Source organism: Streptopelia decaocto (assembly GCF_964273445.1).
Source record: "Streptopelia decaocto genome assembly, chromosome: Z".
NCBI lineage: Eukaryota > Metazoa > Chordata > Aves > Columbiformes > Columbidae > Streptopelia > Streptopelia decaocto.
Genome location: NC_138657.1, coordinates 41,614,850 through 41,759,028, shown reverse-complemented (window position 1 = coordinate 41,759,028; position 144,179 = coordinate 41,614,850). Strand labels below are relative to the sequence as shown.

At 43.8% G+C, this 144,179-nt stretch overlaps 2 protein-coding genes across 5 annotated transcripts in view; one reads left to right on the top strand and one right to left on the bottom strand.

Moving 5' to 3' along the window:
• FAM174A (family with sequence similarity 174 member A) overlaps window positions 1-32,000 on the bottom strand; it is a 42,760-nt gene extending 10,760 nt beyond the window's left edge. Inside the window, exons 1-3 of one of the 4 annotated variants that reach the window (XR_014186279.1) lie at window positions 31,614-32,000; window positions 21,532-21,666; window positions 12,308-12,391 (exon numbers count right to left, since the gene is read on the bottom strand). Coding sequence is in view for 3 of the 4 variants with exons in the window: in XM_082075409.1 (XP_081931535.1) it covers window positions 21,398-21,425; window positions 21,532-21,666; window positions 31,614-31,891 (441 nt within the window). In the remaining variant the exon portion in view is untranslated. Of the gene's footprint in view, window positions 1-10,882; window positions 12,392-20,826; window positions 21,426-21,531; window positions 21,667-31,613 lie in introns of those variants that run through there. The other 3 variants (XM_082075410.1, XM_082075409.1, XM_082075411.1) reach the window with 3 other exon arrangements.
• Window positions 32,001-56,267: 24,267 nt separating this feature from the next.
• Window positions 56,268-139,320, top strand: TRABD2A (TraB domain containing 2A). The gene is made up of 7 exons (XM_082075635.1): window positions 56,268-56,489; window positions 64,327-64,887; window positions 110,715-110,861; window positions 113,011-113,185; window positions 127,235-127,325; window positions 131,546-131,797; window positions 138,665-139,320. The coding sequence occupies exons 1-7, from the start codon at window positions 56,370-56,372 to the stop codon at window positions 138,843-138,845; spliced, it is 1,527 nt and encodes a 508-aa protein (XP_081931761.1). The 5' UTR covers window positions 56,268-56,369; the 3' UTR covers window positions 138,846-139,320.
• The last annotated feature ends 4,859 nt before the right edge of the window (window positions 139,321-144,179 follow it).

Sequence of the window (144,179 nt, the reverse complement as noted above, 5' to 3'; positions counted from 1 at the left end):
TAAAACCAGCCATTATCAAAAAATCCAAAGTCCTGCCTGTAGCACCAGTCTTGGAGCCAACCATTTAGAGACTGAATTTTCCTATTCCATCCCTCATTGTCACTTGAAGATGGAAGGAGTGAAGAGAAGATCACTTGAGCCCCTGAGTCTTTCACCATCCTTCCCAAGACCTTGAAATAATTCTTCATTTCCCTCAGACTACAGGAAGCAGCTTCCTCCCCATCTGTCTGGAAGACCAGCAGCAGGTAGTAGTCTGTTGGGTGCACCAGTTTGGGGAGCTCTCTAGTGATATCCTTGATCCGGGCTCCAGGTAAACTGCAAACTTCCCTAAGATGAGGGTCAACTCTGCATATTGGGCCCTCTGTTCCTTTCAGAAGGGAATTTCCTATTACAATCACCCTTCTTTCTTTCTTATCAGAGGCAGTCTTAAGTTGTGAAGTCAACTGCCTCTTCCTATGTGATCTTGTAGGTAGGCTTGGCACCACCTCCTCACCTACCTCCTCTTCAAGATCCAGGGCCTCAAACCTATTACAGAGGGGCACCTGGGGAAGCAAAGCAGGCAGGGAGGGGGGCTGCCCGTGATGCTGAAGTGGAATACGCTTCCAACCCTCGTCGTCTTTTAGGTCCCCTACCTCTACCCGAGAGTGACAAGGGTGGGGCTGTCTCATGACTTCCGCCTCTGTCCAAGTGCGCAGGAGGTCCACCTCCTTTTGGGAGGTACCTCCCTGGGGCCTTTCCGACTGGCACGTCAGGGTGTTACTCCACCAGTCGATCTCCCTTTCGCACTCCCTGATGGTCCTCAGCGTCTCAACCTCCTCCTTAAGTTTCACAACCGTGTCGAGCAGATCTTGCACCTGCTCACACCTCACACAGGTGGAGTGCTGGCCTCCCTTCCCCGACAGCAGCAGGCTCTGGCACTCCCTGCAGCCAGAGACCTGAACAGCCACCCTTCGGGACAGAACCTCAGTCTGCGTTGCCACAGTATTTTTGAGACAAGCTCTCCTTATCGAGGCGACCGTGGTCATCAGCAGTCTGGGACACTGGCAATAAGTTAGAGGGACTGACAAACAACAAGTGCTCTCTGCACCCTGCTGCGCAAGCTACCACACCCGCTGCTGCAGCACAGTGTGGGTGGGACTCACCCGCTACACAAGCTGTGTGCTCCTCTCTGCACCTGGTGGGCAGCGACTAGTCGCTGCCCTCCTAAAGGCTTTTTCAAGGCAAGGGGAGGGGGTGTGGTCACCGTCACCATGGGGTCAGCCGCTCTCTCGCAATGGCTGCCAGGGCTTCAGGGATCGGGACATGCCGGGAACCATGCTGTCCCTGTACGTTTCCCTCTGAGCTTCCTAATCTCTGCTGAACCTCGTGGTCAGCTGAACCTTGCCGGCTCTGGCTCTCGCTGGGCTGGCTCCGATCAGCTGACTAATTCCTCATTCATGTCTATGGAGGGGAAACGGCCTTGCTGCAGATTTTTTTAAGGCAATGTTGTATTTCAGTACATGGACACAGAGTTCCTGAAAAAATCTGCCATGCAAATTTCTAGGATACTTCTCAACAAGAGACGATTTTGAAGGGTGCAAAGGACATCGTTGGCACAAGCAACAATGGTCAAAATAGGTCAGTCTGTTATAAGCACAAAATGGTCTTGCTGGTCTAGGGCTAAGAATGTACAAAGCATGTGCTCCCTTTCACTGTTAAGAGTTGCAACTTCAGTCTGAGGCATAGGCAAGTTTATATTGCTTGCTCTACATACAAGACTGTAGTCCACTGTCAGTCTGATACATTAAATGAAAAATATCCTCCAAACCAAATATTCCAATTGAAATCCTGAAAATACCAACTATTATAACATCACAATTTAACTAGAAATAGATTTTTAGAAACTGTAGATTTAAATTTGCTAAATAAAATATTCACAGTAGCCTTCTCTTGCTTTTGCTCACTGGAGAATGGCATGTATGCTGACCAAAATTGAACCTGTGTTTGTTGTGAAAAAAGAAACAAATGTTTCTTTTCTAAAGAAACATCCTAAATGTTTCAATGGGATTTTACTCTAAAATTTCTTTCAAGGCAAGTCTCACACTTCGGCATAGGGAATGTCAAACAGTTACTTTACAGCAGTGACTCTCAACATATCATGCACCCAAAAGCACAGCTGAGGTGACAGAACAGTGACAACTGCAACATTACCTGGCTAGATTGCCTAAATCTTCAATCCTAAAATTTCTGTTTTCTGGAAGAACTGTTTGATTAAACTCCTACATTATGAATCGGGGGGAAAAGACGCCCAAACCAAACATTTGCAACTTGCATTTTTGTGCTGGTTTGGCTGAATTGAGGTAATTTTCCACACAGTTAATACATCTTCTTGGTAGCTAGCATGGTGCTTTTTTTTGGATTTAGTTCCGGAATAAGACAGCACCCTGGGATAAAGTTAATATTTTCTTCAAGTAGTTTTCCAGTGTTTGGGATTGGGTATGAAAGAATGTAAAAACCCATTGATATGATAACTGTTGACAAGGGGATGAAGGATGTTCTAACTGCCCAGCTCCAGATGCAAGATAGCAGCTGGAAGGAGCAGATTCTGGACAACTGAACTAAGCTGGTCAACAGGAGTATTCCATAACACGAACATCATGCTCCATATATAAATGGGAGGTCACCAGGGACTGCCCTCTTCTCTCGACAGCTGCCGTCCATGAGGGGTCCTGCTCCTGTTCCTGGGGCCTGATTCCAGTAACTTCTCCATGCCCGACTTCCATCTCCACATCATACTGGGCTCGTCGTGTTTGCAGTGTCCACCCTTTGGTGTTCATGGCTGGAAGTACACATTCCAGCCAGCAAGCATTGCTCTGTATATTTGAATAGCTTGGTATCTTTTATGATACATTATTATTCACTCTTATTTTATTATTTTTTTATTAAATCTGTTTTAATTTCAACCCACGAGTCTTTCCTCCTTTTTCCTTCCTTGTCCCCAGGGACAGAAAGGCAACAGAGAGTGGCTGTTTGCTGTTTTCGCCACTGCCCAGGGCCAAATGGCAACAATTTTTTAAACAGAATTTTGCCCTACCATGATTTTAGAAAGAAGTCAAAACTGAATCCAACATGGGAATTTTTTATTTTCATTTTTTAATTGGAAACATTACAAACAATTTTCTTTCTTATTTGAGTTGTAGTTTCTAGCCATGCACATGGGCAGAACAGCATCTACAGTGTTTTAAATCGAGGAAAATATTTCCATTCCACAGGTACTGAAGACAGACATATCTGCACCAAGAACACAGTTTGTATTCAAAGAGCAAACCAAAGAACAACATGTTTTAGCAAGTTTTTCATATATCCTACTTCAGCTTTCTTTTTCTCGGAACTTACATCAACACAAGTGGACATAAGGGTTTTTCTGAAGGACACCTAGAGTTGCCAAGGTAATCAATTAAAATCCTAATCACTCTCTGCTATTTATATCCAGAAGACTATAAACACTTCAGTTACATCAATATTGCACACTGGAGCTAAGCTATTTCTGTATTATGTTCGTAGAGACCACATAACATCAGAGCCAGAAGCACCACAGCTGCTCAGGCTAATTAGCCCTGCTCCCATAGCACCTCTGGGAATATGAATGCTGTCAGTTCCTAGGCAGACTGAACAGTCTCTAGAACCTCCATCCTGCTTGCAGATGTAGAACAGATGTGTAGTTATTAATATTTTATTTAGAACCCTATTTTCTGCATGTTTACTTTCTAGTATCAAATAGTTCTGATGCTGCTACAAAATCTAAGGCCCTAAATCAATAAAACTTATTTAGAGCACTAAAACTGAAAATGTAAGTTCTTATCTTTGATATGGGTAGGAGATGAAGGAAAAAGGTGTTTATTTCATATTTCTTATGTAAAGTTCAGAAAATGAACTGAATGCAAATCACTGATGTTACATGTAAGTCTCCAATCACTGAGCTAACAGCTCAGGACAGCAACAGGACTTCAGTTCATACCCTTCCACGTCATATAGGAGAAAATTGTACCTAAGGGGAAGCCTCAACTGTTATTTTGACATCTGTAAAAGCAGAAAAAAAAAAATCAAACATTCATGCTGCACTCAGGTAAGATGCATAAATTATTAAGGGCAAGTGTTGCTTCAGTAGGAAAAAGCAGGTGTAACTACTGCTGAGAACTAAATCTACATGGCATAAAACAGCACTTCACAAATATCTGGTCCAACCAAATAAGTTGACTTGGATAAGAAATAGGCATGTTAAACAGCCCAAAAGAGTACTGAGCTGATGCAGATAAGCTCCTTTCAGTATTTAAGATGGCTTACTCCTGGCTTGGTTTCTTTGCATGGTCCAGCATTGCCAGATACCTAAATACAACATGCATATAGAAGTTTCAAGATTATATATAATATAGTAAGCTTAAGCAAACTTTAATCAAAAACTTTCACTTCAACACTACTGGGGTAGATTGAAACTTCTACATTGTGCTAGCAACCACACAGAGAGATAAGTGTGCAGACAACTGATCCTCTGTAAGTTCTTTCAGTATTTTTTTTTAAAAAGGCAGTGATGTTTTGCAGTGATAGGGATAGGTGGGCCATGTACAAGGATGTCTCACACATACTTTCCATATCTGTCATCCCATAAACGCCATCCACAGTCCTCTTGACACTGCAGTTCATGGAGCGTGTGAATCAGCCAGTTCATTTCCAGAATTAAAGGTATTACATATCTACACCATAAGAGCACTACGAAAAAAATGGAGGGTGCTTTGTTTAGCCAAGACTGAAGGGACATACAGTGATCTAAAAACAATTGGCAGACCTGCAATAGAACCAAGCTCTTTCTGCCATTCACGACAGCTTAAGTGTTATAGGCTTAAAATTACTAAAAAGTACATTTAGGTTACACATCAGGAAAAACAAAATTAAAAACCACTCTACTAGAAAGGATAGTTAAGTTTTGAACTACATTTTTCAACTTACCTAAATAATCTGCATACTTGGAAGGCTACTTCAGGCTGGAAGAGTGCAGGCCCAAGAAGAGAAAGCTCCGGGGAGACCTTATTGCAGTCTTTCAGTACTCAAAAGGAGCCTATAAGAGTGCTGACAGACTTTTTATACGGGTGTGCTATGACAGGACAAGGGGTAATGGTTTTAAACTAGAAGAGAGGAGATTAAGGTTAGACATGAGGAAGACATTTTGTACAAGGAGGATGGTAAAATACTAGAACAGGTTGCCGAGAGAGGTGGTAGATGCACCTCTCTCAGATGGTCATCCCTGGAGACATTCCAGGCCAGGCTGGATGGGGCCTGAGCAACCTGAACTAGTTGAAGATGTCCCTGTTATTTGGGCTGGACAGGATGACCTCTGAAGGTCCCTTCCAACCCAAACTATTCTATGATTCCATGAGCAAGACTAACTTGGAGAAACATCACAACAATGTCAGTACACTTGTTCCTGCTTTGATCAGTAGGTTTAATGTACATCTTAAAAAAATGATGTTCTCTGTGTTTAGAAAGAGGAGACGCCTCTATCAGAGCACAGTATCAGTATACCTGTATTTGGTCTGAATAGAAATCCACCTAGCCATGCATCTTTACTTGGACAGTGACCAAGGCAAGTTCAAGAGAACAAGATCAGTACAAATATAGTGCACTTCCTCAGTGGAATCTCCATATTTCAAAACATTTGTGGCATATAGGCTTTTGAATTAAGTAATCCATGATACCATTTACCTTACTTACAAGCCTTTTTGCCAGATTTTTAAGAAAAAGCTGTGAAAAGAATAAAGAGTTTGTTTGTTAGAAATGAGTAATTCTTTGTACAACACACAATCCTGTTGGATAGCTGTTGAACTGACAATGACTTTTCTTTAGAACACGAACAACAAAACCTTTGGGTGAGTATGTGTATTGTTTCATCCTCTATCTTTATGGACTGGGTTTTCTGAAGATATAATTAATGAATCTTTGTTTCTAATAAACTGAATGAGGTTCAGGGAAGATCAATAAAGTGCCTTTTTGGAATAGCAGTTCAAAAATATCTTTGGCATTAACTTTTGCATTCAACCTCAGACTATGCCCTTGTCATATAGAGAATCACAGAATCATTGTGGTTGGAACAGACTCTCAAGATCATTGAGTACCATTGTTAACCCAGCGCTGGCACTAACCCATGTCCCTAAGAAACTGATCTCTGCATTTGTTAAACCCCTCCAGGGATGGTGACTCAACCACTTCTCTGGGCAGCCTGTTCCAATGCCCGACAACCCCTTCCGGGAAGAAATCGTTCCCAAGATCCAACCTAAACCTCTCCTGACACAACTTGAGGCCGTTTCCTTTCATCCTGTCACTTGTTCCTCCTCGTGCACTCCATGTTCCCATTGTCTCCTCCAGCTGCTTTTCTTTCCCCTCCTGGGGAGATGTCCAGAGTCAGCAGCATCTGCCTTCCTCACCCCATCCTATGGTCATGGTTCCTCCATCCTCTTCTGTCCATACCTTCAATCCCAGCTTTATGTTCAGCTCCGCCTACTCCTCCCTCACTCTCAGTAAACACCTTTGCAATCTCAAGCCTTAATTTTGCATTAAATCAAAGCCTGAACAGTATGCAAGGACTCAGGAAAACGTGATTTAAATGGTACTGTGCCCATTTGCATCAGATTAAGTCTACAGAGGTAATTTACTGCATATAGAAACTGGAAGGCAGAGCACAGCACATTAATGTCTGGGATTATTACTATTATTGTACTAAACCAGAAGCAAATCATAGAATATCTCAAGTTGGAAGGGACCCATAAGGATCATCAAGTCCAACTCCCTGCTCCTCACAGGACCACTTAAAACTAAACCATATGACTATGAGCATTGTCCAGATGCTCCTTGAACTCTGACAGGCTTGGTGTTGTGACCTCTTCCCTGGGGAACCTGTTTCAGTGACAGACCACCCTTGCAGCGAAGAACCTTTTCCTAATGGCCAATCTGAACTTCTCATGATGCAGCTTTATTCATTTCCTCGTGTCCTATTGTAGTCCTTACCAATTAAAAGAATGACTTCTGTCAGCAGTTACTGACCTAAGGATACATAAATCCTGGCAACAATTGCTAACCTAAGGATATGCAAGCAGTGGACCAGTAACTGGTCAGCCTGCTCCTTAAACAACTATAAGAGTGATTTGAAGAACTCCTTATCAGGAGCTCCTGTCCTTGCAGTTTGAGCATCCTGGAACACATGTAATTAGCTGAGTTTGTTTAACATATATCTTGAGACTGTCAGACAGAGCGCCCTTTAGGTTAACTTTGCTCATTATAATACTAAAAATCACACCCACAGGAATGAAGACCCCTGCTCAAGTGAAGACCCCAACCCATGAGCATGCATGGTGCAAGAAAATGATTGTGTAACCATATGTAAATTACTAACCAATTCTGGAAAGGGGAGTGGAAACATTGGGATGTATTAACCAAAATCAAAAGTGTAAATGATGTAGGTAATGTGAAGAAGGTGTGATAGCTTTGGGTTTTTATGACCTAGCACCGACACTGTTTAATCTCATAATAAAATGATATTTTGGCTCTCTGTGTATACTCGGCTGCTTGCACACCAGGTAAAGAACCCTGATTTTGGGATAACACTACCACTGGTCACCAGAGATCCATATCTCCTCCTCTGCTGCCTTCCTTGAGGAAGTTGTAGATTGCAATGAGGTCACCCCTCAGCCTTCTCTAAGCTGAACAAACCAAGCAACCTCAGACATTCATTTAAGTCTTGCCCTTTTGCAATCTTGGTCACCCTTCTCTACACACACTCTAATATTTCGCTGTACTTCTTATATTGAGGTGCCCAAAACCACACACATTACTTGAGGTAGGGCTGTACCCATCACGGTGAGGTAGACAGGGACAATGACCTCCCTCAATCACTAGCTATGGTGTGCTTGATGCACCCCAGGACACAGTTCACCCATTTGGCTGCCAGGGTACATTGCTAACTGATATTTAACTTGCCATCAACCCAAAACCCCAGATGTTTATCTACTGGGTTGCTCTCCAGCCTCTCATCCCCCAACTTGTATGTATAATCAGGATTACCCTGACCCAGGTGCACAAGCCAGCACTTGCTCTTGTTAAATTTCATAAAATTAGTTATTGCCCAGCTCTATACTCTATCCATAATCTCTCTGTAAGGCATCTCTATCCCCGAGGGAGTACACAGCTAGTTTAGTATCATCAGTGAACTTAATGGACATTTGATTCCTGTGTCCCCACCATTTATAAAAACATTATACATATCGTATATTGTGCAAAGCATAATGCTAGAAGCATCCAAAGGGCTTATGCCAGAAGCATGTGCCTTTTGGCTCATACTCTTCCAAAAGAAACAAGCAGGAAACTACACTCAAAATATTTCATTATTTAATAAGCTAATCTTTATATATATATATATACATATATATATATACACCTTAATAAAAACCTGAACTTATTGATCCTGCCTGATAATCTCTTTAAGAAATCTGCTCATTTTACTATGTCTTAAAGTAAGAATGCTTCAAGATGCAAGCTAAAGAGAGTGCAAGCTACTTGGAACACATGAGCAACAGCAGACAGAGAAAAATCAAATAAAAAACTCAGAGGACAGTACTCCTGAGTCAATTCTGCAACAGTTTATCAGTTAACAACTTGAAACAACATCATCAGTAGTGCTGTTGTCCCAAAAACAGATTTACCTGGTGTGCATACAAATGAGCCAAATTAACACACAGAGACGATATTTATTTACAGAGTTGCACAAGTCTGGATGCTGGAATAAAGCCAGCATGCCAGCAAGGAAAAAAAAAATCTTATCATTACTCAGGGCAGTCCTAAAGAGCCAACTGGTTACGTACTTGCATATTGCATAATACTTTTAGAGTATAATGAGCAACATTCAGCTAAAGGGCACTTTATCCAACAGTCTTGAGATGTGTTAGAACAAGACAACTAATTGTGCTGGCTTCAAAATGCCTAAAGCTGCAAGGTCAGTAGTGTCTGTAGTTCATGACTAGGTTTTTTGCAAGTCACTCTTATCTTTGTTATATGAGCAGACCGACCTAAAACTGAAAGAATTTACATATCTTTAGGTTCACAATTGCAGACATGATTCATTCTTTTAAGGAATGACAACAGTACCATAACACAAGAAGTTCTTAGCATAGCAGTCTATTCTAAAACTGTTCGGCAGTCCAGTCACATCAGGTCTTTTGAGACCTGGGTCTTTTAGTTGACATATGTATTAGAGTCCTTTCCTGGCTCTTACTGGTGAACAAGAAAAATTAAATACTTTCTGCATTTTCTGAGCCACAGATTTCTCATTCTCAGACATATTCATAGTATCTGAGGGTGTATACTCCATTATCCTATCAATGCACTGAATTAATACATTCAGACTTGATCAGGAACTATATATTCTTGTACATGCTGTGTATCAAATTACACTAATGAAGACAAAAAGTCACAAAACACTAAAGAAACAATAACAGATATACCATGATAGCTTTAATATTGTAAGATCTGTAAAGGTATCTTTTAACAATCTTTTTTCTTTCAGTTTTCTCAGTTGTTTCTCTACATACCCTTTCTGTCTCCAGAAATTCAAGTTATTGAAGAAATCTAGCCTTCCTCCCAGCTTACTTCCTATTAAAACTTGGGCTCTCTCATATCTTTAAGAAGCTTTATTTCAGCAGATCAGCTCCCTTTCTTTACTAGCCTATTAACATCTTGACTCAAATGGGAATAAAACTTCCCATGCATGGCTACTTAGTTATACATTTTGTAGTTCACTGACTTCATCTTTTTAACCTTGTGTTTTACATCGAATTGTGAAGTGTTAAGTACACCTCATACAAACACTTGATATAAACTTTAGTTCCATCTACACACAGTTCAGTTACTGGCCTCTGAGGTGGCATACTCTTTCCAAAATTTTTAAAGGAACCTTAGGCTACCATAAGAACAGCTTTTCAGCCACATCTGGAAATGCTACTGCTAGTGTTGCACATATCAACAGGGGATGTGCAAAATTCAGAGCAGATTTCCAGGTGTTAAGACCAAGGCACATACAACACGCATTATTTTTTACTAATTGTGTGTTTGCAAAAGCAATGAGAATTCAGCTATTGAAAGTAGGTATGTCCTGGACAAGACCAAGGAAGTTCAGACCATGGATCATGCAGTATCTGTCATACCAGAAAATAAAACGGTCACAAGTTACTACCAGTTGTGCGACTGCATTATAGATGCTTATCCTATAAAAGAGATCCTCATAATTTTGGAGACACAAATTCAAGAAGCTCACATAATTTTTTTGAAAATTCGGGTTTTTTCCCCAGAAAATTTGCAAAGCAATTTAAGTAACCTGTTGTATTTTGGTTTTCCTCCAGGACAATCTCAAGATTTACTTGCAGGAGGCACAAAGGCTTACAGACTGAGTGTGTGCTTTTCCAGTGTTTCTAACAACTTGAGTTCAAGAAACTATGCTTAGCAAGCATAGAGCTCATCAGGACGTACTCAGTTCTACGCTTAGAAAGATTCTACAAAATGAAAGCAACTAATTTTAGGATGCCAGGAAGACAGTCTCTACTGCTAGGGCCAACATGTGGCACTACTAGAAAAATTTAAATCTAAAGAAAGATTGCAATTATGTTTAGTTTTAACAATGATTATACATATTTATATACAGAAGAAACCTGCTCTGCTTTCCATTAATTTTTGTTCTCTCACCTGCAGCCTGTGTCACAGTTTTTCTTCACTATGTCTCTAGATTCCCCAGTTAAGCTTCTCCAAGAATCAGTGCTTTCATTTCCATTTTGTCTTTAAATATGGGCAAAAAAAGTTTGACACAAAAGAAGCAGCAAAATAAAGACTTGCATTTATTGTAAGTACAATATATTTCCGAGTTGTGTGCAGCACATGGGCAAATGTAGATAGAAATTACCTTGGAAGGCTGATTTGCTATTAATTACTTCAGGCCTCATCTGAGTTGTTACTCGGGCAAGTAATTAGTTTTCAATACAACATTGGATAGTACATGGTTAAAAAAAATCTACAGTGCATCCCCTCCCCACCCCATCACCAAAGAGATATTAATAATAAACTCAAAGACAGATAAGGCATTCCAGTTTTGTTCAAACACCAAGAGAGGACTAAAGAATCAGGAAAGATAACACCTCTTTCCCCATAGCCCATAACACATGAAATTTCAAGAAACATAGCCAGGGCCCACAGTACTGCTATAGCAAGTTTATGCCTTGATAATATATATATATATACACATAATCAGCAATATATTTACACAGTAATTTTAATGAACTGGAATTTGAATATTTTGTCTGCATTTTTAAGATTCCTGTGGAAACCGCATATTTTTTTAAAAATTAGGTCTTCCAGGTCTTAAAGCTTGTTCCATTAATTGTTATGGAACTACCTAAAAAAATAAATGTAAACACTGGATGACAACTACATTCATGTGAAAATTACCACTCATTTCATAGTAACAGCTGCTTCTGATGTCTCTTTTTCATTTTAGAGTTACAGCAAATTTAGTATTTGACCTAGATTGTTCAAAGAGTACAAAAGTAAAAAAGGCTTCCCAAAGCCTTATATCTGCTTCACCATAGGCCTGAAGACAGACACCACATGGACTACACCAGTAGCACCATGAAGTCGGTGAACATCTGTCCATACAACCTGAAGATGGACCTCACAAAAAATTGACTCAGTAATTGTAATCAGTAGTCTTAACAGCAAGAAGATATTGCAGTACTGCATTTTACAAGGTTATGCTAGTATCCTTAAAATCCATAGTGTTGAAGTATCATGCTAAATGCTAGGAACACTGTAAACAGTGTTTAAAAACATGTTAATTCCATTTTAAAAAGTCTCAACATAAACGGTAGTAGTTCAACTTTTTATTTGTAAAGGATAAAGAATCTCCTCAACTAAAATCAAGTTCCAACAGTCCTGAGAAGTCCACAGAAGGTTCATTTACTTACAATTTAATATCAGGGAAAAAAAAAAAAAAACAACAAAAACTTTTAACACTCCAGATTACTGTAGAAAAAGTGTACACCACACTCATGGCACAGAAGACGTGTAACAAGCAAAATATACCCTTCCAAATGGGTTTCAATCCAGTGCACTCGCCCTGTAGGCTTTACATTTAGAATCCTCTATATACAAAAATGTACAACAAATTGGTACAGTATTTATTGTAACAAATTAAGGATACCATAATATACACAAATTAAATTAGTTCCCCCAACTTGCATACCCTCTTGCTTCTTATTCCTCCCATGAAGCAGTCTCCTTCTCTGGTTCTAAGATTAAGTTCTTTCACTGAAAGGCACGTATTTCTCTACAACAGAAGAAATGGATGCATTAATCTGAAATGCCCTGTTTCAAGGAGAACCTTAGCCTACATTTTTGAAGCTCAAACATGACCAAAAAAATGAGATGTAACATTTTATTATTAAATTTGCCTGTAAAACCTCATAGTTACCATATTACTGGGAAGCAAAGTGCCATAAAACTCCATTTATTTAGACCTCCCAAACAGACAGCTCACTTACAAAAACCTGGGTTTTCACCAGATTGGATATATTTTTAAACTTCCAAGGCTCCTGAGTTGCTATTCAAACTTCAGTAGCATTCCATAACTGGAATGCTATCAAAAACAGAATAACTGCTTTTCCTTGTGCCTTGCAGTACAGCAAGTAGTTTGCGTATAAAGGGATTTAATGAGGATTGATTGTAAACTATTAGTGTGATATACCTTTGAAAAACAAAGATGTGATATTAGGATACCATACTTCAGTTGACATGCAGGTACAGTTGAATGGTGGGAGTCCAAAAGTTAGACTTTCAAACTTCAACATGTAATAGTATGCTATGGAACAAAATGGCTAAAACATCCCATCCAGGTAAGCTGCCCCAAACTGAAGAGGCACAGAGACTAGCTACAATGGTGGGAGTACACTTAAACTGCACATATGTTCCAACAGAAGGCACTGTGAACTTTTTTCCATATGGCTCTGAAAGAAAACAGCAACACTCAAGTAATAACCATATCAGCACACTAGCATACGAACATCGCTATGCTGATTTTAGGAAATAAGTCAGTTTCTCTGACTAGCTTTGGAAAGACTCAGATACGCTTACCAGCTAATCCAAAACAAGTCTATAGGGGTTTCTCACATATGCCTAGATTATAACCTTAAAAAAGGTTTGACTTTTAGCTAAGAAAAATGAAAGCAGAGTGGATACTACTGCAGTCTATTAACAGGTCATACAGAAAGAAGGAAAAAACACAACTATTTGCTATACAGAACAATACTTACATAATTTAGTGCCCATAACAAACGTGTATGAATGCACCTGAACACGTAGATCAGAAACTCTTATAACTGCATTTAGTTTTTTAGTGCCCTCCATTATGAGTTATGAAGGCAAGAATCTGATGAACTGAATAAGCTGACTGTTGACTGTAGTCAAGCAAAACTGCAACTGTGAATTAATTAACAAATCACAGAATGTTAGGGATTAGAAGGGACCTTGAAAGATCATCTAGTCCGATCCCCCTGCCAGAGCAAGAACACCTAGATGAGGTTACACAGGAAGGCGTCCAGGCAGGTTTTGAATGTCTCCAGAGCAGGACACTCCACAACCTCCCTGGTCAGCCTGTTCCAGTGCTCTGTTACCCTCACTGAGAAGTTTCTTCTCAAATTTAAGTGGAACCTCTTGTGTTCCAGTTTGAACCCACTACCTCTTGTCCTACCATTGGCTGACACCGAGAGGAGCCTGGCTCCATCCTCATAACACTCACCCTTTACATATTTGTAAAATTTAATAAGGTCACCCCTCAGTCTCCAAGAGGAGACTCCTCCAAGAGGAGACTACCTCCAAGCTCAAGAGACCCAGCTCCCTCAGCCTTTCCTCATAAGGGAGATGCTCCACTCCATCATCTTTGTTGCCCTGCCCTGGACTCTCTCCAGCAGTTCCCTGTCCTTCTTGACCTGAGGGGCCCAGAACTCGACACAATATTCCAGATGGGGTCTCACCAGGGCGGAGTAGAGGGGAAGGAGAACCTCTCTGGACCTACTAACCACCCCCCTTGTAATACACCCCATTGGCCTTCCTGGCCACAAGGGCACAGTGCTGGCTCATGGTCATCCTGCTGTCCACCAGGACCCCCAGGTCCCTTTCCCATACGCTGCTCTCTAATCGGTCATTCCCCAACTTACACTGGAACCTGGGGTTGTTGCTACCCAGATGCAATACTCTACACTTTCCCTTGTTATATTTCATTAAATTTTTCCCCACCCAACTCTCCAGCCTGTCCAGGTCTCACTGGATGGCAGCACAGCCTTCTGGTGTGTCAGCCACTCCTCCCAGCTTCCTGTCATCAGCAAACTTGCTGATAGTACACTCTATTCCCTCGTCCAAATCGTTGATGAATATATTGAATAACACAGGCCCCAGTACTGACCCCTTGAGGCATTCCACTAGATACAGGCCTCCAACTAGACTCCACCCCATTGACCAAGACTCTCTGGTTTCTTTCCTTCAGCCAGTTTGCAGTCCGCCTCACTACTTGGTCATCCACACCACAATCCCTTAGTTTAGCTGTAAGGATGCTCTGGGAGACTGTGTCAAATGCCTTACTGAAGTCAAGATAGACGACATCCACTGCTCTGCCATCATCCATCCATCTTGTTATGTCCTCATAAAAGTCAATGAGGCTGGTCAAGCACGACCTCCCCTTGGTGAAGCCATGCTGACTGCCCCTAATGACCCTCTTATCCCTGACATGCCTTGAGATGGCACCAAGGATAAGTCATTCCATCAGTTTCCCAGGGATGGAGGTGAGGCTGACCAGTCTATAGTTACCTGGGTCCTCTTTCTTGCCCTTTTTGAAGGCTGGAGTGACATCTGCTTTCCTCCAGTCCTCAGGCACCTCTCCCATTTCCCAAGACTTGGCAAAGATGATGGAGAGTGGTCCAGCAATGACCTCAGCCAGCTCCCTCAGCACCACGTGTGCATCCCATCCTGACCCATGGATTTATGGATGTCCAGATTGCCTAATTGCTCCCTACCCCAGTCCTCAAAGGACTAAATTCAAAAAACCATTAAAAGCCCCTTTTCTTTGTTCCCTAATTAGTTGCTCCAAGCCTGACAGAATATTTATGCTACCTTAAAAAAACAAACAAACCAAACCAAACAAACAAAACCCCACATCTCTGAATTACTGCAAACCTCAGGATCAAGTGTAATGACATCTACTGAGACTATGTGACTATCATTATCATTGAGTTGTCCTCAGCAATTCTTTGATTACTTTGGTATTTTGTACTCCCATTGGTCATTCTTGGTTAAGCAGTGACATGAAGACTGATTTCTAAGCCTCAGTGCAGACACAAAAGACTTAGCTGAAACAAGGGAAAAGAAATTAACTGGAAAAAATACATTCCCAACTAAGGATTTTTTTTTAAGTACTCTACATTAGTTTTCAAACTTCCTTCTCATCAATGCCTTTGCTTTGTAAAGTTTGAACAGCATTTTATCAAGGTGTTTCACAGAGATTTGTGGAGTGCATTCACATCATTCAGCACTGCTGTTTTCCTACACACCAACACTGTTTCAAGATAAAAAAGTAACTTTAAAATTTTGAGAGCTTCTCCCCATAAAGGAGAACACAGTGATCTCTCAACATACATATAAATGGAGTATATTCACATTATCGACTAAACATAACTGAAGTCTTTGTTTTCTCAAAATAATGACTTCGATAATGTAAACACTTTCTGAGATATCTTGAAACACTAACACCTTTTTCCTTTATTATCTACAGCTACTCTCTTCTGAATGTATTACTTTTGATCTGGTTAGTCAGTCTTCCTCAGCAAGTTATCAGAAATGTGTTGCAGTTAAGTTTGGTTAGATCACTCAGTCACTCCAATACAATTACTTTTCTTGCAGTTTGTCTAAGATGCCAACATTATTATCTCCTCTGTGAAAACCATCAAATTTTAGGTAATTTTGCAGCCCCTCAGGGCAGAAATAAAGCTATGTCTACGCCACAAGTTACATCACTACAAAGTTACTCCAGACTATGGTATGTTCAAATGTGACATGCCAATTTTCTCTTCACTTTTTCTGGGCTCTTTGGACATGATCAAAACATCAGGTATTGCCTTTTCAGCTGAAGCTTTTAAAATAAAATACTACTTGAGAAGTTCTTTCACCAACAAGATACCACAGTGTGTGAGGAACTGTAATAAAATAAATACCTGTTTTATCTTAAAATAGCTTAATTTATGCCAACAGCTAAATTAAACACTACTAATGTATTTGAACTGTTTGTACTGTCTGTCATCCAAAGGACTATTTTTAAGTGGTCTGGATCAGTAATCTGCTTTCAAATACTTCCAAATTGTCTGGTATACCTAAACTAAATTATGATTTCCTGTAGTACTTTGAAGAGAGTACTTTAAGTACTTTAAAGAGAGGCTGAGTTTTTGGGAATAAGGACAGGGGTTTTTTTCTGATGTGTTTTTTGTTTGTTTGTTTGTTTTCCAACTACAACACTAAGTGGTTTTGTTTTTTTTTTTTGTAGTTATCACAGTTTAGGGCAAGAGCAGCTCAAAGCCTGCTGTCTGTAGTTACAAAGAGTTTGCTTTAATGCAAGTTAATTTCTTAATCATAAAACCAAATTAATTTCAACCATAGAATATAGAAAGAGTAGTGGTAAAAACATTAATTTAGAACATAATTTGACAAAATCCACACTGGAACCAGAGGTAGGGCAATCCATAGGACAACTACTTCAATGAGTATGAGTTTCCAAGGCAAATTTTGAAAGGGAATGAACAGAATATTATCTGATTGAATAACCACGATAGATATAAATAGGGTTCTTGATACAGCCCTATTTAGATTTTAGAAGTTCTCAGGTTTCTCTTTAGATTGATAGGCATTTAACAAGCATAAATTCATTCACCCCAGCATCACCTTAGCATGTCTGTGGCAAAAAGGGGAAATTAAGATTAAAATAAGGAGCTCTACCTAAACCATACAACATTTTCTTACAATTTTACAACTGTTTCATCCTTATATATCCTTTCAGGGACAAGAATTAAATACCCAAGAATGAAATAACTGAATTATGTAAACCAGATAAAAACACTGTCTATCTGCTTTACATAATTCAGTTATTCCATAAGACACCGCAAGTATATGATCGCAAAATGGATTTGGAACAATTTAAAAGTACTGTCCATATTAGGTACTTCTACAATAAAACACCTGAATGGAAACTTTTTCTCCCTCAAATTGAAGTATGTAGAAATGTACAGGGAAAAAGAAAAAAATCAGAAATCTGCTTTCTGAAAGCCTTTGACATCCTTTTAGTGAACTTACCTCTAGGGTTTTTAGTGCTTATGTTTTAAGGAATGCAAAGAAGTTTAGAGAAACAGAAAAAATCACTTTGACACTTCGGAGTGGTTTTGCAGCTTCAGACTTCAAAAATACAATCTTGTTTATGCTAGTATACAGTAACCTTGCCTGGCACAACTTGAGGCCATTTCCTCTTGTCCTATCACTTACTACTTGGGAGAAGAGATCAACACCCTCCATGCTACAAGCTCCTTTCAGGTAGTTGCAGAGAGTGATAAGGTCTCCCCCCAGCCTCCTTTTCTAACAGGTTAAACAGCCCTAGATCTCTCAACCGCTCCTCATAAGACATGTGCTTCAGACCCCTCACCAGCTTCATCGCCCTCCTCTGCACTCTCTCTTGTACCTCAATGTCTTTCCTACAGTGAGAAGCCAAAAACTGAACACAGTATTCAAGGTGGAGCCTCACTAGTGGTGAGTACAGTGGCACAATCACCTCTCTAGTGGCCACACTATTCCTGTCACAAGCCAGGATGCTCTTGGCCTTTTTAGCCACCTGGGCACACTGCTGGCTCACATTCAGACGGCTGTCAATCAACATCCCCAGGCCCTTTTTCACAAGGCAGCTTTCCAGCCACTTTTCCCCAGATTTGTACTCTTGCATAGGGTTGTTGTGACCCAAGTGCAGGACCCGGCACTTCACCTTGTTGAACTTCATACAACTGGCCTCTGCCCATCAATCCAGCTGGTCCAGATCCCTCTGTACGGCCTTCCTACCACTCCCACCCAATTTGGTGTTGTCTGCAAACTTACTGAAGGTGCCCGCAATCCCCACATTCAGATAATTGATAAAGAGACTGAATAGAACTGGCCCCAATACTGAGCTCTGGGGGACAGCACTCATGACTGGCTGCAAAGTGGATTTGGCTCCGTTCACCACTAGGTGTTTGGACCTGGCCAGCCATCCAGTTCTTCAGCCAGCAAAGAGTACTCTCATCCAGGCCATGAGCTGCCAGCTTCTCCAGGAGAATACTGTGGGATACGGTGTCAAAGGCTTTACTGACGTCTAAGGACACAACACCTTTGGGTACTTCGCCTCATCTACTAGGTGGGTCATCTCGTCACAGAAGGAGACCAGGGTGGTCAAGCAGGACATGCCTTTCATAAACCCATGTTGACTGGGCCTGATCGCATGGTTTTGCTGCATCTGCCATGTGATGGCACTCAGGATGATCTGCTCCATGACCTTCCCCAGCACCAAGGACAGACTAACAGGTCTGTAGTTCCCCAGATCATTCTTCCATCCCTTCTTGTAGATGGGTATTCACATTAGCCAACTTCCAGTCATCTGCAACCTCCCCAGTTAGCCAAGCTTGCTGATAGAGAATGGAAAGTGGCTTAGCCATCACCTCCACCAGCTCCCTCGGCATCCTTGGACGGATCCCATCTGGCTCCATAGACTTGTGGGTGTCTACGTGGTGTAGCAGTAACCATTTCCCTTGGATTATTAGCTCTTCATTCTGCACCCCATTCCTGTCTTCTAGCTCAGGGGGCTGGGTACCTGGAGCACAACTGTTCTGACTATTAAAGACTGAGGCAAAGAAGGTATTTAGCACCTCAGCCTTTCCCTCATCCTTTGCCACTGTGTTTCCCCCCGCATCTATCAGGGGATGGAGATTCTCCTTAGCCCTGCTTTTGTTGCTATTATACTTACAGAAACATTTCTTGTTTGCCTTTTACAGCAGTAGCCAGGCTTAGCTCTAGCTGGGCTTTGGCCCTTATAATTTTGTCCCTACATAACTTCACCAGCATTCTTGTAGTCCTCTTGAGTAGCCTGCCCCTTCTTCCAAAGGTTATAAATTCTCCTTTTATCACCAAGTTCCAGCTGCAGCTCTCTATTCAGCCAGGCTGGGCTTCTTCCCCACTGGCTTGCTTTTCAGCACATGAGAACAGCCTGCTCCTGTACCTCTAAGATTTCCTTCAAGAAGATTGACCAGCCTTCCTGGAGTCCTTTGTCCATCAGCACTGTCTCCCAAGGGACTCTGCCAACCAGCCTCCTAAACAGATCAAAGTCTGCCCTTCAGAAGTCTAAGGTATGAGTTCTGCACACTGCCCTTCCCCAAGAATATTCTCCAAGAATAGAAAACTCAAACATTTCATGATCCCTATGCCCAAGGCAACCTCCAACTGACAGATTACCAATGAGCTTCTTCCCTAGCAGGCTCACTAATCTGCTCTCTCAGGAAGTTGTCTTCCCCGCACTGCAGGAGCCTTCTAGACTGTTCCTCTCTGCTGTGCTGTATCTTCAGCAGACACCTAGTAGGTTGAAGTCCTCCATAAAAACAAGGGCTAGTGACTGGGAGACTTCTCCCAGCTGCCTGCAAAATAATTCATCTGCCTCTTTTTCCTGGTTGGGTGGTCTGTGACACACCCCCACCAGGACATGTGCCTTGTTGCCCTTCCCCTTGATTCTCACTCATAGACTCTCAATCTTATAATCACCCTCATCAAGCTCCAGACAATCAAAACACTCTCTGACATACTGGGCTACACCACCTCCTCTCCTTCCTTGCCTGTCCCTTCTGAAGAGTTTATAGCCATCTGATGCACCACTCCAGTTCTGAGAGTCATCACACCATGTTTCTGTGATGGCAAATATATCATAGTTTTTCTGCTCTCTGTATTGTCCCTTTGGATAAAATATTGCTCTTGAGATATAATCAGCTCCTTGAAGCACCATGCTTAATCTCCAAATAAGCATACAATAGCATGAAGTAACGTCCATAACATGAAGACACTGTTGTTAATTGTATAATACTGTTTGTTAACGATAACTAGCCATATTATCATGTCCTAGTAAAAAAGTTACTTGAGACTCCTGTAAATAAATATTTATGAGAAATATCATGTTTGCTGGTCATCAAATACCTCAAAGTCTTATAAGCATATGGAGTAACAAGATATTTTAAAATATCTATGAAAGACACTGAGGGAATTCCTGGATATAATGACAATTACCTATTAGGTAACAGACATAATGTATACTGGAATAAGACTAGTAACATGTGGTAACCATGTCACATGACTCTCTAATACAGAGGAATGGTAAGTGGAGATACTCCAAGTAATTTATTCTAATGCATGGGGGAGCGAAAAAGGAAAGAGTGACTTTAATCTCAAATGTTTCCCCTAAGGAGACAAAGTTAAAAAAAGACAGAACCTTTTTCTTCAAGTTCCAGAATTGCATCCAAAGTTGTTTCCTAATAAACAGCAGAACATCTGACTTAGTACTCCACTACTTTAATTAATTTGACACATCATTTGTTGAACTGTTTGCTTGAGACTTTTATTCAGATTCACAGTGTGACTGGCAGAATTCATCATTTTGTCTCCTCTGAAACTTGACAGTATTCAACACTATGTCAATTCTATCAAAGCTTTTACTATGTCTTTGCTTGTGCCGTGAGTGTGATTGCATTACTCAATCAGGAAAACTTTTTAAAGTTTTAAGAGAACTGAGTAAGAATAGTAATTTTGAATTGATCATAACATTTAAGTGTAAGGACAGCAAGGAAATATAAAAAAACTTTCGTGTATCTAGATAGTTTCAGAGAGTGATTTAAGAATATGAACCTGTCTATGCAGCAGTACTAAATCTAAATCTTTGTGCAGGATTATCATCAACTAACTGCTGACTACTTCAGCAATGAGAAAGCAGAAAGAAGCTGCTGGAAGCAGAACTCATGCAAGAGAATACACAGGAAAAACTGAGGAGGCTCCAAAATAAAAAAATTAAACAGAAAAAATAAGATAAAAAGAAAGGTAAAATTTGTCAGCTTTTACATAAGCTTCAACAACCACACTGTATTTGTAACAAAAATGTCCTACCTTGCTCTCCATTTCTCGGGAACTCACATGCTGAAGACAAATGTTTTTTATCTTCTTGCCCACTAAATTCTTTCCCATTTAAAATTCAAGTGATCTTGACATCCCTTCTCCAACTACATGCATATGAAACACAGTAGTGAGCTTTCTCAGTGAAACTGCTTATCATCCATACTCCTTCACTTCTATTGCTAGAAGTACATTTGGCTTCTGTATACAAACCTTCGAGGATGATTGGCAACAAACAGTGTTGTATCGTCATCCTCATCATCTTGCTCTAATGGGGTCAGTTCCATGTTTTCTACGTTTGTATCCAAAACTCCATATCTTCGGGTTTTTCTGTTTCGCCTTCTGAGCCTGAAATGTATTTTAAAATATTTAAGTTCTATAAATTAATCTCTAATTTCTATTGCAACTATGTAAGAAAACCATCCTTTAAAATATATCTATACAGGTACTTATCATAAATTTTAAAAACCAATATATGTAAAGTGTACACACTTAGCTTTATGAAATATGGAGGTCGAACAATTCTAAGTGTCAAAAGTGTACATGAAATTATGAAGGATAATAAGAATGTCATCTATAGTTTTGTATGCAATTGCCCTTGTGAATACAAAAATCTTATACAGACACTTGGTAGATAAATGCAAGAGCTAGGTAGAAATACATGCAAAAGCTACTTCTAGCAGACCCTACAATGAGAAAACAAAGTCTAGCTACATATTCTTTATGTGTTTTACGTGTCTCTACAGCACATCAGATCAAATCAGAGACAAACTCAACAAAGCGATTGCAGCCGTGTAACACAAGTCATGAGTGACATCGAAACCTTTTATTATAATTTGTAAAGTCTTTTATAGCTATCGAGTTAAAAACACTGTTTATAATTACACTTTGGAACAAGAGAGAACCTGTAGAGTCAATGTCTTGTATGCTTCACAAAACATGGAAGGAAGAGGCAGTGATTCACATTTCAGGATTAAAGCACAGAACGCATCACAGATGCATCTGCTTTTCTCACTTGCCATGGCTTCTCTGCGTAGGCCTAGGTCTGATGTAAACCCCATGCACACTGAAACGTTCCACTTCACTTTACAGAACTATTTCTATATACATGAAATATGCCTTGCTCAGGTTAAGGATGAGGAACCCAGATCACTAGCCCCTCAGCAAAAACTACACAAACACATCTGTTTACAAAATGTTGACAGGCACTTTCAGTTACTGTATACTAGTAAACAGCAACTACCTGAAAGTTAACTTAAGAAAAAAATCTGCTTTCTAGGCATTTAGTGCTAAACTCAAAGGTGAGAGTAGCCCTTCCTTTTAGAAACTCCAGAACTTACAAACCCAAGCTAGGTGCCTAGGAAAGGCGTTTACAAAATTCAGAAACTTCAATAATGGATATTTCAGAACTATTAATAAAAATTATTATTTATGGATAACATACTATGTATAATATATTATACTATTATTAGATTGTGCATAATCAGCTCTCTGCTCCACAGCGAGGCACCGCTTTAACTACTTGCTAAGAGATATCAAATACGATATCGAGACTTTCAGCTTCAGATTCTGTCCTGAACTCTGGTGTGCTTAAATAATACTTCTAATGTGCTTCTTGGAAAACCATTCACCTTTTCACGCCAAGGCAAATTTGAAAGAACACACAGGAGCATCCAGTCTTGGTTTAGACCATACTCCAGTGAATTAGACCTCCTTTTGCAACTAAGAAGAAAACTAAACCTTGTTAGGATGGGAAGGGTACAAAATACCTTTCCTCAAAGTGCTCCAACTTCTGATATTATAAAAAGAAATAATCAGCATGATCATTTCCTCCACCCTCAACTATGATTTGAAACAACAGATTGTTTCAACAATCTGTTTCAAACAACAGCTGCTAGGTGCTTTAGCACAACTTCAAGTACCTAACTTTACTGTTTAAAGCTAAGTCTAATAAAAAAGATGCAAATTTCACCTTTCAGTTCAAGACAAAGTTCCTTCCATTTTCTTCCCTCATTTCATCCAGCCTTTGGTCCTCAACATAGAATCATAGAACATGCTGAGTTGGAAGGGACCCATGACAATCATCGAGTCCAACTCCTGTCCCTGCATATGACAACCCCACAGTTCACACCATGTGTCTGAGGGTGTTGTCCAGTCTCTTCTTGAACACTGTCAGGCTTGGGGCTGTGACACCTCCCTGGGGAGACTGTTCCAGTGGTGCACCACCCTCTGGGTGAAGATTTTCCTCATGTTCAACATAAACCTCCCCTGGCACATATTCCTGCCATTCCCTAGGGTTCTGTCATCGGTCACTAGAGAGAAGAGATCAGTGCCTACCCTTCCTCCTCCCCTTGTAAGGAACCTGTAGACAGTGATGAGGTCTCCTCTTAGTGTCCTATTCTCCAGGCTGAACAAACCAAGTGACTTTAGCCGCTCCTCATACGACTTCCCTCCAAACCCTTCACCAACTTCATAGCCCTCTTCTGGACTGGTCACTGGTCATCATCCCGACATAACCCCATTTACTATAAGTCTTTAAGCCCGACCTGTCAGCCAACAGCTCTCCCACTTTACCCAGATGTATGCTGGACATGGTCCAGGAGGATACTGTGAGAGACAATATCAAAGGCTTTACTGAAATCCAAAAAGATGACAATCAACAGACTTCTCTTGGCCAAAAAGGTGGGTAACCTTGCCATAGAAAGTTGGTCAAGCAGGACTTCGCCCTCATGAACCCGTTCCAATGGGACCAATGATTGCACTGCCATTCAGATGTTTATCAGTAGTTCCCAGAATAATCTTCTCCATAATTTTGAGGCAGAGTAGTGAGGCTGACAGGACTGTAGCTCCCAAGGTCATCTCTGTTGCCCTTCTTGTAGACTGGGACACTGTTTGCCAGCTTCCAGTCAATTGGGACCTCTCCAGACTCCCAGAAGTGTTGAAAAATAGGGAGAGAGCTCTCGCTACGACATCAGTCAGCTCTTTAAGTACCATTGGATGAATTATATCAGGGTACATAGACTTTTAGGCATGTAGCTGAAGCAGCAAATCCCATGCAATTTCTGGACTGACTGGGAGTTTATTGTTCTTGCAACCATGGTGTGACAGCCTTGAAATGCACCCCATCCTTTGCAAAACAAAGGACCCATTACTGGTATATGTTATGCCTTTTTTTGTAACTTCTGACAGCAATAAAGTGCTGTGGAGATAGCACTTGTGTCTATTTCTTCATGGTCTTGCAAAACAAAGGCATACGTTTTTGAGATCAAGACAATTAGCAGTGTTTGTGAAGGTCCTGGCCCTCATTCCTGGTTAAGCGAGCTGGAACCAAGGCAGGGTCATTCAGCAATCACTGATCACTAGGAGGAATCATGAACCACCAGCTACCTACCCGTAGAGGACAAAACAATTCATGTCTAGGCACTTTTGAGACCACTGGCAAGACCACCAATCTATTTCTGGAACAATCTCCTTAATTAGCATGAAAAGCTAGCAGAGCCACCCTCTCTCACATGCAAATGGACTAAAACATAAAAATGCCTCACTCCAGACATATGTGTGTGTGTGTGTGTGTGGTGTGATGGGCTGCACAGCATTACTGGCGACTGATCATACCCATCATCCTGAAGTTTCACCGCATCCCCCCACCAGAGCTACAGAGACCATCGGTGGACCAATGAGTGGTGAAATCTTACCTTTCTTCTTATATCTTACTCTCTCTCTCTTTTCTCTTTCCTTCTAAGTTTATTCTTCTGGGCACTTAAGGGTAATATCTTTTTTGTCTTGTTGAAGTCTTGCTAAGTTTTATGATATAGTTACAAACTTTTGCCAAGACACTATTTGCTGTAAATCCACAGAGTTTTAAGTAAATTCATTATTTTATTGAACATCAAGTAATTGCCATTACTCTAAGTTACACACATTCACTGTAATTCCACTGAGTTTTTAGTAAATCTGTGACTTAATTGAACCTCTCAAGTAACAGTCATTACTCCAGGTTACCACACAAAGCATTCAAAAGTTAACTCTGCCCTCACCCCACTGAGCAGGGCAAGACATATGGTTCTCTAGCCCAGGGTTATGGGGGCCCCAAGTCCATCTTTGGTGTTGAAGACGAAGGCAAAGAAGGCATTAAACATTTTGGCTTTGTCTATGTCCCTGTTTATAAGGTGACTATGCTCATCAAGTAATAGGCCAACATTATTTCTGGTTTGCCTTTTGCCATTAACATATTTGAAAAGCCCTTTTTATTGTCCCTCACTGTACTGGCCAACTTCAATTCTAATTGAACTTTGGCCACACAAATTTCCTCCCTAGAGTGGTGAGCAGCATCTCTGTAGTCCTCCCATGACATCTGGCCTTGCTTCCACTAACCATACACTTTCTTTTTTCACCATAGTTCAAGAAGATCCCTGCTCAGCCTAGCTGGCTTTTTGCCTCACCTGCTAAATTTTCAACATTTTGGAATTGCCTGGTCCTGTGCTTTTAGGAGATGGTACTTAAAAAGCAACCAACACTGATGGACCCCAGCACCTTCAAAAGCTTCTTCACAGAGAACCTAAGTAGTTCTCTGAGCAACCTTAAGTCTGCTCTCCTCATATCCAGAGTTGAGGTCTTGCTGTGAGTTTTCCTCCTATTAGTATACATTTTGAACCTGACTGCTTCACGGTCACTGTGGCCAAGGCAGCCACCAATTGTCACTTCACCTACAAGATCCTCTCTGTTAGTTAGTATCAAATCTAGGAAGGCACTTTTCCCGGTTGGTTGCCTTAGTACCTGTACAAGAAGTTATTGTCCAGATGCTTTAGTAGTCTTCTGGACCTGTTTGTGCCAGCTGTGTGATATTCCCAGTTGACATCTGGCAAGTTGAAGTCCCCCATAAGGACAAGGGCAGATGACTTGGAGGCTTTGCTTAGTTCTTTAAAGAATAACTCATCAGTGTTGTCGTCCTGGCTGGGTGGCCTATGGTAGACTCTCACGATGACATCCACTTTGTCTGACCCTTAATCCTCACCCGAAGGCTCTCAACTTTGCCATGACCAGCTGTCAGCTCCATGCACTCCAGCCCCTCCACTACATAGAGTGCCACGCCCCTGCCTCTCCTACCCTGCCTGTCCCTTCTGAATAGCCTGTAGCCATCTGCCATGGCACACCAGTCACAGGACTCATCTCACCAGGTTTCACTAATGCCAATTATATCATACCCAGGGAACTGGGCCAAGGCTTTTAGTTCATCTTGCTTTTTCCTCATGCTGTGTACATTAGCGTAGAAGCACTTCAAGTGTGGTTCATTGTGCCCTTCACCTCATGGTGCAGTCTGAGGAATCTCACTGTAAGACAGCTCCTCAAGCTTTGGTGTCATCCCACTGCTCATCACTGACTGGCCTGGTACTGCTCCCTTGCCCCTTCCAATCTAGTTTAAAGCCCTACCCATCAGCCCTGCTAGCTCCCAAGCAAAAATCCTTTTCCTCTCCTGTGACTGGATGTCAGTAAACAGATTAGTCAAAAAACTAAAACTAAAAGAATAGTGGAAATGCTTATGCAATATACATGTGTGGTCATAACTATGACACTAGAGCAGTGTCAATCACTGCTAACAAAAACTAACTTAAAACCTTTTACCCTACGACTGTTAGGAAGAAAACCTAGGACAAAATCCCCATTTCATTAAAGCTAGTAATGTTTTCTATGTAATTTTTTATCTTTGTAGTTACAAAGGATACCTTGGGGTCTAAAATTATAAAGTTATGAAAATTTAAAAATTGAATTCAAAAGTATTTTAAAAATTAATGTTATATCTCTACATGCTCAACCCTAATCCCTCCTCAAATACAGCTAACAGTAGTAGAGGAATCCAAAACAGATATTATCTGACTAACATCAGAGATGGCATAGATAGTAGAGTTACAGCAAGAGCTTAATCAGATAAACTAATAAATGTTGGTGTAAAAAAAACAAACAAACCCACACACAAGGCAGAACGTATGCTAAGAAAATGAGAACTGAAATAAAACAACAGGTCAAGTTAAAAGAATATCCAGTGCCTAAAGAAACATAAAACTACAAGGGACTTGAGGGGGTGGGAAGAGTTAAACTCCACAGAGCAAGGTAAAAAACAGTCACTACATAGCATGGGACCTTCTTTTGCAGGGGGACACAATTCCAAAACTGACTGCTTGCAGAAATCTCAAAATCTCAGTCATCTATGGCAGTTAAATATTAGCTTAAATCCCAGAACTTCCTTATACAAAAAGGTATTCTCAATTAAATGTCTGTAAGTTTTCTGAATGCTCATCTTCTGTACCAAATACAAACCTCTACTGAACACATCTGCACCAAGCAGTGGCAGAAGAACCATTAAAGAGCTAAAAGTAATAGGGCAAGGTATCTTACATGAAAGAATTTTCACTTTTACACAAAGTCTTGACAACTCACTGATTTAGTTTTGTGTAACAACACAGTGATAGTGTGTATCTTGAAAAACTGCTATATTTTCAGTGTCAAATACTATTTCAATTAAAAGAGGTAAACTTCCTTCAAGCAACGTGACAGTTCAAACACAATTCTTACCTGAATTTGATACCAAGTAAAAGAGTCACAGCAATACTTGCTCTTAATTCCACCCACAAAATGAATTTAGCATAATAATTGTGTGAAATATTTTTTCCAAGGACCCTTCTGTGTATTTTCTGTGTAGGACGTAGCATTGTAGGATTTGCAGGATAATGGTTGCTTGTAAGCTGGTGTAACTTAAACAGCCACCAAATAACATTTTAAGGAACACCTGAACAAAGGAGATGTAAACATAACCTGAAACAACCTATTATGTCCTTAGACTTTACCAGAGAGGGAAAAAACCCACTGTATACATTAGAGGAAAACCTAGCCAAACAAAAGGAAAATAGATTTTTTGTTTTCTTCTCAAACTGGTGGATTTCAATTCTAACAATCACAGATAAAAGCTAGGGGTATTAATCAAGTCTGTAAATGCTTTCCAAAAAGTTCAAAACTTCCTCATTCTACTGTCATGATTCCACTCCATGCACATTCAAGAAACTTAAATTACATTTAAAAGGCTGGGATAAATCCATACTGTACTAGTGCCATGAGTGAAGTTCCACTCTAGGATCATAATCAGCAATACCTTTTCCTAAAAGAAGATTGACAAATACAGCAGCACTGATCTAACAGCATTACTCAGATTAAAAGACTGACCAGGACTCACAATACATATATCGAACTTCTATCATGATTACACACATCATATATGGCATACTTACTGCAAAGTGCAAGCTTAACATCTAAATATGTCTAAATGCTAGAAACAAATGTTAGAACAAAATGACATTTTCCTGTAGTAATTTCCACCTATGTAAGAGAAGAACAAACAAGCTGTATTACACTATCTTAATCTGCTGAGGTGTAAGGTACTACCCTTGCTGAAAGTCACAAACACTTTAAACAAGATCAGTTCAATAAAGTAGCAATTGCTAATCACCCTGTCTTTTTAAGTAAAGTGTCTTTTTACAATTTCTACTTTAGAAGATTCTGAGAAGTATGTACCAAGGAAATCATAGCTCTCCCATCACCTCAACCTACAGACAAGTCTTAATTATGGGCCAGTATATGTTTTCTCAAAAGTGAAACTCAGATTTTCTTGCTCAATGGTTCCAAAGACAGACTACTTTCAAATAGGTGGATAAATTATGGGAAACACAGCACAGCAAAAGTATCATGAAGATTTCAGTAACAGTCTGTGTGACAGAACTAAGTTTTACCTGTCCCAAAGTTGACCCAGTGCTTGGAAAGTTACATCCTAAAGTTTTTGTATATCTTGTGTTTTATAAAATACAGTATAGTTACTTTACTTTCTGCACTAATGCACATTTTAAACTAAATAACTTTTTCCTGAACTATGAGCTATGTCCACTACAAAAGGTATTCCTATAAAGTTTTTCTTGAAGTTAACTGAGTTTTCTTCTGCAAAAGGCATGCGTGAGCTACATCTGTCACACCTATAAAAGACATTAAGTAATCACCCTTCAAAAGGCTTATAAGTGACTTCCTGGAAATTTGTTTTAAATTAAAATCTTGACATGTAGTTCACATAAACATATTTTGGATGCCTTACTTAGCACGATTTCTCTAAAAAAAAATAAGGTCATTTCACCTCATCTGTTACACCTGTTCTCCCATCATCTCAGAAAGACTGAAGATTTAAGGCCATGCGCTTCTTCCTACATAAACACAGAATAAGACCTGTGTCTGCAACAGGTTAAGAAAACAAACAAACAAACAATTAAAAAAAAAAAAAAAGACCACCTCTCCAGACAGACTAATAGGAAGAAAAACCAAAAAGACGTATGAATTGTAAATCTAGCTTTTCTGTGCATCATGAAGGGCAATCACACACATAAGGTATTTTATGTAAGTATCAAAACTAAGAAGCAAAAAGGGCAATACAACTACACTAGTAGACTGAACAAGGTATCACTGTGTCCTTCTCTTATTCCTAGCCCCAATGGATTGGTTGTATGATCCTGGTGTTTCATACCTTATTCTTTGCAAATCTGTTATAAAAGGAGTTTGATATATACCAGAATTAAAACCCATAACAGCCAAAAACTTCTATTTAAATTGGCAGAATCAGCTACTGCAGCAGAACAAGTGTGCGCAAGCAAGACCTCCAATCCAATGGAATCTAGAAAAGACTAAGGCTTCACTACAATAAAAACCTTTTCCACTAATGTGACTGGAGAAATCCAAAAAACAGTAACAGCACCAACAGAAAACAAACAAACAAACTTTCCTACTCAAAGAGTGGTATAACACAGAAACATGTGGCCCAGAGAGGTTGTAGAATCTGCATCATTAGAGATATTTAAAACTCAAATGTACAAAAGCTGAGCAACCTACTGGAAATGGCCCTGCCATGAGCAGAAAATTAAACTAGAGCTGAGTGTCAGCCTCTGCCACCCTATGATTGCCCATTTCAGTTGTCACAACCACTGACAATACCTCCCAAACTAAACTTCTAAATGTATTAGGAGAAGCAGAGACACAAGCAGCCCAACCATAATCAGGCTGTTCAAACAAGTCTCTATACAAAGCTAGAAATGAAATTAAGGGTTTTTTTGTTTCCTGAGAGAAATTGGATCATCAGCAATATCATATTTGAGAAAGTTGATGGGACATTGCTGTACTTTACATAACCATTCCCAACCAAAATTCATCTCCTACATAGAGAAATGTTAAGTGTCAGCAACATTAGCAAAGTTGTATCAGCTTACACAAAATTTTTTATAACATGTATTTTCAGGACACCATCTTCAATGAAAGTCATATGGTTCTGAAAACACAAAAGATTGAAGGCTGCTCAAGAATGATCTGTAGGAGCCACGGCGCATTCAAGACATCCTAGGTTACCTGGACTGCATGTCTTAGTACGTGCCTCACACAGACTACTGTCTTTCAGCTATCTTTCTGGAATAAATTATGAGGGGAGTAGATGCACCAACCACCACCACATCTAACTACAATGAAAAGTACATAAAGAACTTGCTGCATAATGAATGTGCTTTATACATAATCACACATTTGGACCTTGCCCAGAAGTGTTCACAGTTGAAGCATGACAGAGAGCAAGTAAAACTGCAAGGACAACAAAACACAGTGACAAACACTGTAATTAACTTTAAAAGCACATAGACTTATACAGTCAATAGATTCCATAAGAAATATAAAGGCAGGTGACTGGTAGTGCCAACTTCATAACGGCCCTTTTGTTAAGACAGTGTGAAGTAGAGAAGTTTACTTAAACAGAAAGCACAAAAGAAAGATGTTTAGTGACAAAGAAGGACATATGGGCACATTTAGTAGCTCAGTGAGACAGAAGTTTGCCAACGGGACAAAAATAACCCACAGAATGTACAAAATCAAGATTCAGGTGGACTGACTAGTAGTGACAACTCCACTTGAAGAGAACAGGAGGGAGCCAGGAAAGGCCCAGCACTGATCAGGGCTATCACTGCAGCGAGCAGAGCCCGACTCGGCACCTTTCCATCCAGATGCGAGGCGGAAGCGGCACCAGGAGTTTCACAGAGGCCTCAGCCAGCGGGGACAGGCCCTGCCCGCCGGCCCCGACCCGGGACCGTGGGGCTACTCCACCCGCTGGCGCGAGCAGGGCGCGACCCCGCCCCCTCAGCGCGCGCGACGCACCCCGAAGGGCCGGAGGGGGCAGCAGCGGCCGCCCTACGGCCCGCTCCTCGCGGCAGCGCGCCAGCCGGCGCTCTCACCGGACAGTCCGGATCACGAAGTAGACGATAAGGGCGGCGCTGGCCAGCACCAGCACGGACAGAGCGCGCTGGGTCATGGGCTGGCCCTGCTCGGGCGGCGCCGACACCTCGGCCAGGCGGCTGCCGCTGCTTCGCGTGGCGCCCACGTCGGCCACCTCTGTGGGGCGCGGGGAAGCGGCGGCGGCACTGTCGGGGGAAGGGGCCGCCGCCGCAGCCTCCCGGCAACGGACAGCCAACAGCAGGCCCGCCAGGAACCAGGCCAGCGGCGGCGGCCACATGTCACCTTCTCCTCCCGGCGCGGGCCCCGAGCTCGCTGCCGCGCGGCACAGCCTCGGCGCGAACGTGCCCTTCCGTGCTCTGACCGCCGGAAGCGGAAGCGCTGCCACCCAGCACTCCCCACTGCCATGGAGGCGCCGGCGGGCAGCCCGCCCCGCTACGCTGCGGTCACGTGCGGGCGGGGCGGGGCCTGGCGTGAGCGGGAGTGCGGATTGGCGAGGGTGGGCGGGGCTTCCCTCGCCTCCGGGGATCCCACCGTCCCCCAAACGCCCACGTGACTGCCCGCCGGGAGCGGCGTTGAAGCTGCTGTGCGTGTGACCAGGTTCGTCAGCTGCCGGTCCGCGTGTCTCTGAGGGACAACGGCTGCGTGGGCTGAATGGGTGGGTGGGTGGGAGATGTGGCCGCAGGCGGTGGCACCCACAGCTGCCTGCCCTGCTTTCCGCCTCTTGGGCGGCATTCTTTCAAAGGTTGAACTCCACAGTCTCTCTGGGCAGCCTGTTCAGTGCTCTGGCACCCTCAAAGTAGTTTCTCCTCATGTTTGGACGGAACCTCCTGTGCTTCAGTCTCTGCCAGTTGCCCCTCATACTATTTTTGGGCACCACTGAAAAGAGTCTCAAGTTTTCAATAAAAGCACATTCAAGAATTTTCCAGCTCTTCTAACAATCCTTTAAAATAATGAAGAATATTTTTTTACTAAATTACCGAAAAAGTTGTGGAAGTGATTTCCTGTGAGGCAAGCTTGAAGTCTATGGAAAGATGTCAGTTTCATATGTAAAATGTGTTAAGAGCACACAAAAATAATAATGGATGCTGCACTGGATTACAATTTCAGACAAATCCTTATCTGAGATGAGCAGTGAAGCAGAAAAGTTATAAAAGTGACACTCTGTCAGAATTTCTGTAGTCCCAGCCACGTAGCACTAATGCATCGGGGATCAAGAAGTAATGTAATTTCTGAGCTGCAACATGTCAACATTTACAGCAGTTTATAGAGATACAATATGTCCTCCTCATGTAAACAGTGATTGGTTTGGCTGCTATGTTCATGTAACCACTTCTTCAGATAAAAACCTCCATGAGTAATCTCAGTACATGTAGTGTGTAAGAAGAATTCTCGCATCTTCTTCAAATTAATATTTTAAATCATAAACAGATGCTGTGCAAGGGGGTGGGGGGAAAGTCTGTGAGCTAATCTAGTCATCTTTCTAGTGGCTTCTTAAACATACTACTAGGTTTTGAATTTAAGATGTTTACTACCTTCAGGACATACCCTTCGAAGTGCACTAATTATATTCCTGTATTTAACCTAGACTAATAAGTAACATCTAGATAACCTGCAGGATATATGCACACATATGGTAGGTACATACACAATTCTTCCTCTATTCAGGGAAGAATTACTAATATGATTTAGTAGAGAATTCAGCTTTCAGTACATATGAGGTGGACAGCTGATGTATTTCTCTTTTGTCCTGGTTTTATGCTACTATAATCACCAGCTTCAATGTGTATGTGTACACACATTCATTTTATGTATATATATATGAGAAGCACAAGTCCATGTGCAAGGCAGAGCTTCAAGAAGAGTCTTAATTGCATTTGCATTGTAAACAGTCAGTACAGTCTGCGTACCTTAATTTCTGACTAGTAGATCAGTAGATTATCTGGGATAAAGTCAGAGCAGGCGAGGAAAAACACATTGCAAAAGGAAATCAATATACCTTTCTCACACAGCCAGTTCTACATATAAGAAAAGCAGAAATGTAAGGTACCTCAGAGCTTTAGTGGTTTAAGTGTGATTTAGATATTATCCAGGTTTGACAGATTGGGGAACACACTAAAGTCACCCTTGAAAATCTGCTGTGAACCCTAGAATGGTTGTCTAGAATGGTGATGGGATCTTAGTCTACATTTCTAAGATTGTCATCTAATCACTGTTACAACTACCCTGTTTCTAGCACTAGCATCCCTCCTATTATTTTCATTTTGCTACTCTTTCCCAGTCTTCCTCATACCTTCCTCATACCAATCTCTTGATTTTTAGTGGGTTTCATTGTCCTGAATGTTATCCATTTTCACATCATACATCAGTTAGCAGGGCTTATTAAAGAGTTTATACTAGATTTGAAGGGGGAAGAGGAGAAAACTGTGTGTGGCAGAGATAAACCCAAGCACACCATATCAGTAGTTGAGGGAAGGGATGCTAGTGAGGCCCTTCAGTCTGTTGACCTGGTGGAGGGAGGGGATGGAGAGCCATGTGGTAGAAGAGATACAAGGGCTATAGTTATGTTAGAAACTGTGGAAGCACTTGAGGATGGCCTTGAAGGAATTTTGGTTTCTCACCAGAAAAGGGTGGCAGGATCTGTGGCCCAGCTGAAGTGCATCTATAGAGATGCACGCAGCATGGGCAACAACCAAGAAGAGCTTGAAGCCATTGTGCACAGAAAAACTAGGATATAGTTGCCATCATAGAAGTATAGTGGGACAACTCCAGCAACTGGAGTGGTGCATTAGATGGCTATAAACTCTTCAGAAGGGACAGGCAGGGAAGGAGAGGAGGTGGTGTAGCCCAGTATGTCAGAGAGTGTTTTAATTGTCTGGAGCTTGATGAGGGTGATTATAAGATTGAGAGTCTATGAGTGAGACTCAAGGGGAAGGGCAACAAGGCACATGTCCTGGTGGGGGTGTGTCACAGACCACCCAACCAGGAAAAAGAGGCAGATGAATTATTTTGCAGGCAGCTGGGAGAAGTCTCCCAGTCACTAGCCCTTGTTTTTATGGAGGACTTCAACCTACTAGGTGTCTGCTGAAGATACAGCACAGCAGAGAGGAACAGTCTAGAAGGCTCCTGCAGTGCGGGGAAGACAACTTCCTGAGAGAGCAGATTAGTGAGCCTGCTAGGGAAGAAGCTCATTGGTAATCTGTCAGTTGGAGGTTGCCTTGGGCATAGGGATCATGAAATGTTTGAGTTTTCTATTCTTGGAGAATATTCTTGGGGAAGGGCAGTGTGCAGAACTCATACCTTAGACTTCTGAAGGGCAGACTTTGATCTGTTTAGGAGGCTGGTTGGCAGAGTCCCTTGGGAGACAGTGCTGATGGACAAAGGACTCCAGGAAGGCTGGTCAATCTTCATGAAGGAAATCTTAGAGGTACAGGAGCAGGCTGTTCTCATGTGCTGAAAAGCAAGCCAGTGGGGAAGAAGCCCAGCCTGGCTGAATAGAGAGCTGCAGCTGGAACTTGGTGATAAAAGGAGAATTTATAACCTTTGGAAGAAGGGGCAGGCTACTCAAGAGGACTACAAGAATGCTGGTGAAGTTATGTAGGGACAAAATTATAAGGGCCAAAGCCCAGCTAGAGCTAAGCCTGGCTACTGCTGTAAAAGGCAAACAAGAAATGTTTCTGTAAGTATAATAGCAACAAAAGCAGGGCTAAGGAGAATCTCCATCCCCTGATAGATGCGGGGGGAAACACAGTGGCAAAGGATGAGGGAAAGGCTGAGGTGCTAAATACCTTCTTTGCCTCAGTCTTTAATAGTCAGAACAGTTGTGCTCCAGGTACCCAGCCCCCTGAGCTAGAAGACAGGAATGGGGTGCAGAATGAAGAGCTAATAATCCAAGGGAAATGGTTACTGCTACACCACGTAGACACCCACAAGTCTATGGAGCCAGATGGGATCCGTCCAAGGATGCCGAGGGAGCTGGTGGAGGTGATGGCTAAGCCACTTTCCATTCTCTATCAGCAAGCTTGGCTAACTGGGGAGGTTGCAGATGACTGGAAGTTGGCTAATGTGAATACCCATCTACAAGAAGGGATGGAAGAATGATCTGGGGAACTACAGACCTGTTAGTCTGTCCTTGGTGCTGGGGAAGGTCATGGAGCAGATCATCCTGAGTGCCATCACATGGCAGATGCAGCAAAACCATGCGATCAGGCCCAGTCAACATGGGTTTATGAAAGGCATGTCCTGCTTGACCACCCTGGTCTCCTTCTGTGACGAGATGACCCACCTAGTAGATGAGGCGAAGTACCCAAAGGTGTTGTGTCCTTAGACGTCAGTAAAGCCTTTGACACCGTATCCCACAGTATTCTCCTGGAGAAGCTGGCAGCTCATGGCCTGGATGAGAGTACTCTTTGCTGGCTGAAGAACTGGATGGCTGGCCAGGTCCAAACACCTAGTGGTGAACGGAGCCAAATCCACTTTGCAGCCAGTCATGAGTGCTGTCCCCCAGAGCTCAGTATTGGGGCCGGTTCTATTCAGTCTCTTTATCAATTATCTGAATGTGGGGATTGCGGGCACCTTCAGTAAGTTTGCAGACAACACCAAATTGGGTGGGAGTGGTAGGAAGGCCGTACAGAGGGATCTGGACCAGCTGGATTGATGGGCAGAGGCCAGTTGTATGAAGTTCAACAAGGTGAAGTGCCGGGTCCTGCACTTGGGTCACAACAACCCTATGCAACAGTACAAATCTGGGGAAAAGTGGCTGGAAAGCTGCCTTGTGAAAAAGGGCCTGGGGATGTTGATTGACAGCCGTCTGAATGTGAGCCAGCAGTGTGCCCAGGTGGCTAAAAAGGCCAAGAGCATCCTGGCTTGTGACAGGAATAGTGTGGCCACTAGAGAGGTGATTGTGCCACTGTACTCACCACTAGTGAGGCTCCACCTTGAATACTGTGTTCAGTTTTTGGCTTCTCACTGTAGGAAAGACATTGAGGTACAAGAGAGAGTGCAGAGGAGGGCGATGAAGCTGGTGAGGGGTCTGAAGCACATGTCTTATGAGGAGCGGTTGAGAGATCTAGGGCTGTTTAACCTGTTAGAAAAGGAGGCTGGGGGGAGACCTTATCACTCTCTGCAACTACCTGAAAGGAGCTTGTAGCATGGAGGGTGTTGATCTCTTCTCCCAAGTAGTAAGTGATAGGACAAGAGGAAATGGCCTCAAGTTGTGCCAGGCAAGGTTACTGTATACTAGCATAAACAAGATTGTATTTTTGAAGTCTGAAGCTGCAAAACCACTCCGAAGTGTCAAAGTGATTTTTTCTGTTTCTCTAAACTTCTTTGCATTCCTTAAAACATAAGCACTAAAAACCCTAGAGGTAAGTTCACTAAAAGGATGTCAAAGGCTTTCAGAAAGCAGATTTCTGATTTTTTTCTTTTTCCCTGTACATTTCTACATACTTCAATTTGAGGGAGAAAAAGTTTCCATTCAGGTGTTTTATTGTAGAAGTACCTAATATGGACAGTACTTTTAAATTGTTCCAAATCCATTTTGCGATCATATACTTGCGGTGTCTTATGGAATAACTGAATTATGTAAAGCAGATAGACAGTGTTTTTATCTGGTTTACATAATTCAGTTATTTCATTCTTGGGTATTTAATTCTTGTCCCTGAAAGGATATATAAGGATGAAACAGTTGTAAAATTGTAAGAAAATGTTGTATGGTTTAGGTAGAGCTCCTTATTTTAATCTTAATTTCCCCTTTTTGCCACAGACATGCTAAGGTGATGCTGGGGTGAATGAATTTATGCTTGTTAAATGCCTATCAATCTAAAGAGAAACCTGAGAACTTCTAAAATCTAAATAGGGCTGTATCAAGAACCCTATTTATATCTATCGTGGTTATTCAATCAGATAATATTCTGTTCATTCCCTTTCAAAATTTGCCTTGGAAACTCATACTCATTGAAGTAGTTGTCCTATGGATTGCCCTACCTCTGGTTCCAGTGTGGATTTTGTCAAATTATGTTCTAAATTAATGTTTTTACCACTACTCTTTCTATATTCTATGGTTGAAATTAATTTGGTTTTATGATTAAGAAATTAACTTGCATTAAAGCAAACTCTTTGTAACTACAGACAGCAGGCTTTGAGCTGCTCTTGCCCTAAACTGTGATAACTACAAAAAAAAAAAACAAAACCACTTAGTGTTGTAGTTGGAAAACAAACAAACAAACAAAAAACACATCAGAAAAAAACCCCTGTCCTTATTCCCAAAAACTCAGCCTCTCTTTAAAGTACTTAAAGTACTCTCTTCAAAGTACTACAGGAAATCATAATTTAGTTTAGGTATACCAGACAATTTGGAAGTATTTGAAAGCAGATTACTGATCCAGACCACTTAAAAATAGTCCTTTGGATGACAGACAGTACAAACAGTTCAAATACATTAGTAGTGTTTAATTTAGCTGTTGGCATAAATTAAGCTATTTTAAGATAAAACAGGTATTTATTTTATTACAGTTCCTCACACACTGTGGTATCTTGTTGGTGAAAGAACTTCTCAAGTAGTATTTTATTTTAAAAGCTTCAGCTGAAAAGGCAATACCTGATGTTTTGATCATGTCCAAAGAGCCCAGAAAAAGTGAAGAGAAAATTGGCATGTCACATTTGAACATACCATAGTCTGGAGTAACTTTGTAGTGATGTAACTTGTGGCGTAGACATAGCTTTATTTCTGCCCTGAGGGGCTGCAAAATTACCTAAAATTTGATGGTTTTCACAGAGGAGATAATAATGTCGGCATCTTAGACAAACTGCAAGAAAAGTAATTGTATTGGAGTGACTGAGTGATCTAACCAAACTTAACTGCAACACATTTCTGATAACTTGCTGAGGAAGACTGACTAACCAGATCAAAAGTAATACATTCAGAAGAGAGTAGCTGTAGATAATAAAGGAAAAAGGTGTTAGTGTTTCAAGATATCTCAGAAAGTGTTTACATTATCGAAGTCATTATTTTGAGAAAACAAAGACTTCAGTTATGTTTAGTCGATAATGTGAATATACTCCATTTATATGTATGTTGAGAGATCACTGTGTTCTCCTTTATGGGGAGAAGCTCTCAAAATTTTAAAGTTACTTTTTTATCTTGAAACAGTGTTGGTGTGTAGGAAAACAGCAGTGCTGAATGATGTGAATGCACTCCACAAATCTCTGTGAAACACCTTGATAAAATGCTGTTCAAACTTTACAAAGCAAAGGCATTGATGAGAAGGAAGTTTGAAAACTAATGTAGAGTACTTAAAAAAAAATCCTTAGTTGGGAATGTATTTTTTCCAGTTAATTTCTTTTCCCTTGTTTCAGCTAAGTCTTTTGTGTCTGCACTGAGGCTTAGAAATCAGTCTTCATGTCACTGCTTAACCAAGAATGACCAATGGGAGTACAAAATACCAAAGTAATCAAAGAATTGCTGAGGACAACTCAATGATAATGATAGTCACATAGTCTCAGTAGATGTCATTACACTTGATCCTGAGGTTTGCAGTAATTCAGAGATGTGGGGTTTTGTTTGTTTGGTTTGGTTTGTTTGTTTTTTTAAGGTAGCATAAATATTCTGTCAGGCTTGGAGCAACTAATTAGGGAACAAAGAAAAGGGGCTTTTAATGGTTTTTTGAATTTAGTCCTTTGAGGACTGGGGTAGGGAGCAATTAGGCAATCTGGACATCCATAAATCCATGGGTCAGGATGGGATGCACACGTGGTGCTGAGGGAGCTGGCTGAGGTCATTGCTGGACCACTCTCCATCATCTTTGCCAAGTCTTGGGAAATGGGAGAGGTGCCTGAGGACTGGAGGAAAGCAGATGTCACTCCAGCCTTCAAAAAGGGCAAGAAAGAGGACCCAGGTAACTATAGACTGGTCAGCCTCACCTCCATCCCTGGGAAACTGATGGAATGACTTATCCTTGGTGCCATCTCAAGGCATGTCAGGGATAAGAGGGTCATTAGGGGCAGTCAGCATGGCTTCACCAAGGGGAGGTCGTGCTTGACCAGCCTCATTGACTTTTATGAGGACATAACAAGATGGATGGATGATGGCAGAGCAGTGGATGTCGTCTATCTTGACTTCAGTAAGGCATTTGACACAGTCTCCCAGAGCATCCTTACAGCTAAACTAAGGGATTGTGGTGTGGATGACCAAGTAGTGAGGCGGACTGCAAACTGGCTGAAGGAAAGAAACCAGAGAGTCTTGGTCAATGGGGTGGAGTCTAGTTGGAGGCCTGTATCTAGTGGAATGCCTCAAGGGGTCAGTACTGGGGCCTGTGTTATTCAATATATTCATCAACGATTTGGACGAGGGAATAGAGTGTACTATCAGCAAGTTTGCTGATGACAGGAAGCTGGGAGGAGTGGCTGACACGCCAGAAGGCTGTGCTGCCATCCAGTGAGACCTGGACAGGCTGGAGAGTTGGGTGGGGAAAAATTTAATGAAATATAACAAGGGAAAGTGTAGAGTATTGCATCTGGGTAGCAACAACCCCAGGTTCCAGTGTAAGTTGGGGAATGACCGATTAGAGAGCAGCGTATGGGAAAGGGACCTGGGGGTCCTGGTGGACAGCAGGATGACCATGAGCCAGCACTGTGCCCTTGTGGCCAGGAAGGCCAATGGGGTGTATTACAAGGGGGGTGGTTAGTAGGTCCAGAGAGGTTCTCCTTCCCCTCTACTCCGCCCTGGTGAGACCCCATCTGGAATATTGTGTCCAGTTCTGGGCCCCTCAGTTCAAGAAGGACAGGGAACTGCTGGAGAGAGTCCAGGGCAGGGCAACAAAGATGATGGAGTGGAGCATCTCCCTTATGAGGAAAGGCTGAGGGAGCTGGGTCTCTTTAGCTTGGAGGTAGTCTCCTCTTGGAGGAGTCTCCTCTTGGAGACTGAGGGGTGACCTTATTAAATTTTACAAATATGTAAAGGGTGAGTGTTATGAGGATGGAGCCAGGCTCCTCTCGGTGTCAGCCAATGGTAGGACAAGAGGTAGTGGGTTCAAACTGGAACACAAGAGGTTCCACTTAAATTTGAGAAGAAACTTCTCAGTGAGGGTAACAGAGCACTGGAACAGGCTGACCAGGGAGGTTGTGGAGTGTCCTGCTCTGGAGACATTCAAAACCTGCCTGGACGCCTTCCTGTGTAACCTCATCTAGGTGTTCTTGCTCTGGCAGGGGGATCGGACTAGATGATCTTTCAAGGTCCCTTCTAATCCCTAACATTCTGTGATTTGTTAATTAATTCACAGTTGCAGTTTTGCTTGACTACAGTCAACAGTCAGCTTATTCAGTTCATCAGATTCTTGCCTTCATAACTCATAATGGAGGGCACTAAAAAACTAAATGCAGTTATAAGAGTTTCTGATCTACGTGTTCAGGTGCATTCATACACGTTTGTTCTGGGCACTAAATTATGTAAGTATTGTTCTGTATAGCAAATAGTTGTGTTTTTTCCTTCTTTCTGTATGACCTGTTAATAGACTGCAGTAGTATCCACTCTGCTTTCATTTTTCTTAGCTAAAAGTCAAACCTTTTTTAAGGTTATAATCTAGGCATATGTGAGAAATCCCTATAGACTTGTTTTGGATTAGCTGGTAAGCGTATCTGAGTCTTTCCAAAGCTAGTCAGAGAAACTGACTTATTTCCTAAAATCAGCATAGCGATGTTCGTATGCTAGTGTGCTGATATGGTTATTACTTGAGTGTTGCTGTTTTCTTTCAGAGCCATATGGAAAAAAGTTCACAGTGCCTTCTGTTGGAACATATGTGCAGTTTAAGTGTACTCCCACCATTGTAGCTAGTCTCTGTGCCTCTTCAGTTTGGGGCAGCTTACCTGGATGGGATGTTTTAGCCATTTTGTTCCATAGCATACTATTACATGTTGAAGTTTGAAAGTCTAACTTTTGGACTCTCACCATTCAACTGTACCTGCATGTCAACTGAAGTATGGTATCCTAATATCACATCTTTGTTTTTCAAAGGTATATCACACTAATAGTTTACAATCAATCCTCATTAAATCCCTTTATACACAAACTACTTGCTGTACTGCAAGGCACAAGGAAAAGCAGTTATTCTGTTTTTGATAGCATTCCAGTTATGGAATGCTACTGAAGTTTGAATAGCAACTCAGGAGCCTTGGAAGTTTAAAAATATATCCAATCTGGTGAAAACCCAGGTTTTTGTAAGTGAGCTGTCTGTTTGGGAGGTCTAAATAAATGGAGTTTTATGGCACTTTGCTTCCCAGTAATATGGTAACTATGAGGTTTTACAGGCAAATTTAATAATAAAATGTTACATCTCATTTTTTTGGTCATGTTTGAGCTTCAAAAATGTAGGCTAAGGTTCTCCTTGAAACAGGGCATTTCAGATTAATGCATCCATTTCTTCTGTTGTAGAGAAATACGTGCCTTTCAGTGAAAGAACTTAATCTTAGAACCAGAGAAGGAGACTGCTTCATGGGAGGAATAAGAAGCAAGAGGGTATGCAAGTTGGGGGAACTAATTTAATTTGTGTATATTATGGTATCCTTAATTTGTTACAATAAATACTGTACCAATTTGTTGTACATTTTTGTATATAGAGGATTCTAAATGTAAAGCCTACAGGGCGAGTGCAGTGGATTGAAACCCATTTGGAAGGGTATATTTTGCTTGTTACACGTCTTCTGTGCCATGAGTGTGGTGTACACTTTTTCTACAGTAATCTGGAGTGTTAAAAGTTTTTTTTGTTGTTTTTTTTTTTTTTTCCCTGATATTAAATTGTAAGTAAATGAACCTTCTGTGGACTTCTCAGGACTGTTGGAACTTGATTTTAGTTGAGGAGATTCTTTATCCTTTACAAATAAAAAGTTGAACTACTACCGTTTATGTTGAGACTTTTTAAAATGGAATTAACATGTTTTTAAACACTGTTTACAGTGTTCCTAGCATTTAGCATGATACTTCAACACTATGGATTTTAAGGATACTAGCATAACCTTGTAAAATGCAGTACTGCAATATCTTCTTGCTGTTAAGACTACTGATTACAATTACTGAGTCAATTTTTTGTGAGGTCCATCTTCAGGTTGTATGGACAGATGTTCACCGACTTCATGGTGCTACTGGTGTAGTCCATGTGGTGTCTGTCTTCAGGCCTATGGTGAAGCAGATATAAGGCTTTGGGAAGCCTTTTTTACTTTTGTACTCTTTGAACAATCTAGGTCAAATACTAAATTTGCTGTAACTCTAAAATGAAAAAGAGACATCAGAAGCAGCTGTTACTATGAAATGAGTGGTAATTTTCACACGAATGTAGTTGTCATCCAGTGTTTACATTTATTTTTTTAGGTAGTTCCATAACAATTAATGGAACAAGCTTTAAGACCTGGAAGACCTAATTTTTAAAAAAATATGCGGTTTCCACAGGAATCTTAAAAATGCAGACAAAATATTCAAATTCCAGTTCATTAAAATTACTGTGTAAATATATTGCTGATTATGTGTATATATGTATATTATCAAGGCATAAACTTGCTATAGCAGTACTGTGGGCCCTGGCTATGTTTCTTGAAATTTCATGTGTTATGGGCTATGGGGAAAGAGGTGTTATCTTTCCTGATTCTTTAGTCCTCTCTTGGTGTTTGAACAAAACTGGAATGCCTTATCTGTCTTTGAGTTTATTATTAATATCTCTTCGGTGATGGGGTGGGGAGGGGATGCACTGTAGATTTTTTTTAACCATGTACTATCCAATGTTGTATTGAAAACTAATTACTTGCCCGAGTAACAACTCAGATGAGGCCTGAAGTAATTAATAGCAAATCAGCCTTCCAAGGTAATTTCTATCTACATTTGCCCATGTGCTGCACACAACTCGGAAATATATTGTACTTACAATAAATGCAAGTCTTTATTTTGCTGCTTCTTTTGTGTCAAACTTTTTTTGCCCATATTTAAAGACAAAATGGAAATGAAAGCACTGATTCTTGGAGAAGCTTAACTGGGGAATCTAGAGACATAGTGAAGAAAAACTGTGACACAGGCTGCAGGTGAGAGAACAAAAATTAATGGAAAGCAGAGCAGGTTTCTTCTGTATATAAATATGTATAATCATTGTTAAAACTAAACATAATTGCAATCTTTCTTTAGATTTAAATTTTTCTAGTAGTGCCACATGTTGGCCCTAGCAGTAGAGACTGTCTTCCTGGCATCCTAAAATTAGTTGCTTTCATTTTGTAGAATCTTTCTAAGCTTAGAACTGAGTACGTCCTGACGAGCTCTATGCTTGCTAAGCATAGTTTCTTGAACTTTCTTTCCCAGCTGCTTCTTTTCCTCTCGCAGGATGTGTCCTGCTGCAGGATGTGTTTTGCAACAGGTTCAGAGCGGACATTCGTTTCTCTGGAGAGCAGGAATACTAGAGCTTTCAGGGAAACGGGTGAGGGATGTGATGTTGCTGAAGTGGGGGTCCGTTCCCGGTGTGCAACGAACCAGTTTGAGGAACGGAGATGAGCTATATTTCATTTCAGAGTTGCGCAAGTGACAATTGAGCAGTCATGGCTGTTCATTTACACACAGGCACAACCAACACATGCACAGCGTCAACAGACACACTCAGCTGAGCACAAGACCAACGCAAGATGCACATATGCCACCAAAGGAACACGCATGCTTGTTGAGAGAAAGACACGTACCCACGTGCGTGTGGAGAGACGGATAGATTCAGCAGGCGCTTACGCACACAGCCTTTCAGGGACATTGTCTCCACACACGCTGGGTCAAGTCTGCAGCTATCCTAGATGTTGACAGTCGTGCCAACACACGGAACTCTGCCAAAACACCAAAAACGCTTACAGGAGCGACACTTGGTCTCACACAAGCACACAAGTGTTTGTCTTTCTCTCTGTATCAGGGACAAGCTCGTGAAGAGGTGCTCTGCGGTTCTGACTCGACAGGGCACGTTTTCTCTCATTTCTCTGGTAGAGGGATTGTCAAGCGTCTTTCCTTGGGCCACTGTGAAGCATTCATTACGGGAGAGAAGTACCACGGCGCAGCATTCAGTTCTCCCCACGTCTGTCTCTGATTCTTTGCTAGCAGAGCTCCCTTGCATGTGTCCTCATGAGAAACGCAGGACTGCGCAACTAGATAGACGCGGAACCTTTCCAACAAACAGCACGCTGGGTACTCTCTCTCAAGCTTAAGCATGAATGCAGCCCACATCAAAGCACACTCATGTGGACAGAGAAGCATTTACAAGCGCAACTGCTTCCACGCACAGCATCGTCCAAGAACAGGCACATATGTGCAGGTACCCTCCAAATGGGTGTTCTCAACAGACATCTTTAGCCTCAAGCACGAAAGTGCTTATACAGTTTATCGTGTTATTGGTTAATTATGGCTAAGTCCTTTGTAACTTAATCACAGTCTACATAATTTAGCAGCTTTTCTTCACTGGGAGAGAGTCCCCTGTTCTCGACATAGCCTTGGTCCTGTCTTGCCAAGGATGAGCACTTAACATCCAGGAATGAAAACTCTCCACACAAAAGCTGAAGACAAGACCCAGTCATCTGGCTTTTCAGTATCTGGTTTCCATTCTGTGTTTTGCTGTGGTTATCTCTTTCATGCTCAGAGTCAGAAGGAATCCAGAGGTTGGAGCTTCTGTTTCTTTTATGCCCAACCACAATACTTCTTTCCCGTTGAAGAAGCAATGCACTCTGTTTGGGGTGAAGTGCAGGCAACTTTCCCATGTAACGTTTATTTGTCGCGTAAAAATCAGCCACACGTTCTCCTACGTTCAGTTGGACTGGTGCAGTGTAGATTTTGACCACGAGGTGGCACCGCTAACTGCTAAATGGAACTTCTGGAAGCGCATGACTGCCGCTCTCTCTGTGTCACATCGCCGATCTGCCCCCAGCTCCTCCACAGCGTACAGAGGGGCTTTCAGCCCTGGCTCAGCAGGCATCCACCGCCTCGTGGATATTCAGCGCCCCACTGAGATGCTCCGAAAGCTGAGTCCTAGATGCAGTGCCCCCCTCCCTCCCAACAACTCCCCCAGCAGTTGTGCCTGGTTATACACTAACCCCCGAGGTTGTGAAACCCTCTGCTCCCCCTTGCCTAATATAAGCTTTCCCAGGAAAGAGGAGGGTGTTTGCTCACCTGCCAGCTATATACTATTGGTTAATCAAAACAGCCCCCATTACCCTTTAACCTAAAGTGAATGTGGGAGGTTTTTCCTCCATCTGTCTGTAAACCCTCTCCTCTTCCTCAGTTTCTGGTAGGCACTATTAGGCCCTGTGAGACTGTGTCTGTTGCTGTCAGGTTTTCTCAGGTTCTCTTGGGCTCTGTCAAGCTTTGTTGGCCTTTGTTGTGCTCTGTCATGCCTGGCAAGCCCTGTAGGGCTCTGTCAGGATTTGTCTGGCTCTGTTGTGCCCTGTTGAGCTTTGTCAGGCACTGTCAGGCTCAGTCAGGCTCTGTCAATACCTGTTGGGCTGTGGTGGGCTTTTCTGGGCTTTTTTGGGCTCTGTTGGGCTTTCTCAGGCTCATTCTGTCCCTGTCGGGTTCTGTGGGCTTTGACGAGCCTTGTCAGACACTGTTGCACTCTGTTGCATTGTGGCAGGCCCTGTCATACTCTGTCAAGCCCTGTTGGGTTCTGTCAATATTTGTCGAGCTCTGTTGGACTCGGTCAAGATTTCTCAGGCTTTGTCAGGACCTGGCTGGCTCTGTCAGGTTCTGTTTGGCTCTTTTGGGCTTTGTTGGTCTCTTTTGATCTCTGTCGGGTTCTGTCAGTCTTTGTTGGGCTCTGTCGGGCTTTCTTGCTCTTATTCAGGCTTTGTTGGGTTCTGTCCGGATTTGTTGGGCTCTGTTCGGTATTGTTGAGCTCTGTCAGGGTCCATTGAGTGCTGTTTGGCTCTTTTAAGCTTTGTTGTATTCTGTCAGGATCTGTAAGGCTCTGTCAAGCTGTGTCAGGTCATGTCATTCTCTTTTTATGATTTGTTGAGCTCTTTCAGGCTCTGTCGTGCTTTGTCAGCCTCTGTCAAGCCCTTGCCGGACTCTATCATTCCCTGTCAGGCACTGTCAGGATTTGTCAGGCCCTGTCAAATGCTCTCGGGCTCTGTCAGGCCGCTTTGGGCTCTCTTGGGCCATGTGAGACTGTTTCGGGCTCTGTCAGGCCTTCTCAGGTTCTGTTGAGCTTTGTCAGGCACTGTTGGGCTTTTTCAGGCTCTGTCCTGCTCTGTCAGTCCTTGTTGGGTCCTATCAAGTACTGTAATGCTTTTATGAGCCATGTTGGTATCTGTCTATCTGTGTCAGGCTCTGTAGGGCTTTGTCAGGTTTGTTGAAAACTGTCAGGCTTTGGCAATCCCTGTCAGGATTGCTGGGCTCTGTCAGATTTTGTTAGGCTCCATCTGGCTCGGTCAGGCTTTGTCTGACTCTGTACAGCTCTCTCAGGACCTGCTGTGCTCTGTTAGGGTCTGTTTGGCTATGTGGGACTCTGTCTGACTTTGTTGGGCTCTGTCATGCTTTGTCAGACCCTGTCGTGCTCTGTTGGGTTCTGCTCCCAAGGAACAAGTGACAGCATAAGAGGAAATGGCTCCAGGGGAGGTTTAGGTTGGATTTTGGGAAGAATTTATTTTCAGAAAAGGTTGTCAGACATTGGAACAGGCTGCCCAGGGCAGTGGCGAAGTCACCATCCCTGGAGGGGTTTAACAGGGTGCGGAGATGAAGTTCTTAGGGACATGGGTTAGTGCCAGAGTTGGGTAACAGTTGACTCAATGATCTTGAGGGTCTTTTCTAACCAAAATGATTCTGTGATTCTATGATTTCTTTCACAGGGTGCACTGTGTTGGTTAGAGCAAAATAACCAATCCCAAAAGCTAGTTAGACTGTTGTGACATATCAGGCAAATACTCATTGCCTCACCTTTGCACTATCTGCAACAAGACCCACCTTCAGAACCTTGAACAGACATGTCAGGACAGATATCTGGGCTAAGTTACTGTGAAAATGCTTCTGGAGACCAGAGCCTGGTTTGGGGTGTGCCAGCACTGCCTTACTGGTAGCAAATAAGGGGCAAACCCATCCTAAATCTCCATCCCTACACTGCAAATTTTCTTGAAGGGGATCAAAGAGAGCGGGCCCATGGAAATCTGCCAGAGTATAGCAAGAAACAGACCTCTGACTAGGTGCTGGCGAGCAAGAAATGTGGATTAAAGCCAGGACGACTTGACCCCGAGGCAGGAAGTGACAAGGTATAATTGTGTCTCCAGGAGCAACAGGGAGAATCCCAGGAAGTGGGGTGTAAATTATCTTGTTTCCTCTGCTGGGATCTGGCCAAGGATTAACACCCCTGTATGCTTAGAAGAGGTCCTGTGGTGCTTTTAATATTTGCATGGGCCAACATACTGCTGCTGTCTCGTGCACTGAAAGAGCACTTCTAAACAAGTATCATGTATGAACCCCAGCCTAGGCTGTGCAGAAAAAATAATGGCCAGCCCTCCAGCCGTTACTGAGGGTCTCTTTGTAATTTATGGTGACCTAGGGGAATGCTTCATGAGGTGCGATCTCCTCCCTGCGTTTAAGGTTACAGGCTGCAAGTCATTTTTAGAACTGGCCAGAAGCTTGTCCTGTGCCAGCACAGGAAGAACATGTTCTGGCAAAACTGAAGCCTTGGTCGTGGTCTCTGCTACAGGTATGTTAGCTGCTCCTGATGAACAAATGGAGGAAGTTTCCTTGCAGGATTATTTTTAGCACAACCCTGGAGTTGCTACCACTGAGTTAGCCCTTGCATTTCTAACTTCACCACCTTGCAGATGAATTCATGATGGGGGATGCAGGGGGACACAATTACCTTTTGCTATTCTGACACACCTAGGATTCACCATCAAAACCAGAGCAGTGGCGCTTTCCTTGCTGCCCTCCAAGACACTAGCCTCACTGTTTATTCCCTACCTGCCACCCCCATCAGAGGTCTATCCTTTAAACGATGATGTTTTAAAAAGTTATTATCTTAGATGGAAAGGTTGACCTGATATAACCATATGGCAAGGAAGACCCCTTCCTGGTGCTCTGGTATTCACTGCAGCTAAACCCTACTAGCAAGTATTCACTTCAGGGGGCCCCACATGGTCAGCCTGGGACTGTAAGAGATTTTGCTGTGTGTGCAACGCACTGAGCCCAAACTCACAAATGTTGTCAGGAAGGACGAAGGAGTTAGAGGTTGAGAGAAAGAAGTACTTATTAACAGAGTATCTTGGGGTGTGCTAAGTGCACAGAGGCAGAAAACTTCTCCTTTGCCAGATAAGTCCAGGAAAGCAATCACACGGCTGATGTGAAAGTAACATGGCAACGCAAGGACTTGAGGCACAGCAGATGCAGCAAGGCCACTGAACTGGGGTGCACAGCAGTCAAGGGGTAAAAAAGGTGGTGAACAGGTGCTGGTGTGACAGGTTTTGTGACATGCAGAAAAACCCTTGCACCCTAGTCCCAAATTGGAGGATGGATATAATAGAATCATAGAATGTCCTGAGTTGGAAGGCACCCACAAGGATTATCAAGTCCAAATCCTGTCCCTGCATAGAACAACACCCAAATTCACACCATGTATCTGAGGGTATGTCCTGTTTTTTTTAAAAACCAAGTTTCTCTTTTCACGAATTTGCCTGTCAGCTAAAGCCTTCATATTAGCTGCATTTTCCTGGAGAACCAGATACAAGTTTTGGTAAACATAGCAATGGAATTGATAACAAATGGATACAGTGCTCGCAAGAGCGGAAACGAGAAACAGGTGACCAAGAAACTGACCAACGAAGTATAATATCCCATTCACATGAATACTTCATACAAAAGTGAGAGATCACAAGGATCTCGTCCTGTTTTTCCCTTTTTTCCCTTTCGCTTATGGCCAACATTAGGAGAGGACTTTGTTAGTCGTCCCTGTAAACCAAGGCCTAGTGAGAGACTGAATCCAGCTCCGGTTGGCTGCAGAGTCCAACCCAGCACTTCAGGTGCCAGCTCTGCAGTTGCTGAGACTTTCAAGATCGGTTTTGTATATTTTGTATTATTTTCTCTATTCTTATTAGTAGGATTAGTAAAACATTTTTAATTTCCCAACTCTCTTATCTCTGTCCTTCTTTTCCTCCTGGTCACCTGTCCTTAGTGGTAAGTGGGGAGGGGGAAGAGGAGGTTAACAATACATCTGCCACGGTTTTATCGTCATCCCGCAATCAAAATCCTCGACAGGGTATTTTCCAGTTTCTTCTTGAACACTGTCAGGCTTGAGGCTGTGACTGCCTCCCTGGGGAGCCTATTCCAGTGTTCCACCACTCTCTGAGTGAAGATCCTCTTCCTAATGTCCAGCCCAAACCTCCCTGGCAGATATTCTTGCCATTCCCTCAGGTTCTGTCATTGGTCACCAGAGAGAAGAGATCAGCACCTGCCCTTCCTCCTCCCCTTTGTGACAAAACTGTAGGCTGCCATGAGGTCTTTCTTTAGACTCCAGAACTCCTAGATCCCTCTCCAAAGAGCTGCTTTCCAGCATCTTATTCCCCAGTCTGTATGTACAGCCATGGTTGCCAGGACCCAGGTGGAAAATCTGGTTCTTGCCCTTGCTAAACTTCAAGTGGGTGGTGATTGCCACATCCTCCAATTAGTCTAGATGCCTCTGCAGGGTGTATGTACATAGGTATGCACTTGGGCTGCAATCCTGTGCAGTCTGAGTTAGGAAAGTAGCTCTGACCCTTTGTGTGTGGTTTCAAGAAAGCAAAGGAGATAAGCCTTTGAGTGGGCTTCTGGTCAACTCTCTGGCGTGGGAAGAATAATGGAGCCCCAGCTAGCTCAGCTGCTTCTCAGCTCTGAAGATGCAGTGGCCTAAGAGATTCATGGAAGCCCTGCATTGGACCTTCTTTCATTTTCCAGTTATGGGATAATTGTCCCTGTCTGGCTGAGGGGAGGCTAGATGAGGTCTACAGGTACTCCTGCTTCATATGTTAGAATTAGGCTTTTCCATCCAGAATCTTACCATGAAGTGTGAAAGTTCATGGCTTATTCCAGCAAATGCCTCTGAGGTTTGAAAAATGAGGCTTTGGTTTAAAACACTTGCAGATAGTCATGGCAACTAGGTAGGAGCCCTGTCCACCATTGCAAGGCAAAGAAACAGGGTGAAGTAATCTTCAGTGCATGGACCTAGGGTCTAGGGATGAATGAGCTGGCTTGCTAATGGTTTATACCAGGTCCTGGCATGTGTGGTACAGATGGATGGGTATTAGTTCCATCATCTTCACAAGATGCAGTGACATCCCTGGGAAGAACTGTATCCCCAGAACTTCTCTCCTAAATAGGTTTACATGTATTTGGTATTAACCACAAACAGCAATAGAGGGTTCTGCTTCCTTTGATTGTTCTGGTTTGGGTTTACTTTCTGCACAACAGAGTGTTTGATGAAATCAGCTGTAGTACTCTCCATCTGCTTCAAGTTAAGCGTGCATCCAAGAACCCTCCAGATCTGGAGCTTGGACACGCTCCTGCTGCTTTAATGTGACTGGCAACTCACTTGAAAGACATCACAATGATGAAAACATTTTTTTATGTCATCATAGTGGGCACAGAGGAGGTTACTTGACCTCTGTTTGTAGCACACCTTCCATACAGTATTTAGGGAGTAGTCCTATGGTCACTGAAGCTCTGGGCAGAGCTCTCAGTGGAGAGAGGGCAAATCGGATTCAGACTGGCTAAGAAAGTTACACAGTATTATAAGCAGAAATTATCCCTCTACCCCATAAGGGTTGAACATTCTTCCAGCTCCTTGAGATTACCTGTTCTGCAAAGCTTCGTGCAACAGCCATGACTAGAGGGCAGTTGTTAGCCATCCTCCACACCCCAAATGCTGTTTCAGCAAATACATTCAGCATTAGAAATTGTCAAGTTAGAGTTGTGCCATTTCTTGCAACAAGTAGAAAGTGCATTTATTGGTTTTGTTGTTGTGGTGGGTTTTTTTTCAATTGTGATGAGAAACGGAAGTGTTTCTCCTCAATATCTAGTGGAGAGAAACAAAGTTACCAGTTGACTGAAAGCAAAGCAAGTACTGACTAAAAGAAATTTACCAAATGAAACAGCTAGAATAGACTAGAAGAGAAACTTAATTTCAGCTCTGCTGCTCTGATGGGCTGACAAGAAAGAAGAATCTGTACAGTCAAGTAAAACATAATCACTGACAGGCTTATAACCAGCTATGTAGTCTCCTGAGAGAGCTCAAGGATAATCCAAAATTGTATGAAACATTTTCAGTATGCTGTTTCTTTAATTTTCCTTGGACATTTTGCAATCTGTGAGGCAAACAGTCTATGTAAATCTTTGCAGGATCTGAGCTTTAAATGTCTTGAGGCAGGGATGGTCATTTGTTGTGCATGTCTGTATGGCAAATAACTCAGCAGGATCTTCAATGGCTTCCTGCCATGCAAGGACACATTCAAGTGCTTCTTAGACATCAGATCTGAGTGGGTTGGCACATGCATGGCAATTCTGTGGCACCACAAATGCCTGACCTGAGCTCCACCACCCCGAGGAAAAAACCCACCCCGCAGAACTCAGTATCAAAACTATGCAGTTTCCCTTGTGCTGGAGCTTCACTTCCGTGATGCACTCTGTGGGTCTGTTTCTGCCTTTGTAACTGTACGTAGGGAGCTGTTTATGATATATTAATCTGTTCCTACAAAAAACCTACCTATGTAAACTGAAGGTTTTGCACATTGTGGATCTCTCCTGGGAGGCTCAGACTTGCCAGCTGCTTCCCGGATGGACATGTTTGTGCACACAATCAGAATCCACCTGGGTTTCCAGGACTGTTCTTGCATCTTTCCTCCAGCCTAGTGAAAGGTCTGAGAAAAAAGTGAGAAGAAGGATTGTTGCATCCCTCCTTTCAAATGCCTGAGTAGCTGTTTTTCAGCCAGCAGTGCTGAAGGCCATGAATATGTTAGCAATGAGGTTACAGTTTTCAGAGAGAGAGATGAAATAGCCTTCCAGGACCTACATTTCCCTCCCAGCCCTGCAGAGCAGGTTTGGCCAATGTGCTTACTGTCCAGCATGCCATTTCTTGACGCAGCCATGCTCAGTGCAGATGAGCACCAAAGCATGAGGTAAGAGGGTAAGCCATGGGCTGATCGGGATGCAGCATCCCTTTTGGTGGAGCTGTGGTCTGTTTCTGCTTCTCCAGTTGCAGTATGATGACAGTGCAACTCAACCACATCTTTAAAACACATTAAGATATAGTGTACTTTCTGTTTGCATGAGATATGGAGACCCTATTTACTGAATTTAATAAAATGATGCATTAATATTTCCTTTGCATTTTTTCCTCCTAACATTGTGAATTAATAGCTGAATAATTCACACTATTTTCACTATTTTGTTAGCATTATATTCTCACCTTTTAAACAGTTTGGGTTTTGATTGTAGTCTTGTAAAGGATACTTTCAGATTGGGGAAAGGTTTTGCAAGCTGTGCTCTTTCAAGCCTGGCTTCTAATGACCCTCTTCTTTCTTTCTAATGTGCTGGGGCCTAGCACAGTTTGGAGCTCCCTGTTCTAGTCATGTACTTTGTCTTCACCTCTTTTCAATGGCCAACAGATTTATTTTTGTTTAGCTTTGTCCATTCAAATTGATATTATTATTACTAAGACTTGTTGAGAGAACAGAATTCCACTCTTCACTCTTTATTTTTGGCTTCTGGCTGACTGTGCTTAATAATTACATACAACCCGTCCAGGCTGTAGTATATTCCCCGTATTTCCCTTCTAGCTGACCTGACATTTTCATACAGTAACATACTACAAAGTTCACTAACCCTTTTTATGTTAAGGTATAAATGGGGGGCTGTGTTCCTGAATCTCTGACGTTCACATCATTCCTTCCAAGCAAACTTCCTTTCAAATGCAGATAGACTACTTTTTCTCAAATTGATGAAGAAAGCTCATTTTCCTGCTTTATTATCTGTTTTATGGTATCTGTTTCATAATTTTAAATGGTGAGAAATCCTCATGCTCAATTTTCATGGTGTTTGAAATCTATGTTGATTCAAAACCAGCTGAATCATGCTTGATAGTAGGTGAATCACAGCTGACCTGCCTGTAAATGTAGTGTGAACAGAATTGTCCTGAAGTCTGTGCAGATCTCTTTTGTGGCAGCTTCTTTCACTCAAGGCTTACTGTGTTTGGCTGTAAGAGGTGGCTTTCATTCCAGTTGCAGGCTAATTTTGGCTAGCAAAGGCAAATGCACAAGCTTGAGAGACTCCATGTGCACTGTCCACACACTGTGCTGCATGTGCACAGGGAAGCATGACAACCAAATTTGCATTTTCAGGACTTCTAGACTGATCCTCTGCTGATCTGTCAGCAGTTAACATCCATTTGAGGAGACTTACACCTCTGATAACCTCTCAGCAATTTCCATATAGCTGCTCCTATGGTCTGGAAAACTGGCTCAAGTTAAGATATTGGTTGACAAAAAAAAGTAGCTACTATTTACACGCAGCCCAGGTCACTCATTGGCCACACCAGCTGGCACGCCTAAAACCATGGGACATGTGAGCAACTGCCTGTGCATGACAGCTGCTTAAACTGCTGTTTTAAGAGACATGTCTGTGGAGCCTACCCTTTCATTTACCTTGAATTAACTACCAACAAGGCAATTCAGGTGGCAGACTTTCTGTGATCTAAGGCCCTGATTCAGAAAAGCATTTAAGCATGTGCTTCAGTTTACCCTTTCTGTATGACGTACACAAGCACATGCTGAAGTCCTATTGAAATAATTTTGCAAGGGACTGGGATAAAAAATCCCAGCCATTCTACAGGCAGAACTTATTTAATAAAAAGATTGTTTTTATCTCTTAGGTTTCTGTTAATATGTCTAGGTTATTGCTTTCTACTGAAATGTTGCAGTGAAAGCATAACTTACTTCAAAAATCTCTATGAAACATTCTCTTTGCCCTTCCTTGTTCCTTATTTTCCATTAGCAATTCATCATGAAGAATGCATTTCCCAACAATTAAAAAATAAAGCCAAAACAACATCCCAATCCGCATTGCCTGCATGCCTGCAAATGGCATGTTTCAGAAAATCTTGTTAGGTATTTTGCTGCTTTAGAACCAAAAGCTTCTAAAAATGCTCTCAGAAAGTGCCCAGTCAGTTTGGCAGCACATCTCTATGCCATGAAAGATTTATTCCTATTCCTTGTAGCTTAATCTAGGTATTGTATGAATGCTATCTGGTTTCCATGACCAGAAATACCTATGACCAAATGTCAGTCTGGCTTAATGTATTCCAGTGCAGAAAAATGTTAATGCTTTATTTTACACCTGGCTGGTAAGAGTGATGTTTGTTTGGAAAAACTACTTAGCTGTCTCTGACTGGTGAGCAAACTCCTTATTTGAACCCCTCATGTTGAATCATTGATTTTTTTATTTTAGAGGAAAATGAAGAAAGATGTCACATCCTCAATTCTTGCTCTGATAGGTATAGGAATATCTGTAGCATTGGCAAATTGCAGGTAGTATTTTACCCTGCTGTAAAAAAATGAATAATAATTAAAATAGTTAGGGATTATAACTGTCAGATTTTTTGTCAGATAATGCTTTTTGTTCTAAATGGTCGGCATGACCTAACAAAAGAAGACACATTTCATATATTACCAGCATCATTCTGCTTATCAAAATCCACAGGTTTTGATATGAATATGATAAGAGCTGTGAAAGTTCTTTCTTTCAGTTCACACTGGACTACTGGCAACTTTTTGGCTTTGTTTCTTATTTTTAAGGCTGTGATTATTAGCAGCATGTAGTTTTGTGAAGTTTCAAATACCAGTCTCCTCAGAACATACGGCTGAATTTTACAAATAAAGATGGTGATATGTTCTTTGCGCATTTTTGATCTTAAACAGATCGCACCACTTGTGCACACTGGACAATTTCGGCACAGGTATTCTGAAACAAGACAACAAGAGTAAGTCAAAATAGTTCCTCAATCTCAAACTGACGGACAACAAAGACTTGGGAATAATCACAATATTCAATTTCATATTAACTTCAGGAGAGATGCAGGGTGGGCAGAGACCGGCACGTAGGGCAAGGGGAAGGCAGGAGCACAAAAGCAACAGGCAGGGTACAGCATAGCAGCGTTCGAGTGGGAACGGCAAAGCCTGGCAAGGCGGAGTGCAGCGGGGATAAGGCAGGGAACGGGCAGGGTCGGCGCACTGCACTCCCCGCGGCCCCGGGCACGCCAAGGGCTGCCGGTGCGAGGGTCGCAGGGCCCCAGATCCTGGGGCCAGCTCGGTCTCTCCCTGCTACGCACGGCACTTCCCGGCCTCGCCGCCATCTACCTCTGCCAGGCGTCTGGGCCCGAGTGGGCGCCCCCGCCACCGCCCCATGGCCCGTCCCCTGTGCAGTGCGCCTCGCACCCTCCTCTTCCCCTCCCCCCCCCCCCGCCCCTGCTCGGCACGGAACCCTTTAAGAGGAGGGGGCAGCGGCTGAAAGGCTTGACTAAGGGCCGGGGTCGCTTCTGTCGGGGCTTTAGGATTGGGTCGACCGGCTAAAACAAACACGAGGGTGAAGAAAAAAAAAAGGCAAAAGATTGAGCATTAAGAAAAAGGAAAAAGCAAAAGACAAAAAAGGGAGGTGTGGAATCTGGAGAAGAGGTGGAAAAAAATAGAGGAGAAAACAAAAAAAGGAAGCCGTCCCCTATTTAAGCCAAGTCTGAGAGCGCGCAGGGATGGAGCGCTCAGGGATGGTGCACCCCCGATGGCTTTGGCTGTTGCAGGGCTCCCTCCTCCTGCTGGCCAGAGCGCGGCAGAGCGGCGGCTCCGCCGGCCCCTGCCCCGCCCGCGGAAAGGTAAGCACAGAGGGCTCTGGCGCCCGCCGTACCGCATCGCACCGGCTGCTGGGGCCAGCAGCGTGGGGCTGCCGCGGCCTTGCGGGAGTTCGGGGGACGGAGTGGCGGACACAGTGCAGCGGTCTCTTTCCTTCGGAGGGCGGTGGTGAGAGCATGGGGGTGCGCGGGGCAGCGGCTCAGCCTGGTCTGCGGAGGGCACGGTGTGCCCGCCCAGACGCGGGTGGCTGGTGGGAGCGGGGCAAGAGAGCGGAGCGGAGAGAATAGTTTTGCAGAGCTGTGCGCCACGTGGAACGACCACCAGCGGGTGCTGACGGAGGAGGGAGACCCTGGCATGAGCCCCAGCAATACATTTTTCCTGTGCCGTGTGTGACGACCTACGCTGCTCTCAACACGACAGAGTCGCCTGGAGTGGCTTGTTGCCAGCATCCCTTGCAGGGGCATAGTCTGTCTTGCTACTGAACACGGAGCCTGGAAGAGCAGGTTCGGAACAGTAAATGACCATGGCCCTCAAGTGGAAATATAGTTACAACTTTTGTTATGTTTTACTCGTCCTCTAACCTCATCAGCAGCACTGTCATAACCTGAGCGGCATGGTATGACCTGACTCCACTGGGTGGTAAACGTAGGTGAGGGGCTGGGTTGCAATTTAAGGGTGATGTTCTGGCTGGTGCGAAGCTTGCAAGCAGGGTGTCATTTACATTAAAAAACAGACAGTGAAAAAAAGCAGTTCTTACTGAATTTTCTGATATAAAAGTACCAAAAATCATATAGGAAAAGCCTTTCTGAGCTTTATGTTAGTCTGTCTTTTACCATTAACAGACCATCTGTGCTGTCTGTTGGCATCTGCATAGGCCTGGAAGCACCTGACTCGAGGTGCTGTGCACCCAAGATGCTCCTGGGACATGTGTCTTGCCATTTGTGTTAATCTCCTGCCCCAGGCAGCATTGTTTCCTCCAGCACAACTGTTAAGGGAAATGGAAGCCCTTAGTAAGTGCAGACCTGCTTGCAGTGAGCATGTGCCAAAGCCCAGTCTTACTACAGGGTAGGTGTGAGAAAGCTTTGCAACTATGAAGGAGGTCTGTTCTGTAACCTTTCTTCACTCTCTTACCTGCACATGCACCTACATGTAGACCCTGGTCTAGGGGCCATGCTGCCCCCAGCTGAGCATGGGCTCCCTGCAGCCATAAAGGCTGAAATGTCCCTTCCTAGGATTTACTACGGCACTGCTGATTCAACCATATGCCAAGCTACATGTGCCTCACTGTAGGTGTGTGCCTGAGGCTGGGTTAGACAGAGCTTAACCCTGCCTTGGGGGAGGGTGCATTACTAATTTGCTTGTGCCTGGAGCCAGTTTGTCAACTGGATTTATAGGTGACCAGCCGTGACACTATCATAAACCAGGTCAAGCCTCTGGAGTGGGTGCCTCCTTCATCTTGAGGGCTTGAAGTGCAAAAGCTGTGGGCTGGCATGAATCTACTGCAAGAAGCTAATAAGAGCATGAAGAAGGAGGGCGACAGTCCTTGGGAGCCTGAGCACCAGAAGATGTACTTGTGGAAATATAATTAACTGATTTGGTGGGACACACAGGGAGTTTTCCTCAGGAGCCACTGACTGGACTTCTGCCAGTTACCAGCAAAACTGGACATGAAATGTGTTAATGGTATCTCATTACCTGCTGAATACTCTGTCTTTAAAATATGAGACCACCTGTAGTTCTGCTATTGGCAGGCTGTTTCCTAGAACAGTGGTGGAAACCATTGTTTAGGAATGGCAGCCTGCCTTATTTGCAAAGCTTTTGAGTGTATCCTTATGAGTATTTACACTAAACCATTGGGGAAAAAAAATCTCCTCTTGTCCCTTCAATGTCAGGGAAGGCTTTTTTTCTTTGTTGTTTGTTTTTTTTTTTCTTTGTTGTTTGTTTTTTTTTTTCTTGATTCTTTATGGGATTTCTTTTTTTACCTCTCTAGATTATAGGTATATGTTTCTTCTTTTTGTCAGGTTGCCTAGAGCTTCTGTAATGAAAGAAATACATGCATCAATGCCTGAAAGAGGGAAGCTGCTATTTTAAGGAGTGAACATACAATACTTCAGAGGGCTTTCTCATCATCGCTCCAAATTATAGTTAAAGCTGCAACCAGTGAAGTCCCCCATCATTCTTTTTAATAGGAAAAAAGGCTTTGAAACCAGCTAATCTAAAATAAAGCATGCTGGAATGCTTTGGGTTATATTCCAGTTACTAATTATTGTGGTCTGGTACTGCTTTCTTTTTGCTTAACTTTGGAGTGTACTGGTAAATTTAAAGACAGAATCCAGAGATTAACAGCAGAATAGTGTGGCTGTAGCTAGTTAGTATTTTATGATGTGTTGTTCCTGACTGTGAGCAAATTACCTTCAATGGCTGCCTTTCCCCACATATGCACTTCAGCAGAGCAAGTCATCTGTCTGCTATCTATTCTTGGCTTTGTAGTTAAAAATTTAATTTTTATTTTTCATTTCTGGCAAATGGAGACTGAATGAGTGTTCTTTCAATAACTGTAGCCAGTGCAGTGCTTATCTCCAAGCAAGTTCTGCTTACAGTCTTAAGCTGAGTTTTAGAGTTTCAGTAGTTCATGTGGGCAATAGCTCAAGACAGTGATTAGAAATGTTCCTAGCATTTTGTGTGCATTACTGTAGATGCATGGAGCATTTTATGTGGTGAGTAAAGGCACAATCTTTGCCTCAATTAGTTATAAATGTGCATGACAAGATATGATACCAGCATAGATAAGAGGGAGGAAGCCATATAGGGGGGTTATAGGACTGCCTGCCTGGGTGAAATATTGCATGGCACATGCTCTGGCTTCTGTAGCGAGCAAAAAAAGTTGAGAGTATTGTGGACTGAGAAACAGTGCGATCCTGGGCTGAGGTTTGGAAGGTGAGGCTTTCGGGCACAGTGATGAGTATGAGAGTTAAGGGTCCTGAAAGACAAGCCACAACAGGCACCTACCTCCACAGCAAGTTATACAGTTTCTGCTGGAAAATGTGTAGTCTACATAGATGAGACAGACAGAAGGCAGAAGGAAGCTGAAGTGATGTACAAGGAAGAAGACCAGTTGTAGTTTTCCCATGTCTGGAGTTCTGATCCAGTTCCTCATTCTTTGGACAGCAATTTTCTTTCCCCTTTGAGCCTCTGTTCCCCATATCACCACAACCTTCCATCTTGATTTTTTTTTTTTTTAAACACCCATGCTCTTCTAGAAATTCAGAGTTCTGCCACTAGATACATTCTTTGTTCCTCCTGATTTTGCTGCATCCTTTTCTGGATGTTTACCATAATTTTACTCTTGCCAATCAGTGCATCATTAGGTCCAATGTGAGCTAGTTTCTCAGAAGAGAGATGACACTTTGGTCCTCTTTGGCAACACTTTTCATCAGAATCATCGCTGCCTCACCTGAAATGATGCCTGACAAATGCAGCAGCATTTGTGTATTTGAAGACTGCAGGTTGTATACTACGGTAGACCTTGGACCTGTAAATACTGCTGGAAAAGCAAGCTACCAGGGGTGGCTGTTAAAATGAACAGAATCTGAGGGGTGTTTGTTGTTTTTTTTTTAATCATAAAAGAAATCTATTGGAAAGATAATGAAAATACCTCTCAGTCAGAGCCTGTGTTCTGCTGAAGTAGATAGAAGGAAGGCAAAAGGTTGTGGGAGATTCCAGTGCCACTTGTGGACTAACCAGCTATCTGATTAGAGGGCAGATGTTGGGATATGGGACTAGCAGGTTCTGATTTCAGCTACTGATCTGCAATACATAGCCTTACTCTCCCTTTCTTCAAGGCTTTTTGTTCTTGCCTAGACCCTTCCTCAGCTCCTGAAGAAAAACCCTTGACGTGCACCGTGCTTTTCCAGGATTTCTGCAATGCTTGACATTGTTGCCCCCTCATTTCGGGAGAGCATTGTCTGACCTTATGTGGCCCCATTGCATATGATGGTGGGCAGTGGAGTTTGTCCCCCGTGTGACCCTGGCAGGGAACGGAGGCTTTCACAGTCTCCCAGTAGTGAGTTTATCCTATAGTCCCAGTGTGTTGTCTCTGTGACAGTTAGCTTGAGCAACTCCTTTTCTTTCTCCCTCATTCTGCTGCAGGCTGAGGAAAAGCCTTTCTCTTCTTTTTTGTTTCAAGCAATTTTTTGGCTGAACTGGTGCCTTGAATCAGTTCACAGCCAGCTGTTTTTCACCTGGAGGGGTGAGGTAGGGGAGAAGGCATTGTGCCATAGTGCTGAGCATCTGAAATACCTTCCTCTGGGACTACATAGTGCAAGATTAAACTTGATACACAGAGGAGGGGTGGTATGGCTAGTGTGATGCTGCCTCACAACTTGGCGTGGCAGCAGTGTGGGAGATCTGTGTTTTCATGTGAGACTGCCACTCTCTTCCTTAGGCTGTCCCTGCATTTCTTCCCCTTGCTCCTATTTTTTTTCCCATAATGAGTAATGTGTTGAGTACCACCCATAAATTGGAGAGTGGAGACAAAAATATGCATCTTGATCCATAAGTGAACCTGACTTTGAGTTATGCTGCTGGAAGTTAAATTCTTAGAGCTATACAACTCAGCTCTTAAGCCTCCAGGACACTACTTGGACTGTACTTTATGCTGGTTTTAAAGCACCCCTTTCTTATATAACAGCTGTGAAAGATCCTACTGCAGACGAAAATTGGATTGTAACACCTTTATCTTCTGCACGATCTCAGGGAGGTGAGAGGCTGCCAGGGACAGTGTATACTGTGATGCTGAACTTGGCACTGCTGCCTATGCTATCTTACAGCCACCCAGAGTGTTTTTTAATGGCTCCCCTTGTATGGTCTTGGGGAGAGATAATAGCCTTGCTTTTCACTCTCTGAAGCTGCAGTGAAACATGCACGAGCTCCAGGAGAGGCACAGGGATTGTGAAAGTGCCAGAAGGCAGAGCAAGGGAAGCACAGACCTGCACACCATAGACTTAGCCCCATCTGATGCAAAGCAGTAGTGGGCTGTTTGCAGGGGTCTGACACTGAGGCAGAGCAGTGCTGGGACTCCAGTCTCCAGCTCCTGAAGGTAAAGGAGATGCCAAAGGAGTGTGAGTCACTAGTGTGTCCTGAGCAGCTGTAAGGTTGCCTTTCGGACACAAAATGAGTTTTGTGAGCTTCCGTTGTATTATAACATCACCTGGTGATGATACCCAAATGCTGGTGCCTGGAAGCTGGCTCTGCAGGGGCTGGGGAGGTTTCCTGTCAATGATGGGAAAACGAGGCCTGTTCTCCAGCACCTAAAACTGGCTCCAAGAAGTTCTGAGAAGGGATGGGTGAATGGTGCTTGAGGTGGCTTGCCAAGTCCATGACTTCTCCTGTTGGCATGGCAGCGCCAGCAAGACCGACCAGCCACTCTTCTTTCTAAGGTCTTAGTCTCTAGGACTGTGAGGTATGTTTTGCTAGATTTCAACCTGCTTTATTCTGCCTGTGATGCAGGCTCTGTAAAATAAGACTTCTTTTACTCTATGCCTGATGGCCTGTGTGATTTTTGTCAGTGCTGCCACTCACAGCTGACAATACTACTCTGGTTTCAATATCCAGTTGTGAAAGCAGAGGGGATTTGCAGAGTGAGAAAAAAGTGAGAGTGCAATGCCAAACACCCTTCTAACTGGGCTGTGTACTGTAGTCCAGAACAGTGCTGATGGTCCACATTAAAGCCTGGTACCATCCTTCTGGTCTTGGGCCTTCTGGCTAGGTTTATTCAGGAGCTGAATTGAAGTGTTATGCTCGCTGATGAACATTTTTTTCCTTATTGGTTTCTTGAAGTTGTGATTGATCTTCTGCACTGCCATGTACATGATCAGACTTGTGCAAAGTGAAGGAGTGTTGACCTCATGACCTCGTGCCTTTCCCAGGTGTCTTGTCTGTCTTTTCACTTGCTTATAGAGAGAAATGAGCATTTTTGGTCCTTTCTCTTTTCTAACTGATGACTACTTCCAGTTAATTTCTCATTACAGTGGTGTGTCCTTCCATTTTTCTACCCTGACTAATGACAGGAGAGAACCCTGCCTCATTTTGCCCTCTTGTTTTACTTTGCATATTCATCTTCCCATGTTCTTCCTGGCTCTCTGTCAGACTCATACTAACCTGTGGCCCTGTATCTTCTTTATGTCTCTGTGCTGCATCATGTTTGGTCTCCCTTCTTCCCATAATCTTCATGAGAGTTTTAATGGTCTGTAATTCAGGAATGTATTCCAGGAGTGTTCTATAGGCTCTCGAGTTTTAGTGTGGTATTATGAGGTCTGAGGCATCCTTCACACGCGACGTGCTGCAGAAGTGTCTGAAAATCTTATTGGACCATACTCAGTTTATTGGTCCATGCTGGCAAGATGGGCTGGTAGTAGTACTTTGCTGAAGTGTTACCTGATCTGTGGCCTGGATTTGACGTAGAGAGCTGCTGGAGAACGTTGCCTGGGATGAGCTGTTGTAGAGCAGTCTTTAAGATAACATTTCTGACCCTGGGTCTTTAAGCATCAGGAATTTATAGGCACTTCTAATAAATTCCTCCAAGCAGTCTGTTCTGTATTTGGCAGTCAGGCAGACTGCTTAGATCAGCAGACGTGCACACTTAGCCTCAGAGCTGAGGTTAGAGTTATCTGCGGGCTAAAGGCTGACCCAATGTTTGAGTGCATCCGGAAGCCTGTTCTCTTAGACATGCAAAGGCTACCTCTTACTGTCTGTGCAGAAAGATAGTAACTGTTTGTCTCTATTGCTCCAGTAAGGACCACTGCACCAGTGGCATGCATGTTGTAAGTGACAGAGGTCGTGCCTCCTGCTGGTGTAAAGTGACTTCGCAGGATCCAAGCAGGATCAACTTTGCCCCATCTGCTCTCCTGTCCTGCAGGGTTGCTTAGGGCTTGAGCACAGCTTTGTACTTTAGTCTTCCTGAGGATTCTGCAAGGCATATTTAGCAGCATAACAAACTTAAGTCTTGATTGTGACTTCCTGGTGGCTGTGGTTTTTGAGAGATTCTAAAAGCTAATCTAAAGAAAGAGCTTTTTCCTCCTTCATGTTTAAAAGAGTATGCCTTCAAACCATCGGCCAGGTTTGGCCTGTGGAATTTCTTCCTTTATCTTCCAAGGTATTTCATGTGCTTCTCTGCTTAAGAAAGAGGAGCACTGGGCTGTGAGACATCTTGACTGTGTTTGTCTGCCATCTGCTACATCCCTGTCAAACCATATTTCTACCTGCTCCAGCAAGTCTGCCTGCCACCTGTGTTTTTTGTTTGGTGTCTTGCTCAGAATGGAAAGTTCTCCTCAGATACTGTGGCATCCTAAGTGTTACAGCAGTTTCTTTGATGAAAAATGCCTTGCTGTGCTGAAGTGAGATGCATCAAGATGAATGTGATTGAAACCCTGCTGTCCTGCTCTGCTTCAGCAAAGTGATGCCAGCTTTTGACTCGATAAAAGGTGAAAGCTGGATAAGTGTCTTTCTTGCCTGGAGCATGGCCTGCTGGGGCTGTGCTCTGCTGATGGTTTTGGTAGATATCAGGTGATGAACTGGGTGGCTTTGCTGTTAAAAAGACCCAGTGTTGCCTTTCAGAAGGAGAAAGCTAAGGCAAATCTGATTGTGTTTTTAATGGATAAAAATTGAATTTTGAGCTCAAGACCTGATAAAAAGGCTGGTCAAAGAGGACTCTGTGTGAGCAAAGCTCCTTTAGGAGAAATCCATGCTGGCAAGCTGCTGAGCCAAGTCACCTGGCTTGGCACCGTGTTTTCCTTAAACCCTGTACTGCAGTGGCCTAGTGCAAATGTCTGTACTTATTCAGCTGTGTCTCCTCTCCCCCAGCAAAGTGAGCTGAACTCCTTCCTGTGGACTATCAAGAGAGATCCTCCATCTTACTTCTTTGGCACTATCCATGTCCCATACACACGTGTCTGGGATTTAATTCCAGACAACTCCAAGAAGGCCTTCCAGCAGAGCCACATCGTGTACTTTGAGCTGGACCTCACTGATCCTTACACCATCTCGGCTCTCACCAGCTGCCAGCTCCTTCCACATGGGGAGAACCTCCAGGATGTGCTGCCCCGTGACATCTACCGCCGGCTCAAGCAGCACCTGGAGTACATCAAACTCATGATGCCATCCTGGCTGACCCCAGACCAGCAGGGCAAAGGACTGTACGCAGACTACCTCTTCAATGCCATTGCTGGTAACTGGGAGCGGAAGAGGCCTGTGTGGGTGATGCTGATGGTGAACTCTCTGACGGAGGTAGACATCAAGTCACGAGGCATACCCGTCCTGGATCTGTACTTGGCCCAGGAAGCAGAGCGGCTGAGTAAACAAACGGGTGCTGTGGAGAAAGTGGAGGAGCAGTGCCACCCGCTCAATGGGCTGAACTTCTCTCAGGTGAGATGGAGTGTTGTGCAGGGTGCTGGCTGCCTGGGTGGATATCCCAGCAGCAAGTACATGGGCTGGGGTATGGGGTAAGTGCTTTCTCCCAGAGACTCGCATTTGTTTCCTGCAGCCTGTGCCTTTGTCTGTGCCCTCAGGAGAGTTTGGTAACTGTAGGAGTTCAGACCGTGTCCTAAATTCATTTAGACCTGGCCTGGGGAGACTGCTCTCCTCTTCTCTGGGCAGCCTTGGGCAGGCTCTAGCCCAAGAGGCAATGGACCTTTGGATATCTGCTCTCTGACCCTGGCTGGGCTGCCCTGCAGGAGGCCAGGGAAGGCTGGGGCTCAGTGTCTAAACTTGCTTTTGTAATAGCTAGTTAGTTAAGAACTTCACTTGGGGGAAGCAGGGATACTGTGAGTAAAGCTGAGAAATAAGTGCTGATTGGAAAAGTATCCTAGTGGACCCTTCAGTGCCCCCAGAAGTAGGGGCCCATACTCTGCATTGGGAAAAGTGCATCTTGTTTTGTTATTCCCCTTTTCTCGTTTTCTTTGAGACCAGGTGAGGGTCAGCACAGCACAGCTTCCTGCAGGGACCTCCACAGGGTAGTGAAGGCCTATGTGAAGTGTCTTTGTGTTTGCAAACCATCTGGAGTTTAGCAATGTTGTTCATGCAGTGTCACACAAGGCAAGTAGAATGACCTCTGTGTTGCCCGTGTGTTGGATGGGGTGGTCATGGGCTCTAATCTCTGAACTAAATACAACAAGGAGTAGCATCTGTCACTTACTGACTGCCCAGTGGGATCACAAACAGGCATAAGCTTGCTCTCTGACCTCGGCTACTTTTGCTCCAACGGTGTGCTAGTTTGGGGAGAGGAAGTGGCATTCAAAAAGGGCAAGAAGGATGACCTGGGAAACTACAGGCCAGTCAGCCTTACCTCTGTCTCTGGAAGTGTGATGTAACAACTCATTTGGGATGCCATCTCCAAGCATATGGAGGAAAATAAGGTTATCAGGAGTAGTCAACATGGATTCACAAAGGGGAAATCATGTCTGAACAACCTGATAGCCTTATATGATAATATGACTGTCTGGGTAGACAAAGGGAGAGCAGTGGATGTTGTCTACCTTGACTTCAGCAACGCTTTTGAAAATGTGTCCCACAACATCCTCATAGGTAAGCTCAGGAAGTGTGGGTTGGATGAGTGGACAGTGAGATGGATTGAGAACTGGCAGAGCTCAGAGGGTTGTGATCCACAGTGCAGAGTCCAGTTGGAGGCCTGTAGCTAATGGTGTTCCCCAGTAGCCAGTACTGGGTCCAGTCTTGTTCAACATCAATGACCTGGATGAAGAGACTGAGCAAGTTTCCTGATGATAAAAAACTGGGAGGAGTGGTTGATACAGCAGAAGGCTGTGCTGCTATTCTTTGGTCATGGGGCTGGGTGGTTTCGACTGATAGCTGATGCTCTCCCTGTCATCCTGAAACCTGTCCCATCAGTGTAGTGTGGTTTCCTGTGCTGGAAAGGAAAGAGCAGAAGGAGAGGTGCAGCCCAGCAAGAGCATGGACAGCATTTGGAGACAGATGTCAGAAATGCTGCTACCCAGATCAATCTTGGCAGGAGACCATGGTGCGTGAAATAGCACAGCAGCCCAGGGTGCATCACTTGTGAAGTCCTTAACTGCAGGCGGGGTATCTGTGCCCTTGTCTTCCCTTGTCTGGACCTGGACAACCTCATTGGCATCTCCAGACTTTTGCTTAACTGTGCTTTGAATCCTTGTGCTGTCACTGCTTGCAGCCACCCTAGAAATGAGCTGGAAAGTTGCATCTCCTCTAACTCTTATCTGGTCGAGGCTTTATTAACATTATTGCCAGTGGTTTTCTTTTGCTGATACTGCCCCTCTGATTTAGCATGATAGAAGCTTGGGGGCTCAGGCATGTGCTTTCTCCACAGTGGTAAGGAAGCTAAGAAATATAGCTTGCAAATCAAGTCACTATTAAGCTCGTGCAACTGTTGACACTTGCTTTACGGCCTTCACACAGCTGTGTTCAAAGATTGGCTCTTGCTGTGATGTTTTTCAAGTGGAATAAATACCACATGAGCTGGGAAGCTGTATGGGTGAGGACACACCTCTGGGCTGCAACACCTGGAGTTGCCCAACCTGGTGACATTTATTGTGAAAGCCCTGTTAAGGGTGTCTGGATGACCAGAAAGGCAGGAGAAATTTAGCTCTAGTTGGAAAAGTCACAGCCTGTAATTACCCCATGATGAGAGAAAATGAGCATGTGCATCATGTGAGCTGTGGCTCCTCCCATGCCTGCTCATTTGCATGAGGAAGGAGCAAACAGTTGCCTGTGGGAGCAGGTCTGGAGCTGCTACTGCACTGCAAATTCACACCCTCACTTCTGCCTGCTACTGGATTTCCAATACAGGTGCGCTGAGGAAAAGGAGAAGCAGTAGGAGATTATTTTGATGTTTCTAGGCCAATTTCATGTTTGTTTCAGAATCTGACTTGTGAACTCTCACTGTTGGCAATTCTATAAATCTTTGATTTCAGAGCTTTATCCTCAGTTTGTTCAGACAGTTGAGTTAATTATGTGTTTAATATAAACCAAAGAAAGAATTGAAATAGGCTATTTCCAAATGATTTCCTCTGATATTGTGCTGCTCTCTGGGAACCCCCAGTATCAGACCACTTCTGTGGGCTTTTCAAGAGAGTGGACACACACAGACAGCTTATGAACTTCTGCTGGGGAATACGGGGACACAAACCCATAAGGAATGGTCTAATTCTGTGCAAGAAATGCCTTTTTTTGGTTGCAGCAGAGTCACAGAGAGATTATTTACTTGGCAGGGAGGCAAGTTTAGTGCTCTTAGTTTGTTTCTGCATTGAGTTTGCCCTTTCATTTATGACATGGTTGTACTAGCTTATGAGGAGGACTCCTAGGTCACTTAAAAGCAATACATTTTTCTTAGCTAGGCTTCTCCTTTGACCCATACTATTGGACAAGGTCTGGTTGGCGTGGATACATTATTGCAGGTTAAGGTCTGGAACAGTTTATAATCGATTGTCTTGCTGGGGTCGCACAACGCTCAGTAACTGCGAAGTGCAAACAAAGCCAAGCTAGAGACTTCCTTCATCTTGCAAAGAGAGGAAAAAAAATAAACAAACCCCCCCACACATACAATGGCTAACACTGTCTGTCGCAGTCTCTTTTTCTTTGGCTGTATTTATTCCAGTTTCTTCTTCTGTTTTATGACTCTCTTATTTTACCTGCCAAATTTCTCTGTTCTTGCTCAACTTGGGCTGGCTGACTAAATAGCCAGGCCATAAAAATATCATTTCTATATGGTATGCAATGCTGTGTACACAATCTGTGAAATACTTTACTGCCTTCTCAATCCCCCTCTCTTGTTCCAAGATCTATGCAACTTCAGGGAGTATGGAAAGATTGGCCTGTCTCCATGCCAGGGCCATGGTGTTTACTTTCCTGTTTCATACTGTTTCCAAGCTAGTTTTTCTTAAAGACTATTTTTCTCCCATCCCACCTTCTTCCATGTGTTGCAATACCATATAAGAATGGAGGTCTCATTCCTAGCAGCATCTGGGCTTCCAGAAGATTAAAGGCTCTGTAGCCATGTATTAGCTGCCACTTCTGACATCAAGCACTGGAGTCAGTCCCTCAGACCTCCCAGCTGTTCCTTTCAAGTTATGCATGTACTTACATGTTTGCTGAATTGGAGGCATTAGTGCTTCATCCTAAATCCTGTGTAGCTTTGCTGTTGGCTCCAGCTGTAGTGTCATGAATGTTGGTTTGGTATGGGCTCAGAAAATGAACTGGCCTTGGCCTGTACCATGCCATGCATCTGTAAGCAGGCTGTGCTTTGGCACACTCAGGCTGTGTCCAGGTTGTGTTTCTCACAAACTGGTTTGAGCTTGAATACAGGAAGTTTGGACTTGTATCTACTGTCTGTTCCTCTCTCCCAAAGGTAAAAACTAAGGTGCTGGCAGCCTTTGCTAGGTATGTCTGGTGGTGAGGTATCCTCACAGCGGCCACTTGCAATAGTTGTAGTGAGACACCCACTGAGATGTGTGGCTCATGGGGAGCACATCATGCCTTGTTGCTGTCTTGAGAGTGCCCAAAGTACGACCATTCCCTTTTGCCTTTCAGAGGTGGCACTTGTTGGCATATGGGGCTGTCACACAGGATGAGCCATCCTACCCCACCAAGGAAATGGGTTTCAGGATGTGCTCCACTTGGCTGAGCAAGGAGTCCACTCTGAAAGTGGCTCCAGCCTGTTTTCACTCATGCTTGGGGCAAGACAGCAAGGACCTATGTCACTACAGCTCCCTGACTTTGCTTTTCTGGTACCTTGTGGCATTTTGAAAAGCTTTGTACAAGCTCAGAGGAAGTGTTTGGAATTTTTGTGGGAACCAATTATATAAGTAACACCAGAAACTCTGAACTAGCAGGAGAACTGCAGCACTGCAGTGATGTGCTGCTGGAAGTGTCCCGGTGCAGGGTGTTTTTGGGGACCCTGCTACTGATGCTGCAGCCCTGCATTCCTCTGATTCAGTGTAGACCAAATTTTCAGTTGTTTCAAGTAAAAGCATTACCTTTGCTGAGGTCCTGGATTAATTGCTGAAAGATTTTAATTGGTGAGAAACTTTGAATTTTCATCTATACATTATCATAAGCATTTTACTGCCTCTCCACCTGCAAACCTTTAGTCAGACTATTGAGTCCTGGCTGAAAAGCAAGGTTTTGTTATTGCTCGAGCTTCTCTTAGACTTCTTTTGCATGGAGGAGCACTGATCTCTTCACAAAGTTTTACTCCTCTGCTGTGCACCCAGAAGGACAGTAAAGAAGGCTAAAGCAGCTTAGCTTTCCACAGTTGCACAAAACTAACTCTCTGAGGTCTTTCACTTGGTTGTGCAGCTTTGAGTGGGCTTGACGCTGTGGTTGCTGGCCTGATTGACCATGGCTGTCCTGGTAGGGAAGACATACCCTTAGCCAGTGCTAGACATACAGAGGTTTGCTGCTGATGCTCTTGAACTCAGTTTTGAAGCTCTTACCTGATTCTGGCCAAAGCAAACCATTCTGCAGGGAATGTGTAGCAGTTTGACCACCTGTGTGAATTTATAAGACATGTTTATTAAGATAAATAGACTGTTGTTACAGCTGGAGTCTGGTGGAATGAGTTGCATATTTGGAATGTTTATAAATAAAGTAGCTACATCCATGCTTTCTAGGAAGAATGAAATGGAGAAAGAAGAGAGGGTGACACCCCATCTGTCTTTATTTGCTGTGAAGTTGTTTGTAAGTCGAAAGAAGACATCAAGCTCAAGGTTGTAGCTAATCAACACCACCACAGGGGACAGAAGTACTTATTATCAATATTGCACAATGCCTGGGTGAGCAGCTCATTGAAAGGCTGACAGAAGAGAAGAAATACACTTCCATTTAGGAATTTCAGGTGTGTTTTTGCAGCACTGGAAGAAACCTATTGCCTGAAACACATATATGAATAACACTCTATCTGGAAGATATCACAGCTGGCTTGGAGCAATGTAATTTCAGACCTCATCCAGGTTAATAAAAATGAATTAATCACTGAACTGAAAAGAATGTTTGCTTAGGTATAAATAATTGTGTCCAAACTTAATTTGCTATGTTAAAAGGGAGTATATAGTCCCAACCAATAATGTGTATGATTGGTGCTTCAAGTGGGCCCAGTTTCCCCAAACTGAAAATAATTATAGGCCAAATAAAGTGGGAGGAAGAACTTGAGCATAAAAAAAGTGAATGATAATTGGGAGTTGTTCAAGAATGCTATATGAGGTCCTTGAGAAATCACAATTCTGCATTTGCGAAGATTAATTATTTAGTTAAAAAAAGCTGTTTCGCTTAGCAGAGGAGATGAAACCAGCAATAAACCCCCAAAACAATTAATGGAAATATAGAGGAAGTGATTTGGACAAGTAATCTGGAAAGAAATGCAAACAACTGATGAGAAAACTGAAGGGTACTGATGAAGAGCCTTTGGGCAGCAGGTTTGGTATAATAAGAAAGGATTCTTTAAATGTAGCAGGGATTCATGAAATCCTAGCAGTGGTACAGGCTCCATACTGAACAGGGTTGCAAAATTGTTTCTTATGAAACAGAAAAGGCAGAAACAACCAGTAACTATTTCTTGGTGTTTGGAAAGGAGTACTCTGTATTCAAAGCTTAGCCATAAGGGATATTTTCTGCTCTAGTAAGAAATTACTTCCATAAGTTAGGAAAAATGTTACATGTCAGTGTTTTTAAATGCACAAAACATTAACAATGGTTAACTTACAATCCAGAATATTTAGAAACTAAGCCAAGGAAGTCTTTGAATCATTAATATAGGTACTCGAAAAACTTCCAAGGGAGTGGAAAAATCCTACTGTATCAGCATTATTCTGGAACAAGGAGTTAGGTAGCTTGTCAGGCTACCCAAACTTTAGTTTGCTCAAAGCTTAAAAAGGCTGATGGGCTTTGCAGCTGGTAAAAAGCTAAGAGAAGGCAGGATGATGCTAGCCCATTTCCTTCAATGGGAAACTGGCCTTGTCAGACAAATACAATCCCCCACTTCTTGATAAGAGTGTGATTTTTGCTGATAAAAATTGTGTCAACATAATTATACGTAGATTTGGAGGCTTCTGACTTTGTTTCTAGTGATATAGGAGTACATACTAGACAAAATCAAAGTGGCTTATTGTAAACAGCTCAGGGGAAGTGATCATTCTCATAAAATGGCTGCAGAGGGAGAGTCATCCTTCACCAGGGAGGAGGGAAGCTAAGAAGAAGCTTGTAAAGAAGTACAGAAGGTATCTGTTCCTGGCCCTGCATTACCCAGTGGCTTTGTCAATGATGTAAATACCAAATAATTGTTTGCAGAAACATGGAGATTCTGCAGATGGAGAGGAGGTAAACGACAAGTCAGTTGTGGGAGCAGAGCTGAGTCACCTGAAAGCTGGTCTTGTCTAGTGCTGTTAATTGTAAGGCTGTACATCTAGGAGCAAAGCATGGAGGCAAGCAAGGTTGGAGGCCTTATCTGGAATACATGATGGTGCAAAGGACTTGGAAGATAACTAGCTAACATGACTGCCAAGCCAAATACTGCAGCTTGAGAGGGAGGCTGCAGTCCTCAGGTGAGTGGTGGGAGCAGGGGAGAAATGTGGTGGGGAGGCCACTGCAGGAACACTGCAGTCCAGTGTCAACACTTCAGAGAACATTGAAGAATTGGAACAAGGCCAGAAAAGAGCTACACAATTAATCTGAGAGCTGAAGACCATGCCTGTAGAACAGGAGAGTAAGAAACCTGATCTACCAAGTTGTTTGTAGAGAAACTGACGAGTCATTTCAGGAGTATGTTTGGTTATCTGTCTGAGGAAGAGGGACAATCCTACTGTATCAGCATTATTCTGGAACAAGGAGTTAGGTAGCTTGTCAGGCTACCCAAACTTTAGTTTGCTCAAAGCTTAAAAAGGCTGATGGGCTCTGCAGCTGGTAAAAAGCTAAGAGAAGGCAGGATGATGCTAGCCCCCAGTTCAGTGGCCTAGCTTCTGAGGATGCACACTATCAGAATCAATATAATTGGTTTCTAGTGAAGTCAATTAGCTAGTTGAAAAAATCGCCTTAGAATCTGGTAGAATTGCCATCATTCAGGCTTTAAATTAACAAACAGCTCTCTGAAAAAAAAAAAAAAAAAAAGATTGCTGGGGAGTATTCAAGGGCTGCTGATTCATGCATGGAATCAATGTACATTTTGTTCTGTCTTATAAAAATCTGGAACATTTAGACATCTGCAGTTAACCCTAGACAAGCAGTTTCAAGCAACTTCCATGCAGCTCCCTCTGCATGCAGACCAAGTTGGCCAAGGGTGAAGCAGGTTGACAGTGGAAATTGGAGAGGGCTTGATAGTCTTAATGAATTTTGTGAAAAAGCAGCTGATGTTTCTTGATGCAAAGCTTGTGTAAATAAGGAAAGGATCTCCTGCAGAGACCAGTGAATTTTTGCATCAGTCTCTTAGGAAGAAATGGGTAAAGTCCTAGGAATATATTCTTATGTTAGATCTCAGCTGTAGTTTAGCCCCAGCCCACCCAGTCAGCAGCTAAAACCACGTCTCTCTCTCACCCCTGCCCCACCCCGGTGGGATGGGGAGGAGAATCAGAAAACAAAAGCAAAACTCGTGGGTTGTGATAAGAACAGTTTAAGGAGACAGTGAAGGACAGGGAAAAAAAAATGATCAAGGATTAACAACAACAACAACAAGAGAACCTACAGAAGCACACAGTGCTCCCCCAGCCCCGGAGTGGTACGCGGGTCCTGCCGCAGCTTGCGCTTAAAGTCTCTCCTTGACCTGGACACAGCTCCTGCCAAGAAACCGCCCCCCGCCCTTAGCCCCAACTCGTGGCCGAAATACAAAGGTGTTAGTCCAAACTGCGTGGCTGATGAGGAAGCCACCGCACCCAGACTGCCCAGCTCCTGGCTGCACCTGCAGAATGGACACCACCCACTGGCTATTTGCCTTTATAACTGAGGGTGACCTCATATGGTATTGAATACTCAGATGTCCTGGCAGTGTAGAAATTAACCCCATCTTGACTGACCCAGCACATTCCACCCCTTATTCTATACCATTTATGCATGCTCAGGTCTTGCATTTACCCACACACTTCAACTAATTACTACCACCTTAAATACATGTCCATATATATGCACACAGATATTTTCTCCTTTAGTTCATGGTGTAGTCTCATTCCTTTGAAATGTTCATTGAGTCCATTTTGATTTTGGACTCTTATCAGGACAGGCAGGAAAGATGGAGTGTCATGTTGGAGTGTTGTATTACTGCATGCTGCATCTGGAACACATAGCTTGTGCTCACAGTTTGCAGGTCAAAGGCATCAGCCTTAAGGAGGTGGCTTGATGCCAGTTGTTGGAGCCAGGTCAGGTTACATCATTGCCACACTTCATTGAGTTTTTTTGAAGTTCATGCTTCGTTAACCTGAAAGATATTTACTGAATATTGTTACTCTGGTATATAGTATTATGCAGCAATTATCATCATGCAATTCACATCATGGGAGTATTCTCAAACAGAATCAAATCCCCTGGAGGTACACATTGAACTCATCCATCCTTCAGCATTACCCACCAAGTGCACCCAGGCTCCTGAGCAAAAGCAATCCCATGGATGGGTTTGCCTTTGCCCAAGGCAGGAGTAACCCAGGCTGTTTTCCCCAACACAATCTTCAGGTGCACCACCGGGACTTTATTCCCTTCTGCAATTTGTGGAAGCTTAGACTGGGCAGGGCCAGCTCACTTGGTAGATCCCCTGGTGTCAACCAACCAGGTGGCCTTTGCTAAATTTGAATCCCAATTTCTCAAAGTTCCACCACCTGCTGCTCTTAGTGTAGTCTTTAATAGTCCATTTTTCTGGCAATATTCTGAAATCCTTACCCTCTGGCCTGTCTGTGATCACTTCTAAGATCCCTGGGTGATCAAGGTTCCCCATTCAAGCCTGTTGTGTGATAATTGGACCCACTTACTCTATGTGGCATCAGTTACATGATGAGTAGAAGAGACCTTCCTTTTGAACATCCAGCCCAACACCAGCAGTCAAGGTGCCTGGAGGAGCTGCGCTTCAGGACCAACCACTTCAGAAGCAGCTCAAAACCCCTTCATATGCTGCCAATACCTCCTTTTCAGTTGTGATGTAGTGGGCTTCAGATCTTCTGTATCCCTGACTCCAAAACCCCAGGTGAGACCTCGAGTCTCCCCTGGTGCTTTCTGCCAAAGGCTCCAGGTAGGCCCATTCTTCCCAGCTGCTGCGTAGAGCACATTTTTAACATCTTGTTGTGACTGGCCTGGCTCAAAAGCCATGGCCCAGCGTATCTCCTGCTTAATTTGTTCAAAAGTTTGCTGTTGCTTAGGACCCCCTCAAAATCATTCTTCTTCTGGGTCACTTGGTAGAGAGGGCTCACAATCTGACCATAGCTTAGAATGTGTGTTCTTCAAAAACCCACAACCCCCAAGAAAGTCTCGTTTCCTTTTTATTAGTTGGGTCAGACATAGCTGCTATTTTGTTGACCACATCCATTGGAATTTGACGATGTTCATCTGCCGCGATTGAGAGACGGGGACGCAGTTTGATGCAAACAAATGTCCGATTTATTGATCAGAGGCGACACATTTATATAGTCTAAGGCTAACGTGTTACATACTGATTAGTTACTTTTTACAAAGTTAGTTCGGCTGAGAAGGTTTTACAAGCTACGTTCCCATCGCTAATAGTTGCTAACAGTTGCTAGTTTCATGGTCATAAGATATACTCTGTTGCAAGGAGAAGACACCTGTTTATCACAGTAAGTCCCTTGTTCTTTGTTTTAGCTTCAGCACGTTGTAATTTTCCACTGCAGCACATTCCCACTGTTGTCATGGCCTACTCTTACAACAGACTAGCTAACTTATTATATATATATATAAGACTATGTTATAGATCAATTCACATCATATGAATTTAGACAACCCACATTCATCCTGCCATCTTACTCCTAAAACCAGGATCTCTTGTCCCTTGACCTTGCTTTATTTTATAGCAAAACTGTTTTGCAGAAGAATCTGGACTATCCTTTCACCTTTCTCAAGAAATTCTTCTGCTGTGTTGCCCGACACGATGACATTGTCAATGTACTGCAGGTGTTCTGGAGCTTTGCCCTGCTCCAGTGCAGCCTGGATCAATTCATGGCAAACAGTGGAGCTGTGTTTCCACCCCTGAGACAGTTGATTCCAGGTGTACTGGATGCCCCTCCAGGTGAAAGCAAACTGTGTCCTGCACTCTGCTGCCAAAGGAATAGAGAAAAATACATTAGCAATGTCAGTTGTTGCATACCACTAGGCTTCTTTTGACTCCAGTTCATATTGCAGCTTTAGCATGTCTGGCATGGCAGCACTTAACGGTGGTGTGACTTCATTCAAGGTTGCGATAGCCTACTGTTAGTGACCATTCTCCACTGGGCTTCCTCACTGGCCATATGGGACTGTTAAAGGGGGAGTGAGTCTTACTGATCAATCCTTGGCTCTCCAGTTGATGAATCACCTTACATATGAGAATCAGGGAGTCTCGGTTTGTGTTTTATTGCCATTGATGCACTGTCGTCGTAGCAAGTGGCACCTGCTGGTCTTTGACCCTCAGCAGTCCTACAACAGAAGGGTCCTCTGAGAGACTGGGCAAGGTAGACAGCTGGTTAATGCCCTCTGACTCCATGGCTGCTATGCCAAAAGCCCACCGGTACCCTTTGGGGTCCTTAAAATACCCTCTCCTGAGGTAGTTATACCAATGATGCACAGAGTATCTGGGCCAGTCACAATGGGGTGCTTTCGCCAGTCAAACTCACCTCAGTGTCTAATACAGTCAACCGTCGGTATCCCCCAGTCACTCCAGAAATGCTGATGGGCTCTGCCCCTTCATAATTTGACAGAATTAGAGTACATTGGGCCCTAGTGTTCACTAGAGCCTTGTACTCTTGTGGATCTGACATTCCAGGTCATCAAATCCAGAGAGTCTAATAAACCTAGTTATCCCTCTCCTTCATCTGGCTGGAGGCAGGGCCACTGTAGTCCTGGTCATAGTATTTTTTGCTTCCTTTTTGCAAGAATGAATCAGAACCCTGTTCAAGAGGGTCAGAATAAGATCAGCTCTTCTACTCTGTCTGCGGAACTGCCTGCTGGAAACTGGAGCAACATTTTTCTGGCAGAATCCCCTCTTGTGTTTCTCTTCCCTTGCAACTCATGTACCTCTGCCTCTAGGACTGAGGTAGATTTCCCATTCCACCTACTCATGGTCATGCAGGGAAAAACACAGGGTGGCCCATTTTGTATACCTTCTGTATTCTCTCTCTTGATTGGAGACATGCTCACTCCAAGTAGCTGAGATCCTAGGCCATACAGGTGGGAGCGGCACTTGTCTTTGAAATGCTCAAACTCGTGGGATAATTTTTCAGCTAACATGTCTGGCAGTTTCTCCACAGCCAAGACGTGGGTCCGCAGGGAGGAAGAGAGATTTACCTTGTATCGCCAGAAGCTGACCAGATGCCATGCCTGTCCAACTGCCTGTCTCCCACGACCTACATGGAACACACTACATGGAAAATGCCCTCCAGACAGGAGTGGTTCCTGGCCTGCAGGGTGGCAGAGCATCTGGGGAAGGGTGAGATAAGATTCAGATTTCCACTCAGTGACAGCCCCTTGGGAGGTAAAAAGGAATGCTCTTTCCTCTAGCTGGGAAATGGAGGACAGAGCATGAGCTGGTGAAACAAGTTCACCAGGGCATGTGCTGTCCATATAGACAATGCCATACCATGGCACAGAGGGTAAAAGAGCTTCCCAGGGTCTGCAGTGGTGGGATCTGCACAGACACTTATCAGCTTCTACCCAATAGAAGCAGCAAAAATGTAGCTTGTTGCAATGCTGGGAACAACGTGGTTGCTGTGGTGCTGCTGCGTTTCCTCCCCAGAGAAGGGGTTCTTGGTTTCTGTGCTCACCTTCCTTTCTCAAGGACCTATGCAATGAGCCAGAGGTTGTCCACAGTACTTCTGTTCAGAGTCTGCCTGGAGGTTTTTGATAAAAAGGAACTTCCTGCCTCCCTTCCTTCCTCCCCCCCTCCCTTTCCCCCCTCCCTTTCCCCCTCCCTTTCCCCCCTCCCTTTCCCCCCTCCCTTTCCCCCTTCCTCCTCCTTGCCCCTTCCTCCTCCTTGCCCCTTCCCTTCCTCCTCCTTGCCCCTTCCCTTCCTCCCCCTTGCCCCTTCCCTTCCTCCCCCTTGCCCCTTCCCCCTTCCTCCCCCTTGCCCCTTCCCCCTTCCTCCCCCTTCCCCTCCTTCCTCCCCCTTCCCCTCCTTCCTCCCCCTTCCCCTCCTTCCCCTCCTTCCCCCTTCCCTTCACCACTTTCCTCTCTGCCTCTCCAGGCTATACCAGTGGCAGTCACATAGCATGTCCTGTAGAGGTCTGGTTGTTCTTCAGTGTTTACATTTCATGCATATCTGCTCATACTGTTTTCATCTGATTTTCACACAGTGTGTAACCTTGCAGAATTTGGCTCCAAGGCTTTTCAAGGTGATTGATCTTGACTTACACCAGGCTCTGTCACTGAAATGTGGTAGAGTCAAGTCACTTGTGCTGTACATCATCTGGCAAATGGAGCAGCAACTAGAGAAGGCAATGCTTAACTGCAGAATTAAAGACATGGGGTACAACTTATGAGATGGGTGCTTCGTGTTCTCCATCACTTTTAATATATCCCTTAAGGTTTCACATGTCTGTGTCTTTTCAGGGCCCTTGAGGAGAGCCTCACAACTTGTCCTAGTGAGATAGTGAGGACATCATGTGGCTTTGCTAGCCACTGTCTAATTTGTGCTATTTTGCAGCTAGGCAGAGCTTTGTAGATTCAGCGCATCAAGAGAGGTGTGTATTGGCAAGAAGCAGTGCAGCTGCAGTGTTGAGAGTCAGGGATGGGGCATACAGCAGAAACAGACATGGGGGTGGCCCATTACGGTTTGTATTCGAGTGCACGCTCATAATGCTGTACAGCAAGCTGGCTGGAGAAGCATGCTAAAGATTGCTTCACATTGCATCAGTAATTTTTACTGGTGTGTTCAATTACAGCAGAGAGACTTCTTTCTTCATAACTGGTGAAAGTCTTTGTCACCTTTTTGTTTTCTTGTTTTGCGCTTGAACAACTTGTCCAGCTGTCCCTGATTTACAGCCTGTTACTGTGTGAACTCTGCTGAATTTAATGTGCAGTTCTGTGCCTCAGATGCGGCATGGGAGGTTCCTGTTCCACTTTATCAGTTCTCTCCTGAGTAAGGAGTGTTTACATCTCCAAATTGTGCAACAAGACAAATTTTATTTACTTATGTTCTTTCCAGTGAGCAGTGAAACGTAAAATTCCTGGGCAAAGAGTAAACATAGCAGCACCCACTGTCTCAGCTCAGTCTGACTTTTTAATAAGAGCTTTGCCTTCACTGCTTAACTATAAAAATTAGGAGTCATGGTTTCAGCTAGATTTCACCTGTATGGTGCTTAGAGAATGAGCATAAGAAACACAACATACATAAATTTATTTTGCTCTGCTTGATCTCCCACTTTCTGGTTATCAGACATAGGGAGTTCCTGGACTAGAGGTGCATTATTGCTGAGGGATGGTGAATGCATTACAGCTGTTCTGCTGAACTTTGCTAGTACTGAGAAGATGCTGGCCAGGCAGGCACAGAGATGGAGGAGTTGCTTTGTTTCACTGGCTTATAATAAGAATCAGAGGAAGATAAGCTACATTAGCAAGGCAGGAATAGATAACGTTTCTGGACCCATGTATCAAAAGCACTCTGGACTTGGACGTACAAAATGTGTACTGGAGTTTTTAGCTGGAGAACTCCTGACAGGAGGTCATAGACAGAAGACAGTATGTAGGCACAGCAGAAAACAATGGATGCAGCATACCACTGGGTTGCAGGGTAGTCTAGCAGTTATGGCCTTGAAGTCCTTGCTGCCTTGTCATTCCCAAATCTAGGGATACTTCCAAATCTGCATTACTCAGAAAACTTTGCAACCATCCAGCCCTGTTGCTGCTTGTGTAAAGAGCAGTGGTTTACAAACCAGACAAGGGTCCAGTGGTGACAGAGAGAGCATGGTGGAAAATGCATGCAGGAAAATGCAGTCAGGAGCAAGGAAGGAAAAAGGGATGAGAGGAAGTGCCAGATACACTCTTATCAGTGGTGTACTGTTAAAATGGATTATCATATCTTCTATAGGAGAATGAATTGTGTAACAGACTGAGTCCTTCATTAATCTTTTGATCTGGGAAACTTCACTAAAAATTAGAAACCAGCCCAGGAAAAGGGTCTGGTTTGGGACTACATCTACAAGAAAAGATATTCCATTCAACCATGTTCCTTGTAATGTGATTTTTGTGGCTGCTGATCTGGACCTGCTGATAAAGAGTGTTACCTGTTCAAACAGATTGAAGCACGTGAATTAGGTCAGCTGGATTAAGTGTTGGCCTTTTCTTAGATATCTTCTAGGTTTAGTATCCTCAGTGGTCACTGTATTCTAGATTTTACTTTGCTGCTGGCAAGCAGTGTAGCATTTCACTAGGCAGCTGGGATGCAATGTAGTTGCACAAGAGCAGTAAGTAGGCTTTGAACTCCCAGCAGCAGGAGAGCTGGTAGCATAACTGGTGCATCCAGCCAAGACTTGGCTAGATGGAAGGGGAAGTTGAACGAGATGCAGTACCGTAGAGGAGTGAATCATAATGTAACAATGCTATTGGGTAATTAGCTAACTGTAATAGTTTCAGAGGAACAGCCTGCTGACATACCCACTTTAACTGTTTATGCACAATCTAAACTGTCCTGGGCCCCACACTGCAGTGTAGCATATTTTGCAAGTGCCCTACCTATGCTCTTGTAGGACTGGGGTATGTGAAGTGGGAGAGGAGGAACTGGATGCTCCAAACACATACACTAGGTATCAGGACGTGAGGGCAAAAATCACGGACTCCACACAATCCAATGTGAATTCAAGTGAAGCCATTTATTGCTTGTTACAACTCTCCTTAAGTATCTTTTTGACCTGTCCACGCGCTGTCCACGCATCTAAAGGCTGCATGTAACTGGACAATAGCTACTGTTCATGTGCTGCAAACTAACAAGTGATTGGATTTTGCATATCTGCACGAGTTCTAGTATTAAGCAAAATGTATCTATTTTATTGCTGACTTGCTGACTCTTGTGCTGGCTTTACTGATATTTTGGTTGCCCATACTAGTGGAAATACAGCATGCAAAATTTCCTCGGAGATTTGTCGCTTGCAGTAAGGAGATCTGCACCTTCCAAGCATCTTCTTATGGGACATGCAATTGAACAAAATTCTCAGAAAACGTTATTTGAACTTACAATTTACTTAACAAATCTTAACCCAAGAGAGGTATAGGGCTTTCTGACAAATATGAGAATTCACCTGTTAAAACTTTGATCCAAATTTGGCATTATATTGGTTTAAAAAAATCACCTTTCTTTCTTTCCCACAATCTCAAAAACTATCACGGTGAATTTACTGAGAAGTTTTTTACAACTAGTTACCATGGAATAAGTCTATTAAAATTTTTTTGGTTTAATCTCTCAGCTTCATTAGAACTGCGGATCCTCTGGAGATGCCTTTAAATTTTACCCTTAGGCTGCCATATTCAGTATTACAACATCGCTGCAGTGGGTGGGGGGAAACCCCCCTTTTCGTTGCTTTAGAAGCAGGCAGCTAGTCTTGCTGCAGTTTAGATACAGACAAGGCCACGCAGGTGGCGGGATTGCTGGTGCTAAGTGGTAATTGCCTGGCCCTGGCAAACTCCTTGGTTACAATTAGCTGAGTTTACTTTGCAGCTTGACACAGGCCTGAAATTTATATTCATGCTGTACAGCACAGGCTTGGGACATTTTGCTTTTTTGTTTTCCCATTTCATTTCAAACATAATACACTTTATATGCAATTCCAATTAGCTCAGCAATAGCTACATTCCTCAGCCTCATTTACCTTTTGCAAACAGCATATTAACCATCAGTCTATTACTTTTATTTTCCTAGATCCAAATGAGTTCATATTCTAGCAACTTTTAAATACAACCTCTTTCAAGTTCACATCCATCATAGCATTTAGTTTAATTTCTCATACTTCCAACTAGCACATAAATTCAATGCGAATCAGAGTTTAATTACTTCAATTATTTTCTGTTCTCAAAATTATTAGATAACAATAAGAGCAAATTAAGTTACACTATTATACTTCATCCCATTTTTTCCAAAATTCTGTAGAACAACATTGATTACAATATAGCACTAAAACTCAGAATTCTACATTTAAACTACAGTTGAGTACAACACCACCTCAAGATATAAGGAAACTTGAAATGATATTGCATTTGAACATGGGCTGAGTGGTTTCTTTTATCAGAATATTTCTCCAAAAAGTTACTCTAATATATAAGGATGCACCCTAAGGGGGAGCAAGGTGGTACTTTAGTATTGGAACTGGTTCCCATTTTGTAATTATCTCCCCAAACAAAATTCTTTTGGTACCAAATATAAGTATGAAAATTAAAATACTGAGCTCAGATAAGAAAACCAGATATCAAATTCAAATATGCAAATGGATCACAATTACACTTATTCAAAACAATATCTCAATTATAGCATTGCACCTTTGAACCTCTTACTGCTTAGCCAGGTGGAGGTACCGCTGGAGGTCAGTGCACGCTGGAGCCCAACCGGCACCTGCCCCCCCGCTGCTCTAGCAAGCTGGACTGTACAACGTTTTTCTTAGTGTTTGATCTGGCGTGCTGCAACTGTTATCCCAAAACAGGATTCTTTACTTGGTGTGCATACAAAAAAGCCAAATTTAGTACACTGAGATGAGATACTGCCTATCACAGAGTTGCGCAAGTCTGCATGTTGGAATAAAGCTAGCATGCTGGAAAGAAAAGTAACAGCTATTACACACAAAATCTTATAATCACGTTCACACAGTATAGAAGTAAATTGTTCCCTATCTTCTGTATAATCACAAAATGTACATCTTGAGTCAACGGATTTTCATGATTCTGTGAACTTACTGTACTATATAACAGGCAAAGACTTATTAAACTGTAATATGCTTAAAGAGATACCTACAAAGAAAACAGGTTAATAAGGAAAACATCTTGCAGACCCCAGCAAGCCCCCCATGACCATCAGCCAATTCTCCCCCAGCCTGTTGAAGCCCAAATCATTCCACCCGCAAAACCGTCCATAATGATTTAATGATCTTCTGCAGAGCCACACTTTGTACTGCTATTATCACTCCAAAACCAACATTATTTGCAACAGTGTTATACTTCAAGGTTCTATTCTTCAGCCACTTTCCCCCTTCATCTAACTTACACAGCAGCCACCACAGATTATAATATTTCAGAAGATCTACCTTCCTCATATTTCAAAAGGCTTTCCTAAGTTCTAAAACACCTCCCAATACTGACTTCTTAGGAACATGACTGAAAAAAGTCGTTCCAACCCCATCTCGTAAGTAAAAACCATCAGAAAGCTTACAGTGCACTTACACACACAAGACTTCAAAAAAACTGTAACAAAAACCAGTAAAACAGTTAATTCACATTCCTGACAAGCTGCTTGATTGCCTCCCACAACGCATTTCCCTTTTTTCCCCCAGGTTTCTATTTGAAAAACCCCTGATGGATTGGCAGGAAACCCATTATCCCTGCACCATATCAATAGTTTTTTGAGAGTATTTTCTTCTTATTTCACCCCTCTCCTAGGGAGGATATGCAAGAGGATCTGCACTATTGCTTTTTCTTCATTAGATGTATTTTGCCCCATCTCCTCTCACCCCTGGCTGCTCACATCTTTGGGTATCCGTTGCAATGATATCGGATCCTCTATTCCTTGCTCGTTGCTACTGCAGCAAACGGGAGGCACACAGCCTGCGGACTGCATCCTGGTCACAGTCCAGCCGTGCTGACTCCAGCCAGGGCTTGTTCCTCACAGCAGTCGTCCCCTTGCCGTCAGTTCTCCTTGTGGATCACGTCGGGGTCACCACTTGCGAGGATGAAAATCACGGACTCCACACTGTGAATTCAAGCGAAGCCATTTATTGCTTGTTACAACTCTCCTTAAGTATCTTTTTGACCTGTCCACGCGCTGTCCACGCATCTAAAGGCTGCACGTAACTGGACAATAGCTACTGTTCATGTCCTGCAAACTAACAAGTGATTGGATTTTACGTATCTGCACAAGTTCTAGTGTTAAGCAAAATGTAACTATTTTATTGCTGACTTGCTGACTCTTCTTCATGGAACACTCCTTCTTTAGTTTTCGCTCAAGGCTGCACAAAGTCACGCAAGGCATGTAGGCTGCTTGACTCTTGCTTTCCTGCTGGACACATAGGCCTCAGAGGCCTGTTCAATTCAGTTCCATATTATGTCCATTCTTTTCAAGAAAATCCCTCAAAACTCCCACATCAGGACCTCTGGTTGCATGGTCTTTCCTCCTTTACCTCTTTGTTTGTCTCCTCTGAGTCATTAGTTCTGAAACATGCCAGAGAGTTGTCAGCAGATAAAAATGAAAGGAGGCTGAGCCCAGAGGACATGTATAAGGACACCAAGGAGAGCTTGCAAGACAAGGTCGAGAGTAGAGGCAGGCTTTGGTAACCAGGACAAGGAGACAGAGAGCCTTACTGGCAAATGGTGGCTGGAGGCAAGTTTCTGCAAATAGGTCCTGTGGGCTAGAGGGGAAGCAGATGCTGCTTCTGCTGCTGGCTTTCCAAAAATGAATATAGCCTGTCCACATGCTTTACTCTAGATCCAGGTTTTTTTATGGACTCGTGAGAAGTTGATAATTTCCTAACTTGAGAATTCAGTTTCCTGAGTAGCAACAAGCCATTTCAGTAGGCTTTTGGAGAGCTGGAACTGGGGTTGTTCCTGCAAAGCACGCTGAAGAGAGATGTATGAGGTAGTGAGACTGTTTTGAATGAACGTGGATTTAGCCCATCAATAAGTGTAGACTTTTCACATGCAGTGGGGTTATGTTAATAAAATACATTTCAAATGTTTTATTTAAGTGCAAAGAATGTCTTGGAATGGCAAAAAGTAGAAAACTTTAATCTATTAATGTAGTAAATCCGATAAACTTTTGGTGAATAGAAATACTTATTAAATAGTGCTAGAATAATCAAGAATAAAACAAAAATGTGGAAAGATTGTGGTGTTTTAGTGCACTCAGTTTGTGCAGTGATCCTGGACAGAGTGCTTGGATCACAGTATCTGACTTTTTGCAGTACTGCTCAGGACTCAGGCCATGCGTGACTGCAGACTCCCCAAGCTGTGGTAAAGCCATGGCTAGTAAGTAGCACAGGCTGGGGGGCGAAGCCAGGCTAAAGTCTGTCTTTGGTGTGCATTGCTATAATATGTGGAAAGAGGAGCAGCAAGTGTTTTGGGAGCTCTGTCCTAAACAGCTGTAGCAGTGTGACTAAGATTGTGATATTTCACATATGCAAACAAGGAGGAAGACCTTTGCAGTTAGAAGCGTTAACTGCCAGTGCCAGCAGCCAGCCCAGGATCCAGGTTTCTGGTAGCTCCTGGTAACTTGTTTCAGAAGTCTTGGTGCATCTGATCACTCTTTGTGAAAAGGGAACTTGACAGTAGCATTTGGGCTGGGTTTTTTTGTTGTTGTTTTGGTTTTGTTTGTGTTTTGGTTTTTTTCTTTTCTTCTCTGGAGTGCGTGCTTTCTGCAAAGGCTTCTTTTGTGTTGTAGCTGTAGTGCTTGCCAGTACCGTTGAAAGACACCCTATTCTCCATTATGGGGTTTTTAAAGAGAACATGGCTGAGAATGAAGGCTATCATGACAAATGCAGAGGTATTTTCTTGTGTCAGCAGCCAGGAGCTCAAAAGACTGTAAAAAGTCTTTACAGAAGCAGACACGGGACTTCCCTTGTACTGCTCCTGCCTGCCTGCCTTGAGTAGCCTGTAAACGTGTAGTTGCCACGCAAAACCATGGAGAAGTTTCAGATGACTTTTGGGGTTTAACCAAAGCAGTTATTGCTGCAGCTGATGCTTTGTTGCTTGTGTTCCCTTCCAAATGAAGGAAATTGACTGTGCTCATTTAAATCCAACACTTTTTACTTGACTTGCTGAACAAAATATTTGCTTCTAGGCTTAATAAAGCCATGATAAGAGACTGGATTTGGCAAAAGCAACAAGTGTTTCAAAATAGATTTTCTGTTGGCCACATTTTAATTGAGAACTCTCCACCAGTGGGCCTGCACTGGTGCAGAGTCCTTTGTGACACAGAAATATTCTTTGCACTATTTTGCAGCATGGGAGCAAAAGCTGTGAAGGTAGGAAAGGAAAATAAAAAGAGAGAAGCTCAGAAGCCCTTGAAATAACAGGTTTGGAGTATCTAAGGGTGGCAGACAGGCTGAAACAAGCAAATATTTTAATTAAAAAGCAGTGCTGCTATAATCTACCAGGAAAGGAACAGAACTGATGTTGGTTTAGCCATTACATTATTGATGAGGGGAGGGTGAGAGGATACCTGGCTAAACTAACCATTTCAAAACCAGCGGGACTAGATGGCACACAGCCAAGTCTTCCTTTAGAGGAACTAGAACAGGGTGCAACAAGCTGCTATCCAGCCTCTTTGAACATTCATGGAGAAGAAGGGAGATCCAAGAAAATTACACTAGGCAAATGTAGTAACAGCCTTTTAAAAGATAAAAGCATGTCCTTGGAAACTGTTAAGCAGAAAATTTGAATTAAAACTATTTTGAAATGTAACAAAAGGCCAGCCATGGCAGCACTATCAAATAGTGGTTTTCAGCTATTTTAAATTGAAATTGAATTAGCACTTTCTGGTGGTGGAAAATTGCAAACCATCTTGTGCAGTGGTGTTGCAACAATTCCACCAGCAGGAAAAAAAAAAAAAAAGTTAGGCTTAAATTGGAAATTATTTTTATTTTGTGATTGCTTGGGTCTGTTTTATGATGATGCCTTTTTAAAATGTGCAGTCCTTTCGTGGACCATTGTCTGATGTCCTTAGGCGACTGGTCTGTCTGACCGCATTTCAAATAAATATTGAGGGGCACTGGAGCCGTGTCGGCAGATCTAGAGGTATTGGGGGATTTTCGTTTCGGTTTTGTGACCCGGCAGCACCCGGCAGCCCTTGCGAGAGCGGCTGACGTAGCGTGGGCGTGACAGCGATCACATCCCCGCCCCTCGCCTTGAAAAAGCCTCAGGGAGGGCAGCCATGTATCGCTGTCCACCAGGTCCTGGGAGGGGCGACCAGCTTGTGAAGCGAGTGAGTACCAGCCACACTGTGCTGCAGCAGCGGGTGTGGCAGCTCGTGCAGCAGGGTGCAGAGGTTGTCCCTCCTTGCTCGGTAGACCATCTCACCTATTGTCAGTCTCACAGACTGCAGCTGATGATGATCTCCAGACAGAGAGCTAGTCACAAAAAGACTGAGGTGACCCAGATAGAGGGCCCGCCCTGATCTCTGGCTGTTCAGGTCTCTGGCTGGAGGGAGCAGCTTACTGGTGCTGGGGGAGGGAGGTAGGTGTTCCATGTGTGTGAAGTGTGAGCAGGTGGAAGATCTGCTCAGCATGGTGGTGAAGCTTAAGGAGGAGGTCGAGAGACTGAGGACCATCAGGGAGTGTGAGAAGGAGATTGGGGGAGTAACTCCCTGGTGTACCAGTCAGAATGGCCCCAGGGGGATACCCCCCCTAAAAGTGATGGGCCCCCAGCCCCATCGGGCAGAGTGGGGAGACCTGAGACAGCCCCTGTTCCGTTGCTGTCGGGCAGAGGTAGGGGACCAAAAAGATGAGGAGGGTTGGAAGCAAGTTCCAGTTCGGCGTCATGGGCAACCACCCTCCCTACCTGCTTTGCTTCCCCAGTAATAGGTTTGCTAGTCACTTTGCTTCTGGTTTGACGCCCTGGATCTCGAAGGAGAGGTAGGTGAGGATGTAGTGGAACGCCCGCCTACAAGGTCACATAGGAAGAGGCAGTTGACTCCACACCTCAAGACTGCCTCTGATAAGAAAGAAAGAAGGGTAATTGTAGTAGGTGGCTCCCTTCTGAGAGGAGCAGGGGGCCCAATATGCAGAGTTGACCTTCATCACAGGGAAGTGTGTAGTTTACCTGGAGCCCGGATCAGGGATATCACCAGGGCACTCCCCAACCTGGTGCACTCAACGAACTAATACCCACTGCTGATCTTCCAGACAGATGGGGAGAAAGCTGCATCCCATAGTCTGAGGAGAATGAAGAAAGATTTCAAGGCCTTGGGATGGTTGGTGAAAGAGTCTGGCTCTTCCTTCACAGTATCACAGTATGTTTGGGATTGGAAGGGACCTCAAAAGATCATCTAGTCCAATCCCCCTGCTGGAGCAGGAACACCTAGGTGAGGTCGCACAGGAACATGTCCAGGCGGGTTTTGAACGTCTCCAGAGAAGGAGACTCCACAACCTCCCTGGGCAGCCTGTTCCAGTGCTCTGTCACCCTCACTGAGAAGAAGTTTCTTCTCAAATTTAAGTGGAACCTCTTGTGTTCCAGCTTGATCCCATTACCCCTTGTCTTATCATTGTTTGCCACTGAGAAGAGTCTGGCTCCATCCTCATGGCACTCACCCTTTATATATTTATAAACATTAATAAGGTCCCCCCTTAGTCTCCTCTTCTCCAAACTAAAGAGACCCAGCTCCCTTAGCCTTTCTTCATAAGGGAGGTGCTCCACTCCCTTAATCATCTTCGTTGCCCTACGCTGGACCCTCTCCAGCAGTTCCCTGTCCTTCTTGAACTGAGGGGCCCAGAACTGGACACAATATTCCAGATGTGGTCTCACCAGGGCAGAGTAGAGGGGAAGGAGGACCTCTCTCGATCTACTAACCACCCCCCTTCTAATACACCCCAGGATGCCATTGGCCTTCCTGGCCACAAGGGCACAGTGCTGGCTCATGGTCATCCTGTTGTCCACCAGGACCCCCAGGTCCCTTTCCCCTACACTGCTCTCTAATATGTAATCTCCCAACCTATACTGGAACCTGGGGTTGTTCCTGCCCAGATGCAGGACTCTACATTTGTCCTTGTTAAATTTCATCAGGTTATTCCCTGCCCAGCTCTCCAGCCTGTCCAGGTCCCGCTGGATGGCAGCACAGCCCTCCGGCGTGTCAGCCACTCCTCCTAGCTTGGTGTCATCAGCAAACTTGCTGATAGTACACTCAATTCCCTCGTCCAAGTCGTTAATGAATATATTGAATAATATTGGCCCCAGCACTGACCCTTGGGGCACTCCACTAGATACTGGCCTCCAACTAGACTCCGCACCATTGACTACCACTCTCTGGCTTCTCTCCCTAAGCCAGTTTGCAACCCACCTCACTACTCTATTGTCTAGACCACACCTCCTCAACTTAGCTGTGAGGATGCTGTGGGAGACTGTGTCAAAGGCTTTACTGAAGTCAAGGTAGACAACATCCACCGCTCTGCCACCATCCATCCACCTTGTTACATTCTCATAAAAGGCTATGAGGTTGGTCAAGCATGACCTACCCTTGGTAAAGCCATGCTGACTGCCCCTAATAACCCTCTTATCCTTGATATGCCTTGAGATGGCACCAAGGACAAGCTGTTCCATTACTTTCCCAGGGACAGAGGTGAGGCTGACCGGTCTATAATTACCCGGGTCCTCCTTCTTGCCCTTTTTGAAGACTGGAGTGACATTTGCTTTCCTCCAATCCTCGGGCACCTCTCCCGTTTCCCAAGACTTGGCAAAGATGATGGAGAGTGGTCCAGCAATGACTTCAGCCAGCTCCCTCAGCACCCGCGGATGCATCCCATCTGGACCCATGGATTTATGAATGTCCAGACTATTTAATTGCTCCCTAACCCAGTCCTCATCGACTAAAGCAAACTCCTCCATTGACCTGGCTTCATCCGGGGTCTCAGGGGTACAGGGCTCCCCAGGACAGCCTCCGGCAGAGTAGACAGAGACAAAGAAGGCATTCAGTAATTCTGCCTTCTCTGTATCTTCTGCCACCAGGGCACCCACCCCATTCATCAGTGGGCCTACATTGCCTCTGGTGTTAGTTTTATCTGCTATGTATTTGAAAAAGTTCTTTTTGCTGTCCTTGACCCCTCTCGCCAGCTGTAATTCTAAGGAGGCCTTGGCTATCCTAGCTGCCTTCCTATATCCTCTGACAGCAGCCTTATATTCCTCCCAAGTGGCCAGCCCCTGCTTCCATGACCTGTAAACTCTCCTCTTCTGCTTGAGCATACCCAACAGCTCCCTATTCAACCACGCAGGCCTCCTGGCTCCCTTCCTTGACTTCCTACGTGTGGGGATGCTCTGATCCTGAGCGTGGAAGAAGCAATCTCTGAATGCCACCCAGCTATCTTGGGCCCCTTTTCCTTCAAGCAGTCTTGCCCATGGGATTTCCCCCAGCAATTGCTTGAAAAGGCCAAAGTTAGCCCTGCTGAAGTCCAGGGTTGCAATTCTACTTGCTATTCTGTTCCTGCCACATGAGATGCTGAACTCCACCATCTCGTGGTCACTGCAACCCAGGCAGCCCTCAACCTTTACTGCTTCGACCAGACCCTCCTTGTTAGTGAGGATGAGATCCAGCAGTGCACCTCTCCTAGTCGGCTCCTCCACCATCTGCATGAGGAAGTTATCATCAATGCACTGGAGGAACCTCCTGGACTGTGGCTGGCTGGCTGAATGGTCCTTCCAGCAAACATCAGGGAAGTTAAAATCACCCACAACAACCATGGCCTGTGACTGTGAGGCCACTCTCAGCTGCCCATAGAAGGCCTCATCAACTTCCTCAGCCTGATCTGGCGGCCTGTAGCAGACGCCCACAACAGTGTCAGCCCTGCCAGCCTGCCCCTTGATCCTGATCCATACACTCTCAACTCGCTCGTCATCCGCTCCTGGGCAGAATTTAGTACATTGTAGTTGCTGTCTCACATAGAGAGCAACTCCACCACCACGCCTGGCTGGCCTGTCTTTCCTGAAAAGGGCATAGCCATCCATGACCACATTCCAGTCATGTGAACTGTCCCACCATGTTTCTGTAATTGCCACCAGATCATAATCTCCTGACCGAACATAGGATTCTAGCTCCTCCTGCTTATTCCCCATGCTGCGCGCATTGGTATACAGGCATTTCAGGGAGCGAGCAGAGCACACCAGTTTCTCCCTAGGGGCATAGGAGGCCACCCGGTCCTCATCAGTTTTAGATTGCAGCCCCACTGGGACAAGCCCAGCTACAACCCCATCCCCCTTCGAGCCTAGTTTAAAGCTCTCCAAATGAGCCCAGCTAATTCCTGCCCCAGCATCCTTTTGCCCCTACGAGATAAACCTTTCCCACGTGACAGTGTCCGGACTGGTGTCTTATAAAACCAACCATTATCAAAAAATCCAAAGCCCTGCCTGTAGCACCAGTCTTGGAGCCAACCATTTAGAGAGTGAATTTTCCTATTCCATCCCACATCATCACTTGAAGATGGAAGGAGTGAAGAGAAGATCACTTGAGCCCCTGAGTCTTTCACCATCCTTCCCAAGACCTTGAAATCATTCTTCATCCCCCTCAGACTACGGGAAGCAGCTTCCTCCCCATCTGTCTGGAAGACCAGCAGCGGGTAGTAGTCCGTCGGGTGCACCAGTTTGGGGAGCTCTCTAGCGATGTCCTTGATCCGGGCTCCAGGGAGACTACAAACTTCCCTAAGATGAGGGTCAACTCTGCATATTGGGCCCTCTGTTCCTTTCAGAAGGGAGTTTCCTATTACAATCACCCTTCTTTCTTTCTTATCAGAGGCAGTCTTAAGTTGTGAGGTCGACTGCCTCTTCCTACGTGATCTTGTAGGCTTGTTGGCTTGTAGGCTTGGCACCACCTCCTCACCTACCTCTTCTTCAAGATCCAGGGCCTCAAACCTATTACGGAGGGGCACCTGGGGAGGCAAAGCAGGCAGGGAGGGGGGCTGCCCGCGACGCCGAACCGGAATACGCTTCCAACCCTTGTCGTCCTTTCGGTCCCCTACCTCTGCCCGAGAGCAACAAGGGTGGGGCCGTCTCAGGACTTCTGCCTCTGTCCGAGAGGGCAGGAGGTCCATCTCCTTTTGGGGGGTACCTCCCTGGGGCCTTTCCGACTGGCACGTCAGGGTGTTACTCCACCAGTCGATCTCCCTTTCACACTCCCTGATGGTCCTCAGCGTCTCAACCTCCTCCTTAAGTTTGACGACCATGTCGAGCAGATCTTGCACCTGCTCACACCTCACACAGGTGGAGTGCTGGCCTCCCTCCCCCAGCAGCAGCAGGCTCTGGCACTCTCTGCAGCCGGAGACCTGAACAGCCACCCTTCGGGACAGAGCCTCAGTCTGTGTAGCCACAGTCTGTTTGAGGCAAGCTCTCCTTCTGGAGGCGACCATGGTTGTCAGCAGTCTGGGGCGCTGGCAGTAAGCTAGAAGGGCTGACAAGCAACAAGTGCTCTCTGCACCCTGCTGCACGAGCTACCACACCCGCTGCTACAGCACAGTGTGGGTGGGACTCACCCGCTACACAAGCTGGTTGCTCCTCCCTACACCAGGTGGGCAGCGACTAGTCGCTGCCCTCCCAAAGGCTTTTTCAAGGTAAGGGGAAGGGGTGTGGTCGCCGTCACCATGGGAACGCCCCCCGTCACGTCAGCCGCTCTCTCGCAATGGCTGCCGGGGCTTTGGCGATCGGGACCCGCCGGGAATCAGGCTGTCCCTGTACGTTTCCCTCTGAGCTTCCTAATCTCGGCTGAACCTCGTGGTCTGCTGAACCCCGCCGGCTCCGGCTCTCGCTGGGCTGGCTCCGATCAGCTGACTTCCTTCCATTTTTGGGTGCCAATGTGGGGTAGAATAGAAGAAATCAGTCCGTAAATGATTTGCTACGATACTGGTGCTACAGGCAAGGCTTTGGATTCTTTGATAATGGCTGGTTTTATAAGCCACCAGTCCAGACAGCGATATGTGGGAATGGTTTATCTCACAAGGGCAAAAGGATGCTGGGACAGGAATTAGCAGAGCTCATTTGGAGAGCTTTCAACTAGGTTCAAAGGGGGATGGGGCTTGCATCAGTGGGGCAGCACTCTAGAATTGATGAAGACCAGAAGGCCTCCCATCCCCCTAGGGTCAAATCAGTGTGCTCAGCTTGCTCCCTGAAATACCTGTACACCAATGCATGCAGCATGGGGAATAAGCAGAAGGAGTTAGAAACCTGTGTTTGATCAGGTGATTATGATTTGGTGGAAGCTACAGAGACATGGTGAGACAGCTCACATGACTGGAATGTGGTCATGGATGGCTATGTCCTTCTCAGGAAAGACAGGCCAGCAAGGCGAGGTGGTGGAGTTGCTCTTTATGTGAGAGAGCAACTACAATGTATTGAGTACTGTGTGGGGCAGATGAGGAGCAAGTTGAGAGTCTGTGGGTAGAGAATTAAGGGGCAGGCTGGGGTGATACTGTTGTGGGTGTCTATTACAGGCCACCAGATCAGGATGAGGAAGACGATGAAGCCTTTCACAGGCAGCTGAGAGCAGCCTTGCAATTACAGGCCCTGGTTGTTGTGGGGGATTTTAACTACCCTGATGTTTGCTGGAAGGAGTACTCAGCCAGCCATCCACAGTCCAGGAGGTTCCTCCAGTACATCGATGATAGCTTCCTGATGCAAATGTTGGATGAGCCAACCAGGAGTGCTGCTGGATCTCATCCTCACTAAAAGGAGGGTCTGGTTGCAGCAGTAAAGGCTGAGGGCTGCCTTGGCTGCAGTGACCATGAGATGGTGGAGTTCAAGATCACATGTGTCAGGAACAGAATACCAAGCAGAATCATAACCCTGGACTTCAGTAGGGCCAACTTTGGCCTTTTCAAGCAGAAGATACAGAGAAGTCAGAGTTACTGAATGCCTTCTTTGTTTCTGTCTATGCTGCTGGAGGCTGTCCTGAGGAGCCCCGTATCCCCGAGGCCCCAGAGGAAATCAGGACAATGGAGGAGTTTGCCTTGGTTGATGAGGGCTGGCTTAAGGAGCAATTAAGCAATCTGGACATCCATAAATCCATGGGTCCAGATGGGATGCACTTGTGGGTGACTTGGATGAGGGAATAGAGTGCACTGTCAGCAAATTTGCTGACGACACCAAACTAGGAGGAGCAGCTGACATGCCAGAAGGCTGTGCTGTCATCCAGTGAGACCTGGACAGGCTGGAGAGCTGGGCAGGGAAAAATTTACTGAAGTATAACCTGGGCAAGTGTAGAGTCTTGCATCTGGGCAGGAACAACCCCCGGTTCCAGTGTAAACTGGGGAATGACCTGTTGGAGAGCAGAGTAGGGGACAGGGACCTGGGGATCCTGGTGGACAGCAGGATGACCATGAGCCAGCACTGTGCCCTTGTGGCCAGGAAGGCCAATGGCATCCTGGGGTGTCTTAGAAAGGATGTGGTTAGTGGGTCAAGAGAGGTTCTCCTAACCCTCTACTCTGCCCTGGTGAGACCACACCTGGAATATTGTGTCCAGTTCTGGGCCCCTCAGGTCAAGAAGGACAGGGAACTGATTGAGAGAGTCCAGTGCAGAGCCACAAAGATGATGAAGGGAGTGGAGCATCTCCCTTATAAGGAAAGGTTGAGGGAGCTGGGTCTCTTTAGCCTGGAGGAGAGGAGACTGAGGGGTGACCTCATTAATGTTTATCAATATGTAAAGGCTGAGTGTCACAAGGATGGAGCCAGGCTCTTTTCGGTGACAACCAATGATAGGACAAGGGGCAATGGGTACAAAGTGGAACACAGGTTCCACTTAAATATGAGAAGAAACTTCTTCTCAGTGAGCATGCCAGAGCACTGGAACAGGCTGCCCAAGGAGATTGTGGAGTCTCCTTCTCTGGAGGTATTCAAAACCCGCCTGGACACATTTCCTGTGTAACCTAATCTAGGTGTTCCTGCTCTAGTGGGGAGATTGGACTAGATGATCTTTCGAGGTCCCTAACATTCTGTGATTCTGTGAAATATATCCTCGACCCAATGCACTGAGGGTTGCTCCAGTGGCTTTTGAATATTATGAGGTCATTCAAGATAAAAAATTGTGGTGACATAACTTTGATGTCCCTTGGAGCAGAATTATGTAGTCACTGAGTAAACTGAAAACATGGGGCTGGATCAACTGAACCATAATAAAATTGTCTGTATATTCCTTCGTGGATGCAAATTAAAGGTGTTAATAGTATTTTTAAGGGCCTCTGCAGAGGGGTGATACAGTCCCAGCTGGATATTTTTAGGAAACAGGCTTAAAAGGGAATTATGATTTGAATTTACATTTGATTATCTTCTTTGCAGAAAATGAGCTTGGGAGAAATCTCATGCCCCAGAGCTGGGGTGGCTTGTCAGTTTCCGTAGCCAAGGATAGAGAATGAGGGAGTTATTTGCCAGGGTGTACAGCCTTCATGTTTTGTCTTATGTGGTTTGAAACGTTTAGGAGTCTATATGCAATTGGACATACTAGCTGTAAGCCTGGTGTAGGGCTTAGGTTTGCACCTCTTAACCAGTGGTACTGCTATGTTTATGTTTGTAAATTCATACTTTTCTGGGGTGCACATATTAGACAAGCAGGACACTTTTCAGGTAGCAGTGCTGTCTGCTTCGTCTGAAAGGTCTTCTGGAAGCGGTTGTATAATGGGGTTGCAGTAGACACTGTGAAGGATGGTGCTTCTGGGTTTAGTACTAAGCTTTGATGCTGACCAGAGGACATACCAAAGGAGTGAGTTGTCTTCCCATCTTCAATGCTTCTCGTCACCTGGCAGAGCATCAATACTATCAAGTTAGAAGAATCTGATACATCACCATTGCAACTTGAATTTGATACTGAAATATTGATACCTATTGCCATTGAGTCTGGGAGGTACAGCCAGCCTGATTAGAAGAAGCAAGTGTGACAGCAGTTAGTATATGAGTTTGAGCACTGAGCATTTGACCATCAGGACCATCTCCTCCCCACCTTCATAGCAGCAACAAATGGGAAACTTTTAATTGACTGAGTTCTGGCTGACCTTAACAGGTCTCCAGCCCACCAAGTACACCTTCACTGATCCTGGAGCTTATTTGGATAGCCACACAATGTTGAATGCCAGCAGGTCACATACAAACATGCAGAAGGAGAAGTCTGGAAGACGGGGCTTTTTAATGGTTAAAGGAGGGGAATTTATGTAGAGTTCAGGTTTGTGCAGTATGTCGCGGTTGAGACGGACAAACGACATGGACCAAATTCTTTCAAGATGAAAGTAATAGGTGCCATTTATTGCTACAAGTGCATTTTTATACAATTCTACCAGTTCATGTGTCTTTTCACTATTGGCCACAAGTTACAGCACTAATATCTCATTGGTTAATTTTGCTATCATCCATGTTATTCTTCTATCCCCTTCTCTCTCACGGGTATATCTCTCCTTTCTCACGGGTACAAGTCCATACCTCCGGATACTCCTTTACTCCCATCTTTCTCAAGGGTAAATCTTAATATCTTCAAGGCTGATCTCTACTCCCATATTTTCTGTCAAGGATTCCACAGACCCGCTGCAGTTTCCCACAGCAGTAGGAAGAAGGGCTTCAACCAATCTATCAGAACCAGTTCAATGTGCTCATACAGTGTGAAATCCTGTTTCTGAGTGCAAGAAGAGTAGAAACAATCAAGTGAGATGCTAGCAAGAGTATTACACTTAATTTGCAGCATTGCTCAGCTAGAAGACTGTGGACTGAATTTTCTGGACAGTGATGCGCATGCACATGACAAAAGGAAGAGGTGGAGAGACTAAGGAGCATTAGGGAGAGTGAGGAAGAAATTGACTGGTGGGGTCAAACTCTTTTGAATCCTAAGGGTGTGCAACAGGAGGTGGCAAAGCCTTGTCCCTCCTGCCATAAGGCCGATAGAACAGATCTAATTGATGGGGGGAAATGGAAACAGGTCCCTGATTGGAGAGGTAAAAGAACTCTCTCTCGAACCCCATCACCTCCCTTGGTGCCCTTAACAAATAGATATGAGGCCCTGGACCCTGAAAATCAGGCAGAGGATAGACAAGAGGATCCACCTGGAGAGCCCCCTGGATCGACCTCACCTACAAAAAGGATCACAACTGCAGCTGTAAGAAGAAAAAAAAAAAGAAGAGTCGTAGTAGTTGGTGACTCCCTTCTGAGGGGAACAGAGGGCCCTATATGTCGCCCAGACCCATCCCACAGGGAGGTCTGCTGCCTTCCTGGGGCCAGGGTGAGGGACGTTAATAGAAGACTTCCAGAGCTAATTCAACCCTCAGACTACTATCCCCTGTTAGTAGTCCAAGTTGGCAGCGAAGACATCAACAGAAGAGGTACCAAGATAATTAAAAAAGACTTTAAAGCACTGGGTCGATCAGTTCATGGGACGGGAGCACAAGTGATATTTGCCTCAGTTCCTGTGTTAGCTGGGATGGATGAGGAGCTAAATAAAGAGAGGAGTAGAAAAGCTCATCTCATCAACAGGTGGCTTAAGGATTGGTGTGACCGTCAAAATTTTGGGTTTTTTGACCATGGGGCAAGCTCCATGGTACCTACTCTCCTCAAATCAGATGGGCTTCATCCTTCTAGGGAGAGCAAGAGGACTATAGACCATAAGTTGGCAGGGCTGATCAGGAGGGCTTTAAACTAGGTTTGAAGGGGGAAGGGATTGAAACTGGGGTCTCCAAAGATCAGATGAAAGATGGAAATCCCGAATTAAGAGTGAAACCAGCAGCCCACTTGAAGTGCATGTACACTAATGCACGCAGTATGGGCAACAAACAAGAGGAGCTGGAAGCCATCGTGCAGCAGGAAAGCTATGACATGATTGCCATCACAGAAACAGAGCTGGGAGCTCAATACTGCACAGAAGAGGCAGTCTAGGAAGTTCCTAGAGTGTATAGAGGACAATTTCCTTCATCAGCTGGTAAATGAGCCTACCAGAGGCAAGACCCCGCTAGACCTACTGTTTACAAACAGAGAAGGGCTGGTGGGAGATGTAGTGGTTGGAGGCCGCGTGGGGCATAGTGACCATGAAATAATAGAATTTTCAATACTCAGAGATGCGAGGAAAACCGTTAACAAAACCTCTACGCTGGACTTCCGGAGGGCAGATTTTTGCCTATTCAGAAGTCTAGTTCAGAGCATACCCTGGGAAACAATGCTTAAAAACAAGGGGGCCCAGGAGGGTTGGACATGCTTCAAGCAGGAGGTTTTGAGTGCACAGGAACAGGCTATACCAGTGTGCCGAAAGGCTAGCCGTCGGGGAAGACAACTGGCTTGGTTAAACAGGGAGATTCTGAATGAAATCAGAAATAAAAAGAGACTTTACCGACTGTGGAAAAAAGGGCTGGCTACTTATGAGCAATTTATGGAAATAGCTAGATCATGCAGAAAAAAAATCAGGGAAACAAAAGTGCAATTTAAAGTTAAATTGGCCAATTCTGTCAGGGATAATAAAAAGTCCTTCTTCAAATATGTTAACAACAAAAGGAGGGGCAAGGAAAACCTCCATTCTCTGTTGGACTTTGAGGGAAATATAGTTAACAAAGATGAGGAGAAAGCTGAGGTACTTAATACCTACTTTGCCTCAGTTTTTACCAGCAAGACAGGTGGCCCTCGGGACAACTGGCCTCTGGAGGTGGTTGACAGAGATAGGAAGCCAAATAGTCCCCTTGTATTCCAGGAGGAAATAGTTGGTGATTTACTGAGCCATCTGGATCCTCACAAGTCTATGGGACCAGATGGGATCCATCCTAGGTTGATGAGGGAGCTAGCAGAAGAACTTGCCAAGCCTCTCTCCATCATCTTCCAACAGTCCTGGCTCACTGGGGAGGTCCCATATGATTGGAAATTGGCCAATGTTACCCCAGTCCACAAAAAGGGCTGCAAAGCTGACCCTGGCAACTACAGGCCTGTCAGCCTGACCTTGGTGTCTGACAGGGTTATGGAGCAGATCATCCTGAATGCAATCACACACAGCACCTTCAGGATGGACAAGGGATCAGACCCAGCCAGCATGGGTTTAGGAGGGGCAGGTCCTGTCTGACCAACCTGATCTCCTTTTATGATCAGGTGACTCACCTGGTGGATGAGGGGAAAGCCGTGGATGTGGTCTATCTGGACTTCAGCAAGGCCTTTGACACTGTCTCCCATAATATACTCCTGCAAAAGCTGGTAGCCCATGGCTTGGACAAGTGTACTCTACGCTGGGTTAAGAACTGGCTGGAGGGCCGGGCCCAGAGAGTGCTGGTGAATGGGGCTGCATCTAGCTGGCGGCCAGTCACTAGTGGTGTTCCCCAGGGGTCGGTGTTGGGTCCAGTCCTATTTAACATCTTTATTGACGATTTAGATGAGGGGATTGAGACCATCATCAGCAAATTTGCTGATGACACCAAGTTGGGAGGGAGTGTCGACCTCCTGGAAGGCAGGAGGGCTCTGCAGGGGGATCTGGACAGACTGGAAAAATGGGCTGATTCCAATGGGATGAAGTTCAACAAGGCCAAGTGCCGGGTGCTGCACTTTGGTCACAACAACCCCCAGCAGCGCTACATGCTGGGCGCAGAGTGGCTGGAGAGCAGTCAGACAGAAAGGGACCTGGGGGTACTAATTGACAGGAAGCTCAACATGAGCAATCGGTGTGCCCAGGTGGCCAAAAAGGCCAATGGTATCCTGTCCTGTATCAAAAATAGCGTGGTCAGCAGGACAAGGGAAGTGATCCTTCCCCTGTACTCTGCATTGGTGAGGCCACACCTGGAGTATTGTGTTCAGTTCTGGGCCCCTCAGTTCAGGAAAGACATTGAAGTGCTGGAGCGAGTCCAGAGAAGAGCAACAAGACTGGTGAAGGGACTTGAGCATAAGACCTATGGGGAGAGGCTGAGGGAGCTGGGGTTGTTTAGTCTAGAGAAGAGGAGGCTTAGAGGTGACCTCATCACTCTGTAACTACCTGAAGGGAAGTTATAGCCAGGTGGGGATTGGTCTCTTCTCCCAGGCGGTTAGCAATAGGACAAGGGGGCATGGGCTTAAACTCTGCCAGGGGAAATTTAGGCTGGATATTAGAAAGAAATTCTTTACAGAGAGAGTGGTCAGGCATTGGAATGGCCTGCCCAGGGAGGTGGTGGACTCGCCGTCCCTGGAGGTTTTTAAACTGAGATTGGACATGGCGCTTAGTGCCATGATCTAATAAACGGACTAGAGTTGGACCAAGGGTTGGACTCGATGATCTCTGAGGTCTTTTCCAACCCAGTCGATTCTGTGATTCTGTGATTCTGTGAAAAGGTTTTAATGTACTATATCTTTGGAATTCACGTCTATACTCACAGTACTTTGTAGATCTCCACTGGGCTCAATGCGATTAGAGTGGGCTTGATGTGCAAAACTTCCAGGGACTTCTGAAGCCTTTTGGGAAACTTTAATTTACTTCTTACATTAATTCCAAATTGCTCAGCAGGTTCACAAGGTTTATCCCCATTTCATTTCTATTGGATTTACACGAGAGTTTGAAATGGTTTTCTGAGGGATGGTGATTTCATTCCTTGTCACATCTGTCACAGATGTTTTTCTATGTAATGTTCCCTAACAAAATATATGTTTGATGTGAATTTACTTTTCAACACCAAGTGTATTTAATAACATAATGCATGCGACCTGTTCTGAACAGAAAATCTCTGCTTGCCCTGGTAGCTTTGTATTTAGTTGTATTTATTAATATTCATCAATGTATTTATTAATAATAGGTATATTTATTAATAATAATAAACAGTGCAGAGCCTGAAAAACTGGCATCGGTGAGAGCAACTCATGTCTGATATTGGTTGATGAGTGTTTTGAAATTAGTGTTTCTTAGGGCAATGTCTAGGAAGATTCCTACACCAACAGGGCTCTTGTGGACTTTTCTTCCAAGCTAAAATACTGCCATGTCTGAAAAAAATTAGGGAAGAGGTGATATTGATATTTCTCTGTCTTCAGTAACTTCACTGTCCTGCTTATGTGTAAGGAGGCAAAAAAAACCCCAAAAATGAGCTTGAGTGAAAAAACGAGCTTATGGCCCTGGGAAAAGAGTAAAAAGGAGGGGAGAGGTTTGGAGCCTGGGCTGCTTCGAAGCACAAATGAGCACCAGTTTGGTTTCTGTCACAGTTTTAGCAGATATTCACCAAGCAACTGCTGTTGTACAATGTTGTTTGTCTCCTATTTCCAAAACTCAATTTGGAGAATGATTATTTACTTCCCATTATGCCTTTAAAATCTTCTGCACAGTTCTGAGTGCACCAGGACTTTTTGCTTTGGTGCTGAAAGTTACAGACCTTAAGCCAATACATTATTGTATTTTTCCATAGTTGGAGTTGCTAGTTGAGTTGCTACCAGTTGTACTGCAGCTTTTCCACATAGCCTGAAAAAGCATTGCTCTTCCTAGCCCAGGAAGAAGTGTTTCCTTCCAAGGCTGAAGTGTAACATACCCATGAGATAAATCTTGCCATGCTTGGTTCTTGTTTTACCACAACGTTTCTCCACACCCTAGAGCCTTCCTGCTTTTCTTAGGCCATTTTACTCTTAACAGTCAGACTTTTGTAATCCTGGTGACTTTGTGAAGATGATGAGCTCTTGGCAGATACCTCCACTTTTCTCAGGGGTCCTTGAGCAAATGTTTATTCACAACACTCCAACAGTGAGTGTGTGTAACCATGTGCTGGAACTGTGGTAGGAAAGGTGACATTCTCTGGCCTTTAACAAAATTTTTGACTGTCTAGGGCTCAAAATTGCTGAAGAAGGCTGGGTTAGCTCATTGTTGGACTGCTGGCTACTCTGTTCACTGAGGTGATGAAGCTGTTTGTTCAGTTGGTCTGAAGGGTATAAGGCTTACAAAATCTTCAGATAATTTTTCTCTGATGCATTTTGTTCTGATCCATTCCAAGTGGTGCTGTTGATAGATGCCTGTTAGAAAGCTACTGTGATCAATTTGAGCTAACATCCTTCTGACTTCACATTTTGATGGACTGCAGTTACTCTTTGGTGATTTAACAATTTTATTTTCAAATGTAGTCAGCAAGGAAAGGAAAATAATAAAGCAGATAAGTCTTTGGGTTGGCAGGGGAAATAAGAATCCTTTATTCTAGCTTTGGATGTATTGAAATTGGCACAAAAGTCCACAGGTTAAAATTTTGAATACTTCACAAGCAATAGCTTACCTGATCTGTGAGATTTCTTGCAAGTCACTTAAAATTCCTAGGGTCTTGTGGGCATGTGCAAATCTCTTTCCAGAATAAAACTGAAAGAGAACACACAAAAAAATGCCCAAACCCATATCCTTTTAAAAAATAAATAGCCTATCTTTCAGAAGTGCCAAATACCCAGCAGTTCCCTGATTTAATTGGCAGCAGGTGGGTTTTTGTGAGTCTGAAAATCAGAGTATTTTAGATTTTTCCACAAAGGCAGCTTGGTGTGTTGGCTAAAATGGGACCCCTGGTCATGTCCTAATGTGGACAGCCAGGAAGGCAAGGGAAGGTACCATCTGTCAGTGGAGCCAGCTGGCTCATTCCAGGAATGTCCTCTCAGGGGGTTCACACAGCACAGCTGGTGGCTTGTAAATTCCCCCCATACCTTGAGATATGCTAATTTTTTTATATGGCTGAGCTCCCAGTTACTAAGAAAAGCACAGCTTTTAGCTTATGTTCCATTATGTGAAAATTTTGTTAGCTATTCTTCTTGGAAAGCTTTTGCACTGAGAACTTCCAGCCTCTGATCTGCATGAAACCAGCTAGGGACCATTTCAGCAGTTCTCGTTTGAGGGTTTTTTTTGGCAAGTCTACCACTAATATAAACTCTCCTTTTCACTCCTGTACTTTGCAAAGGTCATCTTACTCTCCTGTGCTCTATTTGGAAGCCAGAAGCTTCTCTTAAACATGTTCCAAGTTGCTTTTAACGTAAGCACTGGTTCAAAATTGTTGTTTGGAACAGCAGCCAGAGTCCTGGCCTAACTGTTCTGGTGAGTGGAAAAATGTTTCATCAATGCTGAGTGTTTTATATGTAATGTGCTTCCTCAGCTTGCAGAACTTTGAGAAAATCCAAAGTATCTCATTGCATGGTCACCAGAAGGCATAGGACAACTGTCTGAGCTTGTTCATTACATTGCAAGGCTAGATTATTTACTCTACTAACTTTATCATCTTGATTTGCTCATGCTTACATGAATTATGAAAGTAGTATACATTGATTTTACAGAAAAAGGGGAAAGCACTCTAGCTAATGAAAAGCTCATTTTCTGAATTATTCCATTCCACAAAAAAAGATGCAGAAGAACTGGTGAGAGTTATTTTAAAGTTCAGTATTCTGCATTTCTAAGACATGCTATTGCTAGCAATCTTCCAAACTGCTGTCAAGTTTAGTCCTAAGCTATGCATGGCTTATGGTGGAGAGGACAAGTGAAAAATTAATCAAGAAAGGCAAGAGGGGACAATACTCCAAAGAGTATCTGTGGATGAGTGAAAGAAAGCTGGAGGCCAAATCACAGGTCATCAATACCAAGTTTGTTTAGTTTCAGTGACTGCATTTTTGGAAGATTAAAAAGTACTGCTGTATGAAGTCCTTGAACCTGTGCAGATGACTTGGGCTTTGGCTGTGTTACTAGTGTACTCCTCACAGACACAGTGATGTCTTAATCATTTTTTACACTTCTTTTTCACATAATTTCTACAGCTTGGAAAGCCAAACTGTTTCCTTGCTAAGGGAATTTTCCTGTACAGTTGATTAAAAGTTTGGGGTTTTTTTTAAAAAAAAAGACCAGTCTGATTTCTTAACCTCAGTTTTTTAATTTTTCTTCCACTAAATTTAAGATTATCCAGTGAAAAAGAAGGAAGAGGAAGTAGACTAAAGCAACTCCCATTTTAGTAGAAAACAAAACCAAAACAATAACAACAAAACAGAAGTAAAACATTAATTGCAGGTGCTGAATTTTAAATATATACCAAATCTCAGCCCAAGAAACCCTAGTTGCAGATTTTTTGCTTTGGCACTCTGTATTTCTTTTAATACAATTTTGAGGTAGCTGTGGTAAGTGTCTTGTTAAATAAGTAATTATGCAGAAGAATTAAACCCTTACTACTAGCATGCTGGTTAGGCAGTCCTCTAAATTGGAAAGCTGGCATACCCTAAGAGAAATCTGGAGTGCTAGTAATTCTTTTTAATTTGTTAATTGTTCCCAAGTATGATCTTGACCTGACTTTTGGAGCTACATGGCAATGCTAATCCAAAACAAGCTGAGCATTGCTAAGTGAAAAAATGCTGAGCAGGAGACAGGCAGGAGTTCTAAGTTTGAACTTTGTTTCAGGACTACAAAGGGCTAGTCCCTACTTCTGTTTGAGGTAAAAATGTATCTGATGAAGGTATGATTTGTGAGGGTTTTTAAAAACAAACTTTCTTAATGTTTACACAATCCTGCCCATTAGGAGGATGATAAATTCATTTGCTACTTCAGAAGTGCCTCATAAATTATTGGAAGTCCCTTGTTTTTATAGCTTTCAGTTGGAGAAGGGTTGGCTTGTATATTCACTTATAATTTGTTTGATTCTGGAAAGGCACACTGCAAGAATCTGGTACTGTATGTGCCAGAGTGAGTTTGTTGTCAGCAGACCAAAAATCAAGTTCACTGCTGTTACCTCTGCCAGCATCTTTGTGTCTGATTTGAGGCAAACAGAGTGTCATCGAAGTGCCATGGATGATCGTGGTAGAGAAGAGGCTCTCCCTCTATTTGCCATGCTGGCTTTTGAGAACAAAACACATAAATAAAAGCAAGCCCTCGGGAAACTTATAGCTTATACGTAACCTAGAATAGTTTCAATTTCCTTTTGTATCAGTGACTTGTACCATTTGTGTCTTGTCCTTTGGGTGAGTCTCTGGATAACCTATCTCTTCTGGTCACCTGAATGCATTTTTTCTCACAAAAGTGGTCCAAGTTTGGGAATTTGTTTCCTTTTGTTTCTCTTTACAAAAGCTTGTTACAGGGGTCACATCTTGTACCACATCTTATCTGGTACAACGGCCCTGAAAGTAACTTAAGGTCCTCTTAAAGCTTCACATTGTGGGCTACATTTCCTATTGGTATCCTCAGCCCCTGCCATAATCAGACTCCTCCTGCCTGTGTGTGCAGGCAGATGTTTGCATGTCTCCTCGTGAGTCCCGACTTTCAGCCTTGAAGGCAGCTGAGGTGTGGGCACCAGACATAATGAGCTGCATCACATGGGAATGAGGAGTCCCAGTTTCTTCTTAGCACTTGGCCTGCTGGACCATTAACATCACAAAGGGGGTTACTGACATCCATAGTCACAATGCCTTTGATTTGGTCTCTGGCCTAAAGAAGCAATAGTCTCCTCCAGGTGAAGAACAAGAAGAGAATTACACTTTGGAGAAAGGAGGAAGAGGGAAAGACTTGGCTGAAGGTGCTGAATGGAAGCTGTAATGGATGCAGTTAATCACTGGGAAGGGCTCAGAAGCAGCCAATGATTCATTAAGACAATTAAAAGCAAATTGTCCAGCTGAGCAATCCTAGAGCAAGGAAGATGCTTCCCCAGACTATAATTCAAGGGGCTGAATGGCCCTCAAAAACTGAGCTGAGAGAGAAAAGAAACAGAAGATGAGGCAAATGATGGAACGGATGTGAATGCTTTTGTTGGAAAGACTTGGAAGCCAGCGGGATGGTGATAGTCTAATTTGAGGTGCATAATGCCAGGTTCCTTTCATATGCAGAATAGCACTTTGATCCAGTGTGGATGAAAGTGCTGAAAAGTGGAGAGGATGGCAGGGGGTCTTTTTTCTTTGACAAAAAAGGCATCTGCCAGGTTCTGACCCCTTTTTCCCCACCCCCATAGCCTAGCAGGCCACTCCAACAATGCTAGCAAAGGGGACAAGTGTCTCCTGACAGCTGAAGAAATCTCCGGGAGGAGAATGAGTCTTGCAGCAACATGTATACCAGAGAGCTTAACTGATTTTTTTTTTTTTTTTTTCCCAATGGTACAAAAAGGGAAATGGTTGGGGAAATACAGAGAGATCACAGTGGAAATGGGAGGTGGGAGGAAAAAATTCCTTTTTTAATAAAGTTGTTACTTTTGTTCTCCAAATATGTCTTTTCAGGAAATGCTTTGATGCTAGTACGAATATACTTAATGGAGCAGAGTAGGGTACAGTTGCTGAGGGCGAGGGGGAGATGTGAAGTAAAGAAAATAGTTTTGCAAGGAGGGTGAATGTGGAGTAATTTCTGCAGATTCCAACACTGGAAAGATTTTAGAATTAGTATTAACAGTGCAATGCATGAGATACCTGGAAGACAGATGCATACTTTCTGTACCACCTGTTGGAGGAGCTCAGCTCAGCACAAATCCTTGTTTTCGATTGAAAATTTCACTTCAACCTTTCCTTCTTTTCTGTTGTCTTCTTAATTTCTTGGACTTACTAGAAATGAAGGGACTGCAGGATTGAATGGGGAGCTAGGCAAGCAAGAAGTATTTGTGGAAAGCAAATACAACAGTTTTAGATCAGTTGTTGATCTGATCCCTGCTTACCACGCTCTGTTGACTTTCTTCAGCTTTTCACATCTGGTAAACAAGACAGGGATTCGATCCACAGAGTTTGATGGCTGTGGTCTTCCTGAAGTGTCACTTTGCACCTAGTCTAATGTTTCTTTGAGAAACAAGGACAGATAAGAGGTATCAACCTCTGAGCAAGACCCATCTCAGCAAATTAAATCCTTTAAGGAAAGTAGGTTCAGGAATTTTCCTTCTCTTGATATCCTGACTTTTTAACCATTTACTGTTTACTGAAGATAACCTTCTCACCAGGGCACAGCTTTAAGTGACACCTGATACTGCAAGCAGCTCCTCCCTCTTTACCCCAGACCCTGTCTCTTTCAGCAGGGGAGTTAAAATTGCCCCAAGAAGGTGTAAGTGATACAGAAATGGAGAGAAGCTGTCACATTTCTTTGAGAGACTCTACACACACACTGATGCCAAATCCTAATGCTGTGCTGTTGTTCAGTATGTCTGCCATGCTCCTCCTCCAGCAGATGCTACTATTCTGTTCAGTCCAGCTGATGTGAAGAGTACTTTTGGCAATAGCATCTCCTGCCCTCCAATGGTGCAAAGCCTGATGACATGAGTTACTGTAACTTGTTAGCGAAGGCTAGTTGTCAAGGTCTCTGCTCTTTGGATTTCCGCCCATTTGTTGTATCTTGGCTCTTCTTACTCCCAGGGCTTGGGCTGTGGTTGAGAATGGTACAAAGGGACTTGAGCTGCTACTGCTGTCATAAAAGGATCTGAGACCACCTCTGTTTCTCAGCATCAGGGTGAAAGTCTCCCCTCTGGGTGGGCTTCAGATGGTTCTTGTGTGACTTCTCTCTCAGGTGCTATGCACAGTGGTACAATGCAGGTGTAGATCCACGTGGGAAAATATGTTGCTCATTGGGAACAGCCCTCTGTAGACCTCCCATGACAAAGAAAATCAGCCCATGTAATGCCACACAAACCCACAATCCATGCTATGGGGTCCATGACAGCCTGCTGGATGCTCTGTCCCCTGGCAGTCATGGTTGGGATGGGATGTAGGAGTCTTGGGCAGTGCACTTGGATGCTTTGGTTTTTGGGGTGAAACATGAGCCACCTCATTGTGAAAGGTCTTTTGTGCTTCCCCAACTGGGCAGGCAAGTGCTTTGGCTGCTGCCATCCTGAGATATCTTCATGTGTCCAGTATCAACTCTCCCATCTCCATACCAGAAAGAAGTACCCTTAACAAAGGGCACAGAGCTGCTAAAGCTGCCTCACCATGACAACTTTGTGTCATGCCAGCAGTAAGTTTAGAAGGTAGTTAGGTATGAAGGTAGGTAGGGTAAATTGCCTCTCTTCCTGTGCAAATGTGTGTGGTAATCCCCTATAACTGCAGGTAGTCATTGTGGTTCTAAACCGTGCTCTTGAGACATTTATTTACTTCTTTGCAGTTTACTGTTTGCTAGTTTCTTATGGGTAGTGGGTGGGCATGTGGCAGGAAGATGCCTGTGTGGCTTGACCTGGCTATTACAGTCCAGGCCATGTCTGTTTGAAGAAGGGACTGAATCTTCTTTGCCTGAAGCACACTGCAAGGGAGAAGGGGAGATATATGCATGGAGAGTAGGTGACAGCAATAGTGCAGGCTGTAGGAGTACAACAGAGAGAGGAAGATTTGCTTTGTTGTCATGTCTCACCCAGCAGGCTGGTGTTTCCTCCACAGAAGCTGCTTACCCTCCACTGGTTTGTGTTTGGATGAAAATCAAACAGTAAACATTTTAAAGCCTCTTTGATGTGCTTACTCTACTTTGAGGCAGGGCTACCTGACCAGCTCAAGAGACCCTCACAGGTCTTATTCCTGCTCTATGGATGGGGATTGTCTAGACATTGTTTCAGAGGTTGCAGAGTCTAGAAAGGGCCATATTATTTTAATGGTAAACTGTCCAAGCTCATGCTGCAATGGTAGTCAAATAACTTGCAAAATAAGCCATTCCCATGGAAGTGCATTTGGCTTGACTGATTATACGTATGATATTTTCCTGGCATGGCCTAACAGTCCTGGATGTAGAGACCCCACATTTTCAGCATGGATTTGGCTTGTCTCAGTGAATCTTGGCTTGTCTCAGTGAATCTTGGCTTGTCTCAGTGAATCTTGGCTTGTCTCAGTGAATCTTGGCTTGTCATTAACATCCATTAGGGCTTCTCTGTGTGGGAAGCGAAGCTAAACAAATGGAAAATGATGGCTTCAGAGTGCAATAAACCCCACCCTGCATACAAAATTTGTTCAGACATAAAGTGGTTTCAACTTGTTTTTGTTTGATTTACTTCCAAATTAAGCAGAAGTCCTTTGCAATATGGCCCCTGGTTAGATTGATGTAACTTTCCTGAGTGCCTGCCTTCAGGTATTCTTTTAATCAGGTGCAGTTTGTGCTAATGAAGTGAGTTCTTGCCCTTTTTAAAAACATGAGATGGGAGTGAATGTCGCTATTCATGAACACCCTTCTAGAACTGAGGCTAAGTTATACACTTTCATATTCAGTTAGATGCACAGTGGCCTAGATCCAGATGGGCAGCTCTATCTCTAGTGGGAGCAGTGTAGACCTGCACCTTTCTGAAGGAGATGGATTGTTGTGCTGGGGAAGGGCAAATTGTACCTGTTCATTCCAACATCTGCCCTGTCATGTAATCCCAAAATTTAGTTCACATAATCTCAGTACATTAAGAGTATGCTTACTCATATGGGAGTTTCATGGTGTTGGTGAATACCTCCAGTTCCAGAGTGCTTTTGATGGAGGTAAATATCCAGAAGGAGTTAATTACACAGAGCCCTCATCAGGCTGCAGAGAGCCACCAGAGCCTGGAAAATGACCCTCTCAAGAGTAACTTTCGAAATGTATTTCAAGACCCCAACAATATATCTCAATTTACTTCCTTTAGAAATAAAAAAAAAATAAGCCAGTAGGTAGTAGAGGCTTGTAACAATTGTCTAGTCTTGGTGTGCAAACCAGTGGTAGCTTTAGTACATGCTGTGTTCAGGGTAAATGGCAGTGTTTTACTTGCCTCATGCTGATAGTGAGCTGCTGCCTGCATGGGCAAATAGCCAGCTCTGCACCACACCAGTATGCCTGCTAGCATCCTATGCTCAGCCTGGGGAGTTTCCACTCGAAGTCCTCACTGACTTCCCAGGGCTTGGTGGCTGGTTACTGCAGTGGCCGGAGCAGTGAGGGAGAGGTATGGAAGTGCTGCATTGTCTCTTTGGTGCCCCTCTCAAAGTGTTGCTCCAAACTGCTCTCTTGTGCTGCACCTTGAATACTGTGTTCAGTTTTGGGCCCCTCATCGTAAGAAAGACATTGAAATACTAGGGAGAGCAGAGGAGGGTGACAAAGCTGGTGAGGGGCCTGGAGCACAAATCTGAGGAGTGGTTGAAGGAGCTTGGTCTGTTTAGCCTGGAGAAAAGGAGGCTGAGGGGAGACCTTATTGCTGTCTACAATTATCTGAAAGGAGGTTGTAGCATAGAGGGTGTTGGTCTCTTCTCCCAAGTAGCAAGACATGGGACAAGGGGAAATGGCCTCAAGTTGCGCCAGGGGAGGTTTAGATTGGATATTAGGAAAAAATTCTCTATGGAAAGGGTTGTCAGGCATTGGAACAGCCTGCCCAGGGAAGTGGTGGAGTCACCATCCCTGGAAGTGTTTAAAAGGCATTTAGATGAGGTTCTTAGGGACATGGGGCTTAGTGCTAGAGTTAGGTTAGGTTATGGTTGGACTTGATGATCCTGAGGGTCTCTTCCAACTAAAATGATTCTAAATGGTGGTCATCTTCATTGTACCAGCTGGGAGGCAGCTGGAGCAGCAGCTGTCTGGGTCAGGCCCCAAGGCACTACCACCCTAGGAGAGCCATGCTGTGCTGCAGGTTGGGAAGCAGCAACACCTGGAGGAGACCTCTGCTGATCTTCTCCCTTTTCGGTCAAGGGAAGAGGCTGCCTGGGGGCAGGAGCTATGGCAGCCATGCTGGTACAGCTTGAGCTGAAAGGAATGGGAGCGCTGGCATTCCCGGGTGAATGCTAAGAAGGAAGAGGAGGGATGCTGGCAGTGGCTGCTGCCCTCAGACTCACTTGTGAGGATGGTGGCCGTCCTGCATCCCCAGGCAGCTGCCATACTTCACCAACCTGCTCCAGAGAGCCATTCCTGCCTGAAATAAATGGGGTGTGTGGCAGAAGAAGACAGGAAACAAGAAACAACAGTGGAAATGGTCCGTGTGGATGAGGAAGGGAGGGCAAACAAGAGATTTATGTTTAATTTAGGTAGGTGGCTGAGAAGCTGTGGGATTAGGAGCCCGTCAGGCCCTAGGGCTTTATGGTGGCTGGGCAAACTGTCACCTAAGGGAGCAAGATTGCCCCAATTTCATTCTGCGCCTTTGTATCTTGTATATTAATCACATCATGGGCAAAACCTCCTGGAGTTGTGTTGTGAGTCATTTCCCTGTGAGTAGGCATGTGAGACCTGAGGTATGACTATCTACAGACCTGGAGGAGGTGTAGGTTGGCGACATGTCAGCTGGTGCACTCAGAGTGGGAGCAGCTTCAGAGGCCCCTCAGCAGGCAGCTACATGTCTGACCTTCTCAAGGGACAAAACAAGAACTCACCAGGAACTCTTTTCCTCCCTCTTCCCCTCCCTCAGGTGGTCTTTGCTTTGAATCAGACTCTCTTGCAGCAGGAGAGCCTCCGAGCAGGCAGTTTCCAGATCCCCTATACGACAGAAGACCTTGTCAAGCATTACAGCTGTGGGGACCTCAGCTCCATCATCTTCAACCATGACACCTCTCAAGTGAGTCTTGCCACCGCAGCCCTTGTATTACGCAGATATCCCCATGGCACTAACCCCTGTCTCACTCACACTCGTCTCTCCTCAGGCAAGCCCTTTGCAGGTAAGGGCCAAAGGCACATTGCTGGCTCCCTGGCACATCTGCTTCCCTGCGCCTCTCATCTCAGGAATCTGCACCAACTCATCCCTGTCTTGCTGCATGCAAGCAGCGAAGGTGCACCTGGCCTTCATTTTTAGATGTGTGCCGTGTTTGCTTTAGTATGAAGCTCTATGAGTTAATCCTTTATTTTCTTAAAGATCCTGTGGAATTATGCTATCTTAGGTATGAATGTACTTAGCACCAACAGAGAGCAGTGGCACGCTCTTTTGTGCAAATCGTGACAGAAAAATGCACTCATGATGTGGATGCTTGTGTAAGGCTGGGCAAGTTGCAAGCTTTTTAATGTCCCCAGTCAGTATGATTGCATACTGTGGGCAAGGTCCAAAGAAGAGAAAGTGAGACAAGGAAAAGATAGCTTTACACTGAATGTTGAGGGAAAATAAAACCTTCTGAGGCCTCACAGACTTGGTTTATGGAGACGGTTTCCTAAGCAGTGCAGTGGAATGCAGTGCTCTGATCTTTACACCACAAAAAAATGCCCAGCAGGGACCAATTTGGCCTGTTCAGGCTGTTAGATTACCTAACCTCAGACCAAGACATCAGGCCTCTCTATTCTTGTGCAATTCATGCACATCAGTGAGAAATTAGGCTCTAGCCTCACAGTACTGGACAAGTGGGTGTTGGTACCTGACCTTTTCCTGCTGAGTATCCATTTTCCTATGGGCTTTTGATATATGCGGTGCAGTATTGTGGAGCTGGAAATACTGTCAAACTAACCCTTGCTTCTCCAGCCCTGAGCCTTGTGCATGTGTTGTTACCTTCCTGTCCTGCACATCCCTCAGCCTGCAATTGCAGGCAACCTGGTTGTTAACACTGCTTAGGTCTTACACAGTGCACTTCTCAAAGGGCTTCTCAAAGGAGGCCAGCACTGTCAGGGCATACAAATGCTGCATCACTATTCCGCTGAGATAATATAGACTGCAGACAGCTGGTGTTGCCTCGAGGTCCTTGGAGAGAACATCTCTTGCTGAGACATGCATGCCTCTGAGAGAGCAACTGCCCCTTATTTACATGAGAGGCTCCACTGATGGGCAGTCTCCCTCACAGCAGAGATGACTAGTAATAGTCTGCAACACTATCAGTTTGTTTTTAAGCAGAACTTCTCTGTAAATTGTATTTGACCCCATGCTTGCTCACTGTCTTATCACTGTGGGATAACAACCCTTTGGAAACAGCCACTCCAAAGATTCTTCAGCTGCTTCAGCCTTGCAAGTGAATGCACCTGGCTCAATGGTTCTGCTCCCCAGACACCACCACTTGCAGGGTCTAGTCTTAGCAGTCCCCGAATCTGCAATGTCCAAAGCTTGTTGAGAAGCCAGGATGGTTGAAGCTCCAGACCCATGTTTCTCTCCACTAGCAAGAGGTCAGAGTAGTGTACAGCCACAGCTGCCCTGGGGCCCCAAGGGAGAAAGCCAGTATTTTAAAAGATGTCTTGAGGACAGGGGAACTGGAGGTGATAATACTTTTTTTCCTGACAAAATCTGGCCCTTTTTCATTTAGAAAGTTTGGGGATTCTTTTCTTAACAAAAAAAAAAGTTCAAATTGCATGGTTGTTCTTCGACAGCCTGAGGACTCTGATACCAATCAAACTCTTAGAAGGGCATAATTATCATTATAGTTATGTCATACTTAAGGTAATTTAAAGAAGAGGTATGTAGCTAAAGACAGACAGGAGCAAATATTTACTTTCTTCAGCCAAGCAATTGGGATTTGGAATCTATAGTGTGGCAAATAGAGTATTTGTTGACTTTACATTAAAAAAAAAAAATCAGCTGGCTGGTTTATGAAACCAGAGAGAAATGTGTTGAGAGAAATGAAGCACTATGCATTGTCAGAAGTTCGAGTCATTTTCTAGCTTTCTTTGGGTTTTGTCCCACTGGATGTGGCTTGAGGGACAAAGTGATTGCCACATTCAATGGTGGAACAAAATGCCTGTGTATGAGAGCTGCCTGGGAAATAAATGCCCCTTTAAGACTTTTTTTCCTACCATAGGTTCCAAATTTCATTAATGCTACACTTCCGGCCCCTGAACATGTTACTGCCCAAGAGATAGACACCTACTTCCGCCAGGAGCTGGTCTACAAGCGAAATGAACGAATGGGCAGGAGGGTGAAGGACCTGCTGGAAGAGTACCCAGACAAGACATTCTTCTTTGCATTTGGAGCTGGTATGTGATTGAAGTGCCCTTCAACCTGAACACATTCTTCCCATATCCATTTGAAGCTTTTTAAAAATGCTTGCCTCAGGCCAAAGAAAGGTCAGTATTTTTACTATGGTGGGCACAGAACACAGCTTTGCCCTGATAGTTGTACACTAGTAGGAAAACTTTCTCAGTGTAGGAGACTGTTTTTCTTCAGTATGCAAGGAACCCACAGTGTATGTATTGATTGTAATATTTATTAGTTACACACTGATATGCATAGCCAAAGATACTGAACCAACTAGAATAGCTCTTAAACATAGTGTTTATGGTCTGGGCACCAAGGCAGAAGGACAGGAGAAATAGGGAGCTGATATGAAAGGCAGCAAGTTAAAGATCGCACCAGTGCTTGAATAAACCTTTCAAGAACACATCCAAAAGAGTAGCATGCCAGATTGTGTGAACCTAAGGGGCTTAATAAATGCAAGTGGGGAGGGAAGGCACACTTTCGTCTTTCTTTTCCTGCTGCAGCTCCTTACCTCTTTCACTGCACTTCCACAACTATGAAGAAATTGTGTCTGCCACCATTTTGGAGCAGAGCATTTGGCCCAGTTGGGGAAAACCTACTCAGTTTTCTGCCTCTTAGCAACCAGGAGGAATCTATAGGCATATCCAGCAGCATATCCAACTCAATGAGGTTAACAGCCACAGTCAGATTAGGGCTGGGTGGAGAAAGTAAACAGGATTGGTTTGCCATGACTCCCATCCTTTGTTGTGGCTCCAGGGAAGGGAAGAACTGATATTTGAAAAGACAGTCACTAATTCCCAGAGAAGTATTGCATCCCCTCCACCTTGAACCATATGAGCCTTGGGAAAGGAGGGGAACCAAAACTAGTGTCAAGGATCCCTGCGAGGTTTTCCAGTCTCAGTGGCTACTGCTTTTGTGAGGATGGAAGATAGAGACAAGGGGAGGAAAATATTTACTTAAACACTCTGGTATTCAAAGTCTGTGAGAACAAACTTATCACAACAAGGATCCTGTGTGCGAGGACAATGTAAGGTGGTAATGTAAGGTGGCTGATAATGTCCCTTCAGGCATGTATGAAGATTGTAATGTGCTATCTTCCTGCAATATCACTGCTCTGTGCAACTCCCTGTCATGAAGGACAGTGACACAGGTGCAAGTTATGTAGATTTTGGTCATGTCATGTAAACTGAGACCAGAGCATTGCTGCACTCCACTCCTGATGTTGTTCTGATTGCAGTTTTTGCTGCTAGACTGCTCTTGACTAGCGTGTATGTCAGCCCTGAGTGCCAGTGGCATCAGTTGAGGGTAACTAGTCTTATGTCAAGAAGCTAGTCACAGATGTTGGGGCTCCAGTAACTGGGTCACAACTGAGCAATTAGTAGCCTGTGCAAATGGATGGATGTGGATGCGAGTGTCATTCTGAGTCTGCCCTATCCCAGAAGCAGGATCCTCTGAGAGAAGAGAGCTTCTTCCCCTGCTTGTACACATACCTGCATCCCAGCAGCTGCACTGGAGAATTCCTGTGTCTTTGAGATGGTTTTGTATTATTTATCTCCCATCCATTTCTTTCTACTCCCACTCTTCTGCCCCACACTATCTTCATTGTCGTTCGTGTGCACAGCTCTGCCCCAGAACCCAGAGCACTGCAGGAGCAGGACACACCTCTGTCCTTCTCAATCTCTCTTTTTCTCAATGTCAGTCCTAAAGACCTTCCCAGGCTTTCTTGCTTTCCTCCTTCCTCTTTTTTTCCTTTTCTCAGTTGTCCCCTTGTTCCCTGATTGCCTCTTCCAGTACAGCAGAGTTAGGATTCACCCAACACTGCTATCCTACGGCACTGCCTGGAGCCTCAGGTACATAAGAACACCCTTGATCTCTGGCTTATATGGACATGGCTTGACCTCCAAACACAAAATGTGCTTTTCAGTCATACTTTTGAAAACAGACAGGTTCTCTGTCTTCTTTGGGGACTCTACATTGACTTTGAAATCTCTAATTATACTCTGGCTCTTATATCAGTCCAGCCTCTGCTCTCATCTGCTCTTCCAAATAGCTCTACTCAAAGGACAGTGCACCAGCCTCCTACTTTTAGCAGCAGAATTCCTCATTATCCCCTTGTTTGACTTTTGACTGCATGTTTTTTTGGTTTGGTGGTGTTTTGTTTGTTTGTTTCATATTAATTGTCTAAATGAGAAGTAACATCACAGGATATAAAGCAGAAAACAAATCAATTTCTACACAGTTCTGAGGTTTTCTGAGTGCCCATTACAAATATGAGTGCAGGCTTTTATTTTCGAGCAAGGTAACTCAGCTTTTTGTGGTATGTGATAGATAATGATGTGGAAGATTTATTTTATGCAGGCAAGCAGTGAAGATGAAGAAATGTCCTGTGTTCAGTTTTGCACATTGCTTGAGTATTGTACTGCTCTAATTATTGGCAGAGGGTTCTGGAAAAGTGCTCACACAAGACAGGTTAGAATGAGCTATAGAGGAAGAAGAGAAAAAGACAGGCTATAGAAACGGGACTAAATCATCACTGCATTGTGTTTTTCATTCTTCTGGCTACCAGTGAAAAAAAGTGAAAATTCAGCAGTGGCTGATAAACTGCAGGATGAGGCTGTGTTTAAATGGTAGTAGGTTATCAAAGGGTCTGCAGGTTAGAAGACGGAGAAGACTTTTAGTTGTTTCTTTCCATATTTTTTTCACCTTGTGTTGTTTATTTTTAAAAGGGTTATGCTTTTTGTAAGGAAAATTCAGTTAACCAAACACAATTGAGAAAACACTTTTATAATTATATCTGAACGAGGTCGTGATTTGTAGGTGATTGCAATATTACAAATACATAGTCTTGTTATTTAAGTACCTTTTGTATTTTTATTTTAAATGTGGGAAAATCAGAAAAGATTGTTTTATTTTATATTCCAAGTGGAGTGATATGTAATACATTATGCAGAAGAGAGCACCTTGTCTCTTTCCAGGTCTTAAGCTACTCTTTCAAGTAGCTTACAGAGCTATGTGGCTGTAGATGTTCGTTTCTTACATGGAGTTATATGTGGTAATTTGGACTGTAATAGATGTGATCATTAGATCCAGCATATTATATGTTTTTACTGCATTTTAACAAATCAAACAAGCTCCCTGTATATTCCACTGAAAACATTTCACAGTCAGAACTCGTTTCTAGAACTGTTTTTGTTTGGAAGTAATTTAAGCTTGCACAAAAGTAGAGAGCTAAAAAATAACAGATTTTGGTGACACCATCCAAAACCTTTGTTTCTGACCAAAGTGCGAACATGGAAAATTTCAAGCTAAAATAGGTCTGTTTGAGGGAATTAGAGGGAAGTATGAGTAGAAAGATGGTAATGCCAGTGGTGTTCCGGTAGATTCAATAAGAATTTTATCTTAATTGTGGATAGGCCTTTTTGTATGGCAGTACTACAGTTACAAGCGAAACTTTCTGTTGCCTGTGGAAGAACTTGTGAAGCAAAGCCAGATGTAATTTTTCACAAGCCCTCTTCCCTCTATAGGCATTTTTAATTTCTCTGATCTGTAAGTGGAGTGTTCAGGATCTGAATGCTAAGCTGAAGTAGATGATGGCACATGTGATTCTGTGGTCATCCAGCTAGAAAACAGTATGTTTCCTGTTTGTCTAAGAGGTGCACATTGACATACAGAGGGTTGCATTTTCTTCCTGTGCTGTGGAGTTTTACCACTTTTACAGATCTCACAAAGCTGCTGCCTTCTGGCTAAACATTCACAGAATCATAGGGTAGTTGAGTCTGGAGATCATCTGGTCCATCCCCTGGTCAGAGCAGGATCATATAGAGCATTTCTGTTAGGACTGAGTCTGGCCAGGTTCTGCATATCTGCAAGGATGGAGACTTGAGAACCTCTCTGGATAATCTGTTCTAGTGTTTAACCACTCTCACAGTAAAGAAGCTGCTTCTTAAATGAAATTTCCTGTATATCAATTTGTGTTTAACCCCAGTCAGCAACTTAAGAGCACCCAGCTACTCACTCCCACTGCCCCTTGGTCAGATGGGGGAAGGAATCAGTAGACTGAGGAAACTCGTGGAGTGAGATAAAGAAGTTTAGAATCATAGAATGTCCTGAGTTGAAAGTGACCCACAAGGATCATCAAGTCTAACTCCTATCACTGCATAGGATAACCCCACAGTTCACACCACGTGTCTGAGGATGTTGTCTGGTCTCCTTTTGAATACTGACAAGTTGGGGCTGTGACTGCCTCCCTGGGGAGACTGTTCTAGTGCTCTACCACCCTCTAGGTGAAGAACGTAGAGCCTCCAATCTAAGCCTCCTGGGCACATCTTTCTGCCATTCCCTCAGGTTCTGTCATTGGGCACCAGAGAGGAGAGATCAGTGCCTACCATTCCTGCTCCCCTTGTGAAGAAGCTGCAGCCTGAGGTCTCCTCTCAGCCTCCTCTTCTCCAGGCTAAACAAACCAAGTGACTTTAGCCGCTCCTCATCTGGCTTCCCTTCCAAACCCTTTACCAACTTTGTGGCCCTCTTACGGACACTCTCCAGTAGCTTAATATCCTTTTTATCCTGTGGTGCCCAGAACTACACACAGTGCTTCTGGTGAGGCCTCACCAGTGCAGAGCAGAGCGGGACAATTACCTCCCTCACCTGGCTGGCAATGCTGTGCTTGTTGCACCCCAGGACATGGGTGGCCCTCTTGTCTGCCAGGGCACACTGTTGGCTCATGTTCAACTTGCCATCGACCAGAACCCCCAGATCCCTCTCTGCAGAGCTGCATTCCAGCATCTTGCCCCCCAGTCTGTATGTACAGCCAGTGCTGCTGTGTCCCAGGTGCAAAATCTGGCACTTGCCCTTGTTAAATTTAATGCGGTTGGTGATTTCCCAGTTCTCCAATTTGTCTAGATGCCTGTGCGGGGCTTCTCTGCCCTCAAGAGTATCAACAGCTCCTCCCAATTCTGTGTCATCAGCAAACTTACTTAGTATTCCCTTAAGTCCTGTGTCTAAGTCATTTATAAAGACATTGAAGAGTGCTGCCCCTAAGATGGATTCCTGTGGAATCCTGCTAGCAACTGGTCACCAGCCTGACATAACCACATTTACTAGAACGCTTTGAGCCCAGCTTGTCAGCTGATTGCTCACCCACTGCATTGTGTGTTTATCCAGCTCTATGCTGTACATCTTGTCCAGGAGTATGCTGTGAGAGACAGTATCAAAGGCTTTACTGAAATCCAGAAAGATCACATCAACAGGCTTCCCTTGGTCAGCTACTCTGTGAGCCTTTTCTTCTTTACGCTGAACAGTCCCAGCCCTCTTAGCCTCTCCTTGCATGCTCTAATTGTTCATGTTCTTTGTGGCCCTTTGCTGGACTATCTCCAATGTGTCCACATCTCTTTTGAACTGGGGATCTCAGAGCTAGACACTGGACCCAAATATATGTCACCAGGGTAGAGGAGGAGGGAAGGATCACCTCCCTCAGTCTGCTGGCAATGCTTCTCCCAGAGCAGCCCAGGAGGCCAGTGGCCTCTTTGCCACAAAGTCACATTGTTGATCAAGGTCAACTTAATCAGTGTTTGGTTCCCCGGATGCTTCTTTGTGCACTTCTTGAAGATAGGAGTGATACTTGCTTTCTTCCAGGACCTTCCCCAATTGCCACAACCTTTTAAAGATGATCAGGCGTGGCTTCACAGTGACATTGGCAAGCTCCCACAGTTCCTCTGGTTCTATCCTAATGGAACTTGTACATGTCTGATCTCTTTGGATACTCCTTATTCTGATCCTTCTCCACTCATGGTGAACTTTCTTGGCCCTTGACTTTCCCTTTAGTCATAGGAACCTGAGATTCCTGAAGGCTGATTTTACCAGTAAAGAAGGTGACAATGGCACTGAGTACCTTGGCCTTTTCCATATCCTTTGCCATCAGGTCTTCTGCCCACTTCAGCACTGGGTGACATTTGTCTAGTCTACATTTTACTGCTGAGTATCAGTAGAAGCATTCCTTTTTTATCTTGATATTTCTCACAACAGATTCAACTCTAGATGGGCTTCCTTCTGCATGGTCACTTTTATTCCAGGATAAGGCAAACAAGCCATACTTAGCTTGATTATGGTTTCTGTTGAAGGGTCTAAATAATAAGAGAGAAGAAAAAATACCACAGTGGTGGGGTTTGTGTTTGTTTTTTGTTTTGGGGTTTGTGTTTGTTTTTTGTTTTGCTTTTCCCCATTATGCAGGAGGAAGTATACTTAGTCACAAGAGATCCTGACTTTATTATGACAGGCAAAGCCTCAGGTGAAGCCAGAGTTTCTAGGAGTCAAGTTTAAATTCCCTCCAGTCTCTCCTGTGTCTTTGAACAGCTAAGAAACTCCAGAAGTGCCGGATCATGAATAAGATGTACAGAGGGATCTAAGATGCCTTATACCCTTGTGGATGAAATTACTGACTTCACTGAGAGACACTGGCTGATGACACAACTTCAGAAGATCATCCTCTTAATCATGTAAACATGGGCAAATTCCTTTTTCTCTCAAAGATCTTTTTTCTTTCCTTCTCCTGAAAAAAGTATAATTCTGAGGCTTTAAAGTATAATGGATGTTGGCAAGCCACCACTAACACTAGGAGAAGAAAAATGATGGTGAAAACTTCTTCAGCTACTATTTCTTGTAACTCCTAAAGGAAATAATGAATGTGTTTACTTACTCAGACTGAATGGATTCAAACCTCTAGGGACTGGCTGTTTTGGTGTTTGTTAGGTGTGGGTTTTTTGTGTGTGTGGGTTTTTTTTTTTCCCTCCCATGCTTTACTCACCTCCCCACCCTGCAAGACCTCCCAGAAAGAAGAATTGTTATGACCAGGCTGATGAACCGATACCCAGATTAGCAATCTAGTTTAGAGCTCCAGACCTTAATTGTCTTCCTCCTACCAGCTAAACTAAAATTCACTCTCAGATCATGTGATCTAACAACATGATGAAGGATTTGCATGTCATTGTAGAAGCATAACTGACCCTGTCTGACCTTAGAATGGGTGTGTCTTAGCCACCTGGACAAGGGAAATACAGAACATGCTACCACGTATTGTTACCTTAGAGTCTGCCATAGTCCACCAAATGGCTTCCTCCAACTTCTCTATGTTTTGAGGCAGTCCTTGAGATGTGGGGCACTGGTCAGTTTTGTGTCAGCCTTAGGTGCCAAGTGTATTGGATCCACTGGCATATCTGATGCCTTTTTCCCTTGCCTCTTCCATCATTAAAACAAACAAACAAAGAAAAAAAAACAAACAAACCAACCCAAACCCAATGAACCAAGCAAAAAAACCCACCAAAAAAACAGCTAAACAAAAAACCAAACAGATTTCCAGAAGAAACTGGAATTGTGCTGAGTCTCTGTCCTAAATGGCGTGTTAGGTAGTGCTGTTTCCATGTAGAGCAAGAGAAACAGATTAAATGATTTAATGAGTCTTGTGGGACAAGACTCCCTGGGCACTGAGGGATTGCTGACTGCTTACTTGTTTCTTCTGTCTCTGGAATGCAGCATCATTTTAGCCTCTTTGGGTGGGAGGAGGGCTGAGTCCCTGAAGGTGTGCCTGTACCTCTGTAATCTGAGAATGCCAGATACAACCCAGCAGCTTTGAGACTGTTTATCTTAGTAGCCTCTTTGAGTTTGCAGAATGCTAATGATAGGGTTTATTAGAACAACCACCCCCAAAGGGGATAGATAATGTTGTGTGGAGGCAGGACACACTTCCAAAGCCCCAGGGTTCACATGAAGGGCATTCCTCCTGACATCTCTGACATATGAAATGAGGAAAGCTTTGCATTTGGGCATTAGAGGAAGAAATCTCTGTTCCAACATATGCGTGCAAAAGTCAAAATCAGCCAGGTCAAACAATTGTGTGTTCTTTCTGTTCAGGTACTGACAGCCTGGTGACCATCAGCTTCTTATTGATGCTGGGATTTACCCATTACCCACTAACTTTATTGGGCAGCTACAAGAGGAAAACTTTCATCTTGTAATGTATGTTTTAAGCTAGTGGGATTTGAAATCCTTAATACCTTTCTTTTGGAAAGCAAGAAGTGGTGTGGAACGGGAGTGGGTCCAGCAGCAGAGGTGGCTGTAAATACTGCAGCTCACACGTAGCACTGGTATCTCCTTCCCTTACTGGTAATATAATGCTGGCTGCTATCAGAATCACCTGCATGAGAGTCTCCCTGCCTAATGAACCTCAGGCTTCAACGGTGGAAAACTCTCAGTGCAGACAGGGCCCCGGTGGCTAAGGCTGCCTGAACAGAAGCTATTTCTTGTAACTCTGTTTTTACAAAATAAGGATATGGGGTTGTAAATATTTTCCTTATGTTAACTTTGCTATAGCTGTGGCCTTATAATCAGTGGAAAAGATTTTTCTAACTTCAATTCGTGAAGCTATCAGGAGGTTTTACTTGGTGCAAAGGTAAAAATGGGAATCCCCAGGAGCAAAAATACTCATGTCATACATTTAAGAGACCTAGGTTTTGTCAGAACCTGGTAGATAAGAGTGTCTTATTGTCTTTCACAAGAAAAACACTTCAATTTTGGCTTATGCAAATTGTAATTTCGTATGGTTCTTTTCTGTGGTACTATACTAGGCAATTTTTCCCATGTTCTGCAAGGCCTTCGTCATCAACTATTTTGAGAAGGATTTAATGATTCTGTTACAAACAAATGTGGAAAATAAATAATTTTATTCCATATATGTGAGTTAATTAGCAAGGCACATAGCTTTCAAATAAATGGAAGGTTATTTTTTGTTTCCTTCCGAGTTAATGTAGGTCTGAGGCACTGTCATTGAGTCTATCCATGTCTAGTGAAATTATTTATTTGGGCGTAGAGAATGCCACTGTTCCGCAATTCTGCTACCACATTTTCCCCTTTGGTTTGAGAATGGTGAAATATGATCCACTAATACTTTATTTTCTTCAAATCTTTCTTTTTTAATATAATGTTTTTTGAAGGCAAACACTTGTCCTGGCTTCCATGAAGTAAAACCTCAAGTTCAATGTTTATGGAATAATATTTCATTAATATTTCATCTTAACAGTTAATCACAGGAAGAAGTACATTTGGAAGTCAGCAGTCTCAAAACAACTGGAAGGCATAGGAGGGCTGCTTGCAGGGGATTTGGCCTGCTTGCAGGCAGAAGATTTGTAATGCAACATCCTTATACTCCTGCACTTGATGTGAATTTTGGGGATCTTTAAATGGACTTATAATACCCCTAGGGCTGCCTTCATCCCCTTCAATTTTTGTCCTTTCCTTCTACTAGTAGCATTAATTTTCTGAGAATACTATGCTCTTGGTCTGTTGGTTTATGTTCTGGTACCTGAGCTTTCCCTGACTTGGAAATACTTTTAGAAATAAGAAGATTTTATTAGATTTAGTATTACATGTTTTCTGTTTGAGAAACTTTTAGTTCAAGTGGCAAATTGTGAATCCCAACTACTTCATCAATGACCCATGTTTTCCATATGTTGTTTGGATCATCTAGTGTAACTCCACAGGACTTCTTCCCTCTGATTCTGTGAGAAGTGAAGTGTGATCTCACCTCACCTGGGTGCACAGTGTTCATGCTTGAAAGCATAGAATCATAGAATGATTTGTGTTGGAAGGGACCTTAGAGAAAATCTGTTACCAACACCCCTGCTCATCAAAGGATACTTTCCACTAGACCAGGTTGCTCAAAGCCCCATCCAGCCTGGCCTTGAACACTTCTAGGGATGGAGCATCCACAACTTCTCTGGGCAGCCTATTCCATGGTCTCACCACCCTCATAGTGAAGAATGTCTTCCTTATACCTAATCTAAATCTATCTTCTTTGTTTCAAGCCACTACCCCTTGTCCTAGCACTGCATGCCCTTGTAAAATGCCCCTTTCCGGCTTTCTTGTAGGCCCCCTTAGGTACTGGAAGGTTGCTATAAAGTCTCTCTGAAGCTTTCTCTGGGCTGAAAAACTCCTGCTCTCTCAGCCTGTCTTCACAGGAGAGGTGCTCCAGCCCTTTGATCCTCTCCTGGTCCCCCTCTGGAGTTGCTCCAACAGGTCCATGTCCTTTTTATTTTGAGGGCTTCAGCGCTGAAGGAAATATTCTAGGTGGGGTAGTGTCTTCCTCTTGAACAGAAAGCATGCATCTAAAGGAAACTAATCTGTAACTTAGTTGATTGCATCACCCACTTTCCCTCTTTTGCTCTGGATAATATTAGATATTTTGTCTAACTTTTTTCCTCCATAATTTTACTAACTGGGTTGAAATGACTCAATGTTCTGCATCCCAACATCTACTTAAAAATATAAATGTGTGTATGCATGAGACAAAGTCATGACATTTGCCCTTGCATTTCTGAGCACCAAGTACAGGTTTTTTCAATGGTGCTCAGCTGGAAATGTTTGTAACTGCTGCTGTTGTCAGCAGTCCCTTGCAGTTTTTGCACAGGACCTTTTGCGAACAAATAGTAGGTAGTAACTTGGTTACATGAAGCTGGGAGCTGAATTTGTGCTTGCTATGATATAACTGCCTCCCATACGGCTTGCTTAGCTCTGCCATAAGACATGGTTAGGGTTATCTTTCTCCGCTCACCAAATGTCATTTTTTGGTATGTGTGACTTTGCCTGTCACTCACAGAGCATGAGCTGTCCCTTGTTGTTGTGCCAAAATGTTAAACTAAGTAGATATTTGGGTATAGGGAAGAGTATCCTTTTCTTTCCACAGGTTTGCTTCTGTTTCACCCATTTCAGGTCTTTTCAGGGAGTAATAGGCCATGCAATGGGATGAAGAGAATTCTTCTGTAAAGGTTCTTGCCTGTGGGACACTGTGATTGGGGGTACAAGATGAGTACTTTCTGTGTCTCCATTCTTAGCCATTGTGTCCTAAGAGCTGTGTTTTCTGGGAACTCATTTTAACTTTATCAAGTTCCTGGTGTCAATAAGAATCACTTCGTCCACTTCATGGGCTGATGGACGCTAAAGTAATCAGGCCCACTATGTCATTGGCTGGATCTGCCACACACTGAAGATACCTGTGGGACTGACTTGTTCCATGCATGTGTCTGCTCTCCAGGCCATCAGGAGTTCTCCTTTGCTTGTGTTTGCATCCTTTGAGGGAGCATTGGCAGTTTTGAACCCTTCTCCGTGAGTTTATTGGCTCACAGACTGCTACTGGAGAATACTTTGATTACTAAAGAGTAGGAGAAGAACCCTGCCATGAGAGGCAGATAGAAAGGGATGAGCTGTCCTTTGTGCCTTCTAGTTAAGTGATAATTTTTGCTGAAGTTTTTCTTTTTTTTTTTTGTTTGTGGGTAGCATGGTCAGCAGCCTCCTGTCATACCTTTTTTAGAGGCCAGTAACTCTAACCCAGTCACCTACAGGGATCCCATTCACCTTCTGGGGCACATTATATGAATTTATCTCTATAATTCTTGAAAGCAATCTAAGAAGAATGATAGCAGATAATCATTGCCATGGGCTGTTCCAGGAAATTTTTAAATAATTGTAAGATCTGTACCACTAAAACATACTTGAAAATGTTGGTTTCAGTGACCCATACATAGAGTCTAATGCATCAAAAACCCATCTGAGCACTCCTGGCCCAGTAAGAGATAAACATCCTTCTTTATGCTGTCCCGAGTGGTTAGAACAGTTTGTGCTGTTTTGTGGGTGCACTGTTATGATCATGTGCTGTACCTGTTCCCAGGTTAGCATTCCAGATCAGCCTTCCTAACAAACAGTTTTGTTTCTTTGCATGTACATCCATTGTCTTAGGATATCTGTAGATGGTAAGGTCCTGGCATGTTTCTAGGGCAGATGGGAAGTGCCATCTTTCTACTAAGGAAAACACAACAGACATAAAGAGTAGTGGAGGCAAGGGGTGTTCTTTTTACATTTCTCTAAGAGAAGGTCAGGGAAATTTGTGTATCAGCTTGGAATAATGAGTTTTGTTGAAATTCAGAGAGTAACATAATTTTCTTTAGTCCTACAATCTTGCTTTATGTGAAAAATAAAAATTCAGCTACAGAAACAGAACTTCTGTTGTGCAGTATTTCCATGTTCATTTTGCTAGATGCAGAAAATGTGTAGCCTTGCAATGGCTCAAGTTTGGGTTCAGGAGCCTCTGCTGAAACCCGCAGTCCTAGCAGAGTGAAAACACCTCTGCACGTGATAGTGGTGAAAGCTGCAAGCAGGAAACATGGATTTCAAGGCAATAGTAGTAGCCTGTGATCTGCAAGGTTGGATATTGCTACTGGGGAAGGTCAGGAGTGCTAAATGCATGTCTGAGTGCATGGACTAGTCTGCATGTGCACATTTATCTAACAGCATTGTTGTTTGAGCACATCACCTTTTGTGGTTTCTGCATGCCATCTCCTTTCTGTGCAGATGAAAGGCTTGGGTCTTACTCTCCAATAGAGTGCATGGTTGGTCTGGTGCATACAACAGCTTCTCAGTCTCTCTTTGAACGTCAACACAGAAGAGTAGAGATTCATGGCTCCCTTGATGCTGCCAGAGTAAATTGACCTCTCAGAGGCATCTCTTCACCTAGTGGTGTGATGCAGGGCTATGTACAGAAAGAAAAGAGCAGTCTTTCTGATGGGACAGGGCTTGGGGCTTTTCTTCTGGGGGGCATTCATGTGTGTTACGCTAAAATAGAAAACAGGTGATAGAGGCCTGCTCCCTGTCATGTGACTTTGGGCAAAGTCTCCTTTGCAGCATAGCTGTTTGATGTTAAACCTTGGAGAGTAAATCTTTCCCATGTTTTTTACAGTTGCTTTTGGTCATTAGGTTTCTCACATACCAGCAAGCTCCTTCTGTGACAGTTCCTAGAAAAGAGGCAGAAGTGCTGACTTAGAGAGGCTCCTGGGGGGGGTCCTGTACCTCAAGCCCTCACAAGTCTTTTATTTTGCACCTAGCTCAGGTTGAGCCTGTATGTCCTCTGGACCTCAGACCAGATCCACCTCATGGAACCTGAGTGGCCCACCTCTTGAATAGCAAACATTGACATCTCCTAATCTTTTTATGTACCTAGCCTAAGCAGCTTCTGATTGATTGTGTCTTGTGAACAATCTAATATCACACGCCTATTTGTATAATATTTGTATGTATCTGTTTTACACATAACTATTCATTTGGTCTGCTCTGTTTTGCACAATATTAGCACATTTTTCTTCCACATGCAGATGTAACTCATTGCATCTGGTGACAATGACCAAAGGCTCCCTATGAAGGCCTGTACACATAACTGTAATATAAATTATATTCTTACCACTCCATCAAATTAAAAAGAAGATTAAGACAGCTTCAGGAAATCACTTAAGCAGATTGATTGATTGAAATGGGATTTGTCCATGTGCTACGGTAATTTCCCACATACCAGCCTAAATCACTGCTCTGAGTAAGGGTAACTGAAAATCAATGGGAGGTAACGCGTTTGATGGTGTGATGTGAGCAGCTTATTCAGTAGCTCACTCTGGAAATGTGTGATGCTGTAAGCTCTTAAACTGGCACGAGGAAAATTATTTTAACAGTATAGATCACCTTATAGATTGTTTATTTTTATGTCTTGTGTCTTTCCTCTTAAAGGACTTGGATTAGGAAAGTATGCTTTGACCACCTTGGCACTTCTTTTCATTGCTGAGGATGGGACACAGCTCATCCAACACTGTCCACATGAGATGGATACCTAGTCTGAACTTGCTATAGACACTGCTCCGTCCCTTCCAACCCAAACTATTCTATAATTCTGTGATCTCTTATTGCCCCAAGAAATCTGCAGTGGCCTGATAATGTGACAACCTGCAGGACCAGAGTGATTTCAGTCACATCTGCATTCTAGAAAGGCAGAATGTGGTAACTGAAGTGACCTTGGGCAAGTTAATTCATTACACATCCTGTGTTTCTAGTGCATGCTGGTGGGGAGTGATAAAGCACTGCCCACTCTGAGTGTGGAACACCTCATGTGATAAGGAAAGACTTTGTTGTTGTTCTCTCTCTTTCCCTGTGCTCATGGAGTTCTGATGTCATTTTTCTCTCAATTGCAGGTCACTTCATGGGTAACAACACAGTGATTGATGTTTTGAGGAGAGAAGGGTACGAGGTAGAACACACTCCAGCTGGACAAGCCATCAATAAGTAATGCATGCTTTTATCTAGCTGAGCAGCCATTGAGAGGGTGGGTTTGTAAACAATCATGAAGAGGTAGCAGCTGCTGGAACTATACCTAACAGTAAGCTGAACTCCCTCTCTCCTCCCCAGCAGTTTGCTTTTCTCTTCCATGAGCCAGTTTGGAAACAGCATTTTATTTGGTTTGGGTTTGTTTTTTTGGTGTTTTGTTTGGGGATTTTTTTTTAATAAAATAAAAATAATCCCCCCTCCCCCCATAAGTGTTTATTTCTTAAACTGTCATAAACTATGCATGCTTGGTTCATCAAATCTAAATGCTGTCTCTGGAAGCCACATAGGATTCGAGCTTCCTCTTTCCTCCCTTCTAAGTGTTTGACTGCCCTGCCTTTTAACACTCTCTTTCTCTTACACTGCTGTTTCTGATTCTCTGTAATTATTCTCTCTCAGCCTGGCATCTGACTGTCCAGAGTCCAACCAGCCTCTTCGCAAGCTTGTCCTCATTACTGGTTGCTCTCATATCCCCTGCCCTCTTCTGCATTTTTAAGCCAAGGTACTTGCTCTTCTGATTATCTTGAATATCCTTGGGGATATATCCTTACTGCCTCCTTTATCTCTCAATGGGGTCCTTTATGCACCTCCATGGTTTCAGTAACAACAGAATGCTAAATAATCTCTTCCTCCACACTCTACTGAAAATTACATGTGCTCTTGACTCACCTCTTCCTGGACTTCTTGCCACCAGCTTAGGGTTTGCAATCTTTGTCTCCCCTTCTCCAGACTCTTGCAGAACATGTGCTCTTGTGTCTCTGAACTATCCCCACACTTCCTTATAGTCACTGCTAAAAGACCACAATGGAAAAAAGGTTTGATCCCAATTATGGTACTGTTCCTCTTTATCCTCTGTGTCATGCGTGCTGTCCTTCACTTCTTTCATCTCTGTCCCCCCCCAGCATTTCTGATACAGAGCTCTCAGGCAGGACAATCACCTTCGTGCAGGGGGTACAGTGCAGAGTCTTGGTCTGTGCCAGGGGCTCCCCAGTGTGGTGCAAAATAATACTACTAGATGTTTTTCTTGTATTCTGGTTGCTTCACATTTCTCTTTGCCACCACTTTGCTGTGTTCAGACCATGAGATTCAAACTCAGGCAGGTAATATTTTTGCTGTGATTCTTGACACGGTCCTACATCATTAACTCTACATACACTGAAACAAACTGAGCCAAGACTCATCCCTGTAAGTACATGAATGCAACCCCTAATTGCCAGCAATGGGCAGGTAGTCTGACATGGAAAAGCCCAGTCTGCTGTTTCCTGTGCTCTGGCTAAACAGGAGGTCCCTTCTGAGATATATTGTAGATGTCTGTGTGTAGGAACACAGAAGGACCCAGGGTCATTACGCATGTTTTCTTTTAACAGGCAAACTGCTGGGTGCTGCCAGCAGTTAGACAATTTCAGCTGCAGACAGGGCTTCCTGACGTGGCCTGCCCATCTGCAGGGGGAGGGGGATGAATGCCCATACTGGAGTGTGGAGGCAAAGCAAGGAAGGCAAAAGTGGTGCTCTACCCATGCAGGAGTGTGAAGAACAGTTTATAAGCAGTGCCATAAGTTCATTCAGTCTCGACTGTCTTATTTTGGGCTTTAACTGTTGTTCCTCATTTTAGAATGCATATATATATAAAAAATATATATTCATCACGTAATCACAGCTGTAATTGAGATGCTTCCTGACTCCTGCCTTAGCTGCTGTGCTGGGAGAGGGAACTGACCTTGGGGAAGACAGATGCGCTTTTGCATCTGTGTCCCTTTTCTTGTAGTTGCTCAGTCTGTCCCTGGAAGAATTATCTGCATGAAATGTTGCAAAGGGGTTTATGTGTATGAGTGTCTGTTTTTAATAGTGCTCTGACACTGCAGATATCAGAATAAATGGCTGGCCATGCAGGATGGAGGTCGTTCCGGCTGTGCTCGTAGCAATGCTGAGTTCCAGAGTGGTATGGTCATTAGTTTGGTAGAGGAGGCTGCAGGCAGCAAGGCACTTTAATCTTCAGGGAAGGCCTGGTGCCCACTCTGTGGCTTGCATAATTAAGGAGCAGACAGAGTAAAGAGAAACTGGGGGAAAGGGAAGCATAAGAAGAGATCAAATCAGGTCACTGGAGGCAACTTGGGGGGTTACTCTGTAAGGTGGATTTAGAGTGAGCTGAAGATGCTGTGGAGGAGAACCATGACACTTTAGAGGTAATAAGGGATTTTGAAAGAGATTGATAGCCTAAGACCCATTCTGTGCCAGTCTCTGTCACATAAAGTTCACCACATTATCAGTTTGTGATTTTTCTTACAGGAAATAAGACCAAATTACCTTCATTTCCCATCTACTCTCTCCCTCATGTTCCAGTCCACAACTTCATTTCTCCTTCTCCAGATGCAGCTTCTTTATTCTCCATCAAAGAGGTGTGCTCATGGTGATGGGCTGGCTTGAAAACTGCAGCTATGCTAAAACACATCTCCTTCTGGACCTCTTCCTTTTGATGCCATTGCAAGGCAGAAAGGAAACAAACTGTGGTTCTGGGAAGGTTTCACTGATTGAAGCCAGCTTTCTGCACAGTGGTCTGTTGTCATCTATTACTTTTCTGAATTTCAGCCCAAGCCAGTCTCTGATATTGTTGTGTTACAGAAGACTGCTGCATCTCTTCTCTTTATGAGAGAGCCATAAAATCAGTCAGATATCTCTGTTGTGCTCTGTGTATCCCAGAGTGGACTGAGTTTGTGAGTTTACCAAGATGCTCATGAACAAGTAAAAAAGGGGGAATTGCTTTGTTTTAAGCAATTGGAAAGCTGTGCGCCAGCAAAGCCATGAGTGGATAGGAGACCGCAGACTACCTGCCTTGGAGTATAGATGAGGAGGTGTTGCTTTCTCTAAATGTAATGAAACAGAGCTTGAGTAATCAGGGTGGAGCTGATTGATTGTTTCTTCAATGTATCACCTTTGCATAAAGCTAGGTCAGCGTAGCACTAGAGTTTTTTCTGAGGGCTTGACTGAGAGATCCTTTGGGCTTCCAGGATTTGCCTTGTAAGTGAGTTTGTGCATGTACATAGTCTTACTGCAGTGTCTCACTTGCTGGAGCTGTTTTGAAATTCCAGATAATGCTACTAGCCTACCACAGGATCTGTGCAGCCAGAAAGCTGTTAAAGGATCTGTGCAGATCAGCTGAAGGCCTGACTCTTACTCTGTCATTACTTGCTATAAATGTGTGCAAAGCTCACTTCTGCATTGTGGGAGAGCTTCAATTTCTCAGCCTTCTCCCCTCCATACTCATCTGATATAACCCTTCATAACTGCCATTTTCTCTTCCTTGGTGTGCTGCTCTGACTGGCAGGACAGCATTGTCTCCTTTTGCAGATTAGCGTGGTGACACTAAATGCTTACACTAGAAGTCCATGCCACAGTAGGAATTTGAGCTCTGGATTCTTATGTGTCAGACATGTCCCCTGACCTGATGTTTTTTAAAGGCTGTGCATTCGCTGGTCTGTGCATCTGGTTTCATGAAAGAGAAAATGAGATGCTGGTGAACTTGGCATTGCCACAGCTAGTCTTCTTCCAGTTTCTGCAGATGGGAAGGCCCAAAGTATTGCTTAATGGTATATTGAGCTATTCCCTTAAAGATGTTAATTTGCAAGATGTATTTCTGAAGCCATGACCACAGTCTGTGGACTAGTTTATTACTTACCTTCTCCACCAGTGAGAACTGTTGATCTAGGACTGGCTCCTTCAGCTAGAGTACGTTAGTCATCCTGTCCCTGTCCCATTCCCCTGCCCCTCATGTTGGCTTTGGGCGGGAATTGCTGAAGGGAATAATCTGATCTGTGTTCTGGAGTGCATCAGGCTGGAGGAGTGTGGTGTGACTTCCTCTGACTTTGAGGGTAATTCCTTTTTTGTCTCTTTCTAGATACACAAGGTTTTTCATACCCTGAATTATTCCACCCTGAGCCAAACTGTGTTCTTTCCTCAGTTCCAAATTACCTCTTTTCTGAAGCTTTTTTTAATTGAAGAGAACTATTTTGATCAGAATATTGTCTTAAGAAACAGGGAGTGGGAACACCAGGCAGAGAAATAAGCATCCCGCCAATATGTCAGGGAGAAACACCTGTTTTATATGTGCCTTAATGGGATCTGTACAAGGATTTTGCCTCAAAGCCTTTTCAAATATTATCTGTGTTCCCTCCTTCTTCCAACAGAAACCACACCCAAACCTTATTAGCCTTTTCATCGTCATCACCAGCACATGGCCCCTATGTCACATCTCGAGAGCTCCCACTGCCATTGCACCCTGAGGAGACAGAGGAGGAGGAAGGCCTCCCACCTCACCTGCTGCTCCCTGACAACACTGACATGCTGGAGAAGGTAGACAGGAAGTACAAAAAAAAGAAGCATCAGAAGAAGCAAAGACCACGACAGTTCAACGAACTCTGGGTTCGCCTCGAAGAAAGGTAGCCGATGGCTGGGGAGGGAGGAGTGTTTCTTTTGCAAACTGGACTTTAACTTAGACTGATTAATCCAGTATACCGGGCTTCTGCAGGGGCTAGACACATGCTGAGTGCATGATCTGACCTTCTCCCTCACCATGAGTCTTGCTGAAACATGTACTCAAGGCTGCTTGTGCTTGTTGGGTTTGTGGAAAATTAAGCATAATACAAGTGAAAGCATTATCTAGACATTTTGCATTTAGGCTTGAGGGATTATGAGCACATGGTAGTCCTTTTTATCACAAAAAGCTGGATCCAGTAGTAAATGGTACAGATTAAAGCCTTGCAGCTTTATCCAAGAGCTGCTGCGTATGTGGAAACTGCCATATCTGGCATATGTGCTCCTCACATTTAGACAATATTTATGCAGTGTTTCTAGTCTCTGTATTCTTCCAGTCTTAAAAAGCACGTGAGCCCCATGGCATTACTGGACATGTGGAAAGGTGGGTGACAACCTTATGGATGATGGAGATCTGGAAAAGTGGGTGACAATGTAATGGATGATAGAGTTCATATAAAAAATGGAGTGTGTTATGGGGCAAAGGTTCACATATACTCCCTAGTTTTCATCCAGAAAAGATTATTCACCTACAAGAACTGCAGCAGCCTGCAAAAAAAGGACCAACTTCTCCCTCACTAGCTGTACTTAGGCTTGTGGCTGAATGTGTACTATGTTTCCCTCTTGTCAGATAATATACAGAGCTGAGTCTGCTCTCTTCCGCATTTTGTGTCTCTGTTTGTATCTCTGCCATACTCAGGTTGAAAGCATTTTATTTTTGTGGTACTGTAAATATCCAGACAGGTCTGGATGATGGAGAAAAGCCTCAGTTCTTGAAATGAAACCTCTATATTATTATTTCTTCCTGCTCCCCAAGGTACTGAGTATATCAGGGTTCTCCTATGCCTCTACTGTCACATCTGTTGGTCCAGCTTTATCACTGCTTCAAGTAATACGTTGCTCAGGCTGGCTGCGAGCAGGTGCAGCAGCTATTGTTCTGTTCTAATGATTCAGCCATTGTTAAATCTTAGAGACCAGACTCCTTTTCCTCTTTTCTAGAGTATTTTGCGTCCTCTCTCTGCTCCACCTTCCAACCCTAAGTGTGAGTAGTTTGGAAAGAATGGGAGACAAATGCAAATGGAGATTTGGGTGTCCACTGACAGACCTACACAAAGTCCAAGATTCACCAGTGCAACAAATCCTTGCATTGATCATATTTGATTTTGCCTTTTAGTGTATCATTTTAGTGTATCATTTACTTTCTATTAATGTAGTTGCTACCAGCTGTTTGTTGGATGGTTTTTGGAGCTTCTGTTGACATTCTGTTTAGTTGAAGCACTGAAGAATGGTTTGGAGTCATTATGATAGCAAGCTTCAGCTTGCACTCTGACATGTTCAGTTTTACACACACAGTTGTTCCCATAAAGCTTAGGGAAGTCTCTGTGTGCCTCTGATGGGAGATATACAAGAACTTACAGCATCAGTTCCTTCAGAAGAAGAGGGAAGATGGGAGCATGTGCTACTGTGACTAAATTGGAGGTACATTAGGGCTACATACTGGATTGCAGGGAACTATTTAGCAAACTACTGCATAAGTATGGGAGCAGTAAATGCCTTCTTTCCTTTTCTTCTTTTGTAAATATTTCCTTTCTTCCCCTATTAATTAAGTTATGCTAGAAATTTACCCAGGTGCTAGGTGACAAATTCTTTTCAGGGGCGAGTCCTTAGTAGCAGAGAGCTGGAAAATCTGCAGATGGAGCTGTTGCATGACAGCACTGGTAAAGAAAAAGCATGCTTAATGCTGCCTGGAAGATTGTTGCACCCTCCACTGCAGAGGTAAAGCGGCGAATGTCAGAGAGGCAGCTGCCATTCACGCACAGCCCCCACCAGTGCTTTGGGTTGTCTTTGTAAAGCAAGGGGAACCACCACCTTCTCTGCCCCAATACCCACATGTACAAGCACACCGTGCCGCTGCAGGCTGCCTGGACAGGCATGGCTGATCTGACAGCCCCACCTTGTGGCACAGACGAGATGTGTGCCCAGGGAAATCCAGCCTTCCTGGGCTTAAGCTCACAGGTGTGCAGGGCATGTCTCAGTCATGTGGTTTAACCCCAGTCAGCACCTAAGAGCACCCAGCCACTCACTCCCCCAGCCCCTTGGTGGGATGGGGGAAAGAATCAGTAGACTGAGGAAACTCATGGAGTGACATAAAGAAAGCTTAGAACCATAGAATGTCCTGAGGGGGAAGGGATCCACAAGGATCATCAAGTCCAACTCCTGTCTCTGCATAGGACAACCCCAAAATTCACACCATGTGTCTGAGGATGTTGTATAGTCTCCTCCTGAATGTTGACATGCTTTTGCCATGACTGACTCCTTGGGGAGACTTTTCCAGTGCTCCACCACCCTCTGGGTGAAGAACCTTTTCCTAACGTCCAATCTAAACCTTCCCTGGCACATCTTTCTGACATTCCCTCGGGTTCTGTCATTGGTCACCAGAGAGGAGAGATCAGCACCTGCCCCTACTCCTCCCCTTGTGAGGACCACGATGAGGTCTCCCCTCAGTCTCCTCTTCTCCAGGCTAAACAAACCAAGTGACTTTAGCTGCTCCTCATCTGGCTTCTCCTCCAAACCCTTCACCAACTTTGTAGCCCTCTTACGGACACTTTCCAGTAGCTTAATATCCTTTTTATCCTGTGGTGCCCAGAACTGCACACAGTGCTCCTGGTGAGGCTGCACCAGTGCAGAGCAGAGCAACACAATCACCTCCCTCACCTGGCTGGCAATGCTGTGCTTGTTGCACCCCAGGACATGGGTGGCCCTCTTGTCTGCCAGGGCACACTGTTGGCTCATGTTCAACTTGCCGTCGACCAGAACCCCCAGATCCCTCTCTGCAGAGCTGCATTCCAGCATCTTGCCCCCCAGTCAGGACACAGCCAGGGTTGCTGTGTCCCAGGTGCAAAATCTGGCACTTGCCCTTGTTGAACTTTATATGGTTGGCTATTGCCCAGTTCTCCAATTTTTCCAGATCCCTCTGCAGGGCCTCTCTGCCCTTGAGAGTGTCTACAGCTCTTCCCAATTTAGTGTCATTGTTGAAGTTACTTAGTATTCCCTCAAATCCTGTGTCCAAATAATTTATAAAGACATTGAAGAGTACTGGCCATAAGATGGATCCCTGTGGAAGCCTGCTAGTGTCTGGATAGTTATTCAGAGTGAGCTCTTACTGAGTTATGAGTTATTTTGAACTCATTTAGGTAGCTGTAAGTCAGAAGCAATGCTATGGAAATTAATAGAACTTAGAACCCCGGAGGAGAGCTTGAACAAGTGACATTTCCTCTTCTAGTCTGGATATGGAGACAAGGAAATAACTGCCACTGACCAACTGCAGGCAGTAGTTTCACAGTTCAGGGCATTTATAAATAATACAGTAAGAAACATAATCCTTATTCCTTCACATTGTTGATGACTGCCCAGTTCTCCAGTTTGTCCAGATCCCTCTGCAGGGCCTCTTTGCCCTTGAGAGTGTCAACAGCTCCTCCCAATTTTACATCATCAGCAAACTTACTCAATATTCCCTCAAGTCCTGTGTCCAAATAATTTATTAAGACATTGAAGAGTATTGACACTATGATGGATCCGTGTGGAACCCTGCTAGTTTAATATGTAAAGCAAAAGCTGTGCATGCAAGCAAAGTTAAATAAGGAATTCATTCACTACTTGCCATCAGCAGGCAGGTTTTCAGCCACCTCCAGGAAATCAGGGCTCCCTCATACATTAAAGTTACTTGGGAAGACAATTGCCATAACTCCAAACGTCCTACCCATCCTTCTTTTTCCCCCAGCTTTATATGCTGAGCCTGGTGTTATATAGTATGGAATATCCTTTTGACCTTTGGGGTCAGCTGTCTCTGTTGTGCCCTGTCCCAACCTCACTCTGTGTCACCAGCCTACTTGCTGGTGGACTGGTGTGAGAGGCAGGAAAGGCGTTGACGCTGTGAAAGGCACTGCTCAGCAATAATTAAAACATCCCTGTATTATTAACAGTTTTCAGCACAAATCCAGAACATACACATATACTAGCTGCTATGATGAAAAATTAAATCTATTCAAGCCCAAAATGGCACATTCTCCACCTCTTATTCCATGTACCGTTCACATCATACTATCCACTCTAGTAGGGTAGTAGGTCTCACACTATCCAATACATTGTCATTACCCACCACCACCCTTCCCATCCTTTGACAGAATACACAGATATCATTCCCTTGGTTTATGGACCACTCCAGTGAAATGAATCATAGAATCATTTTGGTTGGAAGAGATCCTCAGGATCATCAAGTCCAACCATAACCTAAGCTAACTGTAGCACTAAACCATGTCCCTAAGAACTTTGTCTAAATGCCTTTTAAACACCTTCAGGGATGGTGACTCTACCACTTCCCTGGGCAGCCTGTTCCAATGCCTGACAACCCTTTCCATGGAGAATTTTTTTCCTCATATCAAATCTAAACCTCCCGTGGCACAACTTGGGGATGTTTTCTCCTGTCCTATCACTTGCTACTTGGAAGAAGAGACCAACACCTACCCATTCCAGATAGTTGCAGAGGGTGCTAAGGTCTCCCCTGAGCTTGCTTTTCTCCAGGCTAAACAGCCTCAGTTTCTTCCACCAGCTTCATCACCCTTCTCTGAACTCACTCCAGTATCTCAATGTCTTTCTTGTAATGAGGTGTGCAAATCTGAGCACAGGATTCGAGGTGCAGTCTCACCAGTGCCAAGTCCTGCTGGCCACACTATTTCTGACACAAGCCAGGATCCTGTTGGCCTTTTTGGCCACCTGGGCACACTGCTGGCTCATGTTCAGCTGGTTGTCAACCAACAACCCAAGATCCCTTTCTGCCAGGCAGCTTTCCAGCCACTCTTCCCTGAGCCTGTAGCACGGCCTGGGGTTGTTATGACCCAAGTGGAGGACCTGGCACTTGGCCTTGTTAAACCTCATACAATTGGCCTCAGCCCATCGATCCAGCCAGTCCAGATCCCTCTGTATGGCCTTCCTACCACTGAGCAGATCAACACTCCCACCCAATTTGGTGTAATCTGCAAACTTAATAAGGGTATGCTTGATCCCCTCATCCAGATAATTGATAAAGAGTTTAAACAGAACTGGCCCCAATACTGAGCCCTGGGAACATCCCTCATGACTGGCCGCCCACTGGATTTGGCTTTGTTCAACACAACTCTTTGGCCCCGGCCCTCCACCCAGTTCTTTATCCATTGCAGAGAACACCCTCCAGGCCCTGAGCTGCAAGCTTCTCCAGGAGAATGCTGTTGGATATGGTGTCAAAGGCTGTACTGAACTCTGAGTACACAGCATCCATAACCTTTCCCTCATCTACTGGTTGAGTCACCTTGTCATAGAAGGAAATCGGGTTGGTCAAACAGAACCTGCCTTTCCTAAACCCATGTTGACTTGGCCTCATCATATGGTTCTCTTGTCAGAGCTTGTAAATGTCTGTAAAATGCCTATAAGTGTCCACAAAAGGCACAGCTGAAGTGATTTAATATGGTCTTGTAGTGAACTTCGCAGACCTGCTTTGGTTTGTGCTCCTGTATGCATCAGCTGTCAGCTGTATTTCTTTGATGTGCTGGCACCTGGTTTCTCTCCAGTTACTGTTCAAACCTCCTGTGGAGTCCTTTGGGTACAGAAAGTTAAGTGCTTTAAGGAAGGATACTAATTCCCTTCACTATTCAAGAGCGTTAATGCAGCTGGCCAAAATAAGGCAAGAATGGTGCACAGCAGCTGGGGAGGGGGTGTAGGAGAAATGACTCTGGTTTTGTATTTGGCAGGTAGACTTGCTTTTAATTTTGTCCAGATTTGTCTGTGAAGTCCTGGGGGTGTAAGTCAGCCTTACAGCTGTGGGGTCAAGCATGGCTTTCAATCTACTGCCAAAGAGAACAACATATGTATAGTATTTCACCATCCTGATTCTTGACTTGCTATGATGTGGAAGCTCCCCCAATTCAGAGCAGTTGGTATTAGCAGTCTGGAGCACACAAATTTCTCTCCTCCATCACATGTTGCCATAATGGAAGTTCAGCATCATGCAGGCTCTAATTCAGTTCTGGTTCATCACCACATTGGAGTCCTTGTTACCACTGGGAGATACTGTGGGATATGGAGATCTTTTCACAGTGGCTCTAGGATGCATTTCTGGAAGTGGCTTTTCCTCTCCTTAAAGCATGTCATGTAATTCCTATGTAATTCCTGACCTGTGGAAGGGAACATGCAGTATAGGAACAAGTTTGGTCCATGCTAACATACACGTACAGAAGCAAGACTGGAGAAGATGGATTGAGCTGAAATCAGGTGCCTCACTCCTGCTGTGCTCAGCAAGTCTCACTGCAGTGGCACTTCTCTCCAACAAAGCTTGTTTTGTTCTTCTTGCGTATTTTCTGCTTAGCTGAAAGGTGCTAGAAACGTGGTTTTCTTACCCATCTGACTGCATGTGAGCAGTGGGCAAGCTGGCTACATAGACCTAGTACAGAGCAGGTGTTTTAGCGTTCCTGTTCCCCTTCAAGACTGCTTCACAGTTCAGCTGGGCATCACTCTTGTCCATGTGGGCTGGTGTGCGAGGTGCCCACACCTGTGAGGAAGGGACAAGGCAGCACTCTCCTGTGAGGAGATACAGGCCTTTGGTGAGCATGGAACCAGTATGAGTAACCATTGCCAGGAGTCCAGAAGCCTGACAATGGGGCAGAGGCTGACTACCTCCTGCTCTGTGGGCATCAGGCAGTTCTGGGCTGCATCTGGACTGACATTCTCCTTTTGCCTTGCAGTGCTCCTGACCCTCCTCCCCGGATCCGCATAATTAATGGCTACATCACGGTTGAACCCCAGCCCTGGGGCCCCAGATGGTCAAGTCACACTCACACACATACCGGCAGTGCTCACCAGGTTTCCTCTTCTCTCTTCTTTCCGCTACTGACTTTGACTTTGCATATAATAAGGCTGCATTGAAACACAGAGGGAGCTGAGTTGCAGGCTTTAAAAAGCAAAAACGAAACTTATGTGAAAAAAAAAAAAATTAGAAGACACCTATTATTTTGTGTGTTCTTAAACTGCCTCCTTTTCCTGAATCTGGATCACTGACACTATTAACTGGGTTGTCCAATATGGGAGAAGATATTTTAATCAAAGTGTTACTTATTCTTCACTTGCAGAAGAATGATTTCATGTAAACCCATAATACTTTGGGGAGATTATAAGTCACTATGACATAGCTGTTGTTTAGCTGTATGAGGCCAACTAAATTACATTTTTTTTCACCTTCACTGCCTTTTAGGAAGATTTACACACCACTAGCTTGTTTATTAGAACGGAATATTTTGGTCATATGAGGACAGCTGAGAAAGAGAGGTTGGTACTGATAACGTTTTTAGTTTTTGCCTGTTCGGGCTCCAGATTACATATAAGGTTAATGACAACACCTGCTACAGTGGAATAAAACAGTAAGACTTGTAAACAGAATGTGTCTGCTGCCTGTTTGATTCTGTTGTAAGAATACACATGAATGTTCAATGGCCCCAGGTTGCACCAGGGAAGATTCAGATTGGACATTAGGAAACAATTCTTTATGGGAAGGGTTGTGAAGCACTGGAATAGGCTGCCCAGGGAAGTCATGAAGTCACCATCCCTGGAGGTGTTTAAAAGAGGTGTAGATGAGGTTCTTAGGAATATGGTTTAAGTGCTAGATTATGGTAGGTTATGATTGGACTTGATGATCTTAAGGGTCTCTTACAACCAAAATGATTCTATGATTTTAAGTCTCATAAGCACAAGCTAGTGTACATTTAAGAAAAAAAAAATGCCCAGAGACCTTCACAATCATACTGCTGGATGCTTTCAAAATTCCCAATAAGTGATTTGAGAAGTGCAGATGCAGGTTTCCTCTCTCTTTCTAAATCACTAATATATTGTTATTTTATGGCTAGATTCACTTTTGGGGAGGAATGGCTTTCTATTCTGCACAGCTAGACTTCAGTCTAGGAAATCCTTGAAAGTTTTCTTACTTAAGTCCTTTGCTGTGTGCTTAAAATGAATATGCTTTTGACTGTTGGATGTAGGAAGCTTGCAACTCATGCTGGTTTTCTTTGCTTGTACAGGACATCCTCTTGTAATCACACAGACTCATTTTGTGAGAAATACATCCTTCCCTCCTTCTAGAAGGATTTTATTGCCTGGGAAGGTCTCATAAGATTCATCCATGGGAGAGCTTGGAGCCAATGTGCTGAGCCTAATACCTTGGAAACACAGTAGTCACTTGACCCAGTGAGGCAGCAAAACCTCAGGTTTCCAATGCATACACATGTGCTTTGCTACTTTTTTCATTGCTTATAAAAAGTACCTATTTTTCTCATCCTTCCAGTGCACATTGGAGGAGGAGCAAATGGTTCTGTATTTCCTAACAGGCTTTTCGTCTCTTGATCTCAAGTTTCAGTCCTGCTTCAGAAGCACTGAACCTGAACAAAGCCTCAATTTGCTGAGGAAAAGGAATGAGAGGCTAAATATTGCAGTTTGGAGCAGCACTGTGGGGAATGAAATATACCTGAGCTGGGGTGGAAGACGGCACCATCTCATTGTGTATTCCTTCCTATAGAGAATACTACAGGACCTCAGGGTCCTGGATGCATTCTGGCTTTACATGGCAGCCAGTCTGGTGATGTGCTCTCCCTTTCAGTGCCTGGATTTTGTAAAGGATATTATGGATTAGTTACTAGTTGCCATTTACCTTTTGTAATCAATTTGGGAACTTTTCCTTCTTTTAAAATGATGTAATAACTTGACAGACACCTTAAGATGTTGCCATGAAGAGCTGTGAATCAATATATACAGATGATGCATCAATCTTTCCAAGTGTACTGTAGCTCTCAGGAAAATCTTAAATACATTTGCACTTTAATCTGTAATGATCTGTATGTACAGTGACCATTTTTCTGTGCCATGCTACACTTTGTCATTCCACAAATTTTCTGGTAACAGTGTTATTACCTTCCAAAAGGCCAAGTGACCACTGGATATCAAAAGGATCTGCCTTACTTTGTCATCTGAAAAAGTAAGCAGCAAGCAGTTTCAGTCCAGTGTAAGCATTTGTAAAGTTGAGTTTTAGGACATTTCTAAGAGACAATCCAGCCCTGGCAATCTTAGCTGTATAAGGCAGTAATTGACACATTGAATTTTTTATTTGCACCAGCTTTTATAAAATAAAAAACTGATTGAAATTAATTTTATGCTGTTGTTTTCAGATAGTTTTCATCAGCTTGCTGATCCTACGATGTATGCATCAAGTTAAAATACTCTTATACAACAACTCCGTGTTTCATGTAAGGAAACATGCTTTGCATTAGGATTCTACGTTAGTGTGACTATATGCTTTAACATTAGCTTTTATCTTTTTATCATGTCACTCGAGATTACTTTCAAAAATAGAGGTTTTTAAGCAAAAATATTAGTGGTCCTTGAAAAAGTGTTCTAAAGGTCACTTAGCATCCCACATCATAAGCTGCGGAAGTAGTTGGATATTGCAGCGATGAGAACGATTCATACAGACGCAGACAGAGATGCATAGGCACAGAGTTCTTGTTAGCAGCAATAGCAGAGCCAGGCAGAGCTGAGCTCTCTTTCATTAACAGTTCTCAATGTATAGGTTTACAGATACATTGCTGGACCAAGAGGTTAGACAGTTTTTTCAAAAAATGTTCTTCTAAACAGACCACATGTTTTGATTGTTTTCAGTCACGTTCCCATGCATATCTTGTGGGTGGCATTCCAACCCACTCATTCACATGCCCAGGCCCAACATTCACACACCATACATATGGGGGCGGTTTTCCAACCCAAGATATCATTCTTACTGGCCTGGGCTATCACTTCTTACACTTATAAAAAACATACTTCTGTATAATCTGTCCAAGGCCCTTTAGCTGGAACTGCACATCCTGCTGTTCCCACAGATACAGATTTTTTATCTATTGATTGTCTCCATAACAAAAGCAACAGATCAAAATGAACATTACAGCTGCTTTCCATAAGTAGAGCCTGATATCTCTAATCCAACACCCTGGACCAGTTCTGCTGTTCAGTTAGGTATTTCTCTCAGGCAAACAGCTCCTGAGTTTCATTCTGTACCTGGGCAAGGCCAGTTTTTTAAGTAGAAGCAGCAAAACAGGTAAGAGAAAGAAGTGGAGATCATGGGAGTTTTCTCCTGGAGGCTCAGAAAGAGCTATTTAGAGCACTCCTGTGAAGGAAAACAAGATCTCTCTGAAATATGAATTGAACTGTCAGTAGAGGCTTTTACTTTAAGCCACAGTTACCCCTAAGAGCTGCAACCAGAACTAAAGAAACCACAAGAAGTGCAAAAGCTGAGTGAAACACAAAGCAGGTCACTGTAGTCAGGACCTCCAAGAGCTTTTAGGTGCTTTCTTCAACGTAATTCCAAGCCGTGTGATATATGCATTGGTGTGATTATCTGATCTTACAGCTACAGAGGTAACATTCATTACAGTGAAGTCACTACTTGAAGGGAGCCATCACTACTGAACGATAAGCAATAATGGAAAAGCTCAAGCACCTTATGCTAAAAGAAATAGTTGCATAACCCTTTAGTCTGTAGAACTGCCACCTCCACCATCACCTTTTAGATGGAAATTCTTTTTGTTGACTAATAGCGCCATTATCATCTTTCTCTCCAGCAGTGATGGTGGGAAGGATCTATCACCCATATATGGGAAATGTTAATTTTGGTACACTAACAATGGGAGACAGGAAGCTGGAAGTGAACCAGAGAAGATCACAGAAGCATTTTGGTTGGAAGAGACCCTCAAGATCTTCGAGTCCAATAATTAACTTGACTCTGGCACTAAACCGTGTCCTTAAATACTTAATCTATGTATCTTTTAAACACCTCCAGGGATGGTGACTCTACCACTTCCCTGGGCAACCTGTTCCTGTGCTTGATAACCCTTTCTGTAAAGAAATTTTTCCTCATACAAATCTAAACTTCCCCTGGAGCAACTTGAGGTCATTTCCTTTCCTATCACTTTTCCTATCACTTGCTACTTGGGAGAAGAGACCAACACCTGCCCATTTCAGGTAGTTGGTGATAAGTTCTCCCTGAACTTGCTTTTCTCCAGGTTAAACAGCCTCAGTTCCTTCAGGTGCTCCTCATAAGGCTCTTTCTGTAGATCCTTCACCAGCTTTATCACCCTTCTCTGAACTCACTCCAGTATCTCAATGTCTTTCTTGTAGTGAGGTGCCCCAAACTGAGCACAGGATTCGAGGTGCAGCCTCACCAGTGCCAAGTACAGAGGGACATTCACTTCCCTGGTCCTGCTGGCCACACTATTCCTGATACAAGTCAGGATGTTGTTGGTCCTTTTGACCACCTGGGTACATTGCTGGCTCATGTTCAGCTGGTTGTCAACCAGCAATCCAGATCCAGGCAGCTTTCCAGCTACTCTTCCCCAAGCCTGTGGCACTGCCTGGGATTGTTGTGACCCAAGTGCAGGACCCAGCACTTGGCCTTGTTTACCACTGTACAGTTTGCCTCTGTCCAATGATCCAGCTGGTCCAGATCCCTCTGTAGAGCCTTCCTACCCTTAACACTCCCACCCAAGTTGGTGTCATCTGCAAACTGGCTGAGGGTATACTCAATCCCCTCATCCAGATCATTCATAAAGGTATTAAACAGAACTGGCCCTATTACTGAGTCCTGGGAAACACCACTCATGACTGGCTGCCAACTGGATTTGACTCCATTCACCAGAATTCTTTGGACCCAGCCATCCATCCAGTTTTTTACCCAGCGAAGAGTACACCCATCCAGTCCACTAACTGTCGATTTCTCCTTGTGAATGCTGTGGGAAACACTATCAAGGGTCTTGCTGAAGTCTAAGTACAGAACATCTACAGCCTTTCCCTCATCCACTAAAAGGTGGTGGTGTGGATCAAACCGGGTGCCCTGCAGACCAGCATCCCATGGCCTGGCAACATATCTAATACAATCCTCACAGATAATAAGTTGTTGTTTTCTTCCAGTGAACATTCAGAAAAGTGCTATGTTAGCCCAAATAGCAAAGGTGTGTCTATCAGACCAAGTCATTTTGTAGCTCTGCTGTGATCGGTAGGCAAAAAAATATATTATTCTGACAGAGGTGTCATTCCCATTCACAGTAGTGAGAAGAAAGAAGCTGGTATTAAGAATAGTGGTATACTATACTAATAGAATTTTCAAAAAATACTACTTCAGTGTCTTCTAAACATGAAATCTGAGCCAAATTAATCAGTGGCAAATTT

Coding starts and splice junctions, on each gene's coding strand:
- TRABD2A (XM_082075635.1), top strand. CDS start 56,370: ATGGAGCGCTCAGGGATGGTGCACCCCCGATGGCTTTGGCTGTTGCAG. Junction 127,326..131,545: donor GCTGGACAAGCCATCAATAA/GTAATGCATGCT, acceptor TTCTTCCAACAG/AAACCACACCCAAACCTTAT. Junction 131,798..138,664: donor TGGGTTCGCCTCGAAGAAAG/GTAGCCGATGGC, acceptor TTTGCCTTGCAG/TGCTCCTGACCCTCCTCCCC.